This window comes from Emys orbicularis, chromosome 17 (genome assembly GCF_028017835.1).
Source record: "Emys orbicularis isolate rEmyOrb1 chromosome 17, rEmyOrb1.hap1, whole genome shotgun sequence".
Taxonomy (NCBI): domain Eukaryota; kingdom Metazoa; phylum Chordata; order Testudines; family Emydidae; genus Emys; species Emys orbicularis.
Window position 1 is genome coordinate 13,258,238 of NC_088699.1, and position 144,179 is coordinate 13,402,416.

A 144,179-nucleotide genomic window follows, 5' to 3' on the forward strand; every position below is an offset into this window, starting at 1 on the left:
GGATATTTCCCCTGCTGAATGTTTCCTCCTCAGTTTGAACCTTGAGGGAGGCAGGAAGTCAGAGGACCTTCGTCTGGACACCTGAAAGTCAGATGAGGTATCATCCCATGTCCATCACAGGGGCAAAGGGGGCCAGTACTGGGCCTGGGGAAGGCCCTGAACTTGTAATGGTACTGAGGTGCAGGTTGCCTAGTGAGGAGGTACCTGGAGATGTTAAGTTGGTACCATCTGGATATCTCTCAATACCCTCTGAGTCTGTGTGGGGATGGTGCAGCACGGGAGGATGAGTTACCATCAAGGATGGCAGGGATGGAGGGTAGGTAGGTTCTAGAAAGAGTCGGTACCGGCAAAGAGTCTCTCTCAAACCTGCTTAGAAGAGGTGATTCAGGATCATTCAGGGTGCGATGGTCCTCATGGAACAGGGGTCAGGAGAGCAATTGGGACTCTGTATAGGGATCCTCAGGAGTCAGTATGTCAGGTGATAATGGAGATGGTACTGAAAAACTGTGCGTGACAAGCATTTCGCCTGGACTCTGGAGGCCTCATGCCTGAAGGCACTGAGTCTGGTGCCACTCTGGGAGGCTTCTTGGTACACTGCTTCTTTGCCAGCAGCTTAGTATTGGGACTGGAGGGGATGGGAGCCCATAACAAGATACAAGGTCTCCTAAGACCAATACCAAAGGGGTGACTTTTGAGGTCTGAGTGGTGGCACAGGGCCCCCAGCGTCTTCACTTATTGCCAGAGCAAAGCTGGTTGGCATATTCGATGTACAAGGGGGGTGACCTAGGCCCCGTGGGTCTCAGACTGCTTGATTAACAGGAGTTTTAGCCTGTCCTCCCTCAATTTCTTACATCTACTCTTGAAACCTGCACAGACGTTTCATTTAGAGGGGATGTGAGACTCCCCAAGTCAAGGGAGACAGCTTGAATGTCCATCCCTGCAGGGGAAAGACCTGTTGCAGGTCTGACAGGTTTTTGAAGCTCTGGGTCTCGGGCATAACCCAAACTCGAGGCTGCAGATTGAGGCCTGAGAAAAATCAAACACAGGTCTAGATCAGGCAAAGAAAAAAAAAGGGGGAAGGGGAAAACCCAAAAGTACAAACTGTGCTAAACAGAAAAAATAGAATCAAAGGAAAATACTATGAAATAAAGAAAATATGAGCAAGAGATGTAGCAAGCCAAGTGGCTAGCTAAACAGACACCACAATGCTCTGTCTCAAGCTGCAGGTGATTGAGAAGGAACTGGAGTGCTGGCTGATCAGCCCCTCCCCGTGTACCCTCATGCAGGAGCACGGGAGTGTCTAGGGTGCAGACGCAGACACTGCTGATCACAAACTCCAATTAAGAGTGCACAGGCGCACACACATGCTCACATGGAGTACCCATAGGGACACTACTAAAAGAAGAATGCATAGTTTGGTAACAGTTCTTACTGCAAAGTAGCTTCTCTGATCTAGGCATAGTAAGTAGTTGGTTCATGTTCAAAGACAACTTCGTTCAGCTCATTGATCAGAGATTCCCTAACGCACTATTTTCAGTAGCATTAACCAACTATGGTTCGGATTTTCTACACTTATGAAAATGAGAAGCAATCACTAACAACATATAGTTATTGTGACAAACTGTTAGCAGCCTGTCTTCTCCATTTCAGTGACCTATATTGACCTAATCTGGTAGCCAAATATTTTGATTGGCAAGTACTTGCTCCTGTTTACTATGAAAAATGTTCATGGCCACTGCTGCTATTCCAGCAGTAATAAAGACTCACTATTCTCTGATTCCTCAAAAGTGGGCCAATACAAATATAAAAATCCTTCAAGTTATTTCCTGCTCTGGATTTCCCAATGTATCCTGTCTTTTTGTGTCTGTCTTCCTTATAATCTCTTTGGGACCGGGAAAAACTTCCTTTTATATCTTAAACAGTGCAAAGTACATTATTGCTTAAATATGCCATCTACATAGCTTACATTGTAGATAGGTTTGTCTGTTTACTGACTGCCCGTGGGCAAGGCTAAATATCTTAAGCCATTTGCTTTAAAAACCTGTCACCATTTTATTTTCCATAGCAGACACAGTCCAGTTATCTAAGTGCTAGACTGGAACCCAAATTACCACAGGAAGTATGCAGAGATTTGAGTTCTACTTACAGCTCTGACACCAGCTTCTTCTAGAGCCGTGGGTAAGTCACACAACCTCTCCACCTGTCTTCCCATTTGTAAAATGAGTATGAAACAAAGGGCAGGTCTTCACTACGGGGGGAGGGTCGATTTAAGATACGCAAATTCAGCTAAGCGAATAGCGTAGCTGAATTCGACGTATCGGAGCCGACTTACCCCGCTGTGAGGACGGCGGCAAAATCGACCTCCGCGGCTCCCCGTCGACGGCACTTACTCCCACCTCCGCTGGTGGAGTAAGAGCGTCAATTCGGGGATCGATTGTCGCGTCCCGACGAGACGCGATAATTCGATCCCCGAGAGATCGATTTCTACCCGCCGATTCAGGCGGGTAGTGTAGACCTAGCCAAATTCACCCACCTCAGAGAGGTAATTGAGACTTAATTTATGCCTGTGACAGAACGTTGGTGGTTTGATAAATGAATTTGAAATACTGTAGCTAGAAAAGCACTGTAGAAGAATCATGTCATTTGACTACTCCACTGCTCTGTTTCAGTGATCTTTTTCCAAGGTCAAAAACAGTTCTGCTACTGAGACCCTTTGATGTATTTAAAGTCAGAGGTTCATATCCAAAATCTAGAGCACGAACACCCAATGTTTCTTCCCCTCCACAAATATGGAAAAAAGCACGTGCCTGACATAAGTAAACAAATATTTAAACAACAGCGGCATTACAATAAAAGCAGGATTTTTGAAGAACTCATTAACAAAGGACTAATGCACATATTTTTATTTAACAGCAATTTAATATGCAGTAGCTAAAAGGTGTGTACATTTTTTTTATTTATTTAGTTTTAGGAAAGAGACAAATGTGTACCTGGATATCAGAATTAGCACCTAATGTATGTAGAGAAAATAAACACTCACTACAAGCATTGATCAGGTCTTAAACAGTCTAGGAGCAGAGTCTCATCAATGTACAGTAACTACTCAGAGTAATTTCTTGTGATCAACTGACTCACTGCTGCATCTCTGCAGGGGAAATGTGGGTAATTAGTTACCTTTAAAACACTAGGAATGCATAGTTCAAACCGTTAAACACAGCAATTTGAGAATTAAAAATAGGACAAGTCACAGTTTTGGTCTGAAATTATTGCAGTGCAAATTTTGAAGCATCAGTATTTTTAAAGCAATGGAATACAATGAAGAGATAGGTACCCTCCCCTTGATGGAAAAAAATTTAATGTTGCTTAAGAACAGCCCTTAGCCAAGCTAAGGAAAGTCTCTCTGAAAAGCATTAAATATCACAGGTACACATACAAGCCATGGCAGACTAAATTAACTGGAAGATATTTAAAATGATATATAAAATGTTTCACTGGAGTATAAAAAAAATCTGCAAATGGTTACATGTTTTATGAAGTGGACTACCGGGTTATTTTTCACATGAAATACAGTACACAGTGATGTAAAGCTTTTGTGAAGTGAACTGTATTAACCTTGATTAACTTGTTCACTTTCAGTACTCAAAAAAAAAAAAAAAAAATCACTAAAGCCTGGAATAGTGCAATTTTGTAAAAATAAATATACTCTTTCTTGCTCATAGCAGAGTCATGCTCTTAATAAAGCAGCCTCTAAAACATGTTCATATGATGCATGCCTGGATTGTGGAGGGGGGAAAGGGGCGGGGGGAAGTGGTCAAGGCCCAACCCATTAGTGGGAATGGCTAAACAATACAAACTCACTGTATTAGGAAAGGGAGTAAGTCACTGTTAGCTGAGCATTTGAGCCATTTCCCCCACAACTATCACCACATGTTCCAAGTCTGCCATTTTCCTCTCCTTCCAAAACCTGCTTCAATGCTTTCTCTTCTTAGAAATAAGCAACACCAGCACCTACCTGCAACCCAACAGACCACCAGTGTACTGACAAAAATGGAGGAAAATGTTAAGATGAAAAAATATTTCCATTTTCAGATCCCAAGAGTTATTATAAAGAAGGAGCTTAAAAGCTATGAATACTATGACATAGTTCTGTCAAGCTTTCAAATCTGCAGTTCATTCTGTTGCATCACCCAGCTTGCTAAAATACATTAATGGCGTACTTCCTTATATACTGTGAAGTTAATATTGAACTAAATAAAAGGTGCTAAAAATGGACATTTTTATATATCATTTTGTACTAATACACACGGTGCCATGCACAGTTGAAACACTACTTTTTTAAACCTATTTACAATTCTACATAGTTATTTTACACTATATCTTTCATCATTACAACTATAGAATAAATTCAGACTCTGGAACACTGGTACCTTTGAGTTTCTGCTAGAACGCCCAGCCTTGCATTATTCAAGAAGTACTGCTAATCTTTTTCTTCTTAAATTTAAATTAAACTCATTATTTAAAAACACATAAGTGCATGCCTAGAAGGAAGCTTTCAGGAAAAAGTTGTCAATGGACTAGTGTTGCTTAAAAATTACATTGGCTTTGTGTAGAAAATTTAAATTCAGTTCAAAAAACCACAAAAGCCTAATAGAAACCTACTTTGACTAAAATAAATACAATTTATTACACTCTAAACAAAATAATTGTACCTTTAAAAATGTACTGATTTAAACTCATTTGATTTTTTAGCCTCAAACTTATTCCCCTTTCCAAGCAGCAAACAGTAATAGGTGTGTAAGAATTCCTTTTGAAGTTAATACTTTCCTGGTAAATTATCATCCAGCATAAACCTGAGGCTGCAGTGGTGGGGGCAATTTGTCATTCTCTACGTTTTCAGAGTCAATAGCTGCTAAGGGTTGATTTTTTGGATTTATTTCCAATGGATATTTTTCAACAATATCTTGGACTTCCTTAGTAATTCCGTCAGTCCAATCTATAAGGTCTTTCTCAAGCTTCTTGGCTTCACTGACAATTCTTTCCTGTCTCTCATTCAATTGAGAGAGGAGGTCTAAGTTTTTATACATCTGTTTAACACCTAGGCACACATCAGATGACCAGTTTTCAGATTCTTGTTTCTTTGGAGACGTTTGGCCCGACATGTAGCGATCAAAATCCTCCTGGCTTAGATTTAAAGATTGAGCGTCCAGCTTTTCAATGAAGGCCACAGCACAGCACTACACATAGAACAGAGAGAGTGCGTCATTGCAGGGTACATGATGCAAGTCATAGCCCATAACAACATGTGTTCTGCATTTTAATCGTGCTGTTATATAAACAATATGGTGGTTGCTTTAATGGTTCAATAGATCACCTGACAGCAAATTGCTGCTCTCCTGAAAAGCCTCTCAGCGTAGCCTGGTTAAAAAAAGGCAGTTCACAAAAAATAAAAATAACTAACATTTTAAGAAACTGCAGAACACCACTCAGATCAGGTCATCTTGGCTGTACAAAGCAATTGTGTGCTGACTGAATGAGGAAGCTCCATTGCAAACTATGGGGTCACTGCATTTTGAAAAAGAACAGTAAGTGAAAGAATGAAAAGACAAAGTTGACAGCAGCATGTTTAATTTAGCCTTTATACTATGTGCATTTGTTTTAGTTATGTACTGAGCATAATTTCATGCTACGCTATCTAATCTGTTTCTAAAAAAGTAAATGGGAGGAATGTATCTCAGCTTGATGTGTTCTCCTTCTGAAAGCATTATTTAGAACAAACACTGAAGTATTTCATATTAAGAAAAAAAAATCATTTTTCTCGTAGAAGTGTTACATATGCAAATTTCAGGGTATCCAAGTTCATAGTTTTGTTCAGCCAAAAACACACATGCCTGCCCTGTTCTGGGGATACTTCCACAGGACCGTCCCTCTCTATCAATGACTTGATCCTGCAGGCCTTTCACATGATGAACTCCCACCGACTCAAATGGCAACTGTGCATGCACAAGCGCTGCATAATTGAGCCTCAACAGATTTTGAATAGCTGGTAGTCAGTCAACCTTCTCAAAACTGTTACAAGTTAATGGTTCTTCATCTGTTATATCTTTAATGCCTGAACCTTGAGGTTAACATAAATCAAGTGGTAGCTGAACTTTCACTTTTCTTACAAAATAAAAGCTTGCCCAGGTCTGAACGGGCAGAACACTGGTCAGAATCAAAGGCCTGAACTGGTTAAAGAAGTGGCTATGAAACCAGAGCATTGTTTGGTTCATCTAACTTAGAAGGGGGGGGAAAGAAGAAGAAATGAAAAGTGAAAGGGAGTGCACTCCAGCCTGAACAGCAATACACTGTTTCATAAGAATACTTTCACATTATCTTGTGACTACATTTTCTGCTTCCTTCAGTATTAAGACATTCACCTTTGCTGGGAATGCCTTGATCAAACAGCAGATGATCGTATTGTATAGAGCATCAACACTGTTCTTGAACTTACCAGATTGGTAAAATAGTAGCCATCCTCTCCAGTCATTAACCTGCTTGGATTACAGAAGCGGGTTATATACTGGATGTTGGACTGCAGACGGGGTGGGTTTCCCTTCAAAACAATATATATGAGTGTTGGTAAGAAGTCATCAGCAGAAGCTGGTTCGTTTTTTGTGATTTTTATAGCATTGAAGATATGTTTGCTGCATTGGGTGATGCATGCTAATTTATCACGAGGGACACGTTTTGAATCCATTTCGATAATATCTGTAAGATAAAAACCCTATATAGTTAGATCTCCAGTCATCAGAAGCCCACACTAGTGAATCCATATGTAAAGGGTGACCCACTGGATTGCTATCAGATTGCACTATTTGTGTTTAATTTACTCTACTTGATGCTGTATGAAAACTAAGTATTAGTATGCCTCCCACTTCAACCTAGTTCCTGAGTAAACATGGTTGGATTTATTCTCACAACACTTCCATGAGGTAAGGAAATATTATTCCCATTTTATAGATGGGAAACTTGCCCAACATCACACAATTAGTCTGTGGCAGATCCAAAAACTGAACCCATTTCTCGAAAAGCAGAACTAAGAGTTTTGTTTGATCTCAATAGTTGACAAAGTAAACAGTACAAATATTAGGATTCACATAAGAATGATGACAGAGATGCTCCAAGGTCCTGATTCAGCATGGTAGCTAAGCACCTCAATCTTACCAATCACAACCTTATCAATGAGACTACTCTCATGCTTAAAGTTAAGCATGGGTTTAAGTGCTTTGCTGAATTGGGGCCTAAGTGAGGCATATCTACCCCTAAAGATACCAGTGAAACAAATGTGAGTTACAGAAGCAAGATTTTTCCAAAGCGTTTCTGCAGAGGAATGAATTTATGTATATAATATTCAGGATTGTAGACACTTGTTTAAAGCAGGAAATATAGTCTCTATGAAAAAGTAGGTGTTTGTACTTTTTACTTCTTCAAATAGTTAATTTAGAGAAGATAAGCTAGTTTATAGTTCACAAACCTGTAATTGCTTTCACAACCATATCGGAGACTTCTGAAATTTCTTCATTAACAGGAACACACAGCATTTGTGGAGTAACCCAGTGTAAAGCCCTATCAAGAGAAACAAATGAAAACACACATCACCCATAGCGGTGAAGTCGTCTGAGGTCAGCTGCAAAGGTTAACAGTATGCTAACAGCTTCTTTAATTAAGCGATCATATGAGGAGCCTTCTGTTTGACAAGGCAAGCACTTCAACCCACTAAGGAAACTAGATTACTGCCCAGAAAAACATTTATATTATAATTAATATGCTACAAGTGAGTGCATGATTATTTTAAATGAAATAAGCCAGCGTAGTCATTTCCATTACTTTAACAAAAAGCTATAAAAGAATTAATCCAAAACCTTGTCTTCAGTTAATAGATTAATGCCACTCTTGGGCACAGATTTCTGCATACTAGTTTCGGCATGAGTGGCATAGACACCACTCATGCGATTTTGGACTTCTAGATGATTTCTCTTCAGAAATCCTTACCTGATTCTCTTTTGGACAACCAGATCCTTCTTCTCATCATCAGTTGTTTCGGGGCAGAACACATATTTATACAATCGAGTCATGATATATTTTTCAATCTGGTCCATTGTTTTCTCAACTTTTTCTGGGGAAACTGAAAGATACAAACCCATCCCCCAAACGTAGTAAATTAGATGGTTTATGGAACCATAGGATTGTTTGTGAGGACTTAATGCCAGTTGGCCACAATAACCACTGAGTCAGCACAGGTCTGAGTTATTCCCTTCTACTGCTCAAGTCAAATGTGAGTTAAACAATAGGTACTGATGTACCGAATCTAGTGCTTTTCAGAAGTAAAGAATAATACAACAATAAGGAGCGAGTGTGGATGCTCTGAGATAACCATATGTCTAGGGCCACGCAAGGCATGAAGCTGAAGATCAAACAGGTTCCTAGCTCCAAAGAGGTTTAATATCTAGGTTAAAAAAAATTACTTAAACCCCTGAACGGATATGCTCCTTGGCACAGTTTACAATGTGGAGACATTTAATATACTTTGCTTTCAACTTTGGAGTTTCTGCCTCTCAGGAACCAAAAGGAAAGTGGGCTTGTTTCAAGGGTCAGAATAGTCATGCCTGTACAGTCAGATCTATACTCACTGTGGACAAGCTCGAGAGACACAGAAGTGGACTGAGAAATATTACTCTGCACTATGAATTTTAATTTTGGTTCTGCAGCTATGCATTTTATAGTATGAAATATCTGACCTAGAGGCCTTTTGAACTTACTACGCACTTCCATGCACACGTAACTACCCCAGAGGCAAGAAGGCTTAAAGTTTTTGAGAATAATTACAGTAAGGTACGTGCCACTCAAAATACACTCATTGTGATACTTCCCATTCCAAGTTTAGGGAATACACCAAATACTGGATAAATAGACAGATTACATACAAATAATACAAGTTAAATTGCAGAACAGTTTAAAGAAAGATGAAAGCATAGGTATGAAAAAATAGAAAATTAAAAAGGACTGAATATACCAGTTTAAAAACAGCAACAATTTAGTGGTTTTTTTTTTTTTTTTTTTTTTAATAAAGTTATGGCCCAACAAATGTTTTGTGAACTGAACTGTTACTTGGCAGGGTTTCTTTAAAATATTTAAATACCCTCTGACAACTAATTTAGATGGCAGAACTTTACAGAATCTTAAATACAGTGATGTTACTTGGAATAGCTCTAATCTGAGTGTTTACTATTAAAAAGTAACAATGTCACAGAGAGAGAGAGAGAGAGAACGAACATGAGAGATTCAGGAGATGCAAGTGGCCTAAACATTATACTGTTTCAATGATAAGGTGTGAGAGAAAGAAGAGTCTGATACCTTTTGAACGGGTCTGTAATTTCTCTGCTACGTTTTGATAGAAGTCCTGGGCACATTCAGATTGTTCCTCAATACTTAATTCCTAGGACAGAACACTGATATTAAGTGAAAAAACAGCATGGTGCCACACAAACGGTAAATGGCATAGAAGTAGTCATGTACCTATGCTTTCATGGAAAATATCTAACAGCAGCAAGAGTTCTACAGAACACAGATTTATTTGAACCATGAAACAGGACAAATTATCTTCTCGGTATTGTGATTTGAAGACCACGTTTATTTGTTCTGCTCAATGCCACAAACACGAATGGGTGGAATGATGGAGCTGTATTTAAAGTATGGGGCTGGGCACTGCAACAGGCTTCCTGTGTGACCCGGAAAAAGTCACTTAATCTTTTCATGCTTCAATTTTCTCATTTGTAAAATGGAAACAGAGTTTGTTGACCTAAGAGAGAAGTTGTGACACTTAATTTGTTAACATTTTTAAAGCAATTTGAAATGGAGGCACTATAAAAGTGCGGTTACTACTGACAATGGCAGTAACCATTGGAACACAAAGATTAATTTCTAGTGTTGGACCATGATTCAGCAAGCCATTTCTATTCAGCAAAGCATTTAAGCACTTGTTTAGCTTTTAAGCATGTCCTTAAGTCTCATTAAAGTCAATGGAACTTAAGCATGCACTCACACGTTGTGTGTGCACAGAAAGAGCAACCTGTGCTGTAAGAAGGCAATAAGTATTACTTGGAGGGAAAACTTCATGACAGAACCATTTACACAGGTAGTGACAGAGAAGCAGTCTTCCTCAGCTGATGACCAATTCCTAGAGCTTCAGTGGTGTTTGTACAAGCACACAAGCAAACTGGCATCAGAAAGCTGAGGGTGGCCTCAGTTTTCAAAGGAGCAAAAGCAATGACTTATATTTTGGAATGACAAAAGGAATAATTTTAACATTTTAAAGTTCCACGAGCCTTAAAAGCATTTTATACTCAACTTTATTTTCTATGAAAGTAAGAGACAGGTTCACAAATCTTCTGATTTTTCTATGACTTATAAATGAGAGAAAGGAAGGGGGACTAATGAAAATGGTGACAATCTGAAATTCCAGTTAATTTTCAGGTTGCCATTTGTATTGCTATAGTTGAAACAGAAGAAAATAGTATTAACAGTAGATACTCAATGTTTAATGCCCTTCATTTAAAAAAACAAAAACAAAAAAAAAAACCCCAAAAATTCCCAGGTTTTATAAAAACTATTGTTTTTCTTATCCATTTTCCCCAAATTTTGGAGTACACAAAAATACTGATTATCTTGAGAAAATCCAATACTGCATTTATGTTAATAAATTAGTCCAGTGTAATGGAATATATGCATACACATGCTTGTGTAAGTGTATGTACTGTTAATATATAGTCCATGAAATAAACCACAGCATTAAACTGTGTTTACATTCAGTACTCTTACTTTTCTCTATTTGTTGCTTTCTGTCCTCCTGTCCCCCAATATTTACCCAGAAAACTGTGAAGTTATTTTTTGCACCTTTTTTTAAGCTTTCAAATTTTATAGTAAGCACCAATACAATCTTGAGAAATTTCAAACAAAATAAAAACCAAAACTGAAGGGCCTTATGAATGCTGTATCATTTCAACCCTAGGTGGCACTACAGCCACATCAATACTTCAATGGAGAACTGACGATATAGCTTTTTGTACAAAGCCGGGGTAGGCAACCGGTGGCACGTGAGCTGATTTTCAGTGGTACTCACAATGCCGGGGTCCTGGCCACTGGTCCAGGGGGCTCTGCATTTTAATTTAATTTTAAATGAAGCTTCTTAAATATTTTAAAAACCTTATTTACTTTACATACAACAATAGTTTAGTTATATATTATAGACTTCTAGAAAGAGACCTTCTAAAAACATTAAAATGTATTACTGGCACGCGAAACCTTAAATTAGAGTGAATAAATGAAGACTCGGCACTCCATTTCTGAAAGGTTGCGGACCCCTTGTATAAAGGATTAAAATCTTTTGTTTCTGCCTAAGTCACTCATTTTTAATGTGTGTCACTTATATAATGCATGTGATATACCTACCCTTTTGTGATGCATTGCTTCCAAAAACATTTTGCACTGCTTATAAATGTCTTGGCCAGATTTATGACAGGTCTTGAGAAACTCTATAAACTCCTTGGACGCTCGATCTGTCTCAATGCTGACCTGCCTGTTTATTGAAGGGCTAGGAGCCTTAGCTTCATGAATCTCTGCTGGGAAAATTAGAAACAATTAGAGATTAATTGTACTAATCAGTTAATGTATCAGATTAAAAAAATTATAGCAAGACAAACCTAATTTAAACTTTTATACATAAAGATGAATTTTTCTTTTCTGAAGAAAGCAGGATTAAATAGTGACATGTTGAACCACCACTAAAGGCAACTGCTTATTAAGCTAACATTCACAAATATTTAAAGCCAGATTCTCATTTACATTAATGACCCTTCACATTAATTTTGACAGTATAAAGGAGACAACGTCGGTGCAAGTTACAGTTACATGCTCACTTGAAAACCCCTTTATATTGCCAGAGCAGTGTTAGTGTAAGTGAGAATCTGGCTTTAATGTTTGACTCAGAGCAGAAACACCAAATATGCTCCAGTTTTCTACACGGAGCTCAACAACAGATGGGAAATCCCCTACCTTTTGTTTAGTGGGATTTGTTTCTGTAGTGGATGCAAGTTTACAAAGCTGGAAATGTATACATTAACATGGGGTTTCCACACATTTCTCTTCTGGAAACACGTACTTCAGAAAATATTGGTTGCACTTTACAAGACAGACATACAAACTTGATAGGATCTTCTCTACCCAAGTTTAGCACACCCACCTCTCAGTCTGCCAGCCAACACTGTCAAAATGAATGATTGAATGTAAGATGATGTAAATGAACATGATGAAAAGCGAGAAGCAAAGAGACAGAAAAAACATGAAAATATTCTTAATAAGCAGATCTTCAACGCAAACAAGCCCATTTATGACATGCAGAACAAGAGAATGCACTGTGTCAGTAGCCATACATGCAGGACTTCAAAAAAATCAAAGATTTCCTTTAAATAAGAGGAAAATAATTTGTCCATTAAGTTAATATATTTAATTTTGTTTCTTACTCAATAGGATTTTTATAGGCTCAACACTATGTCAGATTCATCTCTCATGTTTAACTTCACATATTTCAATGGAGTTGTACACCAGGGATGAATTTGACCAGCAATGTTTAAGAGAGAGACTCTTCAAGGGCGTCTCAATTAGCAATATAGTCTTCTCTTGATGGAAATCAGTATAGACACTATTAGCAGTAACGCAGTTACAGTAACTCCACACTTAACGTCATCCCAGCTAATGTTGTTTCGTTATGTTGCTGATCAGTTAGAGAACATGCTCGTTTAAAGTTGTGCAATGCTCCCTTATAACACTGTTTGGCAGCCGCCTGCTTTGTCCACTACTTGCAGAAAGAGCAGCCCGTTGGAGCTAGCTGGTGGGGGCTTGGAACCAGGGTGGACCAGCAGTCCCCCTATCAGCTCCCCTAAGTTCCCTGTGTGGCAGCCACCCAGCAGGCTATCAATTGCCGGGCAGTTCAGCTGTCCCTCCTCCCACTGCCGTGTGCTGCTCCTGCCCTCTGCCTTGGAGCTGCTCCGGGGAGCCTCCTGCTTGCTGTGCGGGGGAAGGGAAGAGGGGTGCTAACGTCAGGGTGTCCCCCTCCCCGCTCCTTTACCCCATCTCCACAGAGCGGGGGAGAGGGTACGGGGGGGAACACCACAGGGCTCAGGACGGAGGGAGCTTGCTGGCAGCAGCTGCTGTCTCAGCTTGCTGATCTACTTAAAAAGGCAATGTACTTAGAGTGGGGTCAGCGTACTTAATGGGGAATGTGCATCGCGCACACACACACACACACACACACACACAGTGTGTCTGTCTCTCTGCCATGCTGTCTCCCCTCCTTCCATTCGTGCTGCCTTGTAGAGTGTGAGGCTACATTAACAACATGTTAACCCTTGAGGGCTCAGCCGGGTGCTAGTTCATCATTTAGCGGTAAGGCATTCCCTGGGAAATATCCCACCCTCTGACTTCACCACCTCAACCAAGCTTCACAATCATCATTGCTGTGTACAGTATTAAATTGTTTGTTTAAAACCTATACTGTGCATATGTAAAGTTTCCCAGGAACCTAACCCCCGCCCTATTTACAATAATTCTTATGGGGAAATTGGATTCGCTTAACATCGTTTCGCTTAAAGTAGCATTTTTCAGGAACATAACTTCAACATTAAGCGAGGAGTTACTGTACCAGTATATGTTAAAATTCTACTCCTTATAAGCCATATAAATAGAAGTATTTGAATTCTATCAGTTACGATCAATATTGCTAAAGCAAATCCATTCATTTCTATTTATACCCAAAGGTTGTTCTTTAAGTATAAAGAGGAATTTAAAAAAATTCTGAAGATTCAAAGCAGAGATTTTTGTGCGGTATGCAAGAATGGAGTCTACATAGTAATTTGAATACTACTTAAATGCAATCTAGTAGATTACCATGACAGAGTAAATAATTTACTAAATTTAGTATCACATAACTAGTTGGTTAAGAATATGCACTTTATAAAATACAATTAAAAAGAAAAAAGCTCTAATTTTGAAAGAGTATTCACTCAATTATATCAAATAATTTTATAATAATGTATTTTAATTCACCATTAAATCAATGTGGAGTATTAACTAATTGGTTTCCTTCAGTATTCAAATTTATCAGCATGAAGTTTTATCATCCATCTATTCCTATGACATTTGGCTGATTAGATATCCCTAAAAATGGCAGCCTCATTCTGCTGTTTCTAGTTTTTGTTTAAGGACTACAAAAGCTCTGTTTAGAAAGCTTCATGAGAGACAGTTTCAGCTTAGTAAAGGTAAAATATGAATAGCCTCCATCTCGATACAGTTACTACAGACATGGCTACAAAATTTGAGCGCAGTTTTCATTTGCTCTCTAATTTAAAATAAACTTTACTCTTTAATAGTCACAGCACCCAAATTTGTAATAATTTAATATGAATCGGGGAAGTTGCAATTTTATTTGATACTACTCTCTACACAGAAATTTTGGCTTAAGACATGTAAAGCAGCATACTGTGTATTGCTCATTACATTCTGTAAGATATGTGATTTCAGTGATACACTTTACTACACTTATTCCATAGTAAGTGAGCATGCATATTTACTGATAATTTAATCACAGAAAAGGAATAAAGCCCATTTGAGCAGGTTAGGCAGAGCCTGCAAGAGGAGATGTATCAACACAATACAAAAAACAGAAGTGTGGGGATTTAAGGATCATTTTTACAAGGAGGATAAACATCATTTACATGAAGATCTCCTTTTTCATTCATTTCTATGTGGCAATTGGGTGCCACAGCAGAACATTAGCATTACAGCTGCTTCACACTACGGTTGTGCCATTACTTGGACTAAAGTCAATGAATAAGAATATGAAAAAAAAAGTATTTTCTAGTATTCCCCCCCAAAAATCCCCAAACATGTGTATATACCCGATATATTCTGTAAAATAAAGACACTTTGCAATTTCGCATTTCTTTAGAGACCAGAACATCAGAATGCCAAACAACATGCTATGGCTAAGATTTTGGACAAGATCCTAGAGCAGTTACTTTGTCAATTTTGTTATTATTCAACTCAGACGATAAAAAAGTGGCTTCTCTCATAACATAAAATTGCTTTCCCCTGATTTATGTAACTATGGCCTGAAGACACATTTTGAGAATTTACTGGGTATAATTCAAACAAATTTACACAAACTAAAGTCCCATTTCTAGCGTAGTTATTTTTAGTGCAGCACTTTAGAGGCTTTTTTTAAATAAAGATGAAGCAGCATACAGACTCATTCACTATTTTTAAAAAATGGAAATTTGTTTTCTTTTATAGTTTGATTCCTGAAGTATTGTGCAAGGAAACAAATCTCTAAGAAATTTGAGTTTCATTTTTTCCTTCCTAAAGGCAACTTGTTGGTTCAAAGTTCACTTATCATAAACTAGCTTTAGAATGTACATAATGATTTCAAGCATTGCCTTTCTTGTCATCATCACCATATTCAATGGCCTAAGTTATAGCTGGCACAACCCTAGTTTGGATTTTGCAAAGCCCAACTAAATAAACTTACTAGAACAAGCAGACAGCTCTCCAAGCTGTGCTGTGTTACCTTCAGTAGGGGAAGCCAGCTCCCAGGAGGGAGTAAAAATCTCCTTCAAGTCCCTGAGAATGTTATCAGCATTTCGCTCCCTCCCAAGCTGTCCTTGCTTAAGGTTTCTCTCTTGAGCAGCTGGAATAAATGCAAAAGCAAGCAAGACACCAAGAGCAAGAGTATCAAGTGGTAAGGAGAACAGGACCCCTCCCCCCCCCCCCCCCAAAAAAAAAGAAGAAGGGAAGAACATGGGAATGAGAAGAATGAATGTTACTGTTCTGGATCAGGGACAAGGAGTTAAGACAGCAGGGATTGGAGATGCTTTTGTGTTTAACCAGGTGGCATTCATGCACTGAGAGGCGGACACTCCAAAGTGAAAGCAAAGTATATTTCATTTCTTATCCCAAGGAAATATGCAGTGTGTCTACAAAACTGAGACCCAGCAATGTCACCTTTCCTTTATAGGAAAATATACTCCATGCCTTTTGGAGTTCCTCCTCAAGAGTCAAGTTCTCTATCAGCCATTTGTCCAAGCCAAAGCACACAATCACATAATTAGTTAGTTTCTTTTTTTAAGTTATTGCTATGCAAAGACAACGATGCAATTTTTCTTCTCTTTCAACAGACTCTACAATGGATAACAAATATTTAGTGAAGAACAAACTTCGTATTGCTCCAGAAACTCCCTTTTTGTTTTTTTAAAACAATGTTTATTCATGTTATTTTTCTTAAATGGGTTACACCATCTTAATTTTCCTTACAAAATTATCTGAAGTCTTCAGAACATGTGGTGTTGCTTACTGCTTCAAAAGTGCATTTCCACAACATTTAGACATCTGTTTATTGAATATTACTAAAACTCAGGATCTTATAATCTATTATTATTCATAGAGTATTCCCCTACAATTCCTAAACCATGCCATTATCACATTGAAAATGTAGCTGACCCTTGGTTCCAACAAAAACCCGTGTCACAGGACCCTTCCACACAGCTATTTCCAATAAGGTTGTGAATAGAACTTCAGGCTGGAAGCATTTTTGAAGAATAAGGTTCCTGTAAACTTTCTCCTTTAACAGGAGTTGGAGTCATCCCACTTTCAACATTACTTCTAAACAGTAAATTGTCCACTAATTTAAAAACTCATCATGTTTCTGAAAAAAACCCAAGCCTATACATAGTCAAAAGGATACCCATGTCCATATGCATCTTTATTGAAAAGATTTTGAGGAGAGTGAATGCTTGCCAGAAACCATCGTTACTCCAGCCATTTCAAATATGTGCTTCATTCAGTCCCTGCATTTAGCCCATTTTTTAAAGTTTAGTTTTAAATTGAATTTTCTATTAGTCTGGCTATTGTGGACATTAAGCACATACTGCTAACATAAAGGTAGTTTTGTTAAATGATTTGAAAGTCACTTTTAGTAAGGCTAATTCTTAAAATGAATGTTTGGGTGAAGAGGCTGTTGTCCTATGCAAGAAGGAATTTATTACACTGGTTTACCAATATGTACATTTGCTCGTTACACCTCTACTGGAGCCTACATTTGTCAAGGTGCTTGCATTAAAGTTTATCATAGCTGTTCCCTGCAAGTGCTGGTCATTGTTTGCTTTTGCTCTGATAAAGTAAATCACTTTGCTAGAAGTGTAACATGGTACCATCTAAGGTTACCTTTTATGACTCCTGGCAGTTAACTAGTAACTTTATTTACATCATTACAACATTAGTAATATTAGGGCTTCTGGGTTTTTTTAAGGTTTGTTTCATTTTTAGCAATTTTTGAATTTTACGTACATATCAAAAAAGCAGGGTTTTTCAGAGCTCTCTTGCACATACTGTAATGAGTACACCTCTACCCCGATATAACGCTGTCCTCGGGAGCCAAAAAATCTTACCGTGTTATAGGTGAAACCGGTGGATCAAAGCAAGTTTGATATAATGCGGAGCACGCAGCCCCCCCCCCCCCCCCCCGAGCACTGCTTTACCGCGTTATATCCGAATTTGTGTTATATCGGGTGGCGTTATATCGGGGTAGAGGTGTAATGTAAATCAGACATTACCCATTACAGTATATACTACTGTAGTCTGTAATGTTTCCTAATGTGTTTTAACATAGTTCTTTTTTCAGCAGAGCTACCTTAAGGTGCAGTAGGGAATCTTTATTGTGCACCAGCAGCGTCTACATGGTTAGTGCATTTTAGAAATCACATCCCTGTTTTCCGCATTACTGCTCTGTGTAGACAAGCCCTTAGATAAAAGTATCTTTTGTGTGTGTGTCAGGAGTGATTTGTGTTTATCAACTGAAACTGAAAATCAGAAGCCCTAATTAATATTTATATGACTTCAGATGCTCCTCAGTATCGTTTGTTACATAAAACATATGTAAAGAAGCCTCAATAACATTTTATAGGATTATTCATAGTGACTTTAACTGACAAAGCAACCCAGAAAGAATACTAAGGTTCCTCATACTCAATATAGAAAACACAAGAGGTTTAGCTGCAAACTTCCTTAGCACAGCTTTGTATTCATAGGATCTTTTACAAACAGTGACACCAGGAGAAAATTCCATTTGCTTTGTTTCAGGGATATATTAACGCAAGAAGCGGTGAAGGGAACCGGTCTTCTGAACAGTTTCTAATGTCAGCCCCTTGGCCTTTATTGGGAATTGTCATAAGAATGGGTTACATATCAAGCGGATACTTGTGATGACTTGGCTGGCCTCAGCTTTGTTTGAATGAGTGGAGTGTTGCTCTTAATTTGTTAAGTGAACTTGCTTACAGCTGCTGCTGTACAGGACAAAGGGAATGTTTTGAGCACAGGATGGGCTTAAATTGGAGGACAACAGATACACAAAATGTGCTGCTAAGAGGCAATTAGAGAAACAGTCCCTAATATCAGGTAGGGTGACCTGGTCAAAGTAGGCATGGTCAGTGGTAATAACCCAATTAGAAAAGAGAAATAACATGAAAATAGCATGGGCAGCAAAAGTCCTGCAAATTGAAGCTTACACATGCATACTGTATGAGTTGCATAAGATACATAATATTATGATACTTAATGGTGATTGGGAAAGAACTAACCAATATGTAATTTGGATGTGTAGAAGTGTCTTAAAACGTGAGAGGATAGTTGGAGCTTCATTGGGGAAACCCATCATGAGTGACTTATACCGCAGGAGAAGGTAACTGGCCATTATCTTTTTCTGTATGTCTGTCGTATCTTGCTTCAATAGTAATTATCATTGCAAGAAAAGCTTCAAATAAAGGTTTGAATTAATAAACATGAGTGTCTCGGATGCAAGCGTGTGGCACCCTCACCCAACACCTTTAGGAAGGCAGGTAACTCATTTTCTGCTAACTAGTCTAAGCTTCTTGGGATGGGACACCCAACGTGGCCAAATTACATGGAGTATATTGTAAAGAGAACCACCGCTCATTTAGACCCAGTGGTTTTCAACCTGCGATTTCTAAAGGGGTCCATACCGTCATTCAAAAATTTTTAGGGGTCCACAAATGAAAAAAGGTTGAAAACCACTAATTTAGACTAACCCAAGACCAGCAAAACTTGTTTTAATTGAGTTAATCACAGGTATGCACTGTCTACAGATCCTATAATTTCAAGTCCCTTTCACACCTTTTTTTAGTGGCAAATAGTTTGGGAAGACTGAAAACTATTCACACATAACTCTTGTCAATAGTGTAAAGTGATCCAGGAGTTCCATCAATACAGAGTCAGCCGTCACATCGGATGGTATTATGATGTCCCCTGCATGCTGATCAGAGGAACTACTAACAACTCAGTGGGAATTCAGGTTTTAGAGGCTTTATTTGTGCATACAGTTTGTAAAGCACCTCAAAGAAAACAGCATGGGAGTTCTGGAAAACAGTAGAGTAGATTCAAAACAGTAGTTTTATCAGTATTATTTCTAAGACTGGAGATGACTATGACCTTGTAACGATATAAGTATAGGATGGAGGTCCATATACAAAGTAGTTATTGGCTTATATTTGGTAAACCATTATACACAGCCTTCTACAAATCCATAAAGGGATACATTATACAGTAATGGTTAAAGAAATATAAGAATTACCCTTCTTAGCTCCTGTCCTGGAAGACGCACTGAAGAATTTCTTCACAGTTGTCACCTTGCGTGTCTTTTCATTGGTTTTCTTTTCCTCAAACTTGGAAAAGGTGAGCGACTGTGCCCCTTGTGTACTCTGACTACTAGCATAGGCTTCTTCCTCCTCTCGCTGAAGTCTAAAATTAAAAGAATTTGGGACTGTTTAGTTAGTTAGCACCAACAAAAATTAGCGTGCACTGACAAATCCACTACTCTTTCTGTCGCCCCAGGCCTGTTCTCCTCCCTCACCCCCATATCAACTCTTCTTCCAAGCATCACTTCCTTGTTATTATATAAATCTCTCCTTTCGTCACGGTCAACACAGTAAAAACCTTTGTCCTTTCACCTTCATTGTAGCTCTTCAAGGCAGGGATTGTGTTTTATCCGTGTCTTAAAGCATATTGTATTTACTATTCTAAACATTTTAATCATAATCATAAAGAGCTGATCTGCTGCTTCCACATCCCCAGTGAAAAGTTATCACTTCGTAAAAGGATTTCTTACAGGCCCAACACCATGGTACTTAGACAATTACAAAAATACCACCACCCTTATTACCTGCCCCCTCTAGAGGTTATAAATTTGTTTTGGTCTATGCCAATCTTGGTGACAGACAGTGAACCGCAGCCACTGGGAGCTGCGGGTAGCCGTGCCTGTGGACGGTCGATGTAAACAAACTGTCTCGCGGCCCGCCAGTGGATTACCCTGACAGGCCTCAGGTTGCACACCACTGAGTTAGGGTATGTCTACATGAGGTTTTCTGAGTTTTTTTTAAAACTTGAATTAACTGATTGTCAGTTAACTTGAGTTAGCTAATCAGTATCTACATTCTAGCTTGGACATTCCAAAGATGTTTGGGATTTATTCTGGATTGAGTTCTAGGATCTGCCATAAACGTTCATATGCTGGAACCAATGTTTGTTGAGTAGCAAATGCAAGTTAACTGGCAATCAACTAAAGTTAAAAAAAAAAAAAAACTTTAGTGTAGACAAACCCTTAATGACAGATGTGGCTACATTCTCCACTAGCTGAATCACGCACGCAAACTTCAAGGGTAAAAACTTTAGCATTATAGTACTGCAGCCTGCAAGTAACGGAGGCATGGATAATTGTGGTGCAACATGCATTGGAAATCACAGTTGGACATTTCCAGGCCAGCTGAAGATAGCAGAAGTTACCAAAATGCCATTTATTGAATGGGCATAAAGCAAAAACATCTTCTCAGTCGTAATGTAAAAAAACAAATCTTTGTTGCTAGGCTTGACTACACATGAAATTTGATCTGGAATAAGGTAGGATGTGCATTTAAAACAGATTAACTATTTCTGCTTATCTCCACGTGTGGACGCTCTTATTCCAGAATAAGGGTACATCCACACTACCCGCCAGATCGGCGGGTAGCGATCTATCCATTGGGGATCGATTTATCGCGTCTCATCTAGACGCGATAAATCGATCCCCGAACGCGGTCCCCGTCGACTCCGGAACTCCACCAGAGCGAGAGGCGGAAGCGGAGTCGACAGGGGAGCCGCGGCCGTTGATCCCGCGCCGTGAGGACAGGAGGTAAGTCGATCTAAGATACGTTGACTTCAGCTACGCTATTTTCATAGCTGAAGTTGCATATCTTAGATAGATCCTCCCCCTAGTGTAGACCAGACTTAAGAGTGCCCAATATGGAGTTCAACAGAAATAGCTAATCAGGAATAGCTCCCCAGGGTAGACAAGCCTATATTAAAGAAACAAGACTTACTTTTGCCAACTTTGCTTATAAAGTAACAAAAGTACTTAAAACTGAAACTTCGTATTAATTATTGGCTAAAACCAAGATGCTGATGACCATGTTTCACAGTAGAGGAACTATGAATTTCAGGTAATGCTGAAAATGGTGGCATTTTTAATTCTTGCTACTGCCAGGACAAACATATTAGCTGAGAAGTATAATCAGCTATAATGTATTTAATCAGCATCTGAGAAAAAAGGCTGAAATAAAATGGTCCTAAAAAGAGTTTGTACACTGCCAAGTATTAGTCATGGGATTCCAGACTTTACCATGTAGATTATGTAGGATATTTATTGGGCTTTTGTTTTGCTGTCCTTAATCACCACATAGCAATGCTTTTTTGAAGTGTTTTTTATGCAAAAATGTCACAAATTACAAATTTCTTCCTTGGCATCAGAAATTTGATTCGGTCTCCTCCTGCAAAGCCCATAGCTGGCAACTGAAGGCAACAAGGGTAAAAAGGACTATAAATAAAAGATGGCCATACTGTTTGGCAAAGCCATCTGACTGCAAGGGATGAAGGAATAAAGAGGCATCGTTACCGCTCGGCCAGCTCCCAGTCATCCTGAATCTGCTTCTGCCTTGCCTTATGGTACTCTTCTCTCCAGCACTTGGAGCAGAAGCCCTGCCAAGCAGGGTTTCCATAGTAACCACATCCTTTCTTGCACAGTAGCTCTGACTGATCAACGTGAATTCCTCTGCGTTCAGACTTTAGGCTCATTTCTTCCTGTTTAAAGAGAAAAGGGTTAAAGAACAGAAGAGAAACTTGTTGACAGATGTTAAAGAAATCCAGTGAAAATACTTTGATAAAGAAGTATAAATATTTTGAAGAGTCCATTTGTCTTATAGAGAGAAGCTACCCTCTCTCTAATTATTGAATAATTCAAGTAGTAAAAACACAAAGGCTAGAGAAGCCAGGGCAATTTTCACTAGTTAGAACACCCACATCTGATGGTTATACAATCATACAGTACCAGAACAGTCACAGGATGAATGTAAATGTGTACAGCTTTTGTCAATGTAAAGTGCTACGTACAGGTCAACTATTAATACAGGAGATCTGATTCTTCACTGTCTTGCACCTTGTGTAGTCATACAATACTTAGCATTAAGTCTTCTTTCTAAAACAATAATGATTAATCAGCGAAATTTCAAGCAAAAGCTTGAAACAATTGCATAATTATTTTTTGTCTTAGACTATTATACTGCAGGTGCTTGCTTTAACCAAGCTTGGCTTTTCACACTGCATCAGCAATAGTTTTATTTGAAAGTGACAATGTACACTCCAGTTGCTTCCATCAATGCTGAGCTGACTGTCAATGGAAGGATCAGCTTGAAGAAAAACATGCTAATTTTGTAAGTTATTGGGAGGTTTAAGGAAGAGATTTTACATAGAATATTCTAACATGAATTCTATATCCATTCTATAAGATTGCCTTAACTATTCTAGGAAATAAGCCATATATTTTGCAACTGTCATCTCAAATGATTACCCCCCGGCACGCACGCACGCACACACACACACGCACCTACGTTCCATACTGTAACAAGAATAATATTTCAGTATTGTCCATGAACCACATCTAGAAATTAAATTTCTTTGGCTAACAAGAGCAGGATGGTGCTTGAGAGACCCAATGAAGGAGGAATTTGGGGAAATGAGGGACGCAAAGTGAAGGTGCCCACACACAAAACCCTCCAACCACTTGTGAGCTTGCATCATTTCTTGCTTTAGGAAAGGGCTTGCCTTTACATCCAAGTGGTGCAGACCCTACCTCAGCTTTCTGCAACTAAGTTCAGAGATACGGACAAATCTGGCTCCCTATATCTAAACAGACCTTTAATTGCTTTAAAAAGAAGAGAAAAGCCAGATACTAGGGCCAAGAAGATTTGTTTGGTGTGCTGCAAATGCTCTGCTGTACAGCAGAACAAAAAAACAGATTCTTTTCAATGTAAAAACTCAGAAACTTGGATTTGAAGAAGCTAAATGAATCCTTATTTGAGGAAGAAGTTCTAGACAGGGGGAAGGGCCAAAACAATTCTGTTTCTTGTGCTCTCTCTTTCTGGAGAGACTTACAGAAGAACTCTGCAGAGCCAAGCCACTAAAAGACACCAAACTGTCCCTTTCCCTCTCTTCTAAATGTCTACGGATTGAAGCGGTCGCCCTGAATCAACAAGATGGTATCACATGTCATATTTCTCAAGTTAGGCAACTTTCTTAAAGGGATTTTTTTTTAGGAACATTTTTCTCATTTTTAAACAATCTGTTGCCTGGTCAGTTTCTGAATCTGCAGCTCAATGTTTATATTTCATTCAAACCCTTACATTCATTTAATTTTCCATATAAAAAAGTCAGCTATATATGGTACAAATATAAACTGCATAACTGAGCTATCAATATTGTCTGTAGTACATAAACCTGTACAGATTACTATCGTCCTGAGAAAAGGTCATTATTGGGACTACATGACTGGACAGTCAAATCCCTTTGTTTTGTTTTTGAAGCTTTCCATTTCAAAATTCTAGTACCAATCCTTCAATGTGCTTCTATCATAGGGTCTTTTCTTTGTATTTAAATGAATGCATTACACACAAGCAATAGTTGTCTGGAGCCGACTTCTGGAGAAACTTGACTTCATTCGTTTGTTGATTTGACTTCATTGCATTATTTTGTTCCTCTTTTGTAGATAAACGTATGGTTTCTTTCTCTTGCATTTCCCTCTAGGAGGAAGATAGGAGTAGTTCAGGCATACTCCAGAAAGGAGGCCCCCTCTGACACCCAGTCAGTCTGGATCCACTCCCCTCCAAACTTCCATACACGATACAGTTGAGAGTTGCAACAAACAGGTGACAGAGCACCAGGGGGAGGTGAGTGGACTTACTTGGGAGTATAAGGATGAGGAAAGGGGCAGTGTTGTGGTGCATTATAGCATATTTCTGTGCCCACCCCTTTGCGGCTTTGGCAATTAAGGAATAGGACAGCACAGAGATTAACTGAGCACTGACTGCCATGAGTGCACTCAGGCCTGCTTCCAGTCAATCTAACATGCAACAGTCAGTTACCAATGGTTCTGTCACTCTGCTGTTACAATGACAGCAATTAGCCTCTCTCAGATTAGTGCAATATCATAAGTAATGTGAATGCTTGTGGAACACTGTTAAATAGTATATGAAGATGTGCTGTGTTACAAGCATATTGGGGGATTGCAACATCAAAATTATGTAATGAAAGAAGAGCCAAGTTGTGCTGCTTTTTTCCCCATAAGTATCTTAGAATATTTACAGATTTGGCAAAATGTCTGAATAAGTGCATCAAGAATTTGTGGTTTAATTGTGAAATGGCTTTTTACTTGCTATACTGATACTGATCTGTTTAAGTTATTTTTTATTAGAAAGCAAAAGAAAGAGGAACAGTGGTATAGTCTCCAATATACAAATGGAGGATGATAGATTCAAAGTGGAGATGGAAAAGATTTATGTTATCTAATCCACCTTCCTGCCAATGCAGGATTGTTTCCTCAATGTGCATTTTCTAATGTTTTCTCCAGTCTAGTTTTAAAATATAGTATGAGGGGGAAAAAATTAGGGAAATCTGAAGCAACTCCCAATATTTTACTTTGTGGGATTACAGGCACCTATTTATGCTGTTGAGAAGTAAAGACTGATTTACTTATTAAAATATTTGCTTTCATTTTTTATGGGTACAAATCTAAATTGGGTTTACTCTTCCCTGCCACCCCAAATTCTTTCACTATCAAATTTATCCTTGCATGACAGTACAGTGTACAGCAAGCCACTGATCTTTCATAAAACAAAGTAATATCATTCAATGGGAACATTAAGAGGATACTGAAATGCATGTTATTTTTCAGGAGAGAAAGTCAGTTGCATCTCTGCCTGACAGTTCCTCTTACTAAGCAGTGAAAGCTCCTCTTCTTTGACTCTTTCCCAAACTTATAGCTGAAGTTAACATGTAATGGAAAAAGTGCAGGGTTTCAATTACTGCAGTCATAATGAGAAGGAGAGACAATCCAAGCCAATGCCAGCAAAACTGTGTTTTGCAGGAGACTGCTTGCCTGCAGCTCGATTATTTTCTGTGAATCACCTATTTTAATAAACTAATATCTTTGAGGATTTTCTGTAGCACATGAAAAAGCTAATATTGTACCCAGACTCATTTTTTCCCTAATTTACAAAAGAAAATGTTCAAAAGTGTAAAGGTCTTGATTCCATTTGTGCAAAAAAGCTTATTTCAACTTTCTAAAACTCCCCCTTTAGCCAAGATAAAACAGTGTCAGACTGACTTTGGGTGCCCAACCTGAAACCTAGGGCCTGATTTTCAGAAGTGTTGATCACTTTCAGCTTCCATTGGCTTCAGCCAGAATTTCACTGGTTCATCTCCTTGGGATGGGGGTGAGAGAAGAGGATGGAGGGAGGGGGCTGTCTCAGGTTGGATGTCCAAACTTAGTGGGCTCTTGAAAATGTTCGTTTTAGAAGTTAGCCAACTTTTGGACAGTTGTGTTATTTGCATATCAAACCGAACTGATCAGCAACACAGATACAAGGCTAGCTAGCTCACAGTAAAATAGGAAGTGCAACCAGAAGGACATCATGATTTTCTTGTCTTACTTTCCTTTAAAGAAAGTCTACAGTGATCAGTTTACGCATCTTAAACCTATCTCCACAAACATCTTCCATTAAAATCCTAATGAAACGGAACATGCAACCCTCAGATGAACACTGCTTCACAATACAATCGCTAGGATAATAATAAGAATGCACCTTGTAAAAGAAACTTCATATGAATTTATACACTATCTTTATTTCTAGAGAGAAAGTGGGAGTACTCACACAGAAAAATTATATAAGACAAAAAAAACCCCATCATATCACCCGCAGGCAAGCACTTTTCATAAAAGGATCATTCTACATCTGACCTCTTAGTCCTCACCCTCAACAGAAACCTACACAATACCTTCAAAAGATGAACCTGGGAGCTTAAATTCATAACTCTACTAGATACTAAAAATTATGGATTTAATAACACACTGGATTTATGGCTCATTACAACGTGTAATCCACTAACCCTCCTTGTTCTATGACTGTAGGAAGTGTTAACTGCCCACTTCATCTTGAATTGTTTCCTGCAACGTGTTAACTCCTTATCTCGTCCACCTTTGTATTTAGCTGTGACACTAAAAACCTTTCCCAGACCTGAAGAAAAGCTCTGCCTAAGCTCAAAAACTTGTCTCTTTCACCAACAGAAGTTGGTCTACTACCTCACCCAGCTTGTCTCTCTAATATCCTGGGACCAACAAAGCTACAACACCACAGCAAACAGCTTTATTTCTAAGTCAGTTACATAACATACAAGGCCAGCCTTAAATCCAAAAAGGGCCCCTCCCCCAATCATACTTGTATAAATCCCCAAGGCCATATTTGTCAGTACTGTACAACAGGCACTGAAATAGCATAGAATTTGCTATTTCTTCTGGGAAATTGTACTTTTGTGCTAAGAATAAAACTCTCTCAAGAGGAACAAGAGGCTATATTTTATCAGTTTTCATATGGAACACAGATTGCAAAATATCTACAAACACACAGCGCCAAACCTATGATAGATCCACTAAAATTACCAGAACTATTACGAAAAATCATGCTGTGGCCTCAGCCTTAATAGAATGTAAAGAAATGGCACCTTCATCATCAAAATAGAACTTCTCACGCATAATTTATTTAGTGTGCACATAAAAGACTAAAATTATGTAATGGCGTCCTTTTCAGCTATATAATCAAAATACATTGCAGGATACATCAGTGTTTACAAGGACTGAAGGCAGAATTGTGACTTCAGGGGAAGCACTGTTATTTGTTAATTAACACATCCATACTAGTTCTAGAATCTATCATGTAAAAGTCATATTTCAATCACATTATTTTCTGCCACCTTTCCTTCAAGTAACCTTTACAAGCCTTTTACATACGAATAGAATGGCCATACTGGGTCAGACGAAAGGTCCATCTAGCCCAGTATCCTGTCTACCAACAGTGACCAATGCCAGGTGCCCCAGAGGGAATGAACCTAGCAGGTAATGATCAAGTGATCTCTCTCCTGCCATCCATCTCCACCCTCTGACAAACAGAGGCTAGGGACACCATTCCTTACCCATCCAGGCTAATAGCCATTAATGGACTTAACCTCCGTGAATTTATCCAGTTCTCTTTAAACCCTGTTATAGTCCTAGCCTTCACAACCTCCTCAGGCAAGGAGTTCCACAGGTTGACTGTGCGCTGTGTGAAGAAGAACTTCCTTTCATTTGTTTTAAACCTGCTGCCCATTAATTTCATTTGGTGGCCCCTAGTTCTTATATTGTGGAAACAAGTATATAACTTTTCCATATTCACTTTCTCTACACCACTAATGATTTTATATACACCTCTATCATATCCCCCCTTAGTCTCCTCTTTTCCAAGCTAAAAACTCCTAGCCTCTTTAATCTCTCCTCATATCTTTTCCTTCCAAGGAGCAGAATAGGCAAATAAATTCACCCTCACAGTCAATGAAACTGATGACATTCCTAAAATATATAACAGTTTATTATTCAGACAGTATTTAAGTTCTGTTTAGGGTCATCTTTGCATATCAGAACAAAAACTAACCCAGAAATCAGGCAGAGTTAAGCAGAAATGAACATGTATTGTGAGCTCCTGGACTTCTGGGATAGCATCTGTACAAGTCAATTATGTAATTACTACAACACATGAAAAATGGTTCCTTAACATAAGCAATAACTCTGCACTTTCTGAAGGTCAAAGAAGTGACTTTGTAGGAGTGCAGTAGATGTCAACAATGGTATTTCAGTTACACAGGTTCAAACAAATGTTTCCTTTTTTAAATATGTATGAAAGTCCAAAAAAACCAAACAGACTAGTAGGAAAAGGTAAGCCATCCACTTTCATATTAAATTAGGCACACTAAGTGTATGCCAGCATTTAAAATTTATGATCAACAGCAGTAAAATACCATGTGGCCCAACAGGTTTATCATTTGACTCCTGAATCCCTCCCTTCCAGCTTTTATCCTCTATCTCCAGAAACAAGCAAAGAGACTCAGAAGTATTCCTGAATTCTATCACATTCCTTAGAGACAATCCAGATTGCTCTTTCCATTAGACTGATCTGCCCAAGTTCTGGATTTTTTTTTTTTTTTTTAAAGTCTTACCCTCTATGGCACTATCTTTGGAATGAATTTCAGTGGGCTGTAGCCCACGAAAGCTTATGCTCAAATAAATTTGTTAGTCTCTAAGGTGCCACAAGTACTCCTGTTCTTCTTACTATGGACATTATTATTTTAATTAGAACTGGTCAAAAAATGTTTAAAAGGAAGTTTTTTGAACACTTGGTGCAAAACAAACATCAAGACTGCCTGACTGTTCTGGGTGCTAAGCATTAAACCTCAGAGCAGGATGAGAAAGGGGAAGGTGAGGAAGACTGCATACATTTTGCCAAGATATCAGCTGATGCTTTACATTTTATTAGTGGAGGAATGACAGATTGATTCCAGATCAGATTAGAAAGGTTTCAGGTAGGGTTCACCACTAGTTCACAGCATACTTCCAACACTTGAAATGCTAGTGTTTCAGCTGTAGCGCTTCAGTGTAGCCACTATCTATGGCTGGGAAGGATTCTTCATCAGCGTATGAGAGGCAATAATGGAAGAATTCTTCTGTGGACCTAGCATTGGCTACACTGGAATTTAGGTTGGTTTATCTAGGCTGCTCACAGGTATAGATTTTCACACCCCTGAGCAACTTAGTTAAGCAGACCTAATTTTCTAGCATAGACCAGGCCTTTGAATCCATGTACAAATCTACAAGATAGACTACCATAGTGTCTTTACTGCAAAGCAACATCTTCTACCAAAGTCTAGTCTAATATAGAGTGGCATCTCTGGATTTTAGCCATCAAGTTGTCCAACCCTGCCCAGAGCAGATTTAAATGACACAGTGGTATCTGCCAGCAGCAGGTCCACACTAACAGTCACGTGAGAGCTAGCAGTGGTAAAGCTGTACCAGTACTACTGTGATGGTGGATAATTTCAGCGGGGAAAAAAACATTGTATACAAGGCTACAATGACACATTCCCAAATGAACCCATCCCCAAACAGACCAAAGGCAATGAAAACAGAAATTTTCTAAAAGGAGAAAGGTATCCATTAGAAAACAAGAATTTCTTTGGCTAAGCCTATGTGAAAACCGTAATGTCATTATTACCAGTAGTGTCTTCAGAAGAATGATTATGAACCTCAAGTAATTTTCTTTTAATTAAATGCCGCAAGTCTTTATGAGATTGAAGTAACTAGCCATTCTATTTTCAATCACTATTCAAATATTTATTCAATTCAGAACAGCAATCACTGAATTGCATGGCACATAAATTTCTTATAAGTCATGTAAGTGCTTAAGTATTCATGATTCACACACTACTCTACAATAATCATTTAGGCATGTAATTAGTATGTACTTGTAATAAACTAGGAACCAGTTTCCTCCATAGAGAAGGGAGGGACAGATGACTTAAATATTTTCCATCCATGGTTCTATGAAAACTAACAAGTAACTTCAAAACAAGCTAACATCAACCCAATCATACAGTAACCACTTTGTTCAGAACCAGCACTTAACCAATCACCAAAACTTAATCAGCAACCCAATTCACACTAAAAATATTAAGAAATTAGATACACAACAACCAAGTTTATTTTCTTGCATATTTACTATAGCCTATTATATATATATGTTCATTAGGAAGAGAGCCAAAAGATTTTAGTAAAATTGTTTTATCTTTTATTCAGAATTCAAACGACTGCTCAAACACTACTTTAAAGCAACAATGCCAGGTAAGAATATTGGTAACATGGAAATGAAGTATCACAATAAGATTTCATAACAATATTTGCCAAAGGAAGTTACATCCACTGTCTAGCATTTCTGGAATCCAATGTGCTGGTCACCAGGCTTCACAAGTTTTATAAATCTTAGTGAACATAATTCATTATTTGTTCCAACTCTAAAACAGTCATTAAAAAAGTTATATGTAAATAAAGCACCACCCCCAGCAGTGCTGACAGTGCAAACTAAAAACTCAATTTAATTTGTCCACATGCCAACTGTCTGCATATCTTATTATGGGATCTCAGATCTTTCTCAGCTACCATCTTTAATGATGAATATTTTATCCATCATGGAGGCAATAAACATAGTGAACCAACAGATCACACCCAAGTGTCTACATCTTGAACCTGTGTGCCTCATACAGAAAAGGAGGCAAATGGAATCACACACAATAGATACCTAAAAATTGCTTCCTGCTATGACTGAGAAGAAAGGAAACAAGTTATTCAGTATCACATTAAATATGCATTTTTAAATAAATTTTGATCCAAAAATCCAGATGGAAGATAAGCTTTTTGAAGTGTCAGTTATTCTATTCCACATATATATTATCAAAATGCTAGATCATTATGTTGCTTGCTTGAAGGCAGAGAGAAGCAGTTTTAAGGAGTTGACATCTGATATCCAGTTCTTAGTGTATACTTGCACCTGACTGAAGTGTTGTCGGTATCACAAGCATGATTATATGTTACAGTCTGAGGACTAGTTTAGGTCACAAGAAGTACATCAATGATATACAGAGAGACTAAGCATAACAGGAGTTTATGACAAATGGCAGCAAGAGAAAGGGGAAGCTGAGGAAGACTTACAGACTAGATTGTATTATACATTGAAATAAATGTAAAATAAGCACCCATCCATAACTTCAAGTTTTCTTTTGCACAACGTAAAACAAACACATACACACACACGATAAAAAACCTAAATAAAAATATCTGCCCCATCATATCAATCCATTAGATCATCCTATAAAAAAAACCTTCCTGATCTAGCCATCACATCTCTTCCCAATCCCTCTTTCCCCACTTCCACTCCCCAAAATACTAATGATGGGACTTGCAGCATGCCCAGGTGGTCAACAATTTCAAGTTTTTACAGATATTAGTTGGAGGGCTTTCTTCCTAGGGTCAAGTAACCTTCCTTGAGAGCACCATTTCCTTTTAAGCCATGGGGCCACAAGCTTGGATTCCCTCTTACTGGAACCTATGTGGTATCACATGGACAGAAGTGATGTCTCAGGGGGTGAGACACCCAGACCACTTAAAGTAGGTCTAAGCTTAAAATGTTGCAGAAGTACCACTGTAGCACTTCAGTGTAGACACTAGCAACACTGACGGCAGGTGTTCTCCCATCAGCATAGGTAATCCACCTCTCCGAGAGGCAGTAGCTAGGTCTATGGAAAAATTGTATTGCAGTCCACATAGGGAGCTTTCCCTTAAGACTATGCAGTTTAGTGTATAGCATGGCTCCCATATTAATTTAGTTTTTCTATGGCTCTTGTCACTATTGTATCTAAGCATTTCACATAACTACTTAATCCTCAGAACACTTCTGTGAAATAAGGAGTAGTAATAGCCCCATTTTACAGAGAAGAACAGAGGCACAGAGATTAAGTGACTTGACCAAAGTAACACAAAAAGACTGAGTCCTAGTCCAATACCTTAGCCATAAGACCATCTGTCATAACTATAAAGGGAAGGGTAACAGCTCTCCTGTGTACAGTACTAAAATCCCTCCTAGCCAGAGACTCCAAATCCTTTTACCTGTAAAGGGTTAAGAAGCTCGGGTAACCTGGCTGACACCTGACCCCAAGGACCAATAAGGGGACAAGATACTTTCAAATCTTGGGGGGGGAAAGGCTTTTGTGTGTCCCCTTTGTTTAAGGGGTTGTTCGCTCTTGGGACTGAGAGGGACCAGACATCAATCCAGGTTCTCCCCATCTTTCTAAACAAGTCTCTCTTATTTCAAAATTGTAAGTAAAAGCCAGGCAAGGCGTCTTAGATTTACTTTGTTTTCTCAACTTGTAAATGTACCTTTTACTAGAGTGCTTATCTTGTTTGCTATACTTTGAACCTAAGACAGAGGGGGTTCCTCTGAGCTCTTTAAGTTCGATTACCCTGTAAAGTTATTTTCCATACTGATTTTACAGAGATGATTTTTACCTTTTTCTTTAATTAAAAGCCTTCTTTTTAAGAACCTGATTGATTTCTCCTTGTTTTAAGATCCAAAGGGGGTTTGGATCTGTATTCACCAGGAGTTGGTGAAAGAAAGGAGGGGGGAAGGGTCAATTTCTCCTTGTTTAAGATCCAAGGAGTTTGGATCTGTATTCACCAGGGAATTGGTGAAAGGTTTCTCAAGGCTTCCCAGGGAGGGAATTCTTGAGATGGTGGCAGCGGACCAGAGCTAAGCTGGTAGATAAGCTTAGAAGTTTTCATGCAGGCCCCTACATTTGTACCCTAAAGTTCAAAGTGGGGATACAGCCTTGACACCATCTCTGAGAGGTGCTTCTCGCTGGAAGCACATTACATCGGAGCTTTGGGGTCTGTGCTGGCTTCCCGTTGGCTTTCAGGTGAAGTTTAAAGTGTTGGTCTACAAAACCCTGATGGCTGGTTTACACTGGGAACTTACGTTGGTTGCCATAGCCACATCTCTTAGAGATGTGAAAAATCCACACCCCTGAGTGATGTAGCTATGCCGACCTCACCCCTAGTGTAGACAGCAGTAATGGTTCCAGTTTTGCTTCCAATGGTCACACATGTTTACATTTTAAAAGCCACGACAACTATTAGCAACTTGACTGAAAGAATCAGTAGAAGCACTAAGTATTTGGCAATAGAGTGAACTAGCCATTAAGACTGCCCTACTCTTTCAACCCTAGAAGTGCTCCCCTGAAGGTCACTGTTTGTAGAAACTTGTACTGGAGCTGCCCCAGATTGTACTTGTCCTGTGTTTAAACAGATAACTTCAGTTTCCAGAGCTGTCATTCTATAGTTTCCATGAACACTAAATGCATGTGTAAGTTACAAAAAAAAGAATAAACCTTTGATATACAGGGAACTGTATTAAAATGGCTATCATAGAAATGGACAGGTGAGTAGATTGGGCTAGTAAGTGTTCATAATAAATTTTCAAGGCTGGACCAACTGTTATCTGAATGATTAAGTTGCATTATTTGTTAACCAAAAGTAGAAGAGACAGTAGAATTTTTTTTTAGGATGCTCTTGGGAAGTCAGGATGAAGAAATAGCTTGGTGTGTGCAATATGTGAAACAAATTTACTCCCCCCTCCCCAGAGTTAACGCAAGAGGGAAAAAAAATCACCAGACGTTTATTCCATGCGGTTTCTATGTTTCCCTATAAACCAGCCTGTTCATAAGTTCAAGATACTCTAAAAAAGAAAAGGCACAGCACCTCATTATAGAGCAGCCAGTCAAAAAACCAGAAATGGACAGCAATGACAAAGGCTATGGCTACACTGCATGCCACTTGCAGCAACATGTAGGGTACGCATAGCTACACGCAGCAGTGAGAAGTTGCGTCCACGCTGTGGTGTGGAGCTACAAGTGTCGGTGAAAAGCTCTGGCAAGGGGGGAGGCAATGGGGAAACACTCAGCAGCAGAGGAACGCTGGAGCTTTTTCCCCGCTCCTGCTTCTCTGCCAGAGCCTTTCCCACAACAGGGAGCTACAAGAGCCTTTCCCAACTGCCACAATGTCTCCAAATGGCTGTGAAGTCTGCTCTAGGCAGAAGCTTGATATACACCTATGACTCACAAACCCTGGTTTCATTGATGTTTTGACAGCACTTGTATAGCCTGCTGCACCAATAAAATATTTTTGAACTGAACAGCAGTCAACCAGAAAGATCAAACAATGTTTCACCAGTATTGTCACAAATTGTTATTTATATTATCATACAACCTAGAGGTCCCAACTAAGATAGAGGCCCCAGTGTGCTAGGTACCATACAAAGTCAGAGACAGTTCCTATCCCAGAGACATTACAGTCTAAATGGACAAGATGGATAAAGCATAGGAAAAAAAGGAAGTTTTTCCATTTCACAGATGGGGAACTAAGGCACAGAGACTCAAGATTTGGGCAGAGATCTGCCAAAGGTCACACACAGGAAGTCTGCAGTAGAGCTGGGAATTGATACCAGGGCTGCAAAGCCCCAGTCCCGTGCCTTAACCACAACCCCACCCCTCCTCTTACACAAGGGTTCTCAAACTGGGGGTCAGGACCTCTCAGGGGGTCATGAGATTATTATATGGGGGGGGGTCGTGAGCTGTCAGCCTTCACCCCAAACCCCGCTGTGCCTCCAGCATTTATAATGGTGTTAAGTATATTAAAAAACATTATTCATTTATTGGGGGGGGTCACACTCAGAGGCTTGGTATGTGAAAGCGGTCACCAGTACAAAAGTTTGAGAACCCCTGTCTTACACCAACTCGCTCCACCAGGCTCAGCCTCTCTGTACGTGGGATGGGGCCGGAGTGTGTAGCCCCTGGGGGCCCTTTACCCCGGGCACTCCCACCCAGACAGCCGCACACCCCCGACCTAGGTCTATGGTCGTTCCCGCCCCCCGCCTTCCTGACCCCGCTTCGGGCCGGGCTAGGAGGGGCTCGCCAGGGTGGATCAGGGCGAGCTCGTGACACGGCCCCGGGGGAAAAACCCGTGTTCGTGGCGGATGAGGTGCGATGGGGAGGGGCAGGGGGCCGCCCTACGGGGTCTGGGGGGCCGCCCCCCCCGGCTCTGTAACTGGGTCAGGACAGGCTCCCCACGCGCCCCCTAGCAAGGGGCAGGGGCGGCCCCGCTCTCCCCCACCCCAGGGGCTGGGAAGGCCCCGCGCCGCCACGCTCGCCCCGCCCGGGAGCCCGAGCCCGAGCCCGGCCCCGCCGCGGGGGGCTGCCCCACCTCCCCCACGCCCCGCCAGGCAGGGGCCGCCGCTCCCTCTCGCAGGGGGCAGGAGCTGGGGACCCTCCGGGACGCAACTCCCCTCCCCGCTCACCGGCTCTCCAGGGCGGCGGCGGCGTCTCAGCCCCGCTCCAGCTGCGCCGCCTGCGAACACGACGCTCCTCCCCTCAGGCCGGTTCGGCAGGGCCCCGGCCCCTGCGTCAGCGCGCGTGCGTGCAGCGGCGTCACTTCCGGGTAGCTCCGGCAGGGCGGGGCCTGAGCGAGGCAGGGGCAGGGCTAAGGAGAGTGGGCGGGGGGTGAGGGAGAGGGAATAGGGGCAATGGGGGAGTAGGCCCTGTCCCCATGCTGGAGCTGCAGGAGTGGCCCTGCTTGCACAGCTGTGGCATTGGCAGGGGGCTGTTGCAGCCAGCAGGGCCTGGGGCTGCCTAGATCAGCGGTTCTCGCCCTTCATGGCACCACAACCCCCCTTCTGACAACACAATTACGACATGACCCTGTGTGGGGGTAGAGGGGACTAGAGCCTGAGACCCGCTGCCCCAGGTGGGGGTGGAGCTCAGGCTTCAGCCCCAGGTCCCAGCCATTCAATACTGACCCTGTGACCCCATTAAAATGGGGTTGCGACCCACTTTGGGGTCCTGAAGTACAGTTTGAGTCCTATTGTGATAAGCATGTTGTTGTCAAGGATGAGGCTGTTACTCAGGTCTTACTGCTTCAGGGGGCACAGGGTGGTCTCCAGCTGCCCCAAGGAGTTGCTGTATCACACCAAATGTCACCATAGGGTGATGCATTTGTCCCCTCCTAAGAGCTCCAACAATCCTCAGAGACATTTCATTGACATGCCAGACATGGAGATAGTTTCACTAAAATCTGTCATAGTCCTTAAAATAAGGAACGGTGGCAAATGCGCTAATGAAGAGGACTGCCACACTATCTCATCCAGGCTATAAAAGAGGATGTTGGTTGCTGCTTCTTTCCGAGCTGCAACGTGTCGACATAAACACTCACGTTACAAATATCAGATTTACCAGAGTGAGAGCGTTATTACATTGCTTTTAAAGTCTGAGGTCAGTCATTACTGTTTTTGCCGCACATACTATACCAGGACAGAAAAAAAAGGGCTGTAACAGTCTGTAAGATTGTTATTGTAATTATGAAGAATGTTCACATGCAATTTGAACCTAGGATTATTTTCTATAGTATAGTCAGTCATTTAAACTACACCTCTACCTCGATATAACGCTGTCCTCAGGAGCCAAAAGATCTTACCCCGTTATAGGTGAAACCGCGTTATATCGAACTTGCTTTGATCCACCGGAGTGCGCAGCCCCACCCCCCTGGAGCACTGCTTCACTGCGTTATATCCACATTCGTGTTATACCGGGTCGCGTTGTATCAAGGTAGCGGTGTATTAAAAGCAGAAGCCCACCAGTTAAGGAGTGTATAGTACAGGGGTTCTCAAACTGGGTGTTGGGACCCCTCAGCAGGGCCGGCTTTAGCAAGCGCGGGGCACGATTCCTGGGGGCGGGGCTTGCAGCAAGCCCCGCCCCCAGGAATCGAGCCGCGCTCCGGCCGGGGTTGCCGGGCTTGGGTCCGACCCGGAGCCGCGCCGGGCCGGGGCCAACCCGAGCCGCGGGGGCCGGGCCGGGCCAGGGCCGACCCGAGGGAACCGGGCCGGAGCCGACCCGAGCCGCGGGGGCCGGGCCGGGGCCGACCCGAGCCGCGGGGACCGGGCCGGGCCGGAGCCGGGCCGCAGGGGCCGCGCTGGGCCGGAGCCGCGCCGGACCCGAGCCACGCCGCGGGGGCCGGGCCGGACCCAAGCCACGCCGGGCCAGAGCCGCTGGGGCCTGCGGGAACGGGCCGCGCCTCCCCGGAGCCCTTCTCGCGCCCCCACCACGCTAGCTTACCTGGTGCTGCCTGCCCGCCCCTTGCTCCTTTTCAGACTTCCCGCGAATCAGGGAGGGGGCGGAGCGTTCAGGGGAGGGGAGGAGGGGGAAGTGAGCTGAGGGCGGGGTGAAGAGCTGCAGCGCGGGGCCCTCGCAGCGCGGGGCCCAATTCAGCCGAATCGACTGAATCGGCTTAAAGCCGGCCCTGCCCCTCAGGGGGTCATAAGGCTATTACATGGGGGTTGCGCGCTGATAGCCTCCACCCCAAGCCCCACTTTGCCTCCAGCATTTATAATGGTGTTAAATATATAAAAACATGTTTTTAATTTATAAGGGGCGGGGGGTCTCACTCAGAGGCTTGCTATGTGAAAGGGGTCACCAGTAAAAAAGTTTGAGAACCACTGGTATAGTAGAACCTCAGAGTTACGAACACCTCAGGAATGGAGGTTGTTCCTCTCTCTGAAATGTTCATAACTCTGAACAAAACATTATGGTTGTTCTTTCAAATGTTTACAACTGAACATTAACTTAATACAGCGTTGAAACTTTGCTATGCAGAAGAAAAATGCTGCTCGCTCTTTTTTTTTTTGTAGTTTATGTTTAACACAGGGCTGTATTGTATTTGCTTTTTTTTTTTTTTTTTTTGGCTCTGCTGCTGCCTGATTGCATATTTCCAGTTCCAAATGATGTGTGTGGTTGACTGGTCAGTTCATAACTCTGGTATTCATAACTCAGAGGTTCTACTGTATAAAAATGTTCAAGACAAATGGACATAAAATGTGACAATTGCTAATAGATTTAAGCCTTGCAGAGCTTATTAAAGAAAAATACTCAAATAATATTTTACAATATTAAGTGAAAGAAATGGATGCTAAAAGTACAATATGTTCTGTTGCTCCACAAAGAAGCCAAAATTAAAACCCACACGGATATCAGAATCTTGACAATATAATTCACAAAGCTGAGTTCCTAGTCTCTCTACTTTTCAACTATCTGCAAAACCAAGTAAGTGATGAGAAAAAAAATCATGAAAGTAGTAGCTTCAATTGATGCAAGATTTGTTTCTTTAACATGTATTAAGTTTTCTCTCTTTCCTACGGGATAAGGTGTCCCCCTTATGAAAGCCATGCGCATAGCTGGGGCTAATCAACCTCCTTGCTGACCATCTCAACAGACATGAATGGACCCTGGAGCCAGAATTACTTCCCTCATCCAACATTTAATAGTGATTGCTCCAGGTAAAGGCTGCCTGTTTGGTACCTGTTCTTTGGATAAATGTGCTTCAGTCTCCAAAGCTGTCACACTTTTCACTAGTACCAAATTCTCTCTCTCTCTCTCACACACACATATACAAATTATTACTTTCATTAAAAGAATATTCATTTTTGACATAAGTAACTTACTCCAACAGCTGCAGAAGGGTATGCTGCACTGCAGCTTGGGTGGACTGTCCCAAGAGCTTTCAGTCTAAAGGCACAAGTGGATGAAATACAGTACAGAACGAACACACAGATATTGAAAGGGTATTACTGTCTTTCACACTGCTGGTCATTTTGTAAGAGAAAGATCCCATCATGGGCCACCTTCCTCTCCCACCAACCCAGTACCACAATGTAGGATTCTCAAAATGTTTCATTCTACAGGTCAGCATGAAAGACCCCAGAAGACCATGTTCTGAGAACAGCTGTTACACATGGAAGCTTCAGGGAACAGATTTGTTTGTTTGTTCGTTTTTAAAAAAGGATTTCTGAACTAAGGGGAAATTTCTCCAAGGGTCACATGAAAGAACGCAGAAGTGGGTGTCACAGACAAAGGGAGGGGAGATGGAGAAAATGAATGCAGACAAGGAGACGCTTGACTCATGCAGAGGAGAGAGAAAAGCCTCTGCAGATTCAAGTAAGAAAAGACATGGTCAGGGAAGTGGGAAAGGATGATCCTGGCAGCTGCATGGTAAATGGCCTGTTGCTGGGATAACAACACTGAGGTGACACCAGGCTTGTGTCTGACTTGTAATGTGGTAATGTCAAGAGACTTACCTCTCACTATTCTACATGTGTTAGGTATGAACTAGGGAAGAGATCCACACTCCTCTGAGCTTTGCTCCTGCAGAGAGGTCAAATTCTCATTTTTCTCTTTCCAAAACCATCAGAAATGGCATCCCTGCTCCTCTTATAGTCTACAACTGGCCTTACTCCCACAGCTGCTTAGCCTTTAAATCAGAACATTGGCATTTTCCAGATCTGGCAGCCAGATGACTGCTTAGGAGGCATGTTTTATTTATGGTGCTTGCCTCAGGGAGAAAAATAGTTAAGATGACTTCTATTCAAACAAAAACACAGCTTACTCCCTCCCTCCCCAACTGCCTTCCATTGACATAGGCTCTAACTTTCACCTTTGGGTCTGAAACTTTCCAGCTCTCGCCACAGACGTGAGGGGTGGTTGTTGGGTTGGTTGTGCCTGGGGTGTGGGTTTTTTGGTAAATTCTGGTGAAATGAATTGAGCTGCATTTGAATTATTGAGCACATGCAGCTCAGCAACTGCCATTAAGCTTCTTGCTCCTCATTTTAGCATCGTCTAGCTTGTGGCCAGAGCTGCCTGAACAAGTGGCTAGGTAGGAAAGGAACTAGCAAACTGACCATTTGAATGATGTGGGGGGAGGGATTTGTAAATGTCTAATTGAAACAAGGGCAAAATCTTTCCACCACAAAGTGAGACTGTAAACACTGCATTAATCCTTCTAGTGGGAATCTCCACCACCTAAGTAAGTTTGAATGGGTAGTATGGTGTCTTACTTCTCACCCCAATCAATTATCTGTTACACAGAAGACCTAGGGTCCATCCACTCCCACTCGATAAGATGGGGAAGGAGGCACTGCAATAACAGAGCAAGGGAAGCATCTCTCATGCACAACAGCCCCAACATGGACATACCAAAGAGAGGAAGGCAGACCATTGATGTAAATGAGTCACCATGCTCAACAATATTTCAGGAGGTACTGAAAAGTGGGGCAGAGTTCCCAGGCTATGACTTCAGCCACTGATTTTTTTTTTTTAAGGTACCAGAGCTCAAGCCAAACACGTACTCAGAAAGAAGACAACAGGAGCAGCATTGGACCCATTAAGTCAAATAAAACCTTTCTTATCCTATTAATGCCTTTAATGTTTTAGTTAGTGTGTGGCAAGGCCATTTCTATCTCTACTGTAGATAAAACCCAATAGATTAATTCTTTCTTCAAAACTTTCTGAAATCAGATTTTGGTTGAGAGGCTTTTGTGCTCATCTATATTTGTTCAGATTATAAAAAGACAAGTTAATATATTTTATTTCACAACACAGACTATACATAATTTTTCTTTTACACATATTAAATGAAATACATAGATTACATAGTTTACATGGAATTGAAAAGTAATACATAATAAGACACAGTAAGTGATACAGTATCCACAATATTAAATTAACATTATTCACAAACTTATTTAAAATGTAAAAACAACCCCACACATTTGCAGACACTGAATATCTCCAATTTCCAATCAGTATCTAGGATTGGTTTTTCAAAGGCATTCAGGATTATAATGCACAGAGACAACATCTTGCTGACAAAATGTAAAACATGACAAAATAAAAATCCTCTTATAAAAGTCCCACTGACGCACTATCTGTAAACTCATACTAAACCTGTGAAAGTAAAATGACCAAAAATTCTTGTCCTGGAAAGTAACATCCACCTGAAGATCTGTATAAAATAAATAAATATAATTCCCAGATCAGACTCAGCTTATCCACAGAAAGAAAAATGAAACAACCTTGAGGGTTTGTTTTTAAAAATTTTAAACAATTAAAAATGTAAAACCATCTTTGATCTCCTCTATAGCGCAAGGGACAAGCCAAAAAGCATTACAAAAATGTATTCTTTTTTGAAGCTGTAAGTAACCATATAGATCAACATAACTACAAGGTTCAGTACTGCCAGTGATTACTTAAACCAGCTGTGTCCAAAGTGTCCCGGGCGCTAGCTCACAGAGGCTCTGGATGTGTTGGGAGAACTTCATGCTATATTCTGTGCTTTGTATCATTGCCCTTTCTGGCTGGTGAGCAGTTGTATGACCCAGTACTTCTGCACTGAGCTTTGCCACCCAGGAAGCACAAGGATCCCAAGCACAGGATATGGCATGAAGTTCTTCCAACACATCCACAGACTCTAAGTGACCTTGGCTGAAACTCAAGCAGGGGAAACCTTGAGTCCAAATCTGATCCATTTTACCCCCAAAATGACCTGCATTACCTTACAACGGAAGGGACTCATATTGGCAACCAGGTGCAGACAACCCAGATTAGCCAAGCTATCCACCACCAGGAACTGATCCACCAACAGACTTTACAGATGCTATGATGGAGATAAACATTTCTTTGCCTCCTGCACTACCACAGCATGAGAATTCAAGAAATCTGTATGATGCAAACTATCAGCTTTGGCATGAGACTTTCACCACCAGCGCATCTGTCTTCCTTATCATGTCATTTCCCCCAGGTCATCCATAAGCCAGGGTGACCTGTGAAGATAAAGCTGGGGGAAGAGTGTGCCTCGTGACCACTATTGCTGGCTGAGGCCAAAAGATCACGGCCTTCCACCAGGTTTGTAGAATCAAGTCCTAATTTAAGATGAAGAACAGGAAGAGACACAGATATGATGTAGTCCTCAGGATCTGGCAAGTCCACCAGTAAGCCCCTCAGAATCCCGAAGTATGGGCATCCTTGGCCTAAATTCATTACATTCCTAAAAACAACCTGCAAGAACTATGAACTGATTGTGTAAATTGATGTTACTTTAAAAAAAATGACTAATGCTCTATAGGGTGTAAAGGGAGAGTGGTGAAACAAAGGGAGATGCAAAGGAGGAGGGGAGCAACAGAAATAAGACGACTCTGTTTGACTCAAGGACACCTCTTCAGTGTCTCTATAGCAACTGCCAGCTGCCAACTGATGACTTCCAGGGATTTTTTAAATGAAGGCAGTGTATTCTGGTTCTCAATATAGATGTTGAATCTCCTTCATACAAGATAAACTTCCTAAACCTAGAGCATTTAAGTAGACTATATATGTATGATGTAGAGGTTAGAACAAAGGGCAGGGAACAAGGAAGAATCCAGTCACAGTCATTACCTCAATGTGTGTCCTCAGGTTAGTCACTTGATCTCCTTATGCCTCTTACAGCTGGAAAACTGGAATGGGGGAGGAGGGGAGCAGGATCTCACTGAAATCGTCATTCATAACTAGAGTGGGGAAATAAGTTATGAAATCAAAAACCCCTCCCAGTTCCATGTTTGTAATAAAAAGTGCATGCTAAAAGCACTGGGAAGGATGCATTATAGAAAAATACAGCAGAACATGGATATTCAGTCATGAAGCATAAAAATATATTGGAAACGGTAAACAAGAAAACTGGTCAATTACTGCCATGACTTTTACAAGGTATAAATCAGGATAATTTGCCCCCAAAAGTTTCAGTAAAATTTGATTTATTACTGTTTAAACACAGTAACCGTTTAAAAAAATAGATTTAAAGTACCACTAACCCTTTTGAGTTTAGCAAAGTGTCTGTGTTAAAATGGCACTAAAGCTAGCCAGGCTGTGTATTCGGTCAAATTAACGCATTCTTGGATACACAGGAGGCTTTGGCTCTTATTTTCAAGGACTTGTATTACCCAGCTCCACTATGCTGACTGCTATGTTTTGCGGTTTAATCAATCGTCATTCTAAGCAAAGGTTTGTCGAAATACATTTCAATTAGATTGCCAAGGACATGGTTAGATCCTCTTTAGGGACTCACTTATTAAGAATCAAGGAAGAGTTCCTGTAAATATAACAGACTGAACTTTGTATTTGTTGGAATGCTTTCAGGTTATGCCTATTTGTCTAAATTGAAAAAAAATCATACAAGCTAAAGCAAACCTCCCTGCAAGAATCCAGAAACCAATTGCTGATGATCATGAAAGAGTTACATTCTTCAATGGAAGTTTTCCACACATAACATTCCTAAACAATTGCTGCACTTGGGAGCACTATAACAACTGAATAGACATGGTTACTTTATACAGGGCTATCTTGATTATCACTTCAAAAGTTTTTTTTCCTCTTACTTAATTGGCCTCTCAGAGTTGGTAAGACAACTCCCACCTGTTCATGCTCTCTGTATGTGTGTGTATATATATCTCCTCAATATATGTTCCATTCTATGCATCCGAAGAAGTGGGATGTAGCCCACGAAAGCTTATGCTCAAATAAATTTGTTAGTTTCTAAGGTGCCACAAGTACTCCTGTTCTTTTTGCAGATACAGACTAACACAGCTGCTACTCTGAAACCTGTCATTATACAGGAGTGTTTGTGTCTCCAAGTTTTACCCCTTTAATCTCAAACTCTTCTTTCTGTATAGGTTCCAGAAATTAAATCCCCTCCCCCATAAGTTTCTCCCCTAACACAGGAGAGACATGCTCTAAAAAAGCATTCCCCTGGCAAATGTTCACAATCATTTTCATGGATTAGCATTAATCCAATTAGTTCCAAATATCCACAAGCTCGTCTGTTCCACTCATCTGAATCTTTCGAGACTCCAGAATGGATGATTAGTTGAACTATATTTTACAATTGACCAAATAGGAAATACTTTAAGTGTCTGTACCAGCCAAACACACATACATTAGGATACAGAATGTTCAGTTTCTGAAGCATATCTTGGCTAACTATGTTCAAGAGGAACATTATTACTGAAAAAAGTCAGTGATCAAGATTTCAAATAATGCTGACATACACAAGCTTTTTAAATACATTAGGGATAGTCTAGTGGTTTGAGCACAAGGATGGGGAACCAGGATCTCCTGCATGCTCACCCCAGCTCAAACACTATCTGTGGACTTGGACAAGTCATTTAATCTCTCTGACTCAGTTGCCTTATCTGTAAAATAGAAAGGCTAGCTAGTGACTTGAAACGGCTATTGTGAGAATTCAGTTGTCAATATTTGTAAACTGCTTTGAAGATTAAACATACCACTCAGGGCTACGTATTTTAATTATTTTACATGCACAATTCCCACTGACAGTAACAGGAGTACTGCATGTGTAGAGAGAAGAGACCTCGAAATGTCCATACCTGGGCTCTAAGAACTACATATTTAAAAAGTCACCATAGCACATTTGATTATGATCCAGGAAAGCACTTAAACACATTCTTAATGTCAAACATATCCCATCAAAATCTATGGGCTTGTTTGCTGGATTGGGGCCTACATGAATTCCATTTTAGACACATTTATCCCCTTTTGAATTACACTGCAAATGTAAATTGATACTTCTTCTCATTTTCAATGATTCATCTAAATAATTATAGAAAAGACCTAGTATATAATAACTGTGTTAAATAAAAGATGTTTCAGAAAGGTAATAAATCTAGAAATACAAAATTACGGTCAATGCGCCATTCTTCATTTATGCCCTCAAACAAATGCACACACCATTTACTGTGGATTTTTGTGCAGCTCAATTTAGATACATTAAAATATCTCACACACACAACACTGATGCTGGCTATGTGGAGGGCTTTAAGGTTCATAGGTGTCCCGTGTGGAAAAAACTAATTATAAACCTCCTCCCTGAGTTTCTGGCAAGAGCGTCCCGAAGCTCCTGCGCTAGTCTCCGCTCCAGTGAGTGCTTGAAGCTGGGAAAGCCAAAGTAAGAAAAGATGCCTACAGCTTTCAGGTTAAAGAATTAATTCTTTGTTGTTACTAGATTGTATAGTATTTCTCTGATAGACTCCCTACATCTCTACACAGTCTGTCAGGGGACTCCAGGACATTTTTGCTGTACAAATGTGAATCTTATTGCTTCTACCGTTGGCAATACTTTTTTTAAAAAGTTACATGCTATGTTGAATGTAAAGAACAGATCAGGAATTAAGGGTTAGGTTTCAAAACAGTTTGCAAAAACAAATCAAGGGTCTCAATGGAAAAACAGGAACAGGGAAGGGCGGAGGGAAAGAAGTAAACTGTGCCAGTGGCTGTTAGCCAGTCTGCATCATCAGTCAACAAAGATGCTAGCACCTTCCCAGGGGAACAAAATCTCTGCACCCATGAGATAAAGTGTATAATTTTTGTCCCAACAAATTCCAACCATTAATTGCCACCTATTTTAATCCACTATTTAGCTGCCTGTACAGGTAACGTGTTCCGCACTGTATCACAGCCATGCGACCCTCATGTAGTATTGTGGTATGTAGGCAAAAAGGGCCATTATGCGCAGCACAAGGAAGGCTCTGCCTCATTCTGTTACATTCTTTGGTCCTACAAATCTCTAGTTACCATTCAAGAAACAACTGTCAACTTGTCGGGATACTAAAACGTACCTTCCTTAAAGTAAAATAAACCTCATCCCATTCCCGGTGGGTGCCTTTTATAGATATACAATTTTAAAATTTAACACTTGGCGTTTTTCCATATTAAGCTCTCAAAGTGCGTCACAAAGATGAGGAGGTATCATTATTCCCTTTTTACAGATGGGAAACTGAAGCACGAAGAGGTTAAGCAACTTGCCCAAGGCCACACAAGAAGTTAGCTGGAAAACCGATAATAGGATCCAGGTCTCTCTTTGCTCTGTTCAAACCATTGGTCAATGCATATACAGAGGTTTTTAAGAGACTAATACTTTTAATGCAAATATTTGGGCATGCAGCAACCTAAAAAATAATTAAACAGAACTCGGTTCTTAATTTCTCTCCCCCAAATCATCACAATTAACAGAGATTTCACTGTAATCTAGGTTTTGCAATTTGCACAATGAAAACATTTGGAATTTGTATACAAAATATTCCACTCACTATTAGCAGGTTCCCTTCGGCATCACTGGAGAACCAAAAAATGATAGGCCTCCTCTCCAAAGATGCTGCGAAAGATGCACCATACTTTTAGGTACGTCCATTTTGGGCTAAACAGGCTGCACTTACTGTTCCTTTGACAACAGGCAGGGCAGCATGACTTTCATAACAAAACTATGTTGATGACATGAAACAACCACATGATCCGTTTATCAGAATGGAACGGAGGCCCTGATATTTATCCAGATAAGCGACAGATTCTGCACAGAAAAGAGACCTTACAAGTGCTCAGATACTACAGTGACAGCGTGGTATAAATACTTTTAGGGTGTGTCTACACTTTAATGCTGCAGCTGCACTGCTATAGCACTTCAGTGTAGACACTACTACCTACACCGATGGCGTAGGTAATCCACCTCCCCAAGAGGCAGTAGCTAGGTCAATAGAAGAATTCTTCTACCGCTGTCTACACTGGGGTTAGGTTAGTATGTTTCTCAGCTATGTTTCTCAGGGTGTGTGGATTTTTCATGCCCCGAGAGATGTAGCTATACAGATATAAGTTCCTAGTGTAGACCAGCCTTTGGACTAGGCAGAGATAGAGAAATAGGCAGATAGGAGGAGAGATCTGCACGGACATAACTGAATAGAGATAGGGTGTTTGACTAAGGGCTTGTCTACACAGGGACATCCAGGAAAATTAATCTGAGTTAGTTAAAAGTGTGAATATGAAGTGGAGTAGTTAAACCGAATTAAAACCCTGCGAGAACTTCTTCATTCAAAATAGCAATGGCCTTAATTCAGTTTGGAAGTGAACTAAGATAAAGTGGCCTTAATTCAGTTTAATTCTGAATAACAGCACCCACAAAGAGATTTAATGAAGTTTAACTAATCCACTTTAAAGTCACACCTTTAATTATCTGGATTAATTTTCTTGGATGTGCCTGGGTATATAAGCCCTAAGAGAGGTTCTAAGGTCACTGAAAAAAATCTAATGTTATGCAGATGTTTGGAGTCATTCTACAACTATACAGCATTCATTAAGTATATATGAGGGTTAACAGATCAGTGTTTTGTTTTGTTTTTTTCCAAATTTAGAACTTGCAAAATGTGATGGTATACGCCAAGAAAAGTTAAGTCAATAAAGTTATTTAAAGCAGTTACGGAGTATACTCCCCTGACATCCTCCTGCACAATTCTTCTCAGTTTCTGTCAAAAAATGAACACGTATTAGGCAGTAACAATATCTAAATCACGGTAAAATATTTTGTTTAGAACAAGTCCAGCCAATAGCAATATTAACTCTCACAAATTAAATCACAAGACACAGAAAGTATGCTCATAATGAAAGCACAATGGCTCTTATGTCTGGGGTTTTCTTTAAACTGGATTTAAAGTTTTCAATATCTGGTAGAGCATGTGGTAATTAAGGGCTTTAATTAAGATACAAATGATACAAGAACAAGATTTTCTTCCTCCTGTCCATTTCTTTTTAATAAAGCGAACCAGAATAAGTTGCCATATAATCTACTGGCACAAATGTTAGTGCCAGAATATTACCACGAGATAAACATGATCAGAAAGAACATAGTCCCCATTGTAGCTTCTCTTGGGAAATTTCTAAAATGTGATCATATCACAGTCAAGCCCAAAGGTATGCTTTTAATCACTGCAGCTGAGATTCCCATTTCTGTCAACAATGCTGAAAAGTCAGACCAGAGCAATGTCCCATTTATACAAAGACATGAGAATTGGGCAAGCACCACTGAACTACCCAGAAAAACCAATCTTATTTTAACTTAGTCATTAAATAAAGCGTTTCTCCTAACAAGAATCTTGGGCTCATAAATTTCAGGTTTTGGATCTGAAGGAGGCTGTTTAGTAGAAAGTTCAGTCTGTGGCTTAAGGATCCCTTCCCCTACAAAGAAACCAAAGTTGAGGAGCCAGCTGATAAGTGAAGGACTCATTCAAGTCTTCACTCAACTTAGGGCTTGTCTACACGACAACATTTAAGTCAACTTTATCTAATTCGACCTGGAGCCTCCGAATTAATTAAGTCGATTGTGCGTGGCCACACCATGCTCATTGTCTCAATGGAATGCGTCCTCACTAGCAGTGCCTGCATCGATGCACAAAGCTGTGCATTGTGGGTAGCTACCCCAAAGTGCAACTTGCCGCAGTGTGTTTTGGGAAGTTTGTGCAATGCCTCATGGGAGCAAAACGTTGCAAGGGAGAATGGGAACATTGCGTTGGCATCCCATGATGCACCGTCCTCCCTCCCTGATATCAACGGCAAACCACCCAGTGGTTTTCGTGCCTTAAAACTGCCGCACATACGCCATAACCCCAGAAGCATGGAGCCTGCTCAGTTGTGCACTCTTGCTGTGAGCATCTCAAACACCTCACGCCTTCTCCTGCAGTATTTCCAGAGCTGAAGTAGAGTTCGCCACACGGAACATAGCAATGTCCTGCAAGCAGCCCTGCTGCAAGCCATTGGGGGGAAAAGCAAACAAACAATTCACAGTTGCTGCTGGCAGTCACAGAGCAGCTGCACGCTGTTGAGAGCCGTTTCTGGTCCCGTGAAACAAGCACTGACTGGTGGGACTGCATCGTTTTGCAGGTATGGGATGACGAGCAGTGGCTGCAGAACTTTCGAATGTGGAAGGCCACCTTCCAGGAACTTTGTGCAGAGCTTTCCCCTTCTCTGCAGTTCAGCAACACAAAAATGAGAGCTGCTCTGACAGTGGAGAAGCAAGTGGTGATCGCTATTTGGAAGCTTGCAATGCCAGACAGTTACCAGTCAGTGGGGAATCAATTTGGAGTAGGTAAAATCAACCGTGGGAGCTGCTGTGCTCCAAGTGTGCAGGGCCATTAATCGACTTCTGCTACAAAAGGTAGTGAGTCTGGGAAATGTGCAGGACATAGTGGATGGTTTTGCGGCAATGGGGTTCCCTAACTGCGGTAGGGCGATAGATGGCACGCATATCCCCATCTTGGCACCAGACCACCCTGCCAAAAAGAGTACATAAATCGATGTTGAGCTGCCTATAGTTATCCTGGGGGACCCAGCCTACCCCTTGCTTCCATGGCTCATGAAGCCATATACCGGCCGTCTGGACAGCAATAAGAAACGGTTCAGCTATAGGCTCAGCCAGTGCAGAATGATGGTTGAATGTGCCTTTGGTAGTTTGAAAGGGTGCTGGAGAAGTTTACTAACAAGGTTGGACCTTAGTGAAGAGAACATCCCCATGGTTATAGCTGCCTGCTGTGTGCTCCATACCTGTGGGGAAAAAAAGGGGGGAAATTTTCTGCAGGGGTGGGCAGTTGAGGCAGATCGCATGGCAGCCATTTTTGAGCAGCCAGACACCAGGGCAATAAGAAGAGCACAGCAAGGGGCGCTGCGTATCCACGAGGCTTTGAAAAGCTGTTTCAATAATGAGTCACAGTAACATGAGCTGCTTGTCTGCATTGTGCTTTCCCAAACCTTCACTTGGCTTGTATCACTGTCCCTGTAAAGCCAACCCCCCACCCAAGCCCACTGCTCCTAATCAATAAAGAACATTTGTTTCTTGAATCCATTTATGTACATTATTTAACAACCATAAGTAAAGAGGGAAAACAGACAAAAAAATTAGCCTTGGGGAAAAGGGGTTGTAAAGTTGGAACAGGAGAAACATTTCTAGCTGTGTAACATAACACCGCATTCTAGACTATCAAAGGTCTGTGAATGGACACCTTCTGTTCCTTGTACCCTCCTCCCGAGATAATTGAAAGGAATAATGGACTTTTCTCCCAAGCCTCAGGGAACGCTTTGGGGAGGGTGATTCTGTGCCAGGCGATGCTGGCTGGCTGTCCACCAGGGTCTGCAGAGGGACTCTACCCTCCTGCTTCTGTTCCTGCAGGTCAACCAGATGCCTCAACATGCCTGCTTGGTCATAATCCGAAGCATCTCATCCTGTGCCGCACACTCTTGCTCAGTGGAAGCTTTCCTGCTCTCCATGTCCATGTCTAACTTCTCGGACAGTGAAATCCTCCAGCCTCTCAGCTCTGTGTCAGCTGTCCCAGAGGCGTTCATTATCTCAGTGAACATGTCCTCCCGTGTTCTCTTTCGCCTTCTTCTAATCAGTGAAAGTCTGCTTTCAGGTGTTGATGACGTGCCAAAGGACACATTTTCAGCTGGGGGTCAGTCATGGGAAAAAAGAAAGGAGCCACTGTACATGCATAAAATGTTTCCATAGCAAGGCCGTTTTCATTAAAACAAAACAAAACAAAAAAACACCCTTATTACACTAGGTGCAAGCCATAACAATCAGAATCCGTAACCATTCACTGCACCGTTTTGCTGTTCCAGCCATGGTGAATAGCTTCCCCTCTACCCCCCAGTCATGGGTGACTGCACTTTTAATGAAGTTTATGGCAGGCTCATGTCGGGAGCAGAGCTAGCTAGTCAAACAATGGCCCTTCCCCATAGCACCACGGAAAGCTGTTTACAAACAGGGCGGGGGAAGGGGGGGGTGCGTTTTCACTCTCAAATTGCAGAATCTCACATGTGGGGCCCCAGTCCCCTAACAGCCACTTAAACTACTTGCCAGCCCATGCCGAGCACAGTAAAGGCACCTTAGCAGCCACGTGGTTTGGCGATCCGGAATGTGGGGTGGGGGAGAAGGTCTACATGCTCTTTTTTTCTTGTAAGAGCACTTTTAATGAGAACTTCCCCCATTTCCCCTAGGCGACCCTATGTGATATCAGTCTCCTGAGGGTAACAGAGGCGGAAAGGAAGTAGATGCTGCAAGTGTCTAGGTATAGACCTGGTCCTTATGCTGCTATGCTGTGTACCACAATGATGCTAGCAGAATTCATTCAGGAGTTGCGTGGGAAAGTGTCCTATCATGGTGGAAGAAATAAGACTGCGCTGCCCAGAAACCTTCTGCAAAGGATTGCAGAGTACCTCCATGAAAGTTTTCTAGAGATATCCATGGAGGATTCCCGGACTATCCCAGTCCACATAAAAAGTAGTTTCCGGGGGCCACCCTCTGCATAGCTGGAGCAGCCTCTTGTAAGCAAAGAACCACAGCACCTCGTTTTTTCTTCACAGTAAACATGCAATACCACCGAATGTGTGCACCTGCTAAAGTTTAACTGAACTTTGACTGTAACTGTATACTCACCAGAGGTGCCTTCCCCGGCATCACAGTTGGCCACTGTGATGTCCTGTGACCTACAGGGCTCCAGGGTTAAAAGTATTTTCTGGCTCTCGGGGAGAATGGATCCACCGCTCACCTGTCTCCCATTCTCCTCCTCTTCCTCATCCACCATATCGTCCTCCTTGTTGTCCCTAGACTCACACACCTGTGAGGTGTCCACGTTGCTTGTGGGGTGTCCACGTTCCTTGTGGGGGTACTGGTAGGGTCACCCCGGAGAATCCCATACAGCTCGTTGTAGAACCGGCATGTGTGGGGCTCAGCACCAGAACGACTGTTACCTCCCTTGCCTTCTGGTACTCTTGGCAAAGTTCTTTTATTTTCACATGGCACTGCTGTGTGTCCCTCATGTAGCCCTTCTCCCCCATTCCACGAGCGATCTTTGCATAGATGTCAGCGTTTCTTCTGCTGGATCGGAGCTCTGCCTGCACAGACTTCTCCCCACACAGCGATGAGATCCACCACCTCCCATGCAGACCAGGCTGGAGAGCATTGGGGGCATGTAGTCTCCATGATTAGCTGTGCTCAAGCTGGCATGCTCCCAATGCTGATCAAACAGGAAATGGGAAATCAAAAATTCCCAGGATTTTAGCAGGGGAGGGGCTGTTTCCTGTGTACCTGACTGCAGTGCAGCAGAGTTGAGAATGATCTCCAGAGCGGTCACAGATGAGCATTGTGGGACACCACCTGGAGGTCAATTAAGTCGAATTACACAACGCTGCATCTGCACTACCTTGCAGTCAACCCATGAAAATCAAATTAAGTGCTACGCCTCTCGCAGAGGTGGATTACAGAAGTCAACATTAGAGACGACTTGGTCGGTGTAAAGGACTCAGTAGTGTAGGCACATAAATTAACAGGTCGACTTAAGGCGGCTTCCTTTGACCTACCTCTGTAGTGCAGACCAAGCCTTAGTGAAACTACCTTCGTTAGTTTCATTTGCCATTTCTAGATTGTTTTAGTTTTAGATTCTCATGCACTAGCAGGGTGTTGTTGTTTTTCCTCAGACTGAAGGGGAATCCTAACCTTTAAAAAAAGATTCAAAGACATGTTTTTATCATCTCCCTTTCCCCCTCTTCTTTCCAAAACCTAAATTCTAATCCTAAACCCGAGCACTTGACAATGTTCCTTTACAAAGATACACAAAGTCATGAGCTCCCAAGTACAGCCTTATAAAGAAGATTTACTGTAATCTCCTAAATTAAACAGTATGGGTGACGGCTAATCAATTTTTTTGTTCAGAACATGCTATTCAAAGATTCTTACTGAAATTATTGATAAACATGTTAAATGCAAGTTGCCTTCCCAAACATCTTTTTGGTCAACAAATTAGATTAATCAACCAAATGAAATGTACCATGAGGGCCTACAATTTACATTAGTATTTCCAAGATTAAATTTTGAGGCCAACCCAAGTGACTTTCTTGAAATAGTGGAGATGATCTGAGATACTCCATATTATAGTAATGTTTCCAGGATTTAAATATATTCCTACATTTTGGATAAAATTATGTATTTGAGCTTTCAAGAGAGACATTTACAAATTTCAGTATTTCAACTATTACTTTCAGGGAAGAAAGATGACCCTGGGATAGCCTCTTTCAGTCTAAAAAAAATGTGCTACAAAGACACATTAGCTGGTAATTGGAGAAATCTTTAAAGATTAATTACAAAGTCAACAATTACACTTCTTATTGCTACAAGCAGGGAGGACAACAGGGATATTCATCATGTAACTTAATTTTTTTTTTCAGGGCTTGGCTTATAAAGTCTCACCATCCAGCTTCCATTTCAGAATAATGTGGAATTATCATTGGATCTGGAAGAGTTATGTTTACAGTAATTCATGTGTTGAGTGTCCATCTTATCTTTGCTAATTGGGGCATACCAGTAGGGTTCTCCCATTTTCCAAAAGCCTTTCCAAATGACCATTTTGTATACAGCTTCTTTTTTGTAGGTGTAGTAAATATTTAGAATTTCTAATGCTGAGAACAGGCTTTTTGTGAATTGTAATTTGTCCTAAACGTATTAAAGAATGTAGCCTGAATTTGTTAGATGTTCTTTTGGTCATAAAAATGGAAATAACTGAATTATTATAATACAGATTTGTAATGCAGATTCTCAATAAAGCTAATTTTTGAAAAACTGAAATAATCACAACCAACATTAACATTAGGACATTCTTCCCTTATTTATTTAAATTACCAGGTATTTCTGAGTTGCATTGTCAATATCTTTGTACTGGAGTGGTATTTGGCTTTATAGAGTGATCAATCTAGCAGAAGTGACTAAAACCATTACACCAGCTGGTAAAATTGAAGCCACAGATGTTCTCAAATGGTGCTACCACCAGCAGCAGCCATGACTTTGCTTGAAAGTGAGTGAAAGTTGCACTGTTCACTTTTCAGACCCTGCCATTACAGAAAAGGCACCAAGCAGGTGGGCACCTTTCAGAAGGTGTCAAGTTAAGATACCTGAGCCAACAATCTTGTTTCAGGCTAGTTTTTCAAGACGTTATCATGTAACAGGTTCCCATTTGCTGAACAGCTAAGCATTAGCCAACATTTCAGCAGGTCAATTCCAGTCTATCTCAGCAGCAATGCATTTCCAGAGACATATTGCAAAAGGTAATATTAAAAGCAACTGTTGTCTAGAAAAAAGACTTTTTATGCACTTTCTGAAAAGAATAACTCACCACCAAGTAATCTTGAATTCATAGATGGGGCGCTTGCAGTAATAATGGTTTATCAGATGTTTATCACACACACCAATGCACTGATGATCCACAGTAATTCCCTTGTCTGACAGGTCTGTCACAATACAGTGCAGAAGATCGTATACATCAGCTACAGCCTCCCAGGGGCCAAAAGATACATCTACTTCACAGTGATGTTCAAACAGTTTTGTCTCGCTTTCACTTCTTTCAAAACGTAGAGAGTTGAAAAGTGGACACTCATATGGGGTGATGGGCATTTCTTCCTTGAAAACACAGATCTTCAACTTTGCAAATCTTGCTTTTCTCTGCATGGCTCTAAGCTTAGCTATTTCAATTATCCGCTCCAAGTGTTCTAAACAACAACAAAAGTAATAAACAGTGAATGTCATGTGAGGAACAGAACACAATGTTTTCATGTGGAATTTGATTACTGCATCAAAGTGGCATGAATTATTCTTAAAACAATGCCAGAGGCAACAATAGGTATACTCAAGGGTTGCTTGCAGTTAGATACAGCCTACAATAATGAAATTAGCCATATTCATATTGAGAGTTTATATATGCCTTAAATTCCAGTTAAAAACAACCTTATGATTGCAAGGTTTATGATGACTGCTTGAGCAGTATGCCCAAAGTTCAAGTTGTGAAATAACCAAAGGATCACAAGACTGAGAAAAAGACCAAACAATCTGAGTTAAGTTAGGTGTGAAGTCACATGTATGGCATTATTCTCTTCAATTCAAGACCAGTCTTATACTGGCTTATTTTTAATATAAGCCGTGTTCAGATAAGATCTCTTGGGTAATGCTATTATGTGCCTACAAGGAACAATGCAAAACACAGTAGTTTTGCTATTGTCTCAAAAAAATTGATTGTGTCGCCTGTAAGCTCTTTGAGGCAGGGGCCTGTTTATTGTATGTCCAAAAAGTATTTAGCCCATTTAGGCACAATACACCTAATAATAAATAGCTGTTGAAACATTTCCTAAAGACCTTGAACACACAACCTCTTACCCAAGGAAAGAGATGCAGGCCCTCAAGAGAACCACCAATGCAGACTCAAAGAAACAGTTTTGTTCAAGAATCTCTTCTTGCGCTTTATGGGCTTGATCCTGCTCTCATTCAAGTCTAAGGAAAAATACTCATCACTTTGAATGATGCAGGTGGAAGTGCTGCGTGGGGGCTTCAAAGATGTGAAGAGCTAGGATGTTAAACTACCCAAAAGCAAAGCCAAAAATTGAAGCTTGGAAATGGAAATTAGGAGCTTAAATACATATGAGGATCTTGGTCAAAATTACTCCAGTGAATAGGAAATAGCATCAGAGCCGCAGGACTTTCTTCCTGTCCATGAAAACCCCCTTTGCGTATTTACCTCAGAACACTTACACACTATTAGAAAGTAAACTCAGGCTTTTGAGCATTATTTATACTACACATACCAAGCTACAATATACATCGTCACTATTCTTTAATTTACCTTTGTAATATGGCATTAAGCCCAGGAAAGCTTGTCTAACTTTTTCTCCTTTAAGAGGCTGGACTTCCTCTAGATTGTCCAGCAATGGTCCTATGGAATAATATTGAGCTTCCTTGTAAACTGACCTCACCCGTTCTCTCGATGGCAGGTCACCAGATCGCAGAAAGTTAAGAACGTCTCTAAACAGAAGGGGGGGGGGATTATTATTCAATAACAAGTCTTACAATTTTTTTGGGGGGGAAAAAGAACGTAATTGTTAATCTGACATGAAATGGAGACACCATTTTACTCAGTCCAGCAATTTTCAAATTCAGAAGGTAAGAAGCAGCTCTCATTCTTATATGAACTGTGAACTCTATTTTCAAATGCACATTTTGAGTGGCATTTTTGAGCCTCCAGCTGGAAAATGTGATGTCTGTGAAGCTAGCAGTGTGGGGACCCCAGTTTAAAAACACAGCAAACAAAACATTCAGGATGCTTTAATCTCTTAAACTGAAACAGGACACAGATTATAGTCTCCCATTGACAACACAGTGATTATAATTGTATTCATTAAGTACCCGATTTTGCTGAAGAACTATGGGGGCAGATCCTTCGGCCCACTGAAAACCTCACTAACATCAAAGAGCTCCAGGTGGGCGAGTAGTGTCTGGCTGTGGAGTTGTCTTTACAGGATCAGGGCCTTCTGCAATTATTCTGACAACAGAATGAGTGTTTCATTTGAATGTGTTTAACAATGGTTTAGATCAGAATGCTTTGAAGATGGAAAAAACACTTTACAAACATTAACTAATTCATCCTATTAGCGAACATATGATGTGAAACAAAGAACACACCTGCTGCTTGGCCCTTCTTTACAATATTGCAGGAAATATATAAAGTGCTGGTTTAGGTCGATAGTGTATATCACAATTAACTCAGTTTCCAATAAGAGAGTTGCCCGCAGTAAGAAGCTCACAAATGCCAACACTTGTTTTCAAATAAACAAATCAGCTTAATCATACTAGGAAATTCTGTCTTGATATATTTTGGACTTTGTGGTGGATTAAGGAACAGCACTGATTGGCTTTGAAGAGAATTAGGTCCTCAACTGGAGAGATGAGGAACATCCCTCTGGGAAAAAGTATTTTGGAAATGAGGTTAGAATGTCCAACATATATTTCTACAAGCAAAGATCTGATTCTGAAAACACTTACTATTTGGAGTAGCGATTACTGCCAACAAGGGGAACTAAACATCAGCAGAATCATGCTCAAAATAAATAAATAATAAAAAGCAAGCTAATATCTTGTTTGAGACCTTTAGAAGGATAACAGAGCTCTGAATATAACATTGCCAGGCATCAGCAATTTAAAATAAGTTCTTCGACCCCTGCATTTCCCCCCACCTATAATATGTAAACAGGTCTTTTTAAAACAATAAAAGATTATTATGCTTTGCTTTCTCACTGGTCCAGGGAGTAGATGGTCCACGTGCAAAACAAAGATTTATCCTACTACATTTTGCAGAATTTATTTGTTGGAAAGTGAAAATCCCCAAAAGGCATAGCTTTTACCTAATCTTCAGCTTTCTGAAGTGCATTATAGTTAGAGCTGGGCCAGATTTCCAACAACAAATTCTCTTTCAGAGAAAGTCTGGCCATTTTGGATGTGGATAAATATCTGCAGGCTTGAAACAATGCTGCACATTTCATCAATATGTAGTGTTAATCTGTTCACCTGAATTTATATATACCTGAAATTCAGATATGTGAAATTCAGGCAAATAAAAATGCAGACAACAGAAAAGAGGAAAAATAAAAAAAAGGTAAAAATTTGCAATTTTATCTAAAACGACGAGATTCGGCCCCTCTAAGTATTATAGTATGATTAACAGGGTAGAATATTTTATACTGAAATCAAGCTTGTAAATGTCAAACACAATACTAGTTGTCTTTCTTAACAGCATGTTATACTCTAAACTTGGACGAATCTCTACAAATATTCCATTAAACATTTGAAAATTGTGACAACCAAAAGAGGACGTTATCAATTATCCTAGGAACATCACTGCCATGCCCTTTTTAGGGTAAAAACTACAAGATAATACCAACAAAAATCACACACACACACACAAAAAAGGCCACAATCATGTTGTTACAAGAAATGGTGTCAAATACTCAACTTTTAATGTACGAGCAACTTGGCTCCCTGGATGGAGCTATTTTGTGCGTTTGTACACACACACACACACACACACACACACACACACACACACACGCTTACTTTTGCTGAGGACCAAAACATTGTTTAGGGGTTTTTTTTGGTAAATGAGTTACAATCATTAGTTATGAAATAATAGGGGTTTTGGCACTGCAATGTACCAAGAAGTTTGACAGTTTTCTGGAAGAAGTTTTAAACACTGTAATTGTATGTTAATCACACTAGTCTTTGATAAAAGATGCAATTCAAATGGGATTGAATTAGAAGACTGCAAACGAATTCTTGCCTTTCTTAAAATTAATGTTTCCTATCACAGTAACAGTTTCAAAATTAGAGTAGTAAGGATAATGCACATACCCAAAGTAAGTTCCATCTCTGTCAATAAAATATCTGCCTTGAGCATCTGTTGGAATGTAGTGTCTTCCACTAAACATAGCAGCCAACATGGTATCTTCATAGCGTCTTAGTGTTGACAGCCTGGTAGCGAAATACATGCCTCCTACATTAAGCGGAACAACTTCTGGGAACTGGAAAAGCAATCATATCACTATTTAAAAATTATTCTGTGGTGCTTCACAAACATGTATATGACAAGATCCCTTGACCCACACAGAGGAGAATCTCTATGAAACACAGGATAAGATTACAGATCGAAGATGGCACAAAGACGCGGTCTGCGAGGAGATCAAAGTCTGAAGGTTTCACAAAGAGCGGAGGAATAGGGAGAGGGCGATCTCCTGGCACAAAGGAAGGAGGAGACTTTTCCAAGCATAAAGCCGCTGCATGAAAGGCAGTAACCCAGGAGTGAAACAAGGGATGAAGGAAGCAGTTCAGAGAAAGAAATGAGCAGGTAACAACTTTTGGCAGATATAGGTCAAGGAAGAGTTGTGCTGAGTTTAGAGGGTAAGAATTACTGATATTTATAATAGGGCAGCAAGCACTTCTTTTTCTAGTGTAGAAGACAGCAGATAAATCCTAACGTGGATGAGGGGAGGGGATGGGTTTCGAGGGTAATACGCCTGGCTATCATGCAAAAAAGGAGTTCAGTTTCATTCACCAAGCTAGTTGGCAACGGAAACTAAACTAGAAACTCTTAAGACTTCAGCATGAGGAATAATGGATTCCCTGATACTGTACAACGCAGGCTCAAATGTAAGCACCTCATCAGCTCAGATGAGAACAGTTTTACACCACCCTTACCTGCTGAGGCAGCAGAGGCAGCGAGTGCCCTGCCTGAGTTGCAGTAGGAGTGGCAGGGTCTTGGAAATCATCCTCTGCATCTGAACTCGACATGGCATCGTCCAGATTCCCACTGGCTTTGTTCTGCCCTGTGACTACCACCATCCCTCTGGCTCTTGTAACCAGGTCTGCTGGGCAGACAGCCGTGGCAATGCTAAATGAGACAAGACCCAAATTATCTGTATACTTTCCCTACCAGCTGCAGACAATCACAGGGCTGACAGAGAGACATAATTGTCCTGCTTTGTACAAATAATTTATGACACTGTTATTATTGGGAAGTGAATCATTATAAGGATGATTATTATTGTGCTGTGAGTCAAGCTCACAGATGCACATATATCTAGAGGAATGCAGTCTGTCCAGCAGTGCCAGGAAATCTCGTCAGACCCAGAGCAGGAGACCCCTGTCACTGGCTGAATAAAATGCTGATTTTCATTCGCTGCCCGATTCAGTGTCTGATTGGCTTAGTTCGTTTCAGCAGCAGAGCTGTCATTTCCCAACCGAATTCCAATTAGCTATTGGTTCACCTGCCGCTAAATTGCAATTGGCTGTTTGCAGAGTTGTGTTCTGAAAGCTGTTCTCTTATTGGTTGGACTGCGCTGTAGTAATCCTGTTATTGTTTACAATAATGTTGCAAGATGATTAAATGACTTGACATCTTTCAAAGCAGTTTTGGCTCTGCTGTGTGTTAGTGCAGTAGCTTCAGATGCTTACAGCAGGGCTTTCTGCACATTGTGCCTCACCTGAAGGCTTCTGGTGCAGTTCTACCAAGTCACGTAAAATGTTAACCCCAAAAAACGAGCTAAAAACATGTTGATTAAGTTTTTCTGTGAATTGAGTCTCACACCGTTGTGGATTTAGACCAGTGCAGCATGATGTGAATAATAAAGGCCTATCTTATGTAACAGAAAAGCGAGGCTGACTAGGTGGAAATACTGTGCTCTCTTCTGTGCAGCGTGGGGGGAATTAGTAAGGGAGGGAGCAGGGAAGTCAGAAGGCACCATTGAATCCTCCTCTTCTGCCACCATTCTCTACACTTTGTTTTCTCACTGAGTCTTTTGCTCCTATAAAAAGACTTGTGTACATACTGCAAGTGGAAAAACACCACAGCTCAAACAACTTCTTTTAGATTTCTAGCAGTGCATTAAACATATGCCTGCGTTATCCTAATATTTGTGATGGTCTCACTTAAGTTTGTAGCTGGTTTTACATTGTTATTACTCGGGCCGGATACTGGTATTTTGTCATGAATGGGACTGCTCAAAGACGCAAGCTTCACTCCAAGATTAGGACCTTTGTTTACAGGTCTTATCTTTCTCTCACGTTGGCATTCTAGCCTCATTTCCAACACATCCACAGGGTGTCGTCATCCCTCCAGCCTGGGGACTGAATTCCCTTCAAAGCCCACCACCACTGCTCCTCAGTCTGTCAGAAAGTAAAGTACAGAAACTCAGCAGGTTTTAGTATAACCAACCTGTGAACTGTATTATTAAACAGTTTTTATTTCCATTTCAGAGGAAGACAGGCTACCAGTAGCCTCTCCCACAACAATTCAGCTCTTCAGAATAAGCTACCATCTGCTTCCACCCCCACATTCCTACCCTTTCTGGTTGGGGGAGCATGAGTTCCTGGAGTCTTTTCTCCATTCTCGGATCCCGTCTGCAATAGTCCTTCAGCACCTAGCACTTCACGGGTCTCTTGTTTTTAAGCTTCTACATTAACAGTAATCTGCTTCCTTATCCAATGTCACTTATTTATCAAAGCCAGCCTGCTCACAGGTAACAGATACCAGCACGGAGTTATTTAAAAAAATAAATAGTAATAATAAATATGACCAAATCATTTATCTGAAGGGGAGTGAGAGAATGGACTTTACCCTCTCCCGCCTGACCAAAAACAACCCTAATTTTGGACCAGCTATCTCTGATGGTCTCCACATATGTCTACAGTAGCCTTTAAAAACAAAAACAAAAAAAACAACCTGCCATCATTAGCACCGCCAGCGTCAGATACGCCAGCGCTCTCAACTTAGCTATGTACTACAATACCTATATGGCCCCCATTATCAAAGAATCTGAGCACTTCACAATCTTTACTGTGTGTATCCTCATGACACCCCTGTGAGGTAGGGCAGTGCTATTGTCCCGATTTTACAGAGAGGGAACTGAGGCTCAGAGAGGCTAAGTGACTTGCCCAACATCACAGAGGGAGTCTGTGGCAGAACAGATAATTGAAGCTAGGTTTCCCAAGTTAGCATCTGTCACGGGCAATGCTCTGGAACTGCTCCATATGAAGCCAGTCAGGACTCTGGGGGAGCCTCCTCTCTGTGAGCATACTGTCTCCAGGGCAAGAAGCTTACACAGCTTCGACCTTCCTGGGTCTGACCTCGGAGCATTCAGCATCCCCTTCTCAACACCGTGCGCTTCCCACAGCGAGTCCGCACAGGCAGGGGTCCTGGGGAAGCCAGTGGGCCCTCTACTCCAACTCTGCAGTCAGACATGACTCTCAGCCAGCCAGTAAAACAGAAGGTTTATTAGACGACAGGAACACAGTCCAAAACAGAGCTTGTAGGTACAGGAAACAGGACTCCTAAGTCAGGTCCATCTTGGGGGCAAGGAGGCCAGGCCCCGGGTCTGGGCTTCCCTCTCTTTCCCCAGCCAGCTCCAAACTGAAACCCCCTCCAGCCCCTCCTCTGGCCTTTGTCTCTTTCCCAGGCCAGGAGGCCACCTGATCTCTTTGTTCTCCAATACCTTCAGTTGGCACCTTTGCAGGGGAGGGGCCCAGGCCATCAGTTGCCAGGAGACAGGGTGTCAGCCATTCTCTGTGCAGACAGCATCACACTGGCCCTCTAAGGCTCTGCAACAATCACACACCCTTATCCCACCACCTACATACTTGATACTTAAGACATGCATAGGGGAAACTGAGGCACCCACAAAGTATTCAGAGAAAACATTAAGAACATTCCCACTTCGTCACAGCATCCTAACCGTTGAAACATTATTTCTGTATGAGCGTTTTAACCACCATCTAATGGTTACTTAGTAGGCTATGTGAAGTGAGTTTGGTGGTCTGACTCCTGATCCCAGTGGGATCCCATCAGACACTATAGTGATGGACACAGCATAAGAACCCACAGAGAATAGAATTTAAACATTACCAAAAAAAAAATTCACCAAAACTAGCAACCTTGTTGGCAGTCTCAGCCTTGTTGTAGTCGTGCTGGTCCGAGGATATTAGAGAGACAAGGTGGGTGAGGGAATATCTTTTACTGGGCCAACTAGTGCCAGTGAATGAAACAAGCTTTTGAGCTTACGCAAAGCTCTTCTTCAGGTCTGGGAAAGGTATTCGGAGCGTCCCAGCTAAATACAAGGGTGGAACAAATAATGCGTTAGCATGTTGCAAGAGACTATTCAAGGTACAGTGGGCAGTTAACATTGGCGACTAATTATTTAATGGACATAGATACTGAACTACCTTCCAGAGGCGAGTCTATACATCCAGCTCAGGTTTGAGGGATGCTGAGGGTAGAAAAACTCCCCTTGCTGCCTCCCCTGCTGTATCTGTCCTGCAGCTGGAGAACCGCAGTCTCCATGGGCTGTCAGTCCAACACCTTTCACTCGCACCAGCTTCCATTAATCCCCAATCCCCTAAAAAAGGTATTTTTAAAAAGACTGAACAAAAATGAAAGCATGGCTTATAATAGCAACAGCCACCTCAGTGTCTTTCCGACAGAAACTGCAATAGATGCAAACAATCAAAATAAGTGTTTCATGAAGCAAGCAACTTTTCTTCTGAAAAGGAAACAATTTAATTTTTCTGCTAGTTGATGTACTGAAAGCAGAATGGACCCCCCCAACCAGCCCCAAAATAAAAATATTTAATTATTCATGATGGGAAATCAGACCTACCGGAAGACTGTATTTTCCATTAATAAACCTCTCAACTTTTAGCTTTGGAATAGCACTTGGTGCTAAAGATTTGTTTACTTGAATGCTCCAGCTATATTAACTACGAAGAATTCCCTTCTCTACTACTCCAAAAGCAACAGGCACAGAATACTTTGCATGTGCACACCACTGGGGATATTAACCACTCTCCCAATTCACTTTTAGCATGAAAGGAGGGGTAAAATACCTTAAAAAGTCACTTAGCTACTATATTTTCATATTCCACTGTTTGTAGCCTCTTCTCTTGAAAATAGAATATTTTCCCTCATCAGATTTCTCTAAGCACTGCTTGATACTTACCACCAGTATTTTATCTGATGTTGAAATTAACAAGGTCATTTCTTGCCTAAAGACTACACATATTTTAACATGTTTATAGGAAAAACTGTCAGTATTTCTTTCCCATAGGCAGGAAATATACAGTACTGAAGATAGATTACAATCACTCTGCATATTACAAAAAGATACACAACTTATTTTAAAGAGTATAGCAGAAAGGTTTATAACAAGTGTCTTATGTTAGTGGAATTTGTTTTACATCAAAAGGGACAACGGGAACAGAGTTAACTCCACACTCACCACGAGTGCCAGGGAAAGTTTCATCCGTTGGAGCCACGAAATGGGCAAGATGATTTAGTAGAAGATCTCAGAACAAACCAAATGTAGCATCCTCAATGAAAGTTCTGTGAAAGCTAAAGCAATGGAGCAGATGCCCTTTTTGTAATGAAGATTGCTAAAAGCAGCCCTATACCCTACATCAATATTGAACATTCAGATGATTTTGCCTAATGGAGCGTATCAGTTTTAAACATAGATCAGATTTGGGACCCTAAAACATTGTGTTTGCTCTCTGCAGCTCAAACACTGCAAATGTAAAAGAAGAAATCATGGTAGAGGCTCCATTGGGAGATTTGGGATTTGTAACATTCAGGAGCTGAAATTACTGTGATTTATATCCTGTGCCTACTGAGAGTCCTGCAACAAAAGATGGCAAAGTAATAAGAGGAACCCTTTCCTTGGAGAACAGCTCCCTCAGAGGACTTGTAATCGGGCACTATCCTCAGCCTCTAGTCTTTTATCCAGAGCCAATTTATTCTGATTGGTTTTCATGTCTTTGGCAAATTGGTCTTCAAAGTCTCTCTTATCCCTTCCAATTTCCATTTTACATTTTACCTGCGATAGTCTATGCTCCTTCCTATTGGCTTTCCATTATCTGAAGGGTAACTGTTGGACTTGAGTAACCTCTTGAACCTTATAGCTAGAATGGCTAAGTGGCATCTTTGCCTTCCAGCTTCCTTTTTTGTTTAGGGCTAGGCATTCCTTTTGGAACTCTGCAAAGATATCGTAGCCTCCATGCTAGGGCCTTTTTCAATAGTTTCCGCTTTAAAAAAAACTATTTTCTCAAGTTTAGTGTCACTGTTTTATGATTCCTCGTCCAAGGATGATGAACTATATTGCGGTCACTATTATCTAGTGGCTAGAGATAATTCTTGACACCACCTGAGAGAAACACATTACTCTGAGGCACTAGTGAGCAGACTAAAGAACTACATTCAGCTTCCAGCACTGAGGTGCCATGTGACCCTCTGGGCTGCTCCACTCGGTCAACACATGGAGCAAAGCATCATAACAACCTGTGATTTTACTTGTTGAAGTTTAACAATATCTTCACTTGGATTCAAAATATTTTGCCTCAGTAAACACAGGACAAATTGGCTCTGCAGCACAGAGGCAAAGTATTATGAAGTCACTCAAGGATCAAGAGTGATCTGGACAATTGGACATAGACTAGTAGAAACAGAGGCAGTTAGTCATCTAATATCCTGTTACCTCTCCTGGAGCTTGGAAAAAAGACGTGTTGGCCTGGGCTGTGAAGGTGGACAAAGGGGAAGCATCAATCGTGGTATAGAATAGGTTAATAACAAGCCGGGAAACTGCAAACTAGAGGAATCAGCAGAATGTGAGAGATGGCGAGCAAAGGATCCTATATTTCTGCTAGAAATGCTGCTATTCCCTTACTACTGCATTTTGATGTAAAGAGAGGTCTCTATGTTTGCAGGGCTGTGGGTGTGTCTGACTACACAATATCATCCCAACAAACAAAATGTACTCCTTTAGATTTTATACAGCTCTGCATCACTTCAAATTCCGTCTTTCAAGCTGCTATAAAACCACCATTACAGAGGGAACTTTTGCACAAGCAAATCTGATGCTTCAACAATATTTCTTGATTAAACAGATGCCTCTGAAGGGCTGCTTCATATCAAAGGCAACAAGCAGAAAGGTCATAAAACAGCAGCTGAAGAGGTGATATTTAAAACAGCGTTTATAGATTACATTAGACATACACGCATATAGAAAACTTTACTAAATCTGCTTAACACACTAGGGTCTCACATTCTGTTGGTTCTATGAACTAAGCTCACGGCACGTGCCAGAGGACACCTGCATCCCTCAATTCTCCCCCACAAGCTCTCTGTGCCCCACCTTACCACCTCCCTCTAGTTTAGGGACACCCTGCCAGGAGCTCTGTGTCCCCCCCCCCATCCCCTATTCTCCCCATCACAGCAGGGACTACATGCCCCCCATACCACTATCCCCCATTTTCCCCATGCCAGCAGTTCTAGAGCCCCCCCGTTTCATCTTTCCCCCATCCCAGGGGCTTATGTGTTCCCCCATTTTCACCCTACCGCCTTCCTCTCTTTTCTCCAGGTGTCAAACTTTCAAATTCTATTGGGAGGATGGACAGACTTGAAATGGGGTATAGTTTTGCCTGAAGGTGTAATGGCTGACATCAGCCAGTTGTTTATAGACAATTACAGAACTGGTTGAACCTGATACGTGGACTAACCAGATGCCGGAGGCGCCGTGTGTCCCCCATTTTCTCCTTCCAGTTTTCTGAATTTACCCAAAATCAAAGGATTATATCCATCAATGCCTAGAACATTCCCTTCAATTTTGGAAGTGATCAGATAAAACAGAAATGCTGAGGAGTGGAGTATAAGACCTCACAAGCCTAGTTATGCGTGTTGTCAGGCCTGGTCTACACTACAGAATTAGGTCAATACAAGGTGGCTTACTAATCATGACCTAATCATGACAGTGTCTACACTAGAATGCTGCTTCCGCCAAAGTAAGTCCCCCATTACACTGACATAGTAACTCCACCTCCACAAGAGGCCTAATGCTTTTGTCAATGTAGTGAGGGTGACACAGTGTTTGTATAGACGCTATGTTACTTACACTGCCCATTGGCTGTCGGCCCCAAGTGGGGCTGACAGCTGGAGCTCTCCCCCCCTGCCCCGGCACCGACAGCCCAAGCTGCCAGCCGGGCGCAGACTCACAGTTGCCTCTCCCACCCCCCAAGGCTGCTGGGCTCCAGCTGTCAGTGTCCCACAATGCCCCACTTCAGTGGGTGGCAGAGCTCTTGATGAGAACACACACCACTGACAGAAGGACCAAGTGTGGACGTGAGCCACCGCTTTAATTACTGCGGGGGCTGTATGTCAACTTAACTTTGTAGTGTAGACAAGCCCGCAGAATGCCTAAAGCCCAGGCCACGCTGAGTACATCAGGCCTTTGCTCAAGTTCCTCCTCTGGCTCCCAGAAAGCTTCCAATGCCAGTTTAAGGCCTTGCTCATAATTTTCAAAGCAATTAACAGATTAAGCCCAAGTTACTGCAAAAACAGAATTTCAATCTATTAACCATTCTGGGCTGTCCTAGCTATTTTGGGGCCCTACACAGCCCCCACTGTGGGGGGGGTGGCGGGGCAGGCCTCTGTGTGGGGGAAGGGCTGGCCCCAGGCCTCCGCAGGGGGCGGGTGGCTGGCTTGGAGGACAGGGGGGAACCACCCCCCAGCATTCACCGGCGGCGCAGCCAGGGCCGGGTCGCTGCACTTCCCGCCACCGGTGAGTGCAGGCCTGGCCCTGCTTCAGTCCTCAGGGGAGTGGGGGGTGGGAAGAGGCGGGGGCTTTGGGGAAGGGGTGGAGTGGGGGCGGGAAGAGGTGGGGCTGGGGCGAAGCTGGGGCGGAGGCCCTGGGGAAGAGGCGGACGCAGCTGCATACTTTGCGTATGGGTAAGGACGGCCCTGGAACCACTGCAACAACTGCGCTCCTCTGGAACATTGTGTTTTGGACTTCATGGTCTGCAATGTGAGAGCTGGGGACAAGCCATTCTCTACCGAGGGGATACAACTATGCAACAATCTTCCAGAGGAGATCAAGTGAATCCAGAGTCTGACCATCTTCAGGAAACATTACAAAATGTTCTTTTTTTTTTTTTTATTAAATGATTTTGCCCCACAAGTGAAACTCACAATTCAGACACCACATTGATTCCCAAATTCTGATGAACCCTCCACCCCCACAAAAAAGCCCCTTACTCCTAAGAGAATTTTGACCCTTGAAAGGGAGAAATGAATCCATGAAGTCCACTTGGGACTTCACTGTTGAGCACTACAAGGCACTGTTGCCTAATGGATGGAGCACTAGCCTGGGAGTCAGGAGACCTGGTTCTATTCCTGGCTCTGCCATTGGCCAGCTAAGTGACCTTGAGCACATCATCATACCGCTCTATGCCTCTGTTTTGTCTCTGTTTGCTCCATCTGCAAAATGAGGATAATGATATTGACCTGTTTTGTACAGTGCTCCAAGATGTATAAATGAAAAATGATAAATAAGGGCTAGTGGTATTATTATTGCTATTGATCTTACATGGAAGGTGCTCAGATACTCAGGAGATGGGCAGAAGAATAAAACTCTAAAAAAGACTATTTCCATCGCTGGCAGAGTTATACAGACAGACCCTGCAAAGACAAATTAGACTCCATTTCCTTGGCAGTGGTGTTTAGCTGATCAGACTACACAATTTTTTAAAAATCTTTTTTACTAAGACGATCCAACCTCAGTTACACAGAGCATATGGCCTCTGAGAATAGAAAATGGGTTTGTTGCTTTATCAGATTGTAGCGTCTTTCTTGGTCTGATAAACAGGACCGGCCTAGAGACCATGCCGCATATTACTCATATGCACAATAAGAAACATCTGCGCTGCAAATGGTAGAAATGGGCGCTGACTGTAATTAGGAAAACATCCTAGAACTACAAAGATGATGAGTTTTCATTACATAACCCTCTTTTCATCACAATATAAAATGCACAGCCAAATATATGAAGGTAGAATGACTTGCCTTTGGCAATTATTTTAAATCTTGTTATGAAATAAAGACCTATTTTTAATCTAATACAACCGATACTCAAAAGTTATGTGCACTGCACACACCCCAAATGCACAAGAGTGTTCAAGCTAAAAAGAATTTTGGTAGCGACTCCTTCAATGATAATTTCTTCACATGCCTAACACTGCACAGTGGCTTGCAAGAGCCTTCAGCTACATGGTTACATTTTGCACAGTGCCACACAAGGATTTTCAATCTTATTTACATGTAATGTATTATTTATAACACTGCCATTTGAAAGCCAGTGCTTTGGCTGCTATATTCCCAGTTCTTATCTCACAGAAGCTGAGATAATAAGGTACAGTTATTACTGATAACCGCTAATTATCCACATTTCTCAGGGGACTCCCAAAACTTTCAGATCACTGGAGTCTGTTTTGAATTAACAAAATTCAGATTCTATATGAATGTCAGATTCAGGGAGACAGAATGGATTTTGGATAATCATGGAATATCATAATTTGTGAAGTACCAATAGCGACAAAAGCTCATTAAAAATTCCCCTCTTTCCAATAAAGTAAGGCTTTGAGAAGGAGAAATTATTGCGAGTGTTTCTCTGCTACTTCCCTACTGCATCTCCAAAGGCCTTTAATCAACTTTTATCATTCAAACTTTAGAAGAAAAAATGTTAGAAAGAGAAAGATAAAAGTATGCTTCTATCCAGACATATAATAGCAATCCAACAGTGACAGTCCATCAATCTATTATTTAAGGATCAATTTTCACTAGTTGTCAGTCAAAGGAAAATTGGCAGAACCTATCCCAGTTGATTCTAATCAGGTAAATACTGATATTACCTTAGTCCTTGTCACTTATAGGATTACTCACAGCGATAACATTCAGACTTTGAACCCAATTTTGAAACTTGGGCACCTATGTTTGGGAGTCTAGTTCTATGTTTATTTCCATTTTATCTCTAAAATGAGTATTTAATATGCCTCCACAGCATCCTGTTACACTGCTCAGTTGTGGAATTTGGTGTTCTCATTTAGGCACCCAAGTTTGAAAACCTTGGCTACAAAACTAGCATTTCCATTCGAACTTTCCAGCAATACAATTGCCTCTATAGTGAAGCTCAGTATACATCATCAGAGCCCAAGAACAAGGATTTGTAATAACATTTATTTTGTCTTTTTAAATGGGTGAACAGATTGATTTTGTTAGTAAGATGTTTCAGTCATTAGTGAAAGAAGATGAATACTCAAATAAATGATCAGAAGAAAAAAATTAAAATGATGTTCTTATTTTGTTTAACCTGCGTTTTGATGTTCATTTATAGGCAGCTGAAGTTACTGTCTAAAGCTGCTTCATTTCCTGCTCACCCTCAGACATCCCTGCATGCAATGGACTAGTGACATCACTATCACTGTTGACCAGCACTGGAACAAGAAGTCTGCCTAAAAGAAAAAAGATAAGCAAATCTTTCTGAATTGGTGGTTACACTTTCTGATTCTCAGGCACTAAGCCAATGCTCTCGCGTTTGGGTTCATAGCCGTGCAGGGGAATAAGTAATTCGCTCCCAAACTCCTCCTCCCTTCATAAAATCCTGCTTTAATAGTTTAACTGAAAAATATTTTCATTATTTCAAAAAAGTATGTTCACATTAGGTTTGTAAATCACCCTTTTTTTAACATAAAAAAACAACAACAGATTTTGGACCGAAATTAAGTAGCTGGTGCCCTTTTAATTTTTCAAGTACATCATACTAAGGCCAAATCTAGTAAAGAAAATTAATGGAGACACTTCATTAATAAGATGTATCATTGTTCTAAATTAGGCATCAGATACCTTAGTCTCTTCTAATTAATCCAATTATAAAGAACATCCTCCCAATTTACAAACTGCTGTTCCATTTAGTGGACAAGATTACTTCCCCATAACTTGTTAGCTGACATTTTCCTCCTAGATATGGGTTTTTTCTAATCTCAGAGTTATTGAATGAGCCTGTCTTGCTAGTTTTGTTTAATTCTCTAGGGAAGACAACATTCCTAGTACTGTCTCACCTTCTATTATTACCCAGATTAAAGGAGAAGTATGTGTAGTGTTTCATGCAACCGCTATCACAACTGCTGTTTTCTCAGCTCTTTTCAGATTGGTTTAAATAACTGCTTCTGAGTCAGAGCACTCCTGAGGTGTGGTGTCAGTGAAGTTATGTACATGAAAAATGATATAATAAACAGGGTAGAATCCAGTATCATTTGTGAAGTTAACCCAAGGGAGCAGTTAGCCTGTTCATTTTACAACCCTATTTCCAGAGCACTGCTATTCAAACGTAAAAAAGTATTCTGCACTGAATTTTAAGAGGATTTAGTAGATTTCAAGGGAACCTTGGTTTTTGCAGGGACAGAACTCTGTGCATGGCTGAACAGCAGCCTACTGGAAGATCAGGAGTAACTTTTGAAATGAGTCCCCTATAGTCAAGGGTTTGTGTGTACTGAGCAGAGAAGAGAAATTGGAGAAGAAGAGTTATCATAGTCTGAGAAAGCAAAGCTACCCCCAAATAAGTGAGAATATTCTCAAAACAGCCAAGGAACCCCTGAGATGTGGTAAGCAGAATGCTACAAATCAGTTTAACATGTCAGTAATATAACTGATTGTAAATGTAAAGGCCGGGGTACATGAGACATGCTTAGCGAAAGACAAAAGGGTATCCTGCACACATACCATGAATTAATTCTGTCTGGTTGGACCAGGCGGAACAGTTTAAAACAAAGATATACTGTGTAAGTGGATATGACTGGAAGCAGCATCACCAGCAGTAACCTCCCTAAGTGGGAAATTGCATTGAGAAGTAGAGATTATCCAAACTAACCAGAGAATGCCAGAGAACAGATGAAGTCTGCCCGTGTGTATTTCCCATTCTGTATTTGTTTACAGAAACAATAACTAACACCAGAAGCCTGAACATTGTCCCCTTCCACAGCTCTCGCTACAAAACTATTTTTTTCACCTGACAGATTGACACTTACAATCTTTAGGAGCAGCACTGTTCGTAAAAGTCAGGAATGGGCGAGTGTACTGTGACAGCCATGCTTATGCCACCTGGTGGCAATAGTCCAAAGTAACCTATTTTTTGTTTGTTTGTAAGACACCTGTTACAGCTCTAACAGGCCTTTCCAGGGAGTGTTTCCCACTTGCCAGGCAGCAATTTTAAGGCAGTTTTGGGAGTAATGGTCTCAGCTGAAGGATTTTGGTCTGTGTTTCAATTAGACCTTTCAAATAGAGTTTCAATTTTGATTTTGTCAGACCCGATTGCAACTTTCCTCACTGAGATGCTTGGGGGTGACAGCTTTTTAAGAAGCAAAATAAACAGCTACCTGCCACAACTACATCCATCATCACATTGGGGCTACCTTTTTTTTTTTTCTTTTTAAGCAATTAGAAAAGCACTACTAGATCTACCCATCTGGCTGCAGGTATCACACTATCACGAGGTAGAAAACATCCCTGGTAAATGACTCGGATTACATCCAGGTGGAGAAAGGCACTCACTGCAGCACAGGACACCCCCCCCAAGTATATGCAGGTGAATAGTGACCCTTACGCAGTGGGGCTGCAGCTATACAGGCTTTGGGGAGGGGAGGGGAGGGGAGACTCTGCACAGATCTCCCACATTTCAGGAGCCCAGCTAGAAACACCCCCCTAGGGCTGGAGCAATAACCAGTGATGGGCATTTGCTGTCCACTCGTCCCGGGTGCTCGGCTGGCCCGGCCCCGGGCTAACCGCCCGCCCAGCCCCTCACGTCTGAGTCTGCCACAGCCCCTTGTGGGGGAGGCCGGGGGGTGGGCACACGGGCCCCGGCTGGGCGGAGACGGGCTGTGGCCTCTTCTCCCCTCCTGGGCAGAGCCCAGCGGGAGCCGGGGGTGCCCCTCACCCCCCAACGGACGGGGCTGCCGCGTGCCCTCCCCCTCACCTGCGGTAGCGGCTCCCCAGCTGCGGAGGCCGTCGAAGGGATGCGCAGCCCCGCCCTGGATGAGCCACAGGCCCCGCCTCTTGCCCCTCGCGCTACGTGCCGCGTCACGCGCTCCTCCGACCGGCCGAACGAGGGCCCGGACGAAGGGCAGGACCGGAGGAGGGGGCGTGGCCTGTCCCCTGATGGGCGGGGCTGGTGGCGGGCAGAGGATCCCGGCCCCACGGCAGCCCCCTTCCTTCCCCTGGAAAGGGGGGCAGGGGCTCACGCCCCATCGCTCACTTGCCTTTTTACACGTGTGGGTGGGACGGGGGGGAAGGGTTGTGCTGCAGAGCGCGGTGATGGGAGGTGTCGCCCCCAGGCACCACGGAGGGAAATAAAGCAACAGAAAACCCGGGCACAGCGAGGGAGCGAGCCCTAAAACGGTGCTGCAGAAACAGAGCTATGGTACCACCCCCGCCGGGCAGGTACCTGCAGAATACATCTTAAAAAGCAGCACCTGCACTTTACTTTGCCTTACCTGCCAGGGTGTTGACCAGTGGCTATTTACACCTGTTACCCACCCTCCCTATTTTCCATATTTGCTAGCAGTTAGTGCCTGGATAAAGCGTTTAAACACACACACAGTGTCTACTTACATTTTCTTAGCCATGATTACATTTGCATGATAAACTGGACATGAAAATATGATTTCATATAGTCCTTTTCAAAGTCACCCTATTTGAAGAGGCATCTGAAAGTAACATGAAGTAATGGCAGCACAACTAAGACAACAAACGGAAGATCCTTATTTACAGCTTTGAACATTTTAATTTGACACTGACGGATGATGCGCACTGGGCTAAAGGCTGCAACTACCCCTTCTTTTTAAAGAATGTAATCTGAAGTCCAGACAAATCATAGGTGACAGTTTCTCTTCAGTAGTTCTCTGCCAATGTGCCTTAAAAAGTAGGGTTGAGAGAGGGTAGATTGAGTTGGCATTGCTCATAAATCCATGGTACGCTCCTATCTTGATATAAATCCATGGTATGCCCACATCTCGAATACTGCATGCAGATGTGGTCACCCCATCTCAAAAAAGATATATTAGAATTGGAAAAGGTTCAGAAAAAGGCCCCAAAAATGATTAGGGGTATGGAACGGCTGCCATAGGAGGAGATTAATAAAACTGGGACTTTTCAGCTTGGAAAAGAGATGACTAAAAGGGGAGATGATAGAGGTCTATACAATCATGACTGATGTGGAGAAAGTATTATTTACTCCTCATAATACAAGAACTAGGGGTCACCAAATGAAATTAATATGCAGCTGGTTTAAAACAAATGAAAGGAAGTATTTTTTCCACTCAACACACAGTCAACCTGTGGAACTCCTTGCCAGAGGATGTTGTGAAGGCCAAGACAATAACAGGGTTCAAAAAAGAACTAGATAAGTTCATGGAGGATAGGTCCATCAATGGCTATTAGCCAGGATGGGCAGGGATAGTGTCCCTGGCCTCTGTTTGCCAGAAGCTAGGAATGGGCGACAGGGGATGGATAACTTGATGATTACTGTTCATTCCCTCTGGGGCACCTGGCATTGGCCACTGTCAGAAGACAGGATACTAGGCTAGATGGACCTTTGGTCTGACCCAGTATGGCCGTTCTTATGCTCATTAGCACCAACGGTGGTGATGCATTTTGTGCTGTGACCACCTGTCCACTTGGAACCTGCATAGGCTGAAACCACCAACTCAAACAGGACACCAAAAAGGCAGCAGATGGGAACAATGGCCATCCAGTCTCCACCCCAATACTTAACAGCCCCATGTCCAGAAAGAGAAGGTGAAAGACCTTTACATATGACAGTTATACGCAGGCATGTAAATGATCACTTGCAATAAGTACAATATTTACAAGTCAAATGGGGACATCATCTTTTGTGTAAGAGCCTTTTCAAATAGCCATCAGGTAGAGTCATGAATATTCTACATCACTCACTGCATGGTTAATGACAGCTCTTTCATTCATACTTCAGGCCACAAAATATTTAGATTCGACAAATACAAAATGAGGAATAACCGGCTAGGCAGTGTACTGCTGGAAAGGATCTGGTGGTTATAGTGAATCACAAATTGAATATGAGTCAGCAATGTGATGCAGTTGTGAAAAAGGCACATATTCTGGGATACCTGAACAGGAGTGTCATACATAAGACACAGGAGGTAATTGTTCAGCTCTACTTGGCCCTGGTGAGGCCTCAGCTCAAGTACTGTGGCCAATTTTGGGCACTACACTTTAAGGAAGATGTAGACAAATTGGACAGAGTCCAGAGTATAGCAACAAAATGATGAAAGGTTTAAAAAAAACTGACCTATGAGGAAAGGGTAAAAAAAAACCTGAGCATGTTTAGTCTTAAGAAAAGAGGACTGAGGTGGGACCTGCTAACAGTCTTCAAATATATTAAGAGCTGTTATAAGGAGGCAGGTGATCAATTGTTTTCCGTGTCCACTGAAAGCATGACAAGTAGTAATCAGCTTAATCTGCAGCAAGGGAGATTGAGGTTAGATATTCGGAAAAGCTTTCTAATTACAAGGATAGTTAAGCACTGGAATAGGTTTCCAAGGGAGGCTGTGGAATCCCGGTCACTGGAGGGTATTTTTAAAGAACAGGCTATACTCAACCACCTGTCAGGCCTGGTGTAAGATATACTTGGGCTTGCCTCAGCACAAGGTAATGGACAAGAACTAGATGACCTCTCATGGTCCCTTCCAAAGTTCCAGCCCTACATTTCTATGAATAAGCTATTAAAAGGAGAAAGGAATTGAAGAAAAACATACAAGTCAAACATCTGATAATATAGAATAGTGTTCATTACCTGTCTGATGGACACCATGTAATGAAGAAGCTTTTAGGAACAATAACAATGTTTATAGTTGTACATTTTTAGCTGTTAATGCTTATGTTTACATAGCTTTTCATTCTAAAATATCCTAAACCATTTCATGTATTTAAACGGACAACAAACATATGTAATGGATCGCTGCTCTAAAGTACATGAATTTGGGTGTAATGCAGCAATTATAATTAATACCAGAACATTGCAAAAAAGAAAAAAAAAGTCTGTTGTTGCTCATGAAAGAAAAGAAAAGAAGGTTGCGACTAACATCAGAGGATTTTTGTTCCAGAAAAGACTAACAGTTTGATAGCAATCTGAAAATAATAAAGACCATTTTAAAGACAAAACTGGTTTTATCATCTACTTTGCTAACAGATTGTTGAGACCCAGAAATTAAAAAACAGCACTTCTCTATTCTGTCACTAGGGGATGCTCTGTGTTTTCTTTGGCTCTACTGTACTAAGCTATCAGGAACAGAAGAATTTTACTTGCACATTTAGCATAGCAAATTAACTCAACAATTGTGAAAAACATGTCTCACTCGTTTGCATCTAGAAAAATGTCTTTTAATATAGATTTTTAAAAAGTAAGACTAGATCCCATTTTAACCAATTCAAACTGAATTACTTGCACTGCAGTAAAAGGAAAGGAAACTCCCTAAGCTGCCAATAAAAATAAAAAAATAATTCATCTGTCCTTCTCATCCACAATACAGGGACAGAGTTAGGCTAAACAGAGAAAAATTCTGATGAGAGCCCACAATATTTGAGGGAAGAGTGAAGACATCCGCAAACTTTAAAACTTCAATCAATTGACCAGTGCACAGACAAAATTCCTTTGAATAATCATTCTTAAAATACTTTGCCAGACAAGATTTGATGACAAATCATCTCTCTTTATTTTTAGCAGTAGAATTTACATTTCAATACTTTATGAACAAAAAGTTCAAAATGTTCAAGAGCCGACGTGTTTTTGGATTCCCCGCCCCCAGACAAACTGCTAATGTTAAAGGGACAAGAAAACCAAGCTAAGTGTTCCCCAGCAACCTTCTATTGACAACCCAGGGTGTAAATGCATGTGAAATGCAGCGAAAACATTTTCTAGCAAGGAAATAGTGGATTACTTTAAATAAAAGAAAGAAAATATTTTTTAAATGATGACTAATGCCTTGACAGAGTCCTTTAAATATTCTGGTGAGACATTTATAATTTTTAATAAGCAGCTGTAACTGTAGTACAAAGATCCTCCCACTCAGCTGTCACACAACCACCAAGACGACTTCCTCTGGGTGAGGGAAAAAAAGTATAAATGACATTTCAGAGGTTTTTGAATTATCAGTGGAGAACAATAGTTTTATAGAAGACAGGTTTTATACTGTTTATTAGAGGAATCTTGGTAAAGAAAATACTTTTTTAACCTACTTTATAAATTATCTACTAGTGTCTTATTAGCTTAGCATCCCTGCGCTAAATCAACAAACAAGCTAGATCATGCAGGAAATACACATAGAAAAACAGGATTTACATATGCGGAAACAAAATTCCAATATATTAGGCCCCAATCTTGCAAATCTCCATGTGCTTAACTTTAAGAACATGAGTACTCCTACTGGTCACACATTAGAGTTAAGCACATACATAAATGTCTGTCATTTCAGGGCCTCAGTTTGTATCTTTCATTATTACAGCTATTCACCTGAATGGTACAGTAACACCTTGCTTCTGCATGACGATCTTCAAGTTAAAAGCTGCATTAATAACTCAAAACAAAAAAATCACATTTAAAGCATTTATTTTGAAAAATAAAATACAAAAGGTCACTGCATTGTAAATGTACATGTAATTTATCAACATCTCAGAAGTGATTTTTTAAATAATTAAAAGAAAGATATTTGACAATTTCCACGTCAATAAAATTGAAACAGGCACAACTGTTCTACCAAAAAAAAACAACCACAAATTAGGACAAGCACAGGCCACTTTTACAAAATTTCATACATTTAAATTCCAAATGTTTCACAAACCATTTTTACAAACCCTTTAAAATTAAGCTCTGGAATTAAACAGAGATATAGACAGAATAGCAGTTTCAACATAGGCCAGATTTTGCTTTAATTTCATTTTCAAACTGTAGAAACAGTTGTATAAATGTAACACAGTACATCATCATCAGTGAAAGTGTTCACCATATCAGAAAAGTGCTTTTATTGTTACAGGTTTAAGTGTGCTCACAAAAAACCAAAAACAAACCACCAAACAAAACGCCCCAAACAAAACAAAAAACACAGTCTGAAGGCAAATGGGAGAAGATTTGAAAAAAGCAGGCCATGAGCGGTACACCTCACTGATCTTGGTAGGACAGTCCTTATAATGTCATGTCAAAGAGAAAATAATAATTAAACAAGTTAGAATTTGTGCACTCATTTTATTTGTTAAAATTCATTTTGCAGCCCCATACATTTTCATAAATACAAAGAATAATTCACAGTTGGAATGGCAACAATTTCAACAGGTCCAAAATTACCATCCAAGCTAGGCCCAGCCACTCATAAACCTTTCCTTCAACCCCATATGGATATTTTTAAAGCATGGAACCTTGTCGGAAGTAAGTCATTTGTAAGGCAAAGACAGTGAAAAGCTTTTTCTCTCTGTATACTTTCAATAAACCTTTTAGCTACATAGTGCAAATTATTTTTTTAACAACAACTTTCTCTTCATCACAAATTGACAGTGAAATTGCTTCTGAGGATGCTTTCAAGGAGATTTTGCTGCTTTGGAACGTAAAAAACAGCACTAAATCAAACTCCAATGCCAATTATTTATTAAAGTAAAATTATCTGAGACATAAAAGTTTTAAATGTTTTTCTTATGTAATACTAAATGAACGCTTTCCACATAGATTTCTAAATTAAGAATGTTTCCAAACAGAATTTTTCTTTATAATGCAACATAATCCTTTTGTGTACATGTGCTATTTGTTTATTTATAAACACTATGTTGCCTTGGTTTAATTTAAGATGGATGTTGCATTTTGCTGGGCACCCAGAATATTTTAAGCAAGGAGTGCTCTAAAAATAAAATCATTATTGATTATAGAATTAGCAGTAATGCCTTCACCATTCACCAGTGTCCCAGTACAAAGTGCACTAAAATATGCATTCCCTACCCTGGCCATTTTTCATCAAAGAAATACAATTTTCCTGTGGCTGTTTCAGGATATATGGGACACTATAGGCAAAAAACTACGGTTAGCTCATTTTTTTTTTTGGTCATTTCTTATCCCGCTCTTTAGCCAAAGAACTGTCTTTAAAAATATAAAAAGTTTATTCTAAAAATCTTTGTCTTGTTAAAAATGCATTTCAATTTGATGTACAAATGTCACCTGTATATTAATTTTAACACAAATTAAAAATATGAAGATCTACTAAAAAGTGCCAAATAGTTTGTTCATTTTATATTTTCCTTTGTACTTCCAGCCGTACCACAGTGCAGAGAAATCCGAGAAGAGAGAAAATAGTTTAAATTCAGAGGTGATATCATGTATGGTTGTCTAGCAATCCTGAAATGATGTAACTTACACTTTTTCAGCTCCTCAGCATATTGAATTATACCAAATTGACTCATATATAATACTTTTGAATCTGGACTAAATACCTTCATCTATTTCCCACCCTAAGCCCCAAATATATTAATGCAGAATGCAATTTTCCACTCTGAAGCTTCCATTAATGATCTGAGATTTAAAAAAAAAAAAAAAAGATCACAATTAACCAGCTTAACTGAAACAATTGGAGCAGATAAATAACCTTGTGATACTCCATTTTATTACCTTATGTGCAAGGTAAGTCCATCAGATATTCTACTCCACTGGTTCGGTCTGTTAAAGCAAATATATACATATATTAATATAAACTGCTACCACCCATTAAAACAAAATTAGTTATTTTCCATTACAAAATAAAAATATCACTAATAGTACCATTTAGATGTTTGGTTCTTTTTATTATACTCAAGACTCAATCAACAGTAGTAAGACTAATTTAATAGAAGCAATTTCAACTCCAGCTTCAGATTTTCCAAAAGAGAAGCAATCATATATAATTCTTTTAGCATATACTGCCCATGAAGCATACTAACTCTACTGCTATATCAAAGATTTTTTTTATGCAGTGTTGTTGTAGCTGTGTTGGTCTCTGTATATGAGAGACACAAGGTGGGTGAGGTAGTATCTTTTATTGAATCAATTTTTGTTGGTGAAAGAGAAGCTTTTGAGCTGTACAGAGCTCTTTTTCAGATCTGGGAAACGTATTCAGAGTGTCACAGCTAAACACAAGGTGGAACAGATTGTTAAACATAAGGAGATCACACATTGCAAGAAACTATTCAAACTGAAGTGGCAATTAACACCTCTGCAGTCATAAGGCTGCAGACTGTTGTATTGAGACATAAAACCAGTGTCTCTATTGAGACCATGATTTTTGGTGTCTAGCTGAGTTATGAATTTAAGCTCCCAGGCCTGTCTTTTGAAGGTATTATGCAGGTTTCCTTTAAGGATGAGGACTGAGAAGTCAGATTTGGAATGATCATTTTGTGAAAAGTGTTAACCCACGGATGATAGGGTATTTTTGTCTTTTATAATTTTTTCTGAGTTTGTTGTTGAATGTAAAGTTGTTAAGGATGAAGATGAAAAGGATGAGTTTAGCAATGTGTTTAAGGTAGATATCTCAATGTTGTCCATTGTCTTATAGATATGTGAAGCAGCCATGGTGAGGGATATTGGTGTATAGGGAAGCGACATTCATAGTGGCAAGTACGGTGTTCTGAGGGAGGTTGGTGGTGGTGTGGAGTTTCTGGAGGAAGTCAGTCCTTTGAGTAAAGAGTGGTCTCAGCATAGTTTATATGAGTCCTGATATTCCTTCAGTAAGAGTGCCATGGCCAGATATGATGGGTGTGCCTGGGTTCCCTTGTTTGTGTATCTTGGGAAGCATGTAGAAGGTCCCTGGTGTAGGTTTGTGGGAGATTAAGTGGTAGAGTTTGTCTTGGAGTTGTCTGGGGAAGGATTTGAGGATATCCTTAAATTCCTGTGTGAATTGTGATATGGGGTCTTCTTTGAATTCTTTATGGTAGATGGTGTAGGAGAGTTATCAGTTGGCCTAACTGATGTAGTCATCACAATTGCGAACTACAGTGACATCCCCTTTGTCTGCTGGTTTGATCACTATTTAGTGGTTGGCTTTTAGGGACTGTACAGCTATCCTCTCCACAGTGGAGAGACTGTGGTGGACATGATGTTTGTTAAGGATGTCACAGCTGATTTTTTTCCTGAAGTAATCAATGTAATGGTGAAGCATGTGGTAGAGACCCTGTTTTTTTTTTTTTTTTTTTTGGCCTTCTTCTGCAGCATGGGGAATGGGTCACTGGCTGGTTTGAACTAGAGTAAATGGTAGATTCTCCAAACTTGAAATCTTTAAATCAAGATTTGAGGACTTCAGTAACTCAGACAGAGGTTATGGGCCTGTTGCAGGAATAGGTGACTCAGGTTCTGGGGCCTGCGATGTGCAGGAGGTCAGATTAGATGATCATGATGGTCCCTTCTGGCCTTAAAGTCTATGAATCTAAGATATTACCTCATCCACTTTGTCTCTCTAAAGATTTTTTTTTATGACTTCAGTTTACATGTCTCTCTCTTTTTGGAGAAACCTAAAACTATTACTTTTTTTTAAATTAAGCAGATTTAAATTAACTATCAGTTCTACTACTAAGAATTAGAAGAGTTCCATTTTAACCATCTCACTTGGAACACAACAGACATTTGCTGCAAGCTAAGGACCAAATTCTGCTGACTTAACACCAGGTCAATTTTTTAAAAATAGGAATTATTTATATTTTAAATAACTAATATTGTAGGCTTCAGGAAACATGACAATTTAGGGTTTATAAAGCACCATGTCTATTTACTGTGCTCTATGAAGTATTTTAAAAATAGCTTAACTTCCACTATTCAGAAATTCAACACCACACAGGTATGTACTACTAACTTTTTCTTTCTTTAGACTCAACTGTGCACATGTACTACATATACTGCAACTACACATGTAATATTGTAGCTTAACAAGCCTTTGTCATCATTTAGTTCTATGAAATAACCACTGCATACTTCTTCAAATCAGTTTGCTGAACTACTACTGCTAAAAATCAGACATTTAAATAATTTTTCACCTTTAAGCTGCATAGACATTTTGGCCAGCAGTTGAGAACTGAGCAATACTGTGAATACTGTGAGCAACAGCACATTTAGCTGAGTGGTGTCAGGTTCTTAATGGCTTTATATTAGCTAAGCACAGCTTGCAAAGCATGAACACTAACTGTTCAAAATGTAAGAACAGGCAAACACCCAGTAACAGAGCAAAGCCCAGGTTAGAAATCGCACATAAAGAAAGTTTATCAGAAAGATTCAAGGTGCCCACAGCTAAGAGTTTTATGCTCTGAAAACATGAAACAGACACCACAGCTACTCTACTTTACTGGTCCATGTTCATTTTATCTTGCCACGGGACTTCCTTTCTACGGTCTTCTTTGGCTGGAACAAAATAAACCAATTTCGGTTTTTAAATAAAAAATATTTTTAATTTGAACTGATGGGGCAAGTCAAAAGGTTTAATTTCACATGTGATAAATTCTTCTGCGTATTTTCCTGAATCTCTAGTTTTAACATATCAAGAATAATTAAAAGTTATCCTTAAGAAAAATAGTTTGTTCCTATATTTTTGGATATTGAATTACAAAATGTGCCTATCCTTTTATCCTGAGAGTATGACACTGAAAACATGAGCAAAGTTTCTGAAAAACTGGTTACAAACATCACACTAACCTTCCCAATGACCGTAAGAGGTAAGCAAGTACAGTAAAAGCTTTTTTATCTGGCATGTTGGGGCAATGGGGGGTTCCAGTAAGTGAAAAATTCTAGTTAACTAAGAGGGAGGGAGTTTGGGTGCAGAGCTGGGGTTGGGGCACAGGAAAGGGTACGGGATGCTGGATCCGGGCGGCACTCACCTCGGGCGGCTCCCCGGAAGCGCTGACGTGTCCCTGCAGCTCCTAGGCGGAGGCGCAGCTAGGCAGCTCTGCATGCTGCCTCCGCCCGCAGGCGCCACCCCTGCAGCTCCCATGGTTCCCGACCAATGGGAGTTGCAGAGCCAGCGCTCGGGGCAGGGGCAACGCACAGAGCCGCCTAGCCACGCCTCTGCCTAGGAGGCAGCAAGGACATGTCGCTGCTTCGGGGAGCCACGCAGAGCCAGGTAGGAGCCTGTCGGCCATTGCCAGGGCATGAACCGTCAGCTGGGGGAGACTAGCCCCTAGCCTGCTCCTTCTGCCCGAGGCCTTGCCGCTTCTGCGCCCCCCTGTAAGAGCCTAGGGTCCGTCCCCCCTGCAGCCGCCGGCCCCCGCCCCAGGCTAGCACCTCCAGCCCCGGAGTGCCAGTGCTGCAGCCGCAGCCCTGGAGTGCTGAGAAGATGGGCGCCGCGGCCCCAGCCCACCCGGGAGGGCAGGTGCCACCACACAGGTGCACTGGAGCCGCAGAGTGGGAAACAGCGCCCCGATACTGTACAGGGTGACAATACTCCCTCTAGAGCACTGGCTCCCAAGCTTTTTACTAAGGTCACCCACCAATTCCATTTTGTCTATTTTTCTGACCCTCCCAGGGTACAAATGGGGGATCCCCAAAATCACAGACCAGCATCCTCCTCCTTGCACTGCAAAGGGGACACTGACAGCCTGCAGCAGCTCCCTACAACCTGGCACCACAACCTTAATCCTGGCCCAGGGCAGAAGGGAGGCCGGGGTGGAGGGGCTGGAGAGCAAGCCTGCTCCACACTCACCCCACAGTGGCAGCTCCTGTCACACGAGGCTGGGCCCAGCTCCCCGTTCTGGGCATTGCGACCAGGCACGCAGGGTCGCAGCACCACTCAGATTTGACTCAGTCACCCCTCCACCATGACTGGGCCAAATAGCCATGGTGCTGCAACCCCATGAGCCCTTCTGTCATGGTCGGGCCAACCCTGCGTGGCGCTGTGACCCTGTGCGCCAGATTGCAATGCCCAGAGCAGGGCCCAGCCATGTGAGACAGGAGCCACTGCTACAGGGTGAGTGCATGGCAAGCTCACTCTCCAACCCCCTCCTCCTAGCAACAGACCTGCGACCCATCTAGAACCTGCGCATGGCCCAATGGTGGGTTGCAACTCACCACTTGGGAAATACTGTTCAAGTCAAATTAAATTTCATAAGCACATTGGGCTGAACCATTGTCCTGTGTGCACTCAAACTTTTTAAAATTGCCACGTATCTGACAGACATTAATACATATTATTTTACGGCATCAGTGTGAGGAAGGGGGAAAAGATGAAGTGTTTTAGTGAGTTACCGAATTACCTGGTCCTCCCCAAATATGCAATTCTCTATGGCTCCCAAGTTCTTAGAACCACCATTTTTGTAGTAATGCTAACCTCAAGAAATCAAAAATCATGACTCTCACTCCTAAAAATCAAGAGATTTTTATAGAAAAAATTATATTGTGTTTTTTCAGTCCGTCTTGATTTTTGAACTCCACTTACCCATCCCCAATGCGTGGGGGCGTGACAATTAATGTTGCTCATTCTGCCAAATGTATTTGCCCCTGCTGCAAGAGCTCTCGGCCTCAAACATGCCTGCCCCCACCCCAGCAATTAATCCTGTCCCCCAGCCCTACCACAAGTTTGCCCCCCCCAGCACCCACCCTATCAGTTCTGCCCCATTCATTCAGTTCAGACACCCACCCCATCAGCCTCTACCCCGCTCAGTTCAGCCCCACAGCCCCCATCAATTCATCTCCCACCCCTCCACGGCTATTCCTCTCCCTGTTTCTATAGGGCAGAATCACATTAACATTAGATCTTTTTCAATTTAACTTTTGTATTATTCTAATTAATTTTGCATGAACAAGCCCTAAGATACCAATAATGATAAGCACTTCCAGGCTTTGGTATCTCAAGCACTTTGTACATAGATACATCACCAGAAGTGCTACCAATTACAGGGGTCCTACCCTATAGCCCAGGGGTGGCCAACCTGAGCCTGAGAAGGAGCCAGAATTTAACAATGTACAATGCCAAAGAGCCACCGTAATATGTCAGCAGCCCCCCACCCTGCTCCCAGCGCCTCCCACCCACCGGCAGCCTCACTGATCAGCGCCTCCCCCTCCCTCCCCACACCTCCCGATCAGCTGTTTCGTGGCATGCAGGAGGCTCTGGGAGGGGAGGGGGGAGAAGCGAGGACACTGAAGGCTCAGGGGATGGGGCGGGAAGGGGTGGAGTGGGGGAAGGGCCTGTGACAGAGCCCGGGGTTGAGCAGTGAGCACCCCCGGCACACTGGAAAGTTGCCCCCGGAGTCAGTGCCTATTCAAGGAACCACATATTAACTTCTGAAGAGCTGCATGTGGCTCCGGAGCCACAGGTTGGCCACCCCTGCTATAGCCTTTCCTCATGTAACTGTAATTGGGAATTTTCCCTAGGTCAGGACTGAGCCCATAATTTGTATGCATCCCTACAAACAACAACATGATCAATTTACGTTTTCAATCCAACCTTGTAAAATTCTCACTCATCAGGGACAGTGTTTTGTTTTCTTTTGGGTTTGCTTTGGTTTTAGTTTTGTAAAACAGGCAAGTAAAATATCATGAATATGTTTACTATCTTCATGGTAAAGGTGAGTGAGCATGTTTTCTCCTGGGTGAGACAATCTGCATGATGCTTTTTCAATGCCAGATTAACAGAATAGAACAAGGCACATTTAGATGCAGTCTTCTCTTTTTTGTCATTAGATTCACCATATTAAAAGCAATGAAAAAATGTGGTTGATAATTTTATAACATGTACATTTATTGTACAACAATTCCTCAATGTAGATTAATCAGTTGAAAAATATATCTGTTTGAGAGTCTATTTATATTTCTTAATTCTTTAAAACTTGTTTGTAGTCACAAGACATCTACATATTAATCTAATGGAATTCCGAGAATTAAGTCCTACTTTCTCTTTGATTAAAGTAAAGGTCATTAAATTGTTAGCAGAAGACCAGTAATGATACCAGCAACAGAACCCAGAATTTGAGATGCCGTACATAGAAATGGAAAACCTTTGTTGGGTTTATATTGCTACCAGTCCTAGATCAGGCACTCTCTTGGCAATTTATGTCTGAAGGACCTCAAGTCTGTTATTGAAACTACAAGGAAATACCTTCTCTAGTTATTACTGCTCACATAGCCCCTATTCTAATTTCTTCAGTACCCTCTGGGAAAGGACTGTACCATGTATAAGCATCACATTATTAGTAGTGCTTCATACATAATTATATTATTATAGAATACACTTGACTACTTTGGGAGGAGGATAATCCTCCCTATCTATCTATAAATAAATAAATGTAAACGCAAATGCATTACAAGTTCAGCAAAACTCCCTGAACTAGTTAGCTGATGAGATATCATATCTTAATGTACCCAATTTTGAATTATAATTAAAGTTGTGAAGTATATTAACTAGTTCAATGTTCTTAGTAATTGATGAGAACTTATCTTTACTGCCCAGGACTGAACAGCTTTACTGAAGTGTGGCAAAACACTCTGGAGATAGCCTCGCTATCTGCCCTGTACTTGATTTAGAACCTTTCAGAACAAGGCAACAGATAGCAAATTAAGTTTCTTTACTACCAACAGTAATACACAACATTCCATTTAGAGGTATTTAGAATGAAACTTGGCCTGAATGGCAAAGTTCAGATCTGAAGTTTCCCAAGGTTCCAGGAATGTTTGGATCTGGCACTTTGTCTTGGACTCCTCTCTAGTGTGGACGTAGCGTGCTACATTCCATACCAGAGATGCAAACAGGCTCAGGAATAGTGTGGGGACGCTAGGACTCTCTAGGACTGTGCAGGAGAAGAGCAATGAAGATCTCAAGCTCTGTGGGAAAGCTGGTAGGCACACAGTTTTCTATCACCCACTAGCAAACAAGACATCAAGTAGAAAAAGTAGGCATGGAATTAATATTAAAAATAGGATACAAGAAGGCCCCAGCATGTAGAGGGAAAAAAATCAAATTACTTTAGACAGGGGGGCAAACTATATACAATGCCCAGTTTATGGCACATACTTCATTAATCCAGATGAGGAAGTTCTCTAAAGAGAAGCAAAATGTAATGCCCTGTAAACTCAGATATTTAAGCATTCCTTCAGAGGGAAATGAAGCACTATGTGGCTTCACAAATCTAACCATTCTTACTATCAACTTCTGTCATGGAAGGCCTACCTATTCATAGGAGGACATATTACCTATGACTCAACAATATATAATCACACTGAAATGCAAAAATTAGTTCTCTATAAAGTGATTGTTAATAAAGTTGTCTATCACATCTCTCTCTCTCACACACATTCACACACTTTCTCCATATCACTTTACCACAGAGAAGGAAAACAATCCAATACTGTACCTGTGGCATTTCTTTAAGAAAATCAGGGAGCTGAAATTCACCTTTATAGACCTGGGGGGAAAAAATAGTAAAACTTTAAACAGATGCTATCATTATATTATGTTCAAACTGCTAACAGGAATTCTGTTCAATAAAAGATAGGTTAGTCTGGGTCATCTGGAACTAGTCATGCTAATCAGACATGCCTGGAGCACAGAGGATTGATTTAAATCAACAATTTTAATCAAGATTTAAATGAGCAAACAGGAAACATTGATTTAAATAATTTACTATAATCATGTTTTGCATTTGTACTTTTTAGCTATTTTCCTAAAAAAAAAAGTTGAGTCCCATGGGTTGGTAACCACTAAAACATGTTGATTTGCAACTAAATATAGACTTTACACTAAACTTAGGCTTCTTTTAAGAACTAGTAGATCTCATTCTCACAATTAGTTTTTATTCATAGATTGGAAAAGGAAAACAAGCTTTCCTGCTTTTTCAACTCCCAAATGATTTGTTAACTTTGAATGTAGTAGTCATTGAACCAAACTAGTTGAATAAACTGAAATGAAGAAAATATTCTCTCTGCATCTCCAGAAGAGGCTACTCCTGAATAATTGGCTTAGTACTTCAGTAAGCTCTGATTCCAGATGCTTAGTCACGAAGTTCAAACATGTACTTGTTAATATTATATTTGATATTTAAATAATTTTAATAGATTATAGTAAATTTAAGCCTTAACATAGATTGTCAAGTTCAAATTTAATTTTAAATATGTTTATTTCAAAAAATAAAATGATTTAAACTTTTAAAAATCTGATTTAAATAAAAAAAAGATTGTATTTTATCTTTTAAATCATTGATTTTTATCCATCAGGTTGTGGCACTTATTTTAGAAATTCTAATTTTAATTCATGAATGAGAATGGCCCTATATTGGGACTTACAGGGGTCAGAGCAGGGCTAACTATGTTTGCACAATCCTGTACCTGTGTTGGGTGAATGTCATCTGGCCCTGTTAGCATCTACTAGGATGGAATGGAGGGGGGAGGGATAGCTCAGTAGTTTGAACATTGGCCTGCTAAACCCAGGGTTGAGTTCAATCCTTGAGAGGGCCATTTAGGGATATGGGGCAAAAATCTGTTGGATGATTTAATTGGGGATTGGTCCTGCTTTGAGCAGGGGGTTGGACTAGATGATCTCCTGAGGTCCCTTCCAACCCTGATATTCTATGATCTCAACCATTTTGATATCTAAGAAAAATTGGTGCATAAATTTGATGCTTCTAGAAAAGCTTAGCCCCACCGCTCCTCACCATGATGAGTAGTTAACTGACAGGTCAGCTACCTCAGAAAGCAATATCTCATTTTTCCTTTCAAGTTTTTTTTCAATACATTGTTTTAAAGAACTTTACAAGGAAACCGTTAATGTTAGAGCTCCATCCTGCTTCCAAATGTTAGAGCTCCATCCTGCTTCTGGCTATTTTAAAAAAATTGCCAAGTTGTATGTGAAATTCAGATATACTGTTGTAAAACCCCACCCAGTAGCCAGTGTGTGCTTCTATATTTTGCACACTGTTTAAGTAGAACACTATTCGGGCAACTCTCCAGTTCCGTGAGGATTGCATGTTTTCTGCCATCTCCTTGGGAGAGGTTAGAGGAGATGAGGGATGATTTGTATGAGAAAATCCAACAAGTTTATAATAGATGTCCATAGTTTTAAGATCTTTAACAAACCTCTAGGGGTAGAGAAAATGATATCTAGATAGGCTTCCTGACTTAAGAAGGTAACTTTGTTCAGGGCAACAGGTTCTGCATAAACTAACTTTTTTTTTTTATTAATACTTACAAGTACTGTTTAGAACTTGAACTGGTAGTGCCTAAAAGAAACTAGAGCTGCAAATGTTGAAATACAGGGTACATCCTGTTTTATTGGCTGTCTCACTTGTAGAGGGCATGTATTAATATGAAAGAGCCTAATATGTAAAAACCCTCCCAAATTCCTAATCTTTCAAAACTCCTAATCAAATCTCCTCTTGCATTATATTTTGGACAATGTTGCAGTATTGGTGCTTTTTGTGTAACATCACATGGGCATTTTGGTTTAGATTATCTGTTTTGTGGATAAGAATTCACATGATAGGAAACTGACTATTCATGACAGATGGGAGCAAAGAATCTCCTAGGTTCTGAATATTTAAAATGTCTGTCTGAACCAAAAGTCGTTTTTCTTCAGTATCTACATTACAAAAATGAAGCATGTAGCAAATTACAGTATCTTTTTTATCTGCAGTAATCTGATCTGCTGTGCCCAATTATGCTTATGGAAAATTGATAATGCTGTGTGACTAGAGGCTTTGTTGCATCTTTGACTCTGCCATAATATTAAAATACTATCTGAGAAGGATTTGTCTTTGGTAGTATGTGAATAACTGCACAGCTGTCTTCCAGGTGCCTGTTACTGTATCTCTGTTGCATGAGAATTTTATTTTGTCAAATTTTTAACATCGTACACTGAACTGACCAAATAAAACATTGCAAAATATAACAGGGAGAGAATTATGTCTGCATTAAAATCCTGACCCAACATTATTATTATTCCTGTTTAGATGGGCCCCTTTTCGTTAAACAAATATTGAGTAACATAGAAGTGCTTGGACTATATCGACTTTTTAACCTGCAGGTTGGAATATTTACTAGCTTACACAAACTCGGTACACTGAGTTAATAAGTGTTTGGGCATTTTGGAAATAACTGAGCTGATGATCATTTTGACTTTCGTGGCTATTAGTCTTTTGCTCTTTTTGCTAATTTTGACTGATGTAACAAATCTCTATATTGTTTTCATGAGCTATGTTTTATTCTACTAAAAAATCACGTTAATATGGAACTCCATAGCCTAATGCTTCTGAGGCAATTCAATTTCTTTCATGGATATGAAATTAGCCAAAATGGTTTCATGTTGTGGATAGGTGAATAAATTGTTCCTAGTATTAATGTGACAACATTGTTGATGCATCACTTTCTTAGCTGCTGTCTAGAGAGATGAGCTTCATTTTAACGGCTTAACTAAAAGATCAAAATCTGAAGTAGTCTGCTGAACTCAGACATTTACAATACATCTGGGATCTCATTGACCACACACTGAATTTTTGACCAATGAAGCTTTCAACAACATTATTGTGGGAAGCTATGGTTATTGTGGGAATGGCTTCAAGAATGTGAATGAGAGCTGTGCTTATCATTGTGGATTACCATTGTTCTTCTATCTTTGTCCACTCCTTTTGAGATAACAACTTTTAAGGTTTTGCAACTTACATAGATGGGTTCCTTGCTCCCTGGTTATATTTATAGTAAAGTCTGGGTCCTTGCATGTGTTTAACCAGACTAGTTATAGAAAGAGTAGTGAAAGCTCCCAGCTTGCTTAGGCTATTCAAAATGAATCATATTGTTTAATGTTGCAGTCATATTTGGGGTGAATTATTTTGCAGACAGGAAACTCTGAGCTAACTCAGCTTCAGAGACGAGGCCACTGCAGTGTACTGACGTAGTAATTATTTCAGAGACCATTCTGCTCCTAATCTGAGCTCAAAATCAGTGTAAGATAGTGCAGACTTTATCTAGTTTAGACTCCCATTCAGACCAGATAGAGAAACTGTCAATTCTGTAGATGCAAGATCCTTCTATTCAATATTAGCCATGTCAGGATAACCTACTGCAAATTGTACTTAATTCCTCTTATTTTTTAACTCTGTAATTAATAATTGGTTTTAATTTTGGAGAGATTTTTGCATGACACCACATGCTGCAAACCAGATGCAGACCTGAGGAAGATGCCATAACTTAGAATGGCTGCCAAGATGCTAAGTTACACCAGGTGCCATTTTGGCTCCCAGAGAAGCCCAGAAAAATCAGGGCTATAAACAATCTTTGCCTCTCACCCTCAGCTGCACCTTGTGTACTGCATCTCCAGACAGTTCTACAAGAGTCTTGGCCAGAATGTGCAACATATAGCATCTTTCTTCTTTATAATTTCTCTGCTTCTTATATGTCAGCATACGGCACCATCAGTAGTTTTTAAGAAAGCCAGACTTATAATTAAACGAGCTGTAGTTGTAGCAAAATAATGTATTTAATAATTTGCATACTTTGTATAAAAACATTATTTCCCCTATTCTTCAGCCATATCTATTCATAAGTTAGGCAGATGGGAAAAAACATGTTAAGCATATGTAAAGCAAGCAAAGGGCTGAAGCTTTGACTGAAACACATGAATCAAGGCAAGACTGACATCTTTGTTTTTTGAAATGGAGTGGGGGAAGAAAAACCTTTTATACCATTAATTAGGTCAATTAAAAAAAATCAACCAATTTGGGTGTGTGCTTCTTTGGCAGTGAAAAAGAAATCTAACCCATACTATAAACAGCTGGATATACTCTATCAACAGCACACAAAAGCAAAAGGTATTCTGGCACAAAGTAAAAGAGAATTCGGAACAGCTACTCCTGCATAGACATGAATGACTGTCGAGAAGGTCACCTGCTTCAACAAACAGTACTCTGATCTATAATACTTATTAGTAGGGCTCGGCGTTTGTTACGGAGGTCGCGGAAGTCATGGATTCCATGACTTTCTACGACCTCTGTGACTTCTGCAGAGCCCAGTGTGGCTGACCCCAGGCTGCTCAGGCAGCTCGCTCTGGGCCAGCCACACTGGCTGCTGCTGCTGGAGCAGCTCCAGGGCCAACCGCACCAGCCGCTGCCCAGGTGGCCCCGGGCAGCTGGCCCCAGGGACCGCCTGAGCAGCAGCCAGTGCAGCTGGCCCTGGGGACTGCCTGAGCAATTGTCCCGGGGCGGCCGTAACAGCCACTGTCGGCGGCCCCTGGGGCAGCCAGAGCAGCTGTTGTCAGAAGCCCCTGGCACTTTATGCCACAGCCCCCCCCCCCCCCCAGTACCCCTCCAGCAGCGACCCTCCTGGGGCGCCTCCCCAGCAGTCATCCCCCAGCCCAAGATTTAGTCAGAGGTATTTATAGTATAAATCATGGACAGGTCACGGGCCATGAATTTTTATTGCCCGTGACCTGTCCATGACTTTTACTAAAAATACCCATGACTAAATCGTAGCCTTACTTATTATGCACGGAAATCAGAGCTCACTATCTTATTGTTAAGTAGAACAAGAGACTGCAGCGTAGGGACCATTTTTGAAGTGCGTTCATTTACTCTGAGTTGTATACATGCCACATGGAGCAACAATTCACTGGAAACCCTTTTCACAAGTAGATCAGAAACCATGTTTGGTAGCTATCCTTTCTCTCCTAGACTTAGAGAAAGGGAAAGTTCCCATTGATTAATGAGCAATAAATAGTGAGCTAGGAAGGAATTTTTCCTTGGTGGATCAACTTGGCAGATGCTGGGGGGTGGGGAAGGGGGTATTCTGCCTTCCTTTCAGCTTCATGGAGACATAGTTGGGTTGTAAGCATGAAGACTTGATATAGTGGTAAGAAATGGTATGAAGAGTAAGGCTATTTTTCACCTGCCATGGGAGCATAGGTTTGGGAACTATAAGACTGTCACTGTATTTGAATCTTTCTTTTCAGTATCCCTCTTTTCTTATCCTCTGCAACCACAGAGAAGCACCCAGCACAAGCAGGTATGTGGTCCACAGTAATATTTTCCAAGGTTCATTAACAAAAATGTGAAATAGAAGAAAAGTGCCCACTCTTCATAAGTTTCACTCTGACCCTACTGTGATGCTATAGGAAAAGGTCATTCAGCTTATGGGGTAGACTGGGTGGATGAATGTGTGCACACAAACGCACACTACACAAGAAAGCACAGAATGTGCGAGACCACGTAGCAGATTTAATAAATATTATGCCACTAATAGGGACTTAAAACAAAGATGTGGCCAAATGTCTGTATGTTGCAGTAGGTCTTAGGGCAAGTAGCAATAAATGAAGGCATTAAAGCAGTCAAACTTAGTTCTCTTACTTATTTATAACCTAATACTAGTGGCTCTAGCTATTACTTTTGGGTATTTGCCCATTCCATTATCTTAGGGACAGGTCCTAAGATTTCCTTTCGCCAACTCTCCAGCCACTGTCAACTTCCCCTGCTGGAACATCAACAACTCTACCAACAGGTTTGCAGTAGACAATCTGAGAGCGATAGAAAATAAACAAGACTAGAGAGTAACATGGTCTTATTTTTATCCATCAGCTACATTAGACATAGAAAAACATCTCTCCTCTCCATTTAATTTGAGACAGCTATAAATATAAACCTGAAAAGTGAAAAATCTATCGTGAGTAGTGGATCCCGTTTACAGAAAGTTATAATTATAGGCAAAAAACTAATTTCACCCGTTCTCGTCATAGGATCCACTACTCTGCTTATTATGGGAAGGAAGTATGTTCTGAAGTAAAACACGCCACTTACTTTGTCAATGTAAAACTGTGGGAATTATGTTCTACAGTTGTGATGAGAAGCAGATCATTTACTTTATGCTGTCAGCAGTCTAAATTACATTAGATTTCAGTCCTCTTCTGCAGCTTATGGATTTTCAGGAGATGACCGAAATGATGTACTTAACACTAGTGTGTACAATAGAATTGTAACGCCATCACAACTCAATTCACCTCATAACACCTCTCTCCTCCCCTCCGCCACCTTCCTATTGGCTGGGGTGGGTGATTGGGACAGCCAATTAAATGTGTAGGGAACAAGGGGGGAGCCAAACTCTCAGACTTTTCAAAAGCCTCTTCCTTCTGGTAGCTGCTCCACCCTCTCTCACCTTAGTTGTACTATTGGAGCTGTGTTTTTAGGACGCTGCAGGTCTGATTTATCACCTGTTTTGGGATCAGAAAGGAATTTTTCCTGTTGGACAAATCTGACAGCTCTGGTGGGTTTTTTCCTCCTTCCCTTCAGCTTCATGGAGGCACAAGCTGGGTTGTAGGCATTAAGACTTTAAAGTTTAATATTAGGAAAGGTAAGACTGCTTAGTTTGTCACAATTTGTGGTAGTGTCCAGTGCAGGTAAGCCTAAAAAGGTAAATGAGACCTGGGATTTAGCTAAAACAAGACTTAGAAGAGGGGGAAACCTGAAGTCTTTGCAGATTGAGCTGCCTTCACCCCTTGGCAACCTCTGCCCATGCACCTCCCTTTACACAAGGGGAGGCAGACAGGATTCAGAAGCAACGTAAGTCCTAGAGGTTGGTCTAGGCAGGTCTACCCTCAGCTATTGGTGTTATGGTGGGAGCCCTGTAATTCCACAATGGAACCAGTTAAATGCCTGGTGTGAGAGAGCAGAATATGGGCACGTAGTGCCCTTCCCCAGTAGTAATAAAGTTGTAGCTTGCCTCCTAAATCCATCCCGTGTGTCTGTGGTTCATTCCCCCTTGTGTCTTGATCAAGACCCTGTATAATGGCAATCTACTAAGCAAGGAGCTTTGGGAACTGCTCCTTCAAATGCCAATCAAAACCACTTCTTCAGTCATGTTGGGTCATTAGAGAAGGAGATGACATTAGAGAAGGGAGTCATGTTTTACTTTAAATGGAATCATTTCATTTCCTTAAATTAAATCTGTTACCAGGCAATATTTTAACTGTGTGATCAGTCACTGTTAAGATTTCCAAGCAACTAATATTCAGCAGAATATTAAAGAAATTAAAAAGAGAATTGGCACCTGATAGTTTCAGAAATAAAAGTTTCAGAAATATACTGAATCTTCCTCTTGGAGATGGATTGTTTTCTGGATAAAAATCTCCATAATAAAATCCACAAACTGGGGCTTTACCTGCAGCAATTTCAGAAAACAATTGTTCCAATACAAAATAGCATGGCAGCAATTTACATGTACAAGAAAATCGATTGTTTCATTTTATTTTATAAACTACTGCAAATTCCATTGTAGAATTTGTCTCGTAAAGCATACCTATAACAAAGCCTTTTAACCTTTTTAAAATCAGGTGTTTACAAACATTTAAAGAAACTATTTTAGATAAGCAAAAAAAAAAAAAAAAAAAAATCACACTGCAGACTGCAAGTAGGAACTAAAGAGAGAGCAAACTCATTTAATATAGGTCACTGAACAGTCACCAGATGGCGACTTATAGTAATTAAACTTATACTTCAGTGGTGAATAGCTCAATATCCTATTATAAATCAGGGTTAATTTCTCTTTTCCAAACCATACAGACATTCCTGTGGAGAGAATGGAGGCAGTGGAGTATCTACATCTAAAAAGCTCAAAGAAGAAAATTAACAAAAAAAAAGGACTATAAAGACTGTACCAAAGGTGTCACACAGGAGATTTGCGGGTTCTCTTCAAGGAAACCCCTCTCTCATGGGTGACCACTTAGAACAGTGTTTTTCAACTGTGGGTTGTGACCCAATACTGGGTCGCAGCATGTAAGGCACTGGGTCACCTTGCTCTGGTCAGCACCGCTGTCCCGTCAGCGGTGCTGCCCAACTAAGGCAGGCTAGTGCCTACCTTTTCTGACACCGGGCTGCACCCTGGAAGTGGTCAGCAGCAGGTCCGGCAGGGGGCCGCAGGGCTCCACGCGCTGTCCCCACCCCGAGCACCGGCTCCACACCGGACCTGTTGCTGGCCGCTTCCAGGACACAGCGCGGTCTGTGGTGCCAGGATAGGCAGGAAGCCTGCCTCTGCACCCCAGCTGTGCCGCTGACTGGGAGCTGCCAGAGGTAAGTCTGCACCCCAACCCCCTGGCCCAGCCCTGACCCCCCCAATTCTGGAACCCCTCCCTGCACCCCAAACTCCTCATCCCCGGCCCCACCCCAGAACCTGCACCCCAAGCCCACAGCCCCGCCCCCCTCCCGCACTCCAGCCCCCTGCCCCAGCCTAGAGCCCCCTCCCACACCCTGAACCCCTCATTCCCGGCCCCACCCGCAGCCCTCACTCCCACACCCCAAGCCTCTGCCCCTCCCATGCCCCAAACCTCTCATCCCCAGCTCCGTTGGGTCACGGACATCAACAATTTTGTTCAACTGGGTCCCCAGAAAAAAAAGTTTGAAAACCACTGACTTAGAATACAAGAACCAAAATGGAATTTTGTTTTTGTTTTCAGTTTAAAAGTTAGAGCAAAGAACACAAGCCAAAATACACACAGCGAAATGCTTCTGTGGTCACCAACACTATCCATTCGTAGCTTAGCTATAGCACAATCACGGCCTTGATTCTGGTCTGTTCCACAGCTACATCTCATTGCTGCATACCTCACACAAATATACACTACATCTTTTACAAGACAGAGCTGCGCAACCACACTGGTGTCAGATGCACTACAGTATTTATAATGCTTTGGGATCATTATTGCAGAACATTGCCTTTTAAAAATATAAGGACAAACACATGATCTCTAATATAGTGAATCTCAGTTGATAACACTAGCATAACATTGAGGAAATGTCTTCAAGATCCAAGGTGGGGATAAGCGGTGTCTTTGAAACAGAAGGGTTGATAAGACTCAATTTCTTTCTCCAGCTATTATGACTAGTCAACAGAATTTTCTGTGACATGACAGAGAAAAATATAGCTTGCACAAGTTATTATAAGAAGGCCAACCAGTAAGTAGCCAGGCAAAACCCCCACGCTTTTTCCACTAAGCACATGTAAGTTTTCTTCTCACAATCTCTTTATGGTGAACATCGGAACCTTCAGGAATCGTCAAAAGAAATGACTGGAATATGTAATACTGTGTCCACAAATTCAGTCAATGTGGAGTGTGTGCCAAAGAAAAACTGGAGTAATATGTTACAGATGTGAGAGGAAACTGCACAGCCAGTCATAATACAAGGATAAGCCAATTTCAATTGGGCATAAATCAAAATCTAATAGTCACAAGGAATCCTCCAGTTTTTGCTATACTCTATTCAACTCTTAACAGATGCCTCTGTGCAAGTTCACTATTCTGACTGATCTACAGGCACATCTGATATTCTTAAAATATAATGAAGTGATTCTAATACCTTATATTCGTCACTTGGTAAATGGGCTACTAGTTTGTAGCATTTCAGAAAACACCAATTATTAATATTTTATGTGTACATATGAACTCAATTACAAAAGATTCCTTTGTGTGAGAGGATATGGAATCTGTTTACCTCTTATATTTCTAGAAAAAGCCACTGTATTTTTAACTATAAACATATCAAACTTGAGTCACTGCTAGGTGATCCTTAAAGTAAAGTGGATGAGCACAACAAGAATACCAAAAGATTTGCTTATATTATAAAAAACTAATAAAGCACAAAATTCTGCGTAAATGCACAGAAAACTGCGTTGAAGTCAATAGGCGCCATGTATGCATCAAGGGACAGACGTATTTTTATTTATTTGTCCCTCCGTATGCACTGATCTATATCCAACACTATTCAGATTCTATAGGCACACAACTTCCACCTCCGTACCCAATGCCCTGCATAAGAATGGATGTCTTACATGCATCCACACAGTAAAGGATAAGCATGCAAGGCCCAAAATGAAATTAATGAAGCAATTAGTCCATAATGAAAAACAGTTGCTTGCAAGATCAATAATTTATTATTAGCAGAAATATGGTATCTTCAGATAAAGCTATTTTAAGGGACAGATTATAACTTGTGAAATGCTATTCAAATGAGTGGTACGTTGCCAGGAATGGCAAATTATAAACCACTGAAAAACTGCTATGCAAGGTTTTTGCTTCTCAAAAGGCAACTTAAAAAAAACCAAAAACTACCTTGCTTTTAAGATTTGTAAAAGTTAATTACTCTTATTTCTTCCCTGTAGATGTAATGTGTTTGTAGCCTTGTCCATCCTAGTAACTGCTCCTTCACAGAATTTTTTTTCCTTAGCACGTGCTAATAATAATCTATTTCTTTCAACTGACGTAGGTCTGAGAGAAAGGCATCCCAAATTATTGAAGAGCTGATAATCATCCTCAATTTTTTATCTTCATTTCCAAACTCCTTATACAAATATGAACCACTCACATCCAGCTCAGCAATACCTACAACTGAATCCTCCGTCTTCACCATATCCTATTCACTTGCTGGGAATGTTAACATCCATTTCCTATGTCACTCTTTGGATGCTTTCCCAACAACTGGAATAGATTGCCATTGATGTTACGCTGCCAGATACTGTAGGACATAAAGTTCTTGCTGTTGAAATGAAGCCTCTCAGGTTTCTCTTAACCTTAGCTTGTGAATAAATAACTTTTCACAAGTTATAATCTGTTCCAATTAGCAATATGGACAAATGGGTTTTAGATATTAAAAGGTGAGTGGGCATTACTATTCATGAAGACAAAAGCCCTCAGTCACCAATGCAAAACCCCAATCAAACAGAAGAAGTCACTGGAGCAGCAAAGCCCCCCTCTTCTAACAACATAAGTTATCACAAGCATGAAGTAGAGAGGTAATTCTTCTTATTACAAGCAGCTGTAATTATTTTTCAGCAGGTACCTCCAGGGATAAGCTGTACTACTTAATTTAACTACTTGCATTCCAACAGAATCAAAATCATAAGGCAAACTTAAAATCCCAGTGTTTGGGTTAATCAGCATCAGATTCTGTTGCATCTTTTGTTTATTCTTCAAAAGACAGCAAAGCATATGATAACCTGACATGTCAGTCATCCTGGGACTTTTTCCAGAGCTTGCTTTTTAAATCCACCCCAAGTATTTTGCATAGGATATCTGTAGCACTCTAGTCCTGCCAAACCAGGGGCAAAAGACTGAGCTCAAAACTCAAATTTGGCAACCAGACCAGCCAGCTTTAAAGATTACAGTCCTTAAAGTTAGGGAAACTAGGTTTAAGTCTGGTTACTTACACAAAGGAAATGAGCTAAAGCCTGAAAGTTAAACCCTATGCATGACAGAATAGAAAAAAAATGAGCTGCCAAAGTACAGTAAAGGCTTTTAAAAAAAAATCTAATCTTGAAGCAATTGTGAACAAAATTGATTTACAAACTATAATAATGTCACAACCTATCAGTACTTGATAGACTTTTCTTAAGTGATAAAGATAAAGAAAGTCTATTTACTTAAAACAGGGTACCAGCCTTCCAAATAATTGCTTTTTACTGAACGGGGATGCCTTTCACACCTAAATCACTAAGCCCTTGTTTAAATAAGACACAGAGTTGGGTTAACACCATTCTAGCAAGAACCATAATTCATTACACAGCTACTATCATGAATTTCTTGGCTAATGTAGCCAAGTCTTAAAAGTAATTCCCACAGGCCACACTGCATACTATTTCTAACAACAAACAGTATTTCATGTTAATTTCATACTAAACAACAGAATAAGTTGTGTATATTAAGATATTTAGAGTGTGTTTATGGAATATTTTCTAAATCACCAAATATTACACAATTTTATTGTTATTTATGATTTACTCTTGAGAAAGCCAGGAAAAACTTCTGGAGAAATTTTCCTTCAATATATTATTACTGAAACCATTACCATCTAATCTATGTATAAATTCAAAAATACCACTTATTCAGATATGTAAATGGCCAGGTTTATAGACTATGCTTCACTTATTTTATTAAGGAAAAAGGTTCTTCCTATCAATTTGGAGACTGTACAAACAATCCACACTGATTACCTAAATATTTACATGTAAATGCCTTTTCATCTTTAACAAAATACATTTTCACAAATTTTCACAGTAGTCAAACATCTTCCTGCTTTCCACTAAGCTCCGAATTTGAGGAATATAGTCTTCTGATCTGCAAATCTGTAACTGGCTTACTTTTATGCCATTTTTACATTTTTCAGACAGTCAGACAGACATGCATACATACATTGTATATATGGAATATATATCAGTATTCTAATATACAAGTTACACTTTGCAGTTAAATTGCTTAAAAATAAAAAGTGACGAGCCTTAGGGAAACCATGAGGCAGGCCAGAAAGGCAAAGAAGGAAATGTGAGATAGCAAATATATATGACAGAGCATGAGGGATTAGTCTTTTTAATTATACTAATTTAATTTTCTGCTAAAATGCACATAAATTAAAGAGGTGGTCATTTAATTTCAGTGTTCTAGTAATATGAACAGTCCATTCTAGCTCTGCTCTTGGAATTGAATTTACTTACTGCCTTATTAGGCTTCAGTTTAGGGGGGATTATTCCTTACAATACACATTTAAATTTAATATGCAAATAAAACCACAACTACTACTCAGCACTGGTAGCTGTACTCCTGGTGGAGTGAACAACTATATTTATGGGAAGTTTGTGATTTGTTGCCTTATAAGTAGGACCCTGCCAAATTCACGGTCCATTTTGGTCAATTTCATGGTCATTGGATTTTAAAAATCATAAATTTCATGATTTCAGCTATTTAAATCTGAAATTTCACAGTGTTGTAATTGTAGGGGTCTTGACCCAAAAAGGAGCTGTGGAGGGGTTGCAAGGTTATTGGGGGGGGGGAAATCGCAGTACAGCTACCCTTACCCTCTGCACTGCTGCTGGTCGCATTGCCTTCAGAGCTGGGCAGCTGAAGAGTGGCTGCTGCTGGCCGGGAGCCCAGCTCTGAAGGCAGAGCCACCGCCAGCAGCAGCACAGCAGTAAGGATGGCATGGTATGGTATTGCCACCCTTACTTCTGCACTGCTGCCGGCAGCACTGGGCCCTTCAGTCAGCAGCTAACACTCTCCAGCCATCCAGCTCAGAAGGCAGCAGTGCAGAAGGAAGGATGGCATGGTATGGCATGGCATTGCCACCCTTACTTCTGCACTGCTACTGGAAGGGCGCCACCTTCAGAATTGAGCACCCGGCCAACAGCCACTGCTCTCTGGCCACCCAGTTCTGAAGGCAGCGTAGAAGTAAGGGTGGCAATACCGTGACCCCCCCTACAATAATCTTGCAACCCCCTGCAACTCCCTTTTGGGTCAGGACCCCCTATTTGAGAAACACTGGTCTCCGTGTGAAATCTGTACAGTACAGGGTAAAAACACACAAAAGACTAGATTTCACGGGGGGGGAGACCAGATTTCACAGTTCGTGATGCATTTTTCATGGCCGTGAATTTGGTAGGGCCCTACTTTTAAGCCTGAAGGCAGAAAACAGTGCTCAAGCATCAAAATCCTCTAGGTTCCCTGTGTAGTACCAACACAGCATCAGATTTCTTCCATGTTTAGTTCTATGCAGATTTCTTCCAGTTTAGTTCTATGCAAGTAGAATGTTTACTGTCCTTACCAGATCAAGAGTACATAATTTTTTTCAAAATGAAAGGGGGATCTGGACAAAAAGAGGACAAGGTATTTTCACCCAAGAGAAATGCTGTGTTAGCAGAGTCCATCGCACACCTCAGAACTGCTATAACTGGGAAAGTTCAAGTTTAATATTGCTTTATGGAAATGGCCACAAAGGTTATTAATCCTCTCAGTCAACATGATGGATAAAAATGGGCAAACTTCAGAGTCAGAAAATACAATTTTAGTGTGAGCTTGAAATACTACATTGTTTCTTTAGGCAATGAGAGAGTGTGAAGGAGTTTCTTGGAAGTGGTGCATCTTTCAAAAAATGGGAAGTCTATAGAAGCAGCAGGTAAAAAGCTGTTAACTCACGCAATTAACTAAAAAAAAGTAATCATGATTTTAAAAATTAATTGCAATTAATCACAGTTTTAATTGCACTACTAAACAATAGAATACCAATTGAAATTTATTAAATATGTTGGATGTTTTTCTACATTTTCATATATATTGTATTGTGTATTATAATTACAATCAAAGTGTATATTATTTTTGATGACAAATATTTGCACTGTAAAAGTGATAAACAAAATAAATAGTATTTTTCAATTCACCTCATACAAGTACTGTAGTGCAATCTGTGTCATGAAAGTGCAATTTACCAATGTAGATTTTTTGTTACATAACTGTATTCAAAAACCAAAACAATGTAACATTTTAGAGCCTACAGTCCTACTTCTTTTTCAGCCAATCGCTAAGACAAACAAGTTTGTTTACATTTGCAGGAAATAATGCTGCCCTCTTCTTATTTACAATGTCACCAGAAAGCGAGAACAGGCATTTGCATGGCACTTTTGTAGCCAGTATTGCAAGGTATTTACGTACCAGATATGCTAAATATTCGTATGCCCCTTCGTGCTTCAGAGGACATGCTTCCATGCTGATGACACTTGTTAAAAAAATAATGTGATAATTAAATTTTTGACTGAACTCCTTGGGGGAGAATTGTATGTCCCCTGCTCTGTTTTACCTGCATTTTGCCATATATTTCATGTTAGAGCAGTCTCGGATGATGACCCAGTACATATTGTTCATTTTAAGAACACTTTCACCGCAGATTTCACAAAACGCAAAGAAGGTACCAATGTGAGATTTCCAAAGATAGCTACTGCACTCAACCCAAGGTTTAAGCATCTGAAGTCCCTTCCAAAAATCTGAGAGGGCTGAGGTGTGGAGCATGCTTTCAGAAGTCTTAAAAGAGCAACACTCCGATGCGGAAACCACCAAAAAAGAAAATCAACTTTCTGCTGGTGGCATCTGACTCAGATAATGAAAAAGAACATGCGTCAGTCTGCACTGCTTTGGATCATTGTCAAGCAGAACCTGTCATCAGCATGGATGCATGTCCCCTGGAATGGTGGTTGAAGCATGAAGGGACGTATGAATCTTTAGCGCATCTGGCACGTAAATATCTTGTGATGCTGGCTACAAAAGTGCCATGCGAACACCTGTTCTCACTTTCAGGTGACACTGTAAACAAGAAGTGGGCAGCATTATCTCCTGCAAATGTAAACAAACTTGTTTGTCTGAGCGATTGGCTGAACAAGAAGTAGGACTGAGTGGACTTGCAGGCTCTAAAATTTCACATTGTTTTATTTTTAAATGCATTTTTTGTACATAATTCTACATTTGTAAGTTCAACTTTCATGCTAAAGAGACTGCACTACAGGTTTTGTACTGGGTGAATTGAAAAATACTATGTCTTTTTTGTATAGAGCAAATACTTGTAATAAAAAATAAATATAAAGTGAGCACTGTACACTTTTTATTCTGTGTTGTAACTGAAATCAATATATTTGAAAATGTAGAAAAAATCCAAAAATATTTAAATAAATTGCGCGATTAAGCTTTTTAATCGCTTGACAGCCCTAATTTTACGTGTTTGTTCTATTATTACCTATTTACATTTTCACAGTTGCGGGAAACTATGGAGGGGTCAGACAATTATTTAATGACAGTAAACACGGATTCTACAAGTTAAAGCTTTATAACCATTAAAACACAAATTGTCAACATCACATGTCAAAATATACTAAGTAAATATCCTTACATCAAACTCTAATAAGGTCTCAAGCAGCATTATTTTTACTTCACATATCTGTAAATTTAGATAATCATCAGTGGAAACATTTTTCATTGGTTTGTATGTGTATGGTGAAATCAAAGTTTACAGTCATTTACTGATAAAAAGCTAATCCTTCCAAGCCTAAACAACAGCTTCAGCTATTCTATAGTTCATTATGAATCCATGATGTCCCAGGAACAGGTAGGGTCAGAGGGCATGGCAAATTGTCACCACATAGGATTGTATCTTCATCAGTAGGTCATACAGCTAGTGGTAGACCTGGAAGTCCACATCTCAGGCTGGCTACTGGGATGACCAGCAACTTTTATGATCAATGGAGGAGCACGAGAAGTCAAAGGGCATTGTGTGGAACTGAGAAGTGATTCCCAATTGTGAAGTGTAGGAAATGTTGGTGGCATGGAAATCCTGGAACAGGAAGATAAGCCTTCTTGAGATTTGTGAAGCATAAGACAGCTTGAGTGACAGAGAGTAGGAGGAGAGTCTGTTTCTTGGCTCAAAAGTGCCAACATCTCCATTCTGAAGTATGTTTTGCATATTGAGAGATGGAGGATGGAATGGATAAAACCTTAGGTTCTTTTCATTGCCATGAAGAATCCAGAACAGAAATCAGTGTCTGTTTCTTTTGATGACATTGGGAATATTGCTCCAAGAGAAAGATGACTTTGCTACAGTCTACAAAGCTTCATTTTTTTTTAACAGATAAAGAGACAGCAGGGATAGCTCTTGAAATTCCTTCTTTAAAAATCTTGAGAGCAGGTTCATTCACAGTGGTACTGAGTCAGACTTCAGACAAAAATTCTTGAGCCTACCTGCAAGGGGAAATAGTACACCTGAGCTACAAGAGCTTCATTATCTTGTAAAAATAAATAAATAAATAAAAATTCTTCATTGAGAGAGTCTCTCCGGTTAGTTTTGGTGAGGAATTTCCTGGCTCAGGTGGATCAAAAGGATTGGCAAAACTGGAAATTCTATTCAGGTTTGAGGAGTCCTTTAGGGCCTTTGCTAGGGACTTGCCAAAAAAGTTTCAGTCCAAAGGGTTCCAGAACCAAGTTCTCTGGAAGTAGGGTCTGTATCAAAACCTCAGACCCAGGCATCACGTAAAGCCTGAGAGTGTTACAGAAAAGAGATCTGGTGACATCATGAGAGGCACTATAAGGGAAAAGATTAATCATCTTGATTGAATCCATCTTAGTTTTATTTCTACCTCTTGATTTCCATAGGACCACTGTTCCCAAGAAGGATCATATGATGGATACACCTGTTTTGTGATGGGGTTTGGCAGGTGAGAGACTGGATTGCTGGTTTGGCTTTCTTGAAAATGGGCCCCAGGGGTGCAGATGATGAAGATGTCATCAACGTAGCACAAGTACAGTAGGGGCGTACGGGGATGAGAGCTGAGGAAGCATTGTTCTAAGTCAGCCATAAAAATGGTGGCATACTGTGGGGCCATGCGGGTATCTATAGCAGTCCCGCTGACTTGAAGGTATAAATTGTCTCCAAATCTGAACAGTCTCTACGCACAAGAATAAATGGACACAAATCTGACATCAGGAATCATAACATTCAAAAACCAGTAGGAGAACACTTCAATTTCCCTGGTCACTCACTAACAGACCTAAAAGTGGCAATTCTTCAACAACAAAAACTTCAAAAACAGACTCCAACATGAAACTGCAGAACTGGAATTAATTTGCAAACTGGACACCATCAGATTAGGCCTGAATAAAGACTGGGAGTGGTTGGGTCATTACAAAACCTAAACCTAATTTCCCCCTATTGTTACTCACAACTTCCTGTCAACTGTCTGAAATGGGCTACTCATTACCATTTCAGAGGTTATTTTTTCTCCCTTGGTATCCTGCTGTTAATTGGATTGTCTCGTTAGACTGACCTCACACTTGGTAAGGCAACTCACATCTTTTCATGTATTTATACCTGCTCCTGTATTTTCCACTCCATGCATCTGATGAAGTGGGTTCTAGCCCACAAAGGCTTATGCCCAAATAAATTTGTTAGTCTCTAAGGTGGCACAAGGACTCGTTGTTTTTGCTGAAGAGAAGACTCCCAAATGATGATGTAGAAGATGAGTTGAAATTACATGAGGAAAATGTGAAACCAAACACAGGAATCGAAGATATAAAGAGGACTGAAATCAATTGTTCTCCACATGCACTGAAGATAGGACAAGAAGTAATGGGCTTAATCTGCAGCAAGAGAGATTTAGGATAGCTACTAGGAAAAACCTTTCTATCTTAAGTGTAATTAAGCTCTGGAAGAGGCTTTCAAGGGAGGTTGTGGAATCCCATCATTGGAGGTTTTTAAGAACAGGTTGGATGAACACCCGTCAGGAATGATCTAGGTTTACTTGGTCCTGCTTCAGTGCCCTGACCTGGACTTGATGACCTCTTGATTCTATAAGTCCCTTATACATTTCTATGATTCTATAAGTCCCTTAATGTTGTAAACAGGACCCTGCTCAACCATTGAATTAGCTGGGAATCTACTGTTAGGCTTTGGACTTCCCTAACGTTTCTTTAAGTGTTTCCCCAAAGCCCCACTCCTTGCCAGTCAGATCAAACTGGAGCGAGAGGGAAAAGTTGGCTAATAGTTCTGTGGAAAAACAGCCCTCAGAGAGAGAGCGAGCCAGCCTAAGGAAATCTCTGCCACTGAGCGTGGAGAGTTTCAGGAGCATCTTCATTTTGCACTTCATCCCACAAAACAATAAAGTGCCAATAGGAGAAAGGAGAAAAGAAACTTCTTTCCTGCCTCTGAAAGAGAGACATGGAAAATGCAAAAGAAAACAAGATACAAAGCAACTCCAAGCTTGACAGAGCAATAGATTCCCATGATACAGAAACAAATGGTTAATGAAGAACAAGAGTTTTAAAAAAATCTCTGTAGTTTGAGCTGTAAAGAGGAGCTAGAAATATTTATATCCATGAATGTTTGTATCTGAGCAACCTAAAGCAAGAGTATTTCATTCTCCTGCTTTGCAGATGAGTCCCTAAGGAGCTCAGGAAGGATGTTCCTCCTTCCCTTAAGTATACTCAGTTAGCTAGGTGCATCATGGGATGCGGGAGAGTGATTCACCTTCTCTAAAACCATTGGGAGGCAGAAGCAATGGTCTGATCTGCAATGGTAAATCTTATAGTCTTATACACTTTCCTATAATACTCAGCACTGAAGCTCTTTAACAATTCCTTGCATGCCAGTATGTTGGAGGTAGCAATGAAGGTGGTCATTTTCAAAGGCATAATGGGCTGTTAGGCACCCAAGTCACATTAAAAGACAATGGGAGTTGGAGGCCTAACTATTCATAGTGCCTATGAAAATCTCCTCCAAAAGCTCTTTTAAAGGTTGCAGTTAGGAAAACAGTAAATTACTGTTTTATAGTCCACATTAAAACAAAATCTCCTCAACATTTCTTTCATAATGAATGATGCACTTTTAGCCAACTAGATTTCATATACAAAAATACCTTACCCGTCGTGTGTTTTCAAGAACTTTTTGATCTGGCTTTCCATAATTTGGTGGATTGGCATATGGATCGTAGCCAAGTTTTGCTAACATTGGTGCAATCACTGGCATGTCTTGTAGAACATCTGAAGGTATCTTCCCAACCCATTTGGACAAAGCTTCCACATTGACTGGTTTGATTACTTGATCTGTAGATCTTTCAACTCTGCAAAAAGAAAAAGAAGTAGTTAAAATTTTTCACCCAACCAGTTTTTACTGTGTAACTGGCATTAAGATCTTTAGGTCTTTTTATAATTGCATGTTTACATAAAGCTGTTAGGAGATAAGGCATTGCTCCATACATACACAAGGACAGCAAGAAAACGGGGAAAATCGGGGTTTGTTGTTTATTTTTTCTCCTGGACTGTAAGTAGGACTCAGAAGGATTTTTTTTTTTTTAAAATCTGGTGTTACCCGCTCTTTTCTATGGTCACTTCTTCCTTGGATAAGAACATGTACAACTCAGCTTTTTATTATGGGTTTAGGAAAACTGACACACTATGTGCTAATAAAATGCTGACTCCCAGCTATTTAATATACGGTCTGCAGCACAGACTGAATAGTTCTAGATTCTACCATGAAGTAAAATACTTTGATTCATTTTCCAAACTTTCTTCCCAATTAGAAAAGTACACAGCTCCTTAGATAAAAAGAACAGGAGTACTTGTGGCACCTTAGAGACTAACAAATTTATTTGAGCATAAGCTTTCGTTGGCTACAGCCCACTACATCGGATGCATAGAATGGAACACAAAAGCTCATGCTCAAATAAATTTGTTTGTCTCTAAGGTGCCACAAGTACTCCTGTTCTTTTTGCGGATACAGACTAACACAGCTGTTACTCTGAAGCTCCTTAGATGTTATATTCATCTTTTTTCTGTGAAAACAGGTTAAAATCAAAACCTTGGCACAAAAAGTCCCTCGGGGGATATTTAACTCCTGTACCATAAGTAATACCACATGGTATGTCATCATACATCTGCAATTCCAACTGAATAGCTAAACATGTATGGGAACTATTGCTAAATACATAGCTGTCATGTCTGCCTACAGTCATTGCACTACCTGTACCTAACTTACTGATTTAAAGCATTTTAAGCACAAAAGGCTCTACCTAGTCTCTGATACCTAGCTCTTGTTACAGAAGTTTTTTTCGGTAGATCTCAAAGCACTTTACAAAGACAGTAATCATTATCATCCTCCCCACTTTACAGGTAGGGAAACTGAGGCACAAGGCGGCAAAGTGATTTGTCCATGATCACTGCATAGGCCATAAAACCAAGTTCTAGTCTACATTTAAATACCAAAACATAAGAACAGTAGCCAAACTCTTGCTCTATTAAAAAGACCCCTCCCTACCAGAACAAACAGGAAACAATGCAAGTTAATGAAGCATGGAGATTCCAGGTAAGACTCAGCAATTAGTAACTGACTCAGAATTAAGACAGCAGATATCCCCTGAGAAAAATAAAGGGAAATTTGGTGGAATAGTCCCTGTAGTTTCAAGCTAGGGGGTCAAAGTGCCATAACTTCATTGACTTCAGTCACTTTACAACAATGATGAGCTTATCTAATTAACCTGATAATTGTGAGAAGAGACTGAACAGTTTTTGCCTCACAGGTAATGATTATAATTACTGATTCATAAGCAGCTAGTTGACTTTGAAGATATCTGGTGTGGAGAAGTATTCTATTAAAATTCCCAATTTTCTGGAGTCCAAGGTCAAAGTTTTCAAAAGCACATGCCTAAAAATGAGACAACTAAATTCATACTTAAGCACCCAAATGAGTAGTTTGATTTTCAGTGATGCTGAACACCCAGCACCCCCACAGATTTCAGTGAAAGCTATGAGAATCCCTTCTAGTTTTGAAGTAAGCCATCACAAAGGGATACCAATGAGAAACAGGTTGGTTTTGGTCCTCCTCTACCTTGCTGAAGTTTTAAATGGAGTAGCGTACACTAGTTTCCCCACTAAGGCCTGGTCTACACTAACCCCCAAATTCGAACTAAGGTACGCAACTTCAGCTACGTGAATAACGTAGCTGAAGTCGACATACCTTAGTTCGAACGTACCGCGGTTCAGACGCGGTCCACACGCGGCAGGCAGGCTCCCCGTCGACTCCGCGGTACTCCTCTCGCCGAGCTGGAGTACCGCAGTCGACGGCGAGCGCTTCCGGGATCGATATATCGCGTCCAGACCAGACGCGATAAATCGAACCCGGAAGTTCGATTGCCAGCCGTCGAACTACCGCGGTAGTGTAGACCTGGCCTTAGAGAATCATTAGAATTGATTTTAGGAGGACTGAGATGGCAAAGCAAATACAGCACAAAGCGTCATGACATCAAAAGAAGTCTGCAAAGATGGGACAGTACCCAAAAGATGAGCACAACCACTGAAGTTGACTCTTACTAGCATTACACTTTTGAAGGTTCTCAGACATTTAAAAGACTGAGAAAAAAAACAGATCAAATCTGAAATGCGCTTCTCAAAATTAGCAAAGATTGACTTGTCTTTGAACTCTGATTCTAAACAACAAGAAGCGTTGCAATAAGATCTATGTAAATCGGATTGGCTAATAATGGTTTGTTCAACACCATGATGGATCCCCAATCAGAGATCAGGCCCCGGAGGGCTATTGTAATATAAGTAACATACAGGGCACTTAATGAATGCCCTGCACATAACAAACAGCACTTCAAACTTAAAAGAAAAAAAATACATGTCCTGCCCCTTGCCTTTTTCATCATTTACAGCAACAACATCAGCATAGAACATTTCCTGGCAGTTAACAACAGCCTGGGGTTAATGCTAGAAGCACACTAGCTCCTCCCAGACAGTCATTAATTCCCAGAAAATACTGTACCAAATTTGTTTTTACTTAAGTAAACTGTCTCCACAGAAAAATATTTAACACAGGAAAAAAAGGACAAGACCAGGAAAAGAACCGTAGTCTAGAGCATTGAGCAGGAAGTCATGAAAATGAGAGAGGGAGATAACACACACACACACACACACACACACACACACACGATGGCAGTTCCAGGTCCTACTTTAAAAGTGCAGTAAGATCTGAGACAGTGAAACAGCTGACATGTAATCCAGTGCTAACCACAAGCACTTCTGTCTCTGCATGGCAATAACAAAGAAAAAAAATTGACCTGCAAAAAAAGAATATTCCAGTACTATTTCTGCCTACTTAGCTATTTTCACAATAACCCTAAAAAATATTTGTTAAAAAAAAAAAAAAAAAAACCTTGCCAAATCCTCATTGAAAAAGGAATGGCATTTCTTTGCATTTGTGGTCACCACAGCTGTTTTCAGTTAGGTGGCAAATGCCAGGGATATATTAACAATACTCCTTATGGCTAGACTACTACATACTACAATACATTCCTTAAACAGCCATGCTGGCTATTACTTCAAACCGCAGAAGGTTTTGTGCTACTACAAATCCTGCAATATACATCTTTAAAGGCCTTTTAACATTATCACTAGTTAGATAGAAGCCAAACTGAAATAAAATTGCTATTTCTGTTCTCTTAATAATAATGAGGCTCCAGCAGCATCAGCATAAGAAACTGAAGAATGAAAATGAAGATTATTAAGCAAATGCAGACAAAGACTAAGACACCCATAATCACTGCCCACTCAAGGAATCAAAACCAAAAGTCAGAATATTAATCAGATGTGTCTCCTATCCCGAGTTACTACTAGTAGAGTGGAGCATTGAACCCGGCCAAAAACTAGGAGGGGAAAAGAAGGTGAAGGCAAAACGTCCTTGCCCCAGGATTCTGCAAACCACTTATCTGAAAGTGACCAATATATCTGTGTGAGAGAAACAGTCTTCATGAGAATACAGGCTCTATATAAAACTGAAAATCTTACATGAGTTTCATCTTCAGACATTTTAAAGTAAGCTCCTTCTAGCATGGTGAAGTTTCAGGACATAACCTATGTCACCGTAGCCTAGTTCTATAAACAGGAAGATTAATGTAAATTTGTCGTAAGGTCCAATTTATTTCCTATTTTTTTTTGCTGGGTGAATAATTGCTAATTGAACTTTCTGTAAAGTGATGATCTGTCATCAGATTTTTCACCCAAACAAAAGTGCACCCTCTTCCTCAAAGTGGCTTTATGTCCAATTTCTGATTTTGCGGGGGGGGGGGGGGGAGGGCTGACGAGGCACAGAATGGGGATATCATGGACTTTCAGTCTCTGTGGTATGTAAAACCCCAAACACTTTGTTTAAATGGGACTTTTCTGGAATTGACAACTAGCTAAAAAGGACTTAATTCTAACCTGATTGGACATGGTTACATGGCTCCTTGGTAGGCATTGCACCTGACTTTTCCAAAGATCTTGGAGAGAGATGCTACAAGGCTCAGTAAGCAAAGTTCACAAGCTATAGGAATCAAGGATATGGGCGAGAAGGTTTGGCTTTCGGGTTGAAAACCCCCCTAAGGGAATACTGAAGCTCCAGAACCCCAAGACTGATCACCCGAGAAAGAAGAAGTCACAACATCAATGAAGAGGCTACGTCAGCTTCTGAGCAGTCTCTCCGTGCACCCGAAGAAAGCCTGCTCTAGCAGGAAGAGCCCCACTGGTGCACACTCCCGCACCATGTAGACAACGCCATAGTCTCCTTCAATACAGAACTGTTACTTCTCCTTCAGTAACTGGTTCTTTAACACGATGTTGGTGTACATTGCACTGCAGATATGCATGTGCCTCATGCATGTGCAATTGGAGTCTTGAATAATGGCATCGAGAGTGCATGAGTGCTCTGTACCGCCTCGGGCTCCTGCCTGCAGATTGGGAGCCTCCCTCCCAATTTAAAGCTCGTGTTAGCTCCCTTTTATCAGCAGAAATATGGGACTTTTTGGATCCCACAATTAAGAAGCAATGTTAGTGAAGTAACAGAATGAAATGGAAACCTAAAATCCGAAGGCCACGACAGTAAACATAATTTGCTGATATACAGGCAGCTATGATACACTGATTTACTCCAACTCAATCAGAAGGTTTAGGATAAGGAGATAGAGTGTGCAAGATTTTGCAATTCAGTTATAATTCCAGAACAATTATCTAATACTAACAATTTGGTTTTGAGCCAGTTCTTAAGTGGAACAAAAGTTAATTACTGCCAATTTACAACCCCACCATGCACTCAATTTTGGTGCAGCGGTACATCCTGTGAAATATCCTGATAAGCAAAAAAGGTTTAACAGTACATAACACAATGTTGTAATAAAAAAGTATATCAAACCATGACATACTAACTTTGACTTATGAGGAAAACAACTGTTAAAGAGGCCATATGAAAGCCTTTGTAATAATCAAGACCACATGTTACCAGTTCCATCTGTGTTGTTCTGGCCAAGAAAATATTCCAGTAAAAGACCACTCAATGCACAAAGATATTGAAGTTTGATCGGTTTGTTCACTACTAAAACAATCCATTGGTCATTTTTTTAGGAACAGATGGTTAGTCATTACTGGATGTGATGCTTTATGAATAAGATAACGGGGCTGCTGAATAATAGCTAGAAGATAAGACAAAGGAGAAAAAGCACAAACGTATTTACAGATACAACAGAATCAATCAAGGAAACTACTATATTCTAGAGCATTACCAGACAATGCTGAATATATGGCAGAACTGAAGTAATAGTGGGGTTCCATTTGTGCATACAGCCTCATTCTGTGAAGGATCAGAAACTCCCTCCTTATACAGAATAGAAGGGTAATCTCAGTTATGCTACCTAGGTACCAACATCAGAAAAGCCTGCTACAGAGAACACGTGCCCGATATTTACATCACTGCACTGACCAAAAAATTTTAAAATGAGAGATAGTAGGTAATGTTAATACTGAATGAAATCAAACACTTGAGAAAGCAGTTATACTACAACAATTATAATGGAAGATATGCCAAGGGACAGGTCACAATTTATTGTACTCAGTATTTCAGTGTACAGGAAAAAAGCCCATAAAACTAAATACAATTGCAGATGGCCAACAGAACTGTATTGACTTGTTTTACTTTATTTAAGTGAACAGGACTCAGATTAACTTACTTTTTATTATGTGTTTATTGTTTCAACTACCTTCAAATGGCACAACCAATGACATGAGTAAACGGGATCAAATATCACATCAGATAAGATTGATAATTTAGTTTTGGGGAAAAACATTGACCAATAAACTGTTTGGAGTTTAATATTGTAGACTGCTTGGTTGGGGATCCAGGGTTTTTAAATTGTATTTTATACACTAAAATAATTTAATAATTTTATTTTGAACTAGTGATCTAGTAGAGAGGGAAGTTATCTGAAGAATTAGTGATTAGCTACAGGGAGCTGGTCCCACCCTGCCATTGCCCGAAAGGCTAGGTGGGGTTTATTACTTCAGGCGAAGTCACAGCTGGCAGTCTACTTTTGTGTTCTGGCAGCATTTTGACATCTGCACCAGCTCAACCTATTACAAATATGTACATAATTCACAATCCCTTGTGGAGAGGTGTGAGAAGGGAGAACACCCATGCAAATGTTTGAAGTTACACATTAAATGTTTGCATTAACTACACCCCTCTGAGCAAACGCTCAATAAATGTTGGTACACAAGAACAGCCAAACTGGGTCAGACCAAAGGTCCATCTAGCCCAGTATGCTGTCTTCCGACAGTGGCCAATGCCAGGTGCCCCAGAGGGAATGAACAGAACAGGTAATCATCAAGTGATAAAGTATAAATACTTCATAAGAAACAGGGTGAAGAGGCATAGTACTACTCCCAAAAACAAAACTAGCAATAAAAGCCACACCGGAGCCCTTTTTTTTTTTTTCCTTTCTTTTTTTAATAAATCAGTGCAAGGAAGATAGAGAAGTCAGAACTCTTACATTAATAAGTAGTAATCAATCCCTGCACAGCACACTGAAGTGATATTGCACATAAAACTGATTTGGATCCTCCCACATTTTTTTAGGAGTGTCCAATTTAAAAAATATTATTCCATCAGAAAATATAATGACTACCTTTATAGTAAAATTAACACTGTGGAGACTAACAGCCTTGAAGACGCCAGTGTTCTGATGGTTTGTTAGTTTTTGTGACTCAGGCAACTTACTGTTGACTCAAAGGCATTATAGCGTATCAGAACAAACAGAGGCAGCCCTGAAAAATCCAATTACTTCCCACGGTTCCAACATAAGCAGGGACTCATTAGAAAGCTGTCTGTTTTTTATTTCTAAATACTTATGAGGCACTTAGGTACCAATCTCATCTTTCCCAATCCCTGTTTCCGAACCAACAGTGTATTATGTGAGGAGGACTTCCCAGTTCATTATCTTCCATTTTTTGGACCACTGGCTTCCATCATCCAGTGACTCAAACCATTAGTTCAATGGTAGTGTAAGTTTACCATTGCATTTTTTTATGGCCTGTTCCCCAAAGCATCCCATTGCCACTTCCCATATCTAGCTTATTCCTCAGACCAACAGGGCTTTTGCATACTTGTATAGCCATCTTTCCAATCAACATGATAACCCTTTTTAATAAATAAAAGGGTTTATGTCAAAATATCTTTGCTCTTATATTTAGAAAAAAAAAGTATTATCCAACCTTTTAGACTGTAAGCAATCTGGGCCACAGGCTGTCATTGATTATGTCTGTACAGCACTTAGCACAATAAAGACCACAAGCAAATTGGACCTGAGACACTACCACAATATAAAATGTTCATTAATGAGGACAATCAAACATATGGACAGTGGCACAGAAGAGTGAGTTTCTTTGCATTAAATCTTCACTTGCCACAAAGGCAACCATTTCCACTACAGCAGCATCAGTACCCTGATATTTTACCGGGGATGCCAGAAATCAATATAAAGTCTTTAAAACCCACTCTGAACTAAATACTGGCTTAGGGATCTAACAAGTAGCCATTCATAGCTGGTTTCCAATTTTTAATATAAAATCACTTGGCTTTAGGTTTTTGAAGAATTAATCAGTGTAAATGAGAGGATTTTGCCTGTTGGCTTACCCAATTGTTTAGGTTTAGCATTTATCCTCTCCACTGTTCAGTTAATCTTACTAGTTTATTTGAATCAACTGAAAAAAAGTAGTGTTCCTACTCACTGTGAGAGGAGCTTTCTTCTTTCTTTTTTCTACGGTAAGAGTACTTGAGCACAGACAGGCAGTCACACATTGTGGCCAAGAAATGTAACTGGGCACATCCCACAGCTAGGACATCACTTTTTAATATAAAAAGTAACTATTGTCCCTCTGGCAGTCTAATAGAGATGACATAATACAGTAAAAGCTTTGCAATATCAGGAAAGCAAGAAAGACATGATTCACATATTGAAAGAAGTGTGCTTAGGAAGAGGAGGGAGGGGAGAGAAAAAGACTTTTCTGTATTATGAATAATGAGTTTCCACTTCTCTCAAACTCCAGCTATACATATGGGTAGACACACCAAAAGAGCTGGTCAGTGAAGAGTGAGTTAGACATCATAGGAAAGACTAAATCGTTTAAGCTCCCTCAAGAATATCAAAACCCGGATACTTCACCCAGCTCTACTCAGGAAGTCAAATGCACAGTGTGCATGAAAGACAATTAGTAAAAGATTGGTCTACAACGGGTTTCTTATATTCAAAATACTAACCCTCTCAGAAGGCTGTGCCAAAAGAAAAAGTATGCCAATTCTGGGTCCTACTTCACTGGAATAGCAGTTCCTCAAATTTCCTGAAAGATTATAACTCAAGCTGATTTACAATCCATGAACCTGAGGTAAAAAAACCTCTAGTGTAGACAAACCCTTTGAGACACTCTACATTAGGACTCAGCTTCCTGAGGAATTACTAAACCATTTAAGATTGAACCCTAGATACAACTAATCTCTTAAAAAATGTATATATTGTCAATAAGATAGGCATTATCTTTAATCCTATGCAAAAAAGGATTTCATACCTAGATAATCATAGCTCATCATCAGGTTTTATCCAAATATTTAAAATTATGAAAATGAAATCTAAACTGATACATAATCTTCCCAAACTGCAGATAGCCTTAACAATAGCTCTGAGATGTGAACTGCTTCAGTCATCCGAGGAGATGAATTCTGAAATCTAAATAATTTAGCTGTAACCCACTGTTAACTAGTTCCTTGCTGATCAGTTTAGCCTGTCCACTTAATTCTTAACTGAGTTTGTAACCAGTTAATGCCTTCTTTGCTCTATACATGGTTTGTGTTCACATTAACTATGATAAATACTCTATTAGTAAATGTGGCATCTTGTAGTGTGTTTTGCCACTGCCAGAGGCCTAGGCAGTCACAATTGCTTCTTGTGAACAGTTCAGCACATTTTATAGTGGAGATGGGAACCCCGTAACTGTGCCTAAGAAATCCAGTGTCCAGGCCTACTTAGTGCACAGGGAGCTGAAAGGAAGATATTCCAGAGTGTATTGACCTACGTGCACTGGTTCCACTCAGTGCGTGTTGTTCAGGTACCCTATATTCCTTACTGAGGTATAGGATAACAGGCTCCCTACATTTTCCCAGAATGCATTAATACAAACACGGTTAGGCAACATGGCAGGTGCAAATATACAAACACAGTTAGCTACAGCTATGACACAATGATGCTGCTGTGCAAACTACTCTGTTTGTTTTAACATGTCAAGTCACCAACTGGTTACAAAAACCATGATTGTACTGGTAGTGGTGATGGGACCTTTAGAAGTAGGGTGACCAGATAGCAAGTGTGAAAAATCGGGACGGGGTGGGGGGTAACTGGCACCTATATAAGAAAAAGCCCCAAATATCAGGACTGTCCCTATAAAATCAGGACATCTGGTCACCATATTTAGAAGAAACATCCAGCATGCTTATCTCACAATCCCAACTACTTCCAACACCTTATTGGGGGTTAAAAGCCCAAACTGCCTCTTACCCAGATGCAAAAACCTACAACTTTCCTTGATATCTTCTACAAGGTAAGTATGCATTTTCAGTATAAAAATCTGCTGCAGCACACAAAGTGTGAGAATGAAAAAAATTGAATTTAATGTCAAAATTAGAAGACTAGAAGGGCTATTGTACTGGTTATTTCATTTCCTACGTGATCCAATAAAACCCTTCAATTCAAATGAAGCTGCTGCAAAATTTCACGTCAGCCACTCTGGTGACACAGAGCTTTGCTGCAGAATTTAAGTCCGACTTGCTGCAGAGTATTCTGGTCTTTATCTACAGGAACATTAAAATGGCCATAGTGAAAAGTGATTAAAGAAAATACACTACTGCTGAGACTTGTCAACACTTGTATTTCTACAATAGCCTGTAATTATACTTGGCATCAAAATGCAAACCATGTCTAAACAGTGAAGTTTAGATCGATACAAGACACCAAGAAACACTTGTACTCACTTTGAAAGAGAGACACCACCTGCTTTCCCAATCATTTCCTCATGGTGTAGCACTGCTTGGTTCCATGGAATGTGGAGAAACTTTAATAGATTTCTCATCCACCTTTCAGGATGCAATACAAGTTGTTCATAGTGTACCAGCATGCATCTTTCAAAACCAACCTCCATACACTGGTTATACATAGTCTCTATAGCACGATTCCATTTGGTCAAACAGTCCCTGTAGCTGTTAAGGTCAAACCCAGCTATGGTGACTTTTCTAGATATCATGGAATGCACCGATGCACGACCATCCCGTACCATTAAAAGAAATTTGGCATTGGGGAAAATTCTGGCAAGATAAGTTAAGGACTTCAGAGCAAAAGGATCTTTATTACACAAATAGGGAGCAGGTTCCCCGTGTTTAACAATGATTTCCAATAAAAAGGCTTGCATGGCTGAGTCCAGAACTTCATCTGTCACCCCAGCTTCATCCAGTCTGATTTTCTCTTTACTTGATCTGGCCCACATCTGCTTAACTGCCAGAATTCGAGGGATTACCCTAGTCTCTTCTCCACAACGGATATCGGGGTGAGCATCTAGCATGGCACGCATTAGTGTAGTGCCACTTCGAGGCACCCCTCCAATAAATATTAAAGGCATGTCTTTATTGTAAGCAAAGGTTTTATTTGCTTTTAAGTTAAAGACAGTTCTTATTGTGGTTCTCCCACTTTCCATCCTCACTGGCTGGCTGCGTTCTTCTATTCTGTGGTGACATTCCATAGCATGTTGCCCCAAATAAAACACTGTCACTGAGCTGATCACCAGACATGCCAATAACAAGTTTTGTTTGAGTTTTCCAACCATTTTGATACAATAGTCACTTTAAATAAACCAATCTTTTACTCCGGAATATCTTCAGATTTTCACGCCATGGAGATTATAGTCCAAGATGATCAAGATCTGGTGGGAATAAAAGAAAAAATTACAACTGCACTAAGAACTATTACAGATTAACATATATCACCATGCCAGATATTTCAGTTGGAGATAAATTACAAGTTCCCTGGTGTGATGTTAATACCACTGAACGTAGTACATATATACAAATTCTTGAAACAGAATATGTATTCCATGTCATACCATGTACTTCCATTATATCAGTGAGTCCCCATCATCTCCTCCAGTGGATGTACTCCATGAGGACTGGTTCAATTCCTTTGTTGTCTACAGCCAGCCAGATGACTGTATTATTACCGTTTAGTAAGAAATAGTCAGCTACATTATCAAGAAAATATTCAGAATAAATTGAACCACTGGATATCTATTACTAACAGGTATGGTCAAGCAAAGATGTCACGTATGCAAGTGTCTGCAAACTGAAAGGAAAAAATGTTAAAAATATGTATTTCATTATTATTCGCTGAAGTTTAACTGTGCACTTAGTACTTCACAAAAAAGGAAAAAAAGAGCAACAGAGCTCCTTGAGGCAAGAACTGTCTAGATAAAAACAAATAATAAATCAATAGATACAGTTTCACATTTGGGGAAAGCAGGATATATTTTAAATTAAATCTGAACAGAAATGTAAGTTGACTGTTGGAAGCTGCTGAAAAATTTGAAATCTTAGAATAATTTTGGCTTGATGGATAAATGGCACATGAGGTGGTCACAGGAATGAGATACACAGGTACATGATAAATGTCACGTCTCATTTCCATATATAAATACATTCTGCCTTCTATCATATCTGTGAAACCCCATTGCCTCCAGTGGATTTGCACAGATATAAATCAGAGGCAGCATTTTTATTACTCGTAAAGATGCAACTTTCAGATTCCATGTTGAGTTTAGAGGGCTGACAGGAAAGAATTTTCTTATACTTGCAAAGTTAAAAAGTTCAATATGGTGCCACTGATATAAGCATGGAATCCTACAGAGTTTTTTAAAAATCTTCCTCCATTTCTCAATGCAGGGGACGGAGGGAGAAGAGTGCTGCATAGATAATATTTATGACCATATGGGATACAGTATATGACTCACTCACTCAGACATCTTACCCAGTAAAGATAGGAGTGAAGTCTTTCCACGTATCTCTGGAGCACTGCACTGCATTCACATTGAAAGGAAAATGAAATAAATTCTGCTCTCAGATACATTGGTGCAATACCACAGAAGTCAGTGGAGATACACCTGTACAACACAGTACAATTGAGTCCATTATATTCTTTAAGCCTAATAAGAGGCTTGTTAAAATGCAACTACAGTTTGTATCTGGCTGGTGATTTTAGGGTACAGGGGCTGTTTCCCTGGAAACAGAAAAGATGAGGTTAAGTGGGTCTGAGGTACAGCAGAACCTCAGAGTTACAAACACCAGAGTTACGAACTGACTGGTCAACCACAGACCTCATTTGGAACTGGAAGTATGCAATCAGGCAGCAGCAGAGATCAAAAAAGCAATTACAATACTGTGTTAAATGTAAACTACTAAAAAAAAAATAAAGGGAAAGTTTAAAAAAAGATTTGACATTGTAAGGAAACTGCTTCTGTGCTTGTTAAATTTAAATTAAGATGGTTAAAAGCAGCATTTTTCTTCTGCATAGTAAACACAGTTGCCAACTTTCATGCGGTAAACAGGCATCCCGACTTTCACAATAAGCCAAAAATCAAGCTAATCCCATTTCAAAACAAGGCCAAAACAAGCCAATCCCTAAGAACCCCAACACACTGTGACTAGATCCCCCCCCCCCGGTGCACAGTCTGGGACTGTGGTGGGCCCGCTGTGCACCCCTGACTCTCTCCCACCCTTGCCCCTGCTTGCCCTTTGCCCCTGCTTGCCGAGAGCAGATAAAAAAAAAAAAAGCAACAATAAGCTACAAGCCAATCAACAAGTTACAAGCCAAAAACTAGCCAACAAGCAACAAGCCAATTAATCCAAAAACAAACCCAATTTCTGCATTTTATTCGTGGGTTTGGCATGTCAGAGTAAAGTTTCAAAACTGTATTAAGTCAATGTTCAGTTGTAAACTTTTGAAACAACCATAACGTTTTGTTCAGAGTTAGACATTTCAGAGCTATGACCAACCTCCATTCCCGAGGTGTTTGTAACTCCGAGGTTCTACTGTACTTAAGGCAACAAACAGGGGATCGGGAACCAACACACAGGATGAGGGTCCACACTGGACTCAAGCCTGAGTGCTGCCATGGCATCGCAGCAGCTGTTATCAGCCAAAGATTTAAAACATACCTCAAGGTAATCAAAAACCTCTTCCATGGAAATAATGTGAAAGTTTCATTTACTCTTTTCAAGAAGTGTAAAAATTGTGTGGAATGAAGCAAGTTTTATGTTTCAGTAATTCAAATAAAAACCCTGATTCTGCAAGCCCTCCAAGATGAGAACTCAGACATAAATGGGAGCTTCACGCATAGAAGACTTGCGGGAATGGGCTCATAACATGATTCTGTTATCAGCAAAGCAATTTGAACGTAATCAGTCAGAGCAATGACAGAAACTACTGCATTATATTTGTTTAACAGACCAAGTTAAATAAAAATTATTAAGGTGAAAAGATCAGCAGAAAACTGACATTGGGTAAAAATAAATTAAATTTTATACTTCTGTAAGGAGCTTCAATCAAATTAATTTAGAAGTAGCCATAAGGTTACATACAATCAGAACGTAAAGTGCATGCTCCCAATTAAAGAGCATAAATTTAATATTACCATTTAAAGAAAATGACAACCAATCATCATTAATGGCAGTAATTGACTGTCAACAATTCTGTCAACTTTATACAACTATACACGTTGCAAATGCCTTAATAAAAACATGTTTAAATAATGTAATTAAAAAAACATTCTAGAGCTTTCAGGAAAACTGCTTTGGAGGGGGGAAAAAGAGGAAGAGCTTTCATAAAGCAGTCAAAACAAAATATACCCACAAAAATATTTCTATTTCTTTTTAGGTTTGGAATGTGGAGCATCAACTATTTTTACTTTTATTTTGTTGTTTGCACTCTATTCCCATAAACTTTAAAATAAGTATTCTTTTGCTTATGAGAATCTGAAATGGATCTCTCAACTGAAGAAGTTATTGACGGGTGACTCAGACAGCGCAAATGAATTCTGACCTCAGGAAAGAAAGTGCCAGGAGCAAAGAACAGCTTTAGTACCAAGGCTCAGACACCAACAAAGAAGCATATCCCTATCTGTGAGGTGAAGAGAGAATTGGAACCATCTCAAGTGGTACATGTAAACACACATCTATTTACAAATGCAGGCCAGTTGTTTGTACCAAAAAAATAAAATAAATAAATCCATGAGTATAGCGATATTTTAAACAAAAGTATTGTTTATTTTATCAACAAAATATTATGGAAATAATGTATCCAATAAATTAAAGTAGTTTTAATATAAAGAAAATATGTAGCCATTTTACATTTCCAACTGTGCTAGCAAGTCAGATTTATTTGTTAAATAATTACAAAATACAAGTTTTGACTTAATTGATTGCAATACTGTTGACTGAAAGCTCTTTGGGGCCAGGGATTATCTTTTACTTTGTGTTAGCACCTTTCCAGAGTGGGGCTTCAGTTTTGATTGGGGCCTCTGGGCACTAAAAAGTCAGCATAGCTGCAACAAGTAAACAAGGACTCAAATCCTACTTCAAGAGGAACTTTGGGTGTGCCAACATGGTGAGACTGGGCCCTTGATTAAATAATTTTTCATGTTTTAAATGGGAGAATTTCACCCACCCCAATTCCAATATTCAGATTTTTTTTCTTCTTTGCACATCGACAGCTTCTAGAATAAGACAGCCTATATTTAAAATGTTCCTTCACTAGACAGGCTTTAAATCTGGCCTTTACTCCTCTACCATCTCCATAGCTTTGAATTCTGTCTTGATGTACAGGGAAATTACATATTTATATTCTCACTGGTGTTAAACTTATCAATTGACCATGCTGCAAGTTGAAAAACTACCCATAGAAGTAGGAATGTATTAAACTTCAGCTGAGGTTCAGCTAAAATATTAAACAGCTATATAAATGAGGGAGAGGGAGAATGTATAATAAATCCTGATGTAAGATTTAGCATTCAATATGAAAAGCTAAAACCTTGCATAATGTGTTAACATTTAATTATGCAATAAAGCTTTTCCAAAACAGAAAGTGAAGCTGAGTCCTGGATGGAAATAAGATACATCAATCAATGTTCAGATTCTCTATGAGCAGCACCTGCAAGTTCTTTCATTCTTTTAGCCCATCTTGAGCTTCATGTACGTAGGTCTGTGCACATACATGCTATTTATGTGTATGAGGCGAGGAGGGCCCTTTGTTGCCAAAAATCCATCACCTAAGGTTAGTAATCTGAATACATGGCTGCTTTTCATTAAATCTTCAGGCAAGCACACGCATGACAAACATGAGAAAGCCAATTAGCACAGCAGCAGCAAGAGCACTGACAGATCTCCCCAGGCTCTGAAAAAACAGCATGAAACCCCTTATTTGTGGAGTAGTTTTGTTTTTTTTGGGAGTCATTTCACTTTTGTCAAGGTAGAGAAATGAATGCTGTCAAAACAGATAAAACTAACGCATTGTAGCGCAATCCCTCTTCTGGTTCAGAAACATGCTATGTATTGAAGTGTTTTATACAGTCCAGTTTTTAAACACCCTCTTAAAGGCATCATTTCCTTCCATAACGATTTCACCAAATGGAGATGGATAAACAAGGATATTTCCCCTGTTACAAATTGGCTCTCTTTTTTACTTTCTTGTTTGAGTACCAGTGTTACTAAAGGACCCTACCCAGTCTTGCAGGCCAGTAGTTAACCTTTACTTCCCAGGCTGGATTTGCAGTACCAGTGCATAAACAATAGTGGTTTGGCTAGATACTTGTTTCCCCCTCAATTGCTTTAGTAAATTTTCTAGAGTCATACTATGACTCAACTCTTGAAAGCCAATGAGATGTGTAAAATACTCAGATAGAATGCTTTTTAAAGATATATACTCCAGAACACATTCTTCTCCAGATTATAATTTTAAGGAAGGTCAAATTTTAAACCTAAACAGTGTAAATAAAATTTTTCACTGATATAATGTCTGTTATCTAAGGATCTTAAGATGCTTTAGCTTTAAAGCCTTGCAGTATCTCTGAAGCAAGAATTGTTCTCAATTTTAAAGAAGGGGAAAATGGTGCAGAGAGGTTAGATGATTTGCCCAACGTCACAAAGTGTGTCAATAGCAAAGCTAGAGATTGAATCCAGGGCCATTTTAAAAAACAGGAGATTAAAGTCAGGCTCTTAAATCTATGTTTTAGGCACCTCTCCAATTTACAAAAATGCTGAGACCACAACAGCTTTTATTGAGGTCAATGGGATAGAGATAGGCTGATTGTACAGCACAACGGAAGAAATGACTGAGTCCAATCGGGTTGATCATAGCATCATAGAAATATAGGGCTGGAAGGGACCTAGAGAGGTCATCAAGTCCAGCCCCCTGCACTGAGGCAGGACCAAATAAACCTAACCATCCCTGACAGGTGTTTGTCCAACCTGTTCTTAAAAACCTCCAATAGGCTTCCAAGGGAGATTGTGAAATCCCCATTTCCAAGCTTAACTACACTTATAGTTAAAAAGGTTTTCCTAATCTCTAATGTAAATCCCTCTTGCGGCAGATTAAGCCCATTTCTTCTTGTCCTACCTTCAGTGGACATGGAGAACAATTGATCACTGTCCTCTTTATAACAACCTTTAACATATTTGAAGTCTGTTAACAGGTCCCCCCTCAGTCTTCCAGTCTCAATACTAAACATTCCCAGTTTTTTTTTTTTTTTAAACTTTCCTCATAGGTCAGGTTTTCTAAACCTTTTATCATTTTGTTCTTCTACTCTAGACCCTCTCCAATTTGTTCAGACCTCCTAAAGTGTATCATCCAGAACTGACACCTCACAGTACCGAGTAGAGAGGGACAATTACTTCCTAGGTCTTACATGCAACATTCCTGTTCATACACCTTTAGCCCAGTGGGCCAGCTTACCTGTATTATATTAATTGCTTTGTTATTCTGCTTTATTATATTTAGTAGCAATGCAAGGAACCTACAGGCTTTTATCCTGTAAGATTTGGCTTTAGTAAATAGCGTGAGGCTTGAGGCCGATAACCTTTGGTATAGATAAACTTAAGTAACTCATAAGTTATAGGGAACTAAAAGTAGCATGCAAGAGAGAATTTTGTCCAAAATACTGACATCAGCCACCCACAGAACACAGCTGACCCCAGCACAAAACATAGCTGACACCAGCATCCAGAAAGTTCCAGACAGAACCTCCAACCGCAAAGCTGCCATGACAGTAAATTGATGTGTATGCTAATAGGGTAACATCATACATATACTAACCTATAGAAAATGGACACCTTAAGGGAGGAAATACAAATAAGGACCTCTATTGAATATGCATTGGTCATGGCAGCGTCAGCGTAACCTACTATAAAAGTAACATCCCAGGGGCAGCAGAGAGGCTGAAAAAATGTAGACCTTGGGAGGGGCCAGAATAATGGGCACCGGGGAAGATGAGAACAATAACGGTGATAAAACAAGATAATGGTTAAGTATAAAAGATTAGGGTGTAAGTATGCATGTCCAAATGTACTTTCTGTATTATCTATATCTGCTTTGTTAAATTTAAGTGTGTGTATAACCTTTGCTAAATTAATAAATCATATATTTATTTATAGACAGAGTTCCTATAGTGTAAGTGTTGCACCTGTGCATATTGGGGTTCCCAAATTATATGATAATTTTACAATAATCTTACTGGGCCTGATCTTAGAACAAAAACCTGTTAATCCTCAAGTTACAATTATATTTACCCAACTTTGGGTCAGGCTACACACCCCAACATATGTCTTTTTTTTTTTTTTTTTTTTTTTTTACAACTGCATCACATAGTTGATTCATATTCAAATTTGTCATCCACTATAACACCCACATTCTTTTCAGCAGTAGTAGCACCTAGCCAGTTATTTCCCATTTTGTAGTTGTGCATTTGATGTTCCCTTCCTAAGTGTAGTACATTTTGCACTTGTCTTTACTGAAGTTCATCTTGTTGATTTCAAACCAATTCTCCAATTTGTCAAGGTCCTTTTGAATTCTAATCCTGTCATCCAGAGTACTTTGAACCCCTCCCATTTGGGGTCATCCACAAATTTTATAAGCATACTCTCCACTCAATCAAGATACATCATATCTACCGTTTCCCCCATTCATCAGGCCAGTAACCCTGTCAAAGAAGGAAAATAGGTCAGTTTGCACAATTTCTTCTTGGCAAACACATTCTGGCTATTCCTTATAACCCTATTATTCTCTAGGTGTTTACAAATTGATGGTTTAATAATTTATTCCACTACCCTTCCAGAAGTTAGTCTGACTGGTTTATAATTCCCTGGGTCCTCTTTGTTCCCCTTTTTAAAGATAATTTTTTGGTGAACCTACTGTTTCTGCTATCCTAAAATATTCTGCTGCTGGTGCCAATGCAAACTCTGGATCTTTATACCTTAACAAGGAATATAATTTTTTCATCAAAATGCAAAGTTACTGGTAAAAGATTTTCTGTATTAGAATCTGCTGCTCAACAGCACTGGACTCTGAAGACCTGAGTATTACTGTCAAACTTCAAATGTTGTTAAAAAATAATATGCCTTAACTGAGATTTAAGGAACACTTTTTCTTCTCCAGTGCTGAAATAGCTCACATAACCAATATGAATTGCACATGTTTTTAATTTAAAAGAGCTCTAAACACTGATGTACTGCCAAAATTTTAATGACGGTCTCCCTCACAAATTTTCCACCTTAGTCAGCAATACTTGTGACTTACCCTGAATAAAGTGCTCCCCAAAACATTCCCCCATTAAAATCCAACCACTGCCCCACTACCTCTTGACCCACGAGGTATTCTCCTCCCCAGCATCTGAGGGCAGGTCTTCACTACAGGGGGGGGGGGTCGATTTAAGATACGCAAATTCAGCTACACGAATAGCGTAGCTGAATTCGACGTATCGCAGCCGACTTACTCCCACCTCCGCTAGTGGAGTAAGAGCGTCGATTTGGTGATCGATTGTCGCGTCCCGACGAGACGCGATAATTCGATCCCCGAGAGGTCGATTTCTACCCGCCTATTCAGGCGGGTAGTGTAGACCTAGCCTAAGTTTCCTTTAGGTCAATCCCCTTCCTGGGAGCTGTTCCTCACAGATAGATCAGTGGCAACAGATGGTAACAGGCAAGTCTCCTGTATCCTGGCTCAAATATCAAATAATATTTGTACATTATAAGATACGTGAAGTTTTTCAGCTTGTGAATAACCCCCACGAATTTCACTGCATGTTTCGGGGGGCTGACCTCAAACAGTAGCAGCCTAAGAGCGAACAAACAATCTTGACATTCAAAATTTCCTGCACAACTTTTATTCTAACTGGAAATACATATCAGCATCCCAAGAGCTGACAAAGGCCTTGGTGAGCTGTCAATAAACCAAAGCAATAGAAATGAAAGTACTCAGTAAATTTACCTTGGCAACAAAAACTGAATTTAAGACCAGCATCAATAATGGTATGAAACTTTGTTTCAATCACAGTTTGTTATGTGCATATAATGCTACAACTGGATAAGCATTTCCTAAAGCCACACATGAAAAGTTAACATGCCTAACTGGTAACTCAGATGATTGACTCCTTTTGTGCATGCTAGATCACTAATCTAGCATGCACTGGGTTTTGATCAGCTTGTGAAATTACAAAAAAGATGCAGTAATCAAAATTGACGAGAGTAAATGTTATAAGCACTAAAAGTAAGTTAACAACCAAAAAGTAAATGAAAAATTCTCCATCTTGGAATTAAACAGTATCTTATGACCCTATGTAGAGCACACTGGTTTGGGTTTTTTTCATTATTTAACTTTACTGTTATTGTTTTACGTAAAATATAAGCCTACAATGAAACATTTAAATACATACATAAGATAGAAATAGCATACAAACAACAAATTTGAACATTATTTGCAAAAACCTATAAAACAAAATAAAAAATTAACCCATAGAGATCATGCAGGGTATCAATTATTAAAGAGACTAAATATGTGAGAACATTACCTACGAGTATCAGGGACTGATATATACTAAATTCCAAAAGTATGCAATTGTTTCATGTGTGACCAGACATACTCATATTTTTCCCCAAGCATTTCTATTACAGTCATTTTTTCCCACTAATGCAGCAGTAGACAGCTCACTAAGCCAGTCTGTATATGAGGAAGGACTTGCCCATTTCCATTTTTTCAAAGTAACTTTTTTGGCCACTAAAAGAGTCACTGCAATCCATTTCTCAATGTTAACTGGCAATACCAACTCATCCAGCATTGCTAAAATACACAAGTTTGGAGAAAGGAAGATAGAGAGACAAAGTTTTTGAGACCAGAGCCATGCATTTTTTTAACAGGTATAGAGGACATGTGAGGCTGATTTTTATCCCATATAAATTGCATGATAAGCCTATTTATTTGAGCAAAGAGTGAGGGAGAGCCCTTGAAAGGCAACAGGTTAATGATATAAGTCAATCTTGGGCAGATATTCATTTTAGCTATTTCTATTCTACCCAGTACGAACAGAGGGAGGAGACGCCACCTCTCTACATCCTTGGAAATTTCTTTTACTATATATCCATATTTATAGAAACAATTTTGGGAAGATTAGGACTAATCTTAACACCTAAATAAGTTATTTGCTCCCATTTCAAATATGCATGATGCTGAAACTGAGAAGGATCTGGTCTTTTGGATATATTCATGACTTGTGACTTATTCCTGTCAATGCAAAAAACAGAACTTTCCAAAAATATCAACTACATTCAATAATGATGGGACTGATGAGGATGGATTCTTCAATAATAAAATAATGTCATCAGGATGTAAATTTATTTTGTATTCTTTCATTTATAGGTCACACCTTAAATGGCTAAGTGCTGATGTATGTACATTGCCAGTCATTCAAGAGAGATTTAAGAGAGGGGATAACCCTGTCATGTCCCTCTTTCTTGCTGAAATAGGAGAGAAATACTTCCATTAGTTGATAGTGAAGCGAGGGGAGAGTTGTATAATATAGTTGTATAATATACCCATTCAGGAATATTAGTCCAAATGCAATTTTTTTTTTTAGGACAGTCATTATTTAAGGCCATTCAACCCTACCAAAGGCTCTCTCTGCATCTAGAGATAAGGGAACATCTGAGCTGGACCAAGTGTGTGATTTTTCTTGTATCAGCAGCAGCCAATCTTCCTTTAATGAACATGGGATGATGGTGTTCAGTCATGTCGCTACAATTTTTGCAATTACTTTGCAATCTGTGTTCAACAGAGATATGGGGCAGAAGTTGCCACAGTTACAGCCATCTTTGGTCTTCTTTAATATTGAAGTAATTAAAGCAGTTCTCATGTCACGAGACATGGTTCCTTTTTGAAATATTTCAGTGAAGACCTTTGAAAGAACAGAAGATAGCTGATTACAAAATGGTTTGTACAGATCAGCCAGAAAGCCATCCATCCCAGTGGCCTTGCCAGAATTAATATTTTTAAAAGCCTGTTCAATCTCTTGTGTTGTGAAAGCTTTGTCCATAAACAACACTTGTTTAGCAGTTAGGGTATTAAAAAGGTAGGCCTTCCACAAAATGATCAAATTTATTAGAGCCAAATTGGTTGTCTGATTTATATAAAGCTTGATATAAATAATCAATTTAAGTAATTCTATCTATTGGTTCAAGGATGCACTCCCGTCTTTTTGTAATAGGGAAGAAATATTGTTGTTGGCTAGTTCCATTTTAAGTCTTCTGGCAAGTAGTTTACCAGCTTTATCTCCCCATTCATAATATCTTTGTTTGACCCTGTTGAGTGTAAATTCAACTTGGCTGGATAAGCATTAATTATATTTATGTTACATGTTGATTAGAGAGCGTAGGAGGTTTTCATTAATTCGGCCAGTCTTGTGCATTCCCTGCAACTCATCTATTTTGCTGGCCAAAGAGTCTAATAACTTGAGTCTCTCTCTCTTCTTTTGGGAGGCATGCTTTATGCATTCACCCCTTACAGTAGCTTTCAGAGCTTCCCAAAAGATGGTATCTTCGGTAACTGAGTGCTTATTTTCTTGTATGAAGTTAGAGATGACTGAATCAACCATGGAACAAAATTTTGCATCTTTTAGTAACAGTGTTCCATTTCCTCCTATAAGATTTTAATGATGTGTATGTGATCAGCATCTGTGATAAGTATAACTGGAGCATGATCTGAAGTTAATATATTATCAATAGTTACTTCAAGGCATGCTGGAATCAGTTCCGAAGACAAGAAAAAAGTCAGTTCTGGAGTAAGATGAATGTACTGTACAGAAATACGCATAGTCACATTCTTCAGGGTGTCTCAGTCACCATACATCTTTTAAATCAAGTTCATTCATTAATAACGAGGGCTAGCCTATTGTGCTTTGACAGCTGCAGCTCATGTAATTAATTTGTCCAGATGTCTATCTAGCATAGTACTCCAATCACCACCAAGTATTGAAGGAATGTCTTTTATTAGAAAGAATGTCTGCAATGTCTTTGAATAATTCAGAATTACCTCCACTTGGATTGTAAATACTTCCTAGAATTAACTATTTTGAGTTGAAACAGCCTTCAAGAAGGAGGCATCTTCCTTCACAACCAGACCAAGACTGTATACATTAAGAAGTTATACTTTTACAAACTAAGATGGATGTGCCTCTGCTCTTAGAATTCAATGATAAAAGATACTCAACAGCTATCAGCATCTATTTCTGCTAGATGAGTTTCCTGCAATAAACCTACATGGCACTTTTTTGGTCCGAGGAATCTCAGGATTTTAATTCTTTTGGAAAGTTGATTAGGTCCCCTCACATTCCAAGAGGGCACACTAAGAAAATTCATGGCAAAGATATATAACTTTATTCTAAAGATACGTATTTCCCATTAATATTGTAAAACCACATTTCTAGGATATGGTCGTATTTATACATATTAGATACTGGTTAGTTTTGAATAAATTTATGCCTTCAATTGAGCCTCTAGGGGTGTCAGATATACAAAAAGATCTATAGTTAAATATCATGCATCTTCCAAAGTATATTTTTAACAGAAAACAAAAACAATTAACAGACTTAAAGCAAGCCAGTGTGGGCATGTTCAGATCCCTGATGGCTTCAGTTCCATCTGCTCCTCCCCTCCCTATGTTGTATCTAATAATAGTCTAAACATCTCTAAATGCAAAAATATATTTTAAGTCAAATATTACCCAGTAAATACCACTGATATTATAGAAAAAATGTACAATATATTCCTATGTACTGAAGTTTGTGTGTGTGTGTGTGTAATATATATATATATATATATATACACACACACACACACACACACACACACACGACTCATTACATGTACATTTACAATTGAATTGGTAAATCATAAATTAGCAGAAAATCTAAAGATGAAAAATATAATGTAAAATATTTCATATTCATAGTATGCCAAATGCCCTGCACAAACTGAATAACTAGTGCTATTTAAGGTTTAGGTTATAGTCTAATTTATATGTCAGGAGTACTGATTGTCCCAAGGGACTTCTGGTTACCATAATACGAACCATCAGAGGCATTAGTTTGCTGTAGTGTTTCCAATTGAAATATTTATAGAAAACCCACGTATACATCAAGCCTACTGCAGAATATATTCCACAATTTTTGCTGAAACTTGTAGAGCCTATTTTAACTCTCTCCCCTGTAATCCTAGCCACACTTTGTACATCTGGCCAGAAGTACAAGTAAATGAAATTTATTCAGAGATTATCAGAGCCATGAATCCACCACAAGGGGATGCTAACAAAGCAAAGTGAGTGATTAACTCTCTCACATTGCACATACTGACTAGATCTAAAAATATGAAGCCAGTTAAATTCTATGCAGTCACGAACTCAGTCACAGTAAGTGGAGTTACACCACCAAAGTCCAGTACATGCCACGTTAATGTTAGTAGGATAACAATATGTTTCACTTCCCATTGTATTACATTGGAACAATTAAAAAAAATAATTTCCTTGTTTAAGAAAAGTGGAGCTGCCAGTGCTCACTATAGCATTTAAGCAGTCCAGTACATTTTAAAGTTCAAACCTTAGTTAGGAGAAAGGAGCAAGTAAGTGTCAAATGTAATCCTTTGTTGCAGCTACTGTTTGGCCAGAGACAACTTTCTACAAAGGTGAATTAACAGGGGAACAGCATTGCTGCTGCCCTTCTAAAGAAGAAGGTGTCAAATATTCTGGAACAGTTAGCTTGTCCTCTACTTCCTTCTCTTGAACCTCTGGCTCAAATACTGATAACTGGGCCTCTTCCCAAAAAGACAAACTGTAGAGATTTCTATAGGTTTTATCTTGCTTTTCCTGAGTGGTATGCCTCATAGGTTTTGGCCAAAGTGCTTCTGAAGAGAATTGGTGGGAGGAAGGTTTGCCATATAACATCTGGCTTTGTTTTATCAGGCCACCAAGCCTTTGGTCATTTTCCCTGGAGCCTGTTCATTCCCTTGATATGACTCAGATAAAGGGGACTGAGACAGGAGAACAATGACTAGTTCTCCCTCAGCAGGTATAGACAATTCAAGATAGCTTTGCCCTGTTCTGGGCAGTTCTTTGGTTTATGTCTCCGCCTATTAGGATTTTCACACCAACTGTGAAGGAAAAATAGGGCTCTCCAACTTCTCTGAGGATTTACTTTTGTCTTGGAAAACCTTCTACCACACATGCCCTAAAGTTTGGCTTTCCTTCTTAGAAAGAGGTCTTCTCTCTGCTCCTTAGGCCTGGTCTACACTAGGCGTTTATGTCGAATTTAGCGCCGTTACATCGAATTAACCCTGCACCCGTCCACACCACGAGGCTATTTAGTTCGACATAGAGGTCTCTTAAATTCGACTTCTGTACTCCTCCCCAACGAGGGGAGTAGCGCTAAATTCGACATGGCCATATCGAATTAGGCTTGGTGTGGATGGAAATCGACGCTAATAGCTCCAGGAGCTATCCCACAGTGCACCACTCTGTTGACGCTCTGGACAGCAGTCCGAGCTCGGATGCTCTGACCAGCCACACAGGAAAAGCCCCGGGAAAATTTGAATTCCTTTTCCTGTCTGGGCAGTTTGAATCTCATTTCCTGTTTGGACATCGTGGCGAGCTCAGCAGCACTGGCAACGATGCAGAGCTCTCCAGCAGAGATGGCCGTGCAATCCCAGAATAGAAAGAGGGCCCCAGCATGGACTGATCGGGAAGTCTTGGATCTGATCGCTGTGTGGGGCGATGAGTCCGTGCTTTCCGAGCTGCGCTCCAAAAGACGGAATGCAAAGATCTATGAGAAGATCTCTAAAGCCATGGCAGAGAGAGGATACAGCCGGGATGCAACGCAGTGCCGCGTGAAAATCAAGGAGCTGAGACAAGGCTACCAGAAGACCAAAGAGGCAAACGGACGATCCGGATCCCAGCCCCACACATCCCGTTTCTACGAGGCACTGCATTCCATCCTAGGTGCGGCCGCCACCACTACCCCACCACTGACCGTGGACTCTGAGGATGGGATATTGTCCACGGCCGGTTCCTCGGACATGTTAGCGGACGGGGAAGATGAGGAAGGAGATGAGGAGGACGAGGCAGTTGACAGCGCTTACCAAGCTGATTTCCCCGACAGCCAGGATCTCTTCATCACCCTTACAGAGATCCCCTACCAACCGTCCCCAGCATTTAACCCGGACACAGATTCAGGGGAAGGATCAAGCAGTAAGTGTTTTAAACATCTAAACATTTATTTTTAACAGAACTGGAATATTAACAATAAGAACAATGTGTTTTTCATGATTTGTTTGCCCTAGGCGCTTAACTATTCAGTCCCAACTATTTAAAAAAAATCTAACAGTGTCCGGTTGTGCATGATTCTGCTGCCCAAGCCGCTCCACTCTTTAGTCCCTGCCAGTGCAGCTATATTAAAATGCGGTCTATATGTCCGGGGATAGAGCTGAAATCCTCCAGGGACATCTCGAGGAAGCTCTCCTGGAGGTAATTGGAAAGCCTGTTCATCAGGTTCCTAGGGAGAGCGGCCTTATTGGGTCCTCCGAAGTAGGAGACGTTTCCGCGCCAGGAGATCCTCAAGTACTCCGGGATCATAGCCTTGCACAGCATGGCGGCATACGGCCCTGGTCTTTGCAGGCTTTCCCGAAGCATCCTTTCTTTATCGCTGTCTGAGATCCTCATGATTGTGATGTCGCTCATGATGACCTGCTTTGAATTAGGTAGGGAACTGTTAGTATTGGGACTGCTTGCCCGTTCCTTTACAGAACTGTAACCGCCGGTTTACAGCCACGCGGTGGAGGCGGGAGAGGGGCAGCATACAGGGATCTTTCCCTGGGACAGCCGCGAGGGGGTGGGACAGGAGCAGAGTTCATGCTTGGCCGATTGCTGGCAGCAGAGACTGGCATTGCTTTCAATGTGAAAGGAGGCCAGTGCTACTATTAAAGTTTTAAGCAGCCACAAGTCTACGGCTTACCATGTCTGCCTGCTACAGAAATTCCGGTGTCCTGCCCCGCTTCCCAGATCGGCAGTGCAAGACCCCAGGCACTGAAGGCGAGGTCCGAAAATTCGACCTTGTCCTGAGTGCGCATGTGATAGGTGCAGTGCATGGTCTTGTTCACAGAGAAAGACTATGTTCTTTGTTCACAACTACATTTATCTTTCGGAGGAATTCACTACCTTTTTCTCTTTCCCACAGCCACATCTGCGACTGTCTCCCAACCCAGCCTGGCATCACACTCCCAGAGGCTAGCGCACATTAGGAGGCGGAAGAAGAAGACGCGAGAGGACATGTTCTCAGAACTAATGGGCTGCTCCCGAGCCCAGGCAGCACAGCAGAACCAGTGGAGGGAGAATTTGTCCCAAATGCACCGGACACACATGGAACGTGAGGAGAGGTGGCGGCAGGAAGACCAGCAGGCGACTCAAACGCTGCTTGGACTTATGAGGGAGCAAACGGACACGCTCCGGCGCCTTGTTGATGTTCTGCAGGAACGGAGGCAGGAGGACAGAGCCCCGCTGCAATCTATCAGTAACCGCCCTCCCCCGCCACCAAGTCCCATAACCCCCTCGCCCAAAGTCCAAAGAAGGAGGGGTGGCAGAGTCCGTGAAAACTCTCACTCCACCCCTGCAGACTGCTCAAGCACCAGAAGGCTGTCATTCCCCAAAATTTGAAAAGTCCTTTCCTTCCCGCCTCACCCAAGCCCCCGTCCAAGTTTCACCCCCCAGTTTCATGTGTGGTTGTTAATAAAAAATACGTTTCTGTTCATTACTGTTTCCATCATGTTCTTTTGGAGGAGAGTCTGTCTGAAGGGGGGGAAGGGGCTTGGTAATTGGACAGGACAGTCACCTTTAGCAGGGTACAGAGGCGGGGGCAGGTCCAGCAGGAGGGCACATACACAGTGCAGTGACTAGTTACCCTGGTCATTCTGGGAAGTGGTTTTCATGTTATGTGTGTGTGGGGGGGGTTTGCTCTGTGACTCTGTGGCAGGGGAGGGCAGTTACAGATCTTATGCAGCGGTCCTTTTCCTGGATCACAGAGCCACGCAGCAGGGGATCTGTAACCCTCCTCCCCCTGCCATAAAGTCACATAGCCCCCACATACACGCAGTCCCGCTCAGGAGGGCTGGCAGGCTCCGTTGAAACAACCAGTCCACCACTGCGAATCCTGTCATTCCTGGAGTTTAGAAGCATCATTTGCATCAGTACACTACACCCGCTCCCCACCACAGTCTGCGTCCCAGGTTTAAAACATTCCCGCGAAAACAGTAATAAAGACAACGGTGTTCATTAAGAAAATAAAACTGATTTTATTTTTTTGGAAGGGGGTGAAGGGGGTATGTAACTGGAGAGGATAGTCAACATTAACTGGGTAAAGAAACGGGGGCAGGTTCAGCTTCTCTGTACACAAACTGAAAAGTCACTGGTAACCGTGCTCACTCTGGAACCTAGCTTTCAAAGCCTCCCGGATGCACAGCGCGTCCCGCTGGGCTCTTCTAATCGTCCGGCTGTCTGGCTGGGCGTAATCAGAAGCCAGGCTATTTGCCTCAACCTCCCACCCCGCCATAAAGGTCTCCCCCTTGCTCTCACAGAGATTGTGGAGCACACAGCAAGCTGCTATAACAATGGGGATATTGGTTTCGCTGAGATCACAGCGAGTCAGTAAGCTTCTCCATCTCCCCTTGAGACGGCCAAAAGCACACTCCACCACCATTCTGCACTTGCTCAGCCGGTAGTTGAACAGTTCTTTTTCAGTGTCCAGGGCGCCAGTATAGGGCTTCATGAGCCAGGGCATTAGCGGGTAGGCTGGGTCCCCAAGGATCACTGTAGGCATCTCCACATCCCCAAGAGTTATTTTGTGGTCCGGGAAGTAAATACCTTCCTGCAGCCGTCTAAACAGACCAGAGTTCCTGAAGACGCGAGCGTCATGAACCTTGCCCGGCCATCCGACATTGATGTTGGTAAAACGTCCCCTGTGGTCCACCAGTGCTTGCAGCACCATTGAAAAGTAGCCCTTTCGGTTGATGTACTGGCTGGCCTGGTGGTCCGGTCCCAGGATAGGGATGTGAGTTCCATCTATAGCCCCACCGCAGTTTGGGAATCCCATCGCGGCGAAGCCATCTATGATGACCTCCACGTTTCCCAGGGTCACTACCTTTGAGAGCAGTACCTTAACGACTGCGTTGGCTACTTGCATCACAACAACCCCCACGGTAGATTTGCCCACGCCAAAGTGGTTCGCGACTGACCGGTAGCTGTCTGGCGTTGCAAGCTTCCAGAGGGCTATGGCCACTCGCTTCTGGACAGTCAGGGCTGCTCGCATCCGGGTGTCATTGCGCTTCAGGGCAGGGGACAGCAACTCACAAAGTTCAAGGAAAGTCCCCTTCCGCATGTGAAAGTTTCGCAGCCACTGGGATTCATCCCAGACCTGCAGCACTATGCGGTCCCACCAGTCCGTGCTTGTTTCCCGTGCCCAGAATCGCCGTTCCACAACATCCACATGACCCATTGTCACCGTGATGTCTTCGGCGCTGGGTCCCGTGCTTTCTGACAGGCCTGTGCTACTCTCAGACTTCAGGCCCTCACCGCGCTGCCGTAGCCTCCTCGCCCGATTTCTCAGCATCTGCCTCTGGTAAAGGTGGATGATAAGCTGCGAGGCGTTGACAATGGCCACAACTGCAGCGATGGTCGCAGCGGGATCCATGCTCGCAGTGCTGTGGCGTCCGCGCTGTCACTGACCAGAAAAGTGCGCGAACTGATTTCCCGCCGGCGCTTTCAGGGAGGGAGGGAGGGCGGTAGTGACGGACGGATGACTACAATTACCCAAAAGCACCCTCGACACACTTTTTTTACCCAGAAGGCATTGGCCGCTCGACCCAGAATTCCAATGGGCAGCGGGGACTGCGGGAACTGTGGGATAGCTGCCCACAGTGCACCGCTTCCAATGTCGACGCTTTCCCCATTAGTGTGGACTCACAAAGTTGAATCACTGTCCTTAGTGTGGACACACACGTTCGACTTTGCAATATAGATTCCACATATTCGATTTAAGTGAAATCGAACTACCCTCGTAGTGTAGACATACCCTTAGTCTCTTGGCCTGTGTCTTTGACAAATAACAGGGCTTGCTCTTGCCCACAAATCCACATCCCAAAAGGTTACAAATCTCAGCCCTGCAAGGTCTTAGGTGAAAGAGCAGTCCAGTGACCACTCTGGTGAAGTTAACCTCTGGTACCCAGAGATGCTCAGCTAAACCTGCCAATAGAAGCTGTAAAAGGAAACCCATTTGAGAGTGACATCATAAAGGAGCTAAATAATCTCCTGGTAAAAATACAGCAGGAAGGGGTGGACTGAAAGGATGAGGTGGGCCAAGTGGCCCAATTAATTGGTCATTCAGGCCCAAGCTGCTTTCCTACCCTTTCCTCCATGGCCCGGAGCTATGAGAAGAGACTGTTGATAGCAGTGGCTGATGATACATGCCTGGGCAGTTGTGTGTTTTTTTCCATCCAACTTACTTCTGCCAGACCTCCTGGGAGGCAGGAGAGGAAATGAGATAGGAACCCCCAGAAGCCTCTGCTTTGCTGACACTTAGTTCTTTGAACCAGCCTGTTTCCCTGCTCAACAGAGGGAGGCTTAAGTAATCCCTGGCTGGCTAGGGTCTCTGTGGACAGCCCTTGCTTATTTTGCTCAAAGAGCTGAAGCCTATCCAGTCAAACCTGCCTCTCTAGCTGAGATAAAAAACATAGAAGAACTGGCAGGCTCCTTAGCCGCTTGGATCATACCCTTTCTTCCAGTCCTGCCCAAGTCCAGTTTTGTCCTTTAAGCTGCAAGCAAAAAACCTGTTGTAAAGGATTCTTAAACCTTCCTGTGTAGAACAAAGGTTCTACCCCACCACCAAATACTCTGTGGGCAGTAGGAAATCAGGCACTACAGAAGTCACTAGACTAGTCAATAGGAAAAACATTACTATCACGTTCTTACAGGATGTAACAAAAATGTTACTAGGTGGGCCAAAATGTCAATTGTATTGAGCTAGGACATCTACAAAGAGTTTAATTACAAGCATTAGCCATTTTAACATGAAGTGAAATACACGACTGGGACACGTTTTCTTCTGCCCACCACACTTCACCCTTCCCCAGATCTCATTAACCCAGCTCCAGAGGAAACACATTCATCCAAATTACATTTGGTTTAAACTCAGCCATTTCATTTCTGGAACCTGGCTCTTTATTTTTGTACCTTTGTACAGCCAGCCTTTTGCTTCTCTTTCTTTGGTCCAATTTAGATAATTCTAGCAGTGATACTCTCCTAAAGGTACTTTATCTCAGATCATTACTATTGACTCAGTATTTTCTATAAGGAATCATCCCAACAGTAAGACCATTAGGACAGCAAGAAATACTGAAGATCCCTAAGAAATCCCTTTGAAACAAAAATATTTTTGTAATATTGTTTTAAAAAGGTACCTACAGGTGTCAGTGGAATTGATTTAGATCAGTGGCTCTCAACCTTTCCAGACTACTGTACTCCTTTCAGGAGTGTGATTCGCCTTGTGTACCCCAAGCTTCACCATATTTCTAAACTACCCACTTACAAATAAAACAGACATAAAAATACAAATGTCACAGCACACTATTACTGAAAAATGCTGACTTTCTCATCTGTACCATACAATTATAAAATAAATCAATTGAAATATAAATACTGCACTTACATTTAAGTGTATAGTATATAGAGCAGTATAAACAAGTCGTCTAAGAAATTTTAGTTTGTACTGACTCTGCTAGTGCTTTTAATGTAGCCTGTTGTAAAACTAGGCAAATATCTAGATGAGTCGATGTACCCCTGGAAGACTTCTGCATACCCCTGATTGAGAACCACTGATATAGATTAAACCCATTTCAACAGTAATGAAATGCTAGGAACAATCACATATCTGTATGAGTTTATAGCAACCTTTCCAAAAGGTGCACTTAAAGAAAGGGCTTAAATGAATTCCACAGATCCTTTAATTCAACCAGCTGACCTGCCTTTGATTTTTCAAGTATGTTCACCACAAAGAAGAATGTATAGGCAAGTTAACTGAAACAAAATGTTATAGCACTACACTGAGAAACATAACTGAAGTATTTATTGTATACCACTTAAAACAGCTGCACAAATTGCTCCTTTCGAGAAAGGCTCATTTAACAGACCATTCCAATGAGAGACATTATAAACCACCCTTCCCCTTCACTCTGAAAAGAATTAATATTTCACTAGCATTATACATGTACAAAGCACTATACAAACATTAAATTCTCATGACATCATTGTGGTGCAGGTAAATATGTATTATCCCAATTTTACAGATTGGGAAACAGAAGCAGAGAAATTAAGTAACTTGCCCAAGGTCACAAATCAATAGCAGAACCAGAATTAGGAATACGGAGGTCCTGACTTCTAATGCTATGCTCAGTCTTCCAGACTATACAGTCTCTCCAAGCTCTATGATTGTTTTCATCATATTGTTCTCTCCTTTTTCCATTTTCTTTCCCCATTTACATGACACTGGCATTTTGTTTACATAAAGGACTAGTACATAGCAATCACTTTAATCCTTAATATAGTTTCCTAGTGAGAAAACTGTTCAATTTCCCCACACACACCCCAAAAAGTGATGGCCTCTTTCCATCACTTTCTTTATGTATTGTTCTAATCTCCTAGTTCTCTTACAATATACATAAAAGAGATCCAAGTCCCAAAGCTATACTCTTAAGACAAACTTTTCTTAAAATTGTTGAAGTGGTGAGAAAAGTGACCACAACTAGAAAAACGTGAATTAAGTTTACCACTGTCAATTTATATCACCGCTGAATTTGAGGTTTCCGTATTGTGCAAGGCACACACATATACATTTAATGGAATCTGGCTATTTGCATGTAATTTGCTCAACAACAATCAGATATTGGAGGGACCGTGAAAGGTGCATGTATCACATATGATACAGATACATAAAAAGTCAATCAGTGGGTTAAGGACAAAGTGAGACATTTTCCTTTTTTTTTTTTTTGCTTCAGTTTGTAACCTGAAATATTTCTCCACCACCATTCCTACAATCTGTCATGGTAACAAACCTTACCTTGTAACTCTGTGACAACCATCGTTACCTATGGTTATTTGTTCCCAAATATCAAGAGTGAAGAACTAACCCAACTGATTTCTCCATTCAACTACAAAAGTACCAAACAGAGCACCAAACATAAGATTACTGTACTGGGATCAGGGGGAGTTGCCCTTCTCATTTGAAATCAGATAAATATATTCATTAAATTGGCTTAAGACAAGAATATAATGTGATTTGTGATTCAGTTAACTACAGCATTATGTGAGTTTCCGCTATAATTACACATACTTCATATTTATATATATTGCATATTCTCAGGAACATATTTGGGTGTTCTGGAACACATTGTTTATGCTTACATTCCAAAAAAAGTTATCAGATAGTATGACGATTGCATCTTGTCACATTAAAACTGTTGCCTACTGCCAATTTAAAAATATATAGAAATATATTTCATATTTTATGTGTGCATCTACATACACACTCCTTTTTATCATACTCCCCCATATTACATTTGTTCCAACAGTAAACCTGCAATATACCCATTAGTAACAACAGAACTGTAGTTTGTTACATAACTCCCAGGTGCACAACTCTTTCTAATACAGTACCATACAGTTCCATTCTCCTGAAGAAGTTTATTACTTTATTTCGTAAGGGCTGAATTTATATAGTACATTTCCCCGCGTCTGCGGAATAAATGCAACTAATTAGGTCATTTCTAAAGAGATACAAATGACATGAATAATTTCTGGAATTGTACTGACTTACGCCCACGTAAGTGTAATACTGCAAAAGATTATTAAAAATCTATATACACAAGCTGCCTTTTACATCCCTAACGCATACATTTATACCAACTTCAGATAGTGAAGTAATACCCACAGATCAATATTATATGACAGTCTTCCTACTAAACAGCTTAATTGACAATCTTGGCCAAACAGTCTAAAACAGCTCTGCACTTTTAGGATCATGTTAATCAATTTTTATAGGAATTTTTTCTGATTAGAATAAGTCACATCTGTCCTATAGATTAAAACCACACGCATAAGACACTTGTTAAAATAAATCAATTTACTTTTAGAGTATTTTTATTATTATTATTATTATTAAGTATCATGTTCTAGGATTCCCTGCTGTATTAACATTGAACTAGCAGAGGTCTTGCAAAATACAGGTTAATCAAAGATTTTATAACAATATTCTATTTTATGTATAATTGTAAAGGTTAAATTCAAAGTTAGAATGACAGGGAAGGATGATTTCTGTCCTGATAAGGAACCAAGAAATAAACAACTGCTCTGTTTTGGGAATTGTAATTTTAGGAGAGATCTTACAATATTGCTAATTGATAATGTTGGCTCCATAACACAGAAGTAAAGCTCCTATAATTGGTTTGATTCTCCAAATGACCCAAGTTACTAACTATATCTTCCATCTTTCCTCCCCCTAAGTATCCGACAGCTATGGAAAGGTAGCATCACTGAATTCCATTCTCCTGCCTGTGTCAACATGCTGTATAAAATTCAGATTCAAGGGGAAAACCAGTTCTACAGAAAACAAAGACAGCCACTAGGAGGCCAAATCCTGTTAGAAAATCCTTTGCATTTCTGCTAATACTGGAAGCAGTTTCCAATGGTTGATCACAGCCTTTTCTGGAAGGGAAGAAATGGCTGTAAAGTTGAAAAGCCCTTTTCAGTTAGGTCAGTAAAGGAAGGACAATGTGCACACATGTTGTATGATGAAATTTACAAAGCTTTATTAGCATAAAGCTAGTAAATAGAGAATATGCATATACTATAGTCTATGTGCATACAAGACACAAAATACAACAGGGCATTCCTACTGCAAATCATCAACTTCCAGAAAGCCTTATTTTATCATTTAAGATGGAATATTTGCCCAGCATGGTCCTTAGAGTTACTCAGCAATGGCGCTCTGGCTCTTGTATACTTCTTTGTAGAAACAATCTTAAATTGTTTAAACTTTTCCTGCTATGAAATTATTTATTATTTGATAAACATACAGTTATATAACATTTTCTTCCAAGGCGAAAAGAGCAACCACCTACTGTAGAAAGAGTTCATAGCACCACCTATATTTCCAAACAGTGCACAGACACAGGTTGGCTACCAAAGGCAAACAGAGACACCGAGCAAGCAGCAGGATTCCTGGCCACTGCAACAACTGACACTCTCATGTATTTTGTTAGGACAAAACGCTGCCAGCCCCATATGGCCCAAAAGAGAAATGGGGAGAGCAGAAGGTTAGTGGCAGGGGCTGAAAGAGGAGGTATGGGGGGGGGGCAGAATGTAATGAGGGAAGCCCGGCAGTGGGGCTAAAACGGCAGTTGGAGATATGGGGAAGGGGGTTCGGTCATGGTGGGGCGATGGAGGAATGATTCAGAGGTATGGGGGGGCTGGATCATATTGGGGGTATAAAAAGGCTGGCTAAGGGCGAGGTCACGGGGGGGAGGCATCTGAGGCTGGGTCACCGGGCGGGTAATGGGGAGCTGGGACACGGGGGGACTGGCTGGCTGGCTCGGGACTAACGGTCACGGGACGAACGGGGCTGGGTCCGGGGGGAGCGGGGCTGGCTCTGGGGGGTAAATGGGTCACGGGGGCACAATGGGGAGCGGGGTCACGGGGGGGCTGGCTAGGGAATAACGGTCACGGGGGGGAAGAGGGCTGGCTGGGGGGGAATGGGTCACGTGGGGGGGCTGGCTAGGGAATAACGGTCACGGGGGGAAAGGGGCTGGCTCTGGGGGGGGGAATGGGTCATAGGGGCACAATGGGGAGCGGGGTCAGGGGGGCTGGCTGGGGAATAACGGTCACGGGGGAAAAGGGGCTGGCTCTGGGGGGGGAAATGGGTCATGGGGGCACAATGGGGAGCAGGGTCACGGGGGGGCTGGCTGGGGAATAACGGTCACGGGGGGGGAAGAGGACTGGCTCGGGGGGGAAATGGGTCACGTGGGGGCTGGCTGGGGAATAACGGTCACGGGGGAAAAGGGGCTGGCTCTGGGGGGGGAAATGGGTCATGGGGGCACAATGGGGAGCAGGGTCACGGGGGGGCTGGCTGGGGAATAACGGTCACGGGGGGGAAGAGGACTGGCTCGGGGGGGAAATGGGTCACGTGGGGGCTGGCTGGGGAATAACGGTCATGGGGGAAAAGGGGCTGGCTCTGGGGGGGAATGGGTCATAGGGGCACAATGGGGAGCGGGGTCACGGGGGGCTGGCTGGGGAATAACGGTCACGGGGGAAAAGGGGCTGGCTCTGGGGGGGGAAATGGGTCATGGGGGCACAATGGGGAGCAGGGTCACGGGGGGGCTGGCTGGGGAATAACGGTCACGGGGGGGAAGAGGACTGGCTCGGGGGGGAAATGGGTCACGTGGGGGCTGGCTGGGGAATAACGGTCACGGGGGAAAAGGGGCTGGCTCTGGGGGGGGGAATGGGTCATAGGGGCACAATGGGGAGCGGGGTCACGGGGGGAAAGGGGCTGGCTCTGGGGGGGGGAATGGATCATAGGGGCACAATGGGGAGCGGGGTCACAGGGGGGCTGGCTGGGGAATAACGGTCACGGGGGAAAAGGGGCTGGCTCGGGGGGGGAATGGGTCACGTGGGGGCTGGCTGGGGAATAACGGTCACGGGGGAAAGGGGCTGGCTCGGGGGGGAATGGGTCACGTGGGGGCTGGCTGGGGAATAACGGTCACGGGGGAAAAGGGGCTGGCTCGGGGGGGAATGGGTCACGTGGGGGCTGGCTGGGGAATAACGGTCACGGGGGGAAAGGGGCTGGCTCTGGGGGGGGGGAATGGGTCATGGGGGCACAATAGGGAGCGGGGTCACGGAGGGGCTGGCTGGAGGGGACGGTTTGGGAATAACGGGGTCACGAGAGGAACACACGCGGGGGAGGCTGGCTGGGGGGTCTCCCCCGCGGGGGAGGCTCCTCACCTGCGCTCCGCCGGGAAGGAGGCGGGCGGGAGGGAGGCAGGCGGCTGGGTCACGGCTCCTGCTGCTGTTGCTGCTGCCGCCGCCTCCTCCCTCGCCGAGTCCCGGCCGCCGCTGCGCTCGCCGGGCTGCCGCCGCCCAGCACCGCCCCGCCGCCGCCGCTCCCAGCCGGCACCATCGCCGAGGGGAGCGCCCGCCGCTGCCCGCTCCTGCCCCTCAGCCCGCGGCGCTACTCCACTCGGCTGAGCCCGGCGCCTGCCGCTGCCATGGAAATCACAAACACGCCCTGATTGGCCACACTCCGGGCCGGAGCCAGTTTGTGTCGCGGACGCTGATTGGCCAGACTCAATGGATTGACAGCTGGGCGGGAGGGGCTCCAAGGGGCGTGGGCGTGGCTCCATCCGCCCTCCGGCGATTGAGAAAAAAGGGGCCCCTGGAGCGTGGGAGGGGCACGGGCACATCTGTATCAGTGTGAACAACTGGATCTGGATTTAACAGCTGGATACATTTCTCGAGTTGGATGAATGCCCAAGAAAACAGCTGCATGTGAGTGAAACACCTGGCTGCAGCTTGGGCTTCGGAGCATGCACCTCACTGCACCTGTTTGAACAGCTGGTTTTGGCAAAGACATTTAGATTTAGAGCAAGAGCTAGGGCAACATCTGACCATGATGTAACACCTGGATAAGCAGCTGGATTTGAGTTTGCCAGGATGAATATCTAAGCAAACAG

General features: G+C 41.0%; 2 protein-coding genes across 3 annotated transcripts; both read right to left on the bottom strand.

Moving 5' to 3' along the window:
- Nucleotides 1-2,867: 2,867 nt before the first annotated feature.
- On the bottom strand, nt 2,868-72,147 carry RABGEF1 (RAB guanine nucleotide exchange factor 1). The gene is made up of 16 exons (XM_065418513.1): nt 72,091-72,147; nt 69,433-69,574; nt 58,949-59,141; nt 58,106-58,275; nt 55,548-55,726; nt 54,051-54,423; nt 51,323-51,489; nt 35,502-35,683; nt 22,085-22,269; nt 19,733-19,899; nt 11,488-11,654; nt 9,394-9,475; nt 8,032-8,164; nt 7,514-7,605; nt 6,491-6,747; nt 2,868-5,234 (listed from the first exon to the last, which is right to left on the bottom strand). The coding sequence occupies exons 3-16, from the start codon at nt 59,090-59,092 to the stop codon at nt 4,836-4,838; spliced, it is 2,697 nt and encodes an 898-aa protein (XP_065274585.1). The 5' UTR covers nt 59,093-59,141; nt 69,433-69,574; nt 72,091-72,147; the 3' UTR covers nt 2,868-4,835.
- Nucleotides 72,148-78,784: 6,637 nt separating this feature from the next.
- Nucleotides 78,785-117,610, bottom strand: TPST1 (tyrosylprotein sulfotransferase 1). Of its 2 annotated transcripts, none has more exons than XM_065418437.1 (4): nt 116,766-117,610; nt 106,308-106,506; nt 86,481-86,531; nt 78,785-78,840 (listed from the first exon to the last, which is right to left on the bottom strand). In XM_065418437.1, exons 1-4 carry the CDS (start codon nt 117,608-117,610, stop codon nt 78,823-78,825), a joined length of 1,113 nt encoding a protein of 370 aa, XP_065274509.1. In that variant the 3' UTR covers nt 78,785-78,822. The 2 variants fall into 2 exon arrangements, with proteins under 2 accessions (XP_065274509.1, XP_065274507.1); XM_065418435.1 differs by lacking the exon at nt 78,785-78,840 and adding an exon at nt 81,484-81,543.
- Nucleotides 117,611-144,179: the final 26,569 nt, after the last annotated feature.

What these genes read in the sequence shown, in the direction of transcription:
- RABGEF1 (XM_065418513.1), bottom strand. Translation starts at nt 59,092, where the DNA reads ATGGTGGTAGTCACAGGGCAGAACAAAGCCAGTGGGAATCTGGACGAT. An exon ending in CTTAATGCCATATTACAAAG is followed by an intron (nt 54,424 to 55,547) that starts GTAAATTAAAGA and finishes GTTGTTGTTTAG; the next exon opens with AACACTTGGAGCGGATAATT. An exon ending in GTTGTCCAAAAGAGAATCAG is followed by an intron (nt 7,606 to 8,031) that starts GTAAGGATTTCT and finishes TTCTCTTGATAG; the next exon opens with GGCTTTACACTGGGTTACTC.
- TPST1 (XM_065418435.1), bottom strand. Translation starts at nt 117,610, where the DNA reads ATGGTTGGAAAACTCAAACAAAACTTGTTATTGGCATGTCTGGTGATC. An exon ending in GGTGGTGTCTCTCTTTCAAA is followed by an intron (nt 106,507 to 116,765) that starts GTGAGTACAAGT and finishes TTCTTTTTGCAG; the next exon opens with AGTTGAAAGATCTACAGATC. An exon ending in TTCTTAAAGAAATGCCACAG is followed by an intron (nt 81,544 to 86,480) that starts GTACAGTATTGG and finishes ATTTTGTTCCAG; the next exon opens with CCAAAGAAGACCGTAGAAAG.